General features: G+C 35.3%; 2 protein-coding genes across 5 annotated transcripts in view; one reads left to right on the forward strand and one right to left on the reverse strand.

Moving 5' to 3' along the window:
* Positions 1-642: 642 nt before the first annotated feature.
* On the forward strand, positions 643-120738 carry LOC121465938 (pleckstrin homology domain interacting protein). Of its 4 annotated transcripts, none has more exons than XM_041679361.1 (41): positions 643-832; positions 938-996; positions 1131-1160; positions 1351-1410; positions 15079-15229; positions 15315-15413; positions 31519-31679; positions 46767-46988; positions 47259-47359; positions 49266-49336; positions 50087-50187; positions 50276-50316; positions 51147-51245; positions 52199-52352; positions 52744-52878; positions 64188-64316; positions 65722-65947; positions 69166-69303; positions 69766-69949; positions 74144-74258; positions 79556-79696; positions 84187-84263; positions 86907-87138; positions 88803-88922; positions 91509-91616; positions 92046-92170; positions 92297-92379; positions 95171-95282; positions 95442-95503; positions 97532-97687; positions 98423-98543; positions 100807-100932; positions 103844-103913; positions 104187-104237; positions 105491-105640; positions 108626-108778; positions 109436-109599; positions 110041-110300; positions 110839-111036; positions 115250-115879; positions 120504-120738. In XM_041679361.1, the coding sequence occupies exons 1-41, from the start codon at positions 793-795 to the stop codon at positions 120545-120547; spliced, it is 5499 nt and encodes a 1832-aa protein (XP_041535295.1). In that variant the 5' UTR covers positions 643-792; the 3' UTR covers positions 120548-120738. The 4 variants fall into 4 exon arrangements, with proteins under 4 accessions (XP_041535295.1, XP_041535297.1, XP_041535294.1 ...); XM_041679363.1 differs by having other exon boundaries at positions 644-832; positions 74141-74258; positions 115250-115926; XM_041679360.1 differs by having other exon boundaries at positions 644-832; positions 74141-74258.
* Positions 120739-139739: 19001 nt separating this feature from the next.
* The window catches only part of Irak1bp1 (interleukin 1 receptor associated kinase 1 binding protein 1), a 10869-nt gene continuing 6429 nt past the window's right edge, over positions 139740-144179 (reverse strand). The window contains exons 2-4 of the mRNA XM_041679724.1: positions 143016-143081; positions 140371-140501; positions 139740-140272 (exon numbers count right to left, since the gene is read on the reverse strand). Of these exons, the coding sequence (XP_041535658.1) occupies positions 140002-140272; positions 140371-140501; positions 143016-143081 (468 nt within the window). The 3' untranslated portion in view covers positions 139740-140001. The remainder of the gene's footprint in view (positions 140273-140370; positions 140502-143015; positions 143082-144179) is intronic.

Below are 144179 nucleotides of genomic sequence, written 5' to 3' on the forward strand. Positions count from 1 at the left end.
GCAGGACAAGACTTACACAGATGCCAATCCGCAGCATTTATACACATGCACATGGCAAGACAGAAAGCAAACACTAGCGTTCAAGTCGGGCAGGGCGGCGCGATCCCGACTTGGCCCAGAGTGAGAGTGCTCCCTGAGTGTCTCTGTGCGTGCGTGAGAGTGAGCCCCATCCTCCCGGCATTTCCCCTCTTTGGGCAGTTTTGCTTCATTTGTTTCCTATTTCTGCTACATAGAAACTAACTTCCATCTCAGCCCAGCCAGCGCCGCTGAATAGAGCCTGTGCTGCGGCTCCGTGTGCGTCAGATTCCTCCGCGCAGCCGTGCCGGCCCCCTCCTTCCCTCCCTCCCTTCCTCCCTCCCGCGGGCGGCCTCCTTAGAGAAAGCGCCTGCCAAGCAGCCCGCTGTTTCGGCTCCGGCATCTTCTCGGGCTGCCAATAGAGAAATAAGTCGCGGCCCGGGCCGCCCGGAGGGGTGTCAGCGCGGGCGTTAGGCCTAGGCCGAGGCACTCCTTTTCCCGCGGGGGGCGGGGGCGGCGAGTGCGGGCCGCGAAGGCGCGGACTCCTTTCTGTGGCGGAGGGATCCCGGCGGAGGCGGCCGCAGCCCGGGCCGCTGCCTGAGAGTTGTTGTTTCCTCCTCCTCCTCCTCCTCCGCCTCCGCCGCCGTTGCTTGAATGGTGGAGCCGAGGCTCGGCTCGTGAGCACACACTGACAGCTACAGGGCAGGCGGCGGCACCGTCCCCGCTTCCCCTCGGCGGCGGGCTGTCCCGCCGGCGGCCCCGAAGTGACCCGCAAACATGTCTCGTGAGAGGAAAGGCCTCTCGGAGCTGCGATCGGGTAAGTCGGGCGCTGCGGGGCCGCCGCGCCGGGCGGACTCGCCCGCGGGCCCCCGCCCCCCGCGGCCGCTCAGCCCGTGTCTCCCCGTCCCTCTCTCCCGCGCAGAGCTCTACTTCCTCATCGCCCGGTTCCTGGAAGATGGACCCTGTCAGCAGGCGGCTCAGGTAGGCGGCGCGCGTCGCGGGCCGGGCGGGCGGGCGCTCGCGGTGGCCGCCCGCGGGCGTGGGGGAGGGCGGCGGCGGCGGCGTTGCCGCGGCCCGGGGCGCGGGGCTCAGCGGTCCCCGCTTTGTTGTTGCAGGTGCTGATCCGCGAAGTGGCCGAGAAGGAGGTAAGGGCGCGGCGGGTCGGTGCGTCCCGCCGCCGTACGGCCTCGGTCGGGCCGCTGCTCGAGCCCGGGCATCGAGCGGGGCGAGGGGCGCGGGGCGCGGGGGTCCCCGGCGGGGCGCGGGCCGGGCTGGGGAGGGGAGCGGCGCGGGCCGGGCCGGGGGCCGCGCTCACCGGGCGTCCTGTCCCCGCAGCTGCTGCCCCGGCGCACCGACTGGACTGGGAAGGAGCACCCCAGGACCTACCAGAATCTGGTGAGACATTCCCAGCTCACAGCAAAGAAACTTTTCCCCGAGTCGAATAAAAATTGAATTTCCCGCAATTTTTTACAGAGACAAAAACTTGGCCTCGGAACGGGAAAGCTGCAAAGGCCACGGGGAGGGTTGGGAGGCAGGAGCGGGGGCTGCGGGGGGCGGCGGCTGGGGGTGCGGACGCCCCGGGGCCGCAGGGGCCGTGGACAATTTATTTGTGATATTTTGTTAATGTGCTAGAAATAAAGATACGTCATGAGTGTTGTGCAGTGCAAGGCCGGAGGAGGAGGGGCCGGCGCGCGCGTCCGTGCGGGCGGGCGGGCGCGGGCGGGCGGGCGCGCGCGCGAGGCGGCGGCGGCGGCGGCAGCGGGAGCGGCGCAAGCCTGGAGAGCGCGCTCGCCAGCTCCTCGCTTGCTCTGCACGCGCGGCCGGCTCAGCTTTCTCCAGACCCACACAATAGCTAGTGACTGACTAACTGCTCCGAAGTGGCATTAGCATTTCACAAGGAGGCCATTCAGGCAACGGACGAACCTTGGCAAGATTTTTCCCTTTTTCTTTCCTCCTTCTCCTCTTCCTTTTGCTTTTCGTAGATCTAGACGTAGATTTTATTTATTTTTATCTTCTTTTTTTTTTCGGTTGGAGGCGTTCAGATAAGATACTTGGTCTTACCTTCCCGGCGGCATATTTTGCATTTACAAAACCATAGCTGCCGAAGTATAAATTTAGAAGTTTTAAAATGCGTTTTCTAATTTTGCTGATTCTTGGGGTATATTCCCTTCTTTTATTAAAAACTCAGTAATGGAGGGCATTGAAGAGTTTGATTTTTATCTACATAAGTTGCCGTGGGCTGGACCTTGGGTCTTCATTTTTTTGTTTATATTGAGATGTTTTAATTCCTTGAAAAATTACTTTTTAAAATAGTTGGTGGGTTTTGCAAGGCAATAATTGTAAAAAAAAAATTGCCCCCACAAAATGGAGCTATCTCTTGAGTATTGTGAATGGAAAGGAAAGTCTTGGTGCTAGTTTACTTTAAAGGAGCTGTGGTTTCCGCAGCATCCTCTGTGTACACTGATTGACGTCGTTTGTACTAACGTGTTGAATAGTCAATTATAACAGGGGCCATCGAGCAGCTGAAATTTAGACGATACGTTGAGAAAATGTTCTGAGCCGCCTGTGTCTGCTCGAGGTAGTTGCGGTCACTTGTGTTGTCAGGGCTGTCGTGAGTAGGCAGTTTTTTAGTAGTTGAGAATGACTGTCTTAGGTGAGGTGATGGCATAACCTGATTCTCGTAGCTTTTGTGTGGTTTTGAATAGGATTCGCATAGCTTTTGTTTGCATGTATTATGATTTAATATAAACCATTGATGACTGCGGGATTGTTTAGGCTTAAGAAAACCGAGGGGAGACTGTTTTGTGTCCATGCCTAAAGTTCAAGCAGCGATTTAGGGTAGTTCAGTCAATACTTGGGCCAATCCTAAAGTGATTGGTATTTGAAGTAAACTCCAAGGTTTACTACTTGCAATATTTTAAGTTAAATACTTTTTTTGACAAAAATCTTCAGTATATTTCCATGTCTTCCTTGCTGTTTAAGAAAAATCAACTCTAAAAATACTGTCAAAAAGATACGATGTGTTTTACCAAACTCGTTTTTTTCTTTCTTTTAAAAAGCCCACAAATTCCAAGTCACTACAAATTGCTGTCCTTTTAATTTTAAGTGTCTTAGATTTTTGACCAAAGCTACTAATAGTGTTTGACTGAATAATGGGAGTGGCTAATCGGTATGGGAATATCATTTTGTTTTTCTGGTGAAAACACCAATGCAGATTTAGATTTAGACCTAATTTAATTTTAGAGAGGGTTCTCATCGGCTCAAATAGTAAAATGAAATATTCATAGTTTTTCAGGTTTCTTAAATTGTCTTTTGTTAGTGTGTTATTTATGAAAAGCCACATGCTTTGTACGAAGGTGGTTTTTCTTGCTGAAGAGTTTTTTATCTCAACAATCACCATGGCTTCACTCTAAAGACAGGTAAAAACTCTTAACTGGAACTTGGAGTTGATTCTTGTTCTCTTTTATTTACTCAGCATAAAACTGCTGAGTGCAAGGTACCCTTTAAAGTACTTGTGTATCCATCAGTCCCATTGCTGAGATGTGTGAGAATATGGCTGTGTTCATCTCACTGGAATTGCAGTTTAAATTAGCCTTAAGAATATTTTGGTTGCCAGGTTTCTGAGCACATTAGTAGATCAGGAAATTTTCTGTTTTAATAAACACATGCAAAGTCTCTTGCATATTTTATCTTAATTTCATAATTTATAACCTAAAGTTTTACTTTTTGTATGCATCAAATTGAACTAACAAAAATTGCCTTAAAATTATCTGGTGTGTGAAAATGTAGTTTCAATAGTTTATACTTGTACATGGAAATGGTTTGTTGATGTATTAACCGATGAGCTGAGCAGTATTTTAAGTGGAAAAATTCATGTGAAATTGGAATTTTCTAGACAGTCTTTAGGAAAAAGATGTACGTTTGTACTTGAGTTTGAAAATAAGTATTGATCAGCATTACTTGGAATACATTGATTGGAATTACATTGGAATCAGCTTTGATCCAGAAGAAAATGAAGTGTTTAGTGCAGTTTTATAAGTTAAAAAAGTAAAATTCATACATGTATGTGTGTATATGTATATATGATTGAAAAAGGCAATTCTCAAGAACTGAGAATTTTGTCTTTGCTGTTAAAAGAATGTGATAGATTATTATCTGGTTGAACACTTAAAATATTTTAAAAGTGAATGGAATTTGATAGGATATTAAAATTGTTTTGAGGTCTGATTTAAGTTTATTCAGAGTTTATATTTTTTAACCTATAATTTTTTTTTAAGGTAAAGGACATTTTTCAAGTATTCATCAGAATTCTTTTAAATGAAGCCAAGTATTAAGACAAAAAAGTATTTATTTTTTAAGATAGGCTGGCCTTGAACTAACTCTCCCTGTTGTAACTGAGGTTGACCTTGATTTTTCTGATGTTTCTGCTTGCACTCCCAGAATGCTGGGATTATAGAGTGGTTTATGCAGTGCAAGGAAATGAACCAAGGAGCTTTGTGCATGTTTGCTGAGCACTTCACAGATTGAGCTAGCTACATCTTCAGTCCGTTCACATTTTGTAGAGTAAGAGGTCTATGTTTTGGACAGTGTTCTCAGCTTTTTACTATGGGATTTCACTTACCTCAGGTTGGCCTGCGTCAGCTTCCCAAGTGTTGGGGTTATAGGCTCATTTCCTAACTCAGTATTTGAATTTGTTGGTTCTTTAGTTTTGCTTCCCCATTGCCTCCTTAATTAGTCATGATTGCTCTTTTATCAGATATTAACGTAGATTATTAAAGTATTTTCACTAGACTTGGGATGCTTTGATTACATTACTTCTTAAAGTTACTTCTTTTTTCAGTTGAGTTAAAGTTTTGCTAATTTAATAAAATGATGTAATTTTTTTGCTTTAAAAAAATAATCACTTTCTTTCCTTAAACTGATTGCATCTTACTAGGTATCTTTTTCTCAAGGTGGAAGATTAGAAGTTAGGAGATATGGTTTGTTGTCTGAAACCTGGTGATATGGGAAAACTAATTTCTCTCGCCTTGGTTATTTGTAACCATATATGAAAGCATGGACTGAAAAGTAACTAAAACTAAGTTTTGAGTTAGAAATAGCAGTACATTGTTTTTAAGTTCTTAGCATTTATGTTTGGAGTTTAGTTTTTTATAATGAAAAAATTAACCTATAGAAATGATGCCGGTTTGGAAACTGAATAAATGCTTTCCATAGTACTATTCTTTGGTGGTCATCCTACTTTGGGTTCTGTTGCTGTGATAAAACTCTGCAAGGAAAAAAAAAGCAATGTGGGGAGGAAAGGGTTATTTCATCCTAGAACTCCCAGGTCACTATCCATCCCTGAGGGAACTTGGAGGAATTCATGTCAAAGACCTGGAGGCAGAAACTAAAGAAGAGGCCTTGGAAGATGCTGCATATTGACTTATTCCCTGGTTTGCTTAGCGACTTTTCTTACACAGTTTAGGCTGGGCCTACCTACAGTGAGCTAGACCCTCATCAATACATGGTCTCAGGATGCTTTGATGAAAGCCGTTCCTCTTCCCAGGTGTGTCAGGTTGACGACTGAGTTATTATAATACCATTTCTTCTTGTAAAGATGAAGATTTCTGAGATAGTAGCTGAATTGTAAACCACCTCTTTATTACTATGTAACTACTGTGTTTTTTCACTTTTTAAGTAAGTTATTGGTAGCTTCAGATTTAGAGATGAATAGAGGGTCCTGAATAGAATTTACTTAAGTATATGTCTTAAGTATACAGTACTTAGAGTATGCTGATTAAAGTGAGTATCGTGGAATTAAACTTAGAGGTTAGCTTAAAGAAAGTGCTAGCATAGTCGAGTGTTAAACTAGAAATTTCTGGTCTGTATTAAGATACTTTGAGATTTGTATAAATCTTTTCCAGGTTGAAAGAGAGCATATGAAGAGGTACATATGTGTTGGTAGCATTACAAGGCTTTCGTGGGTTTTTCCCTTCATTTTTAAATTCTTTGACAGTTTTCATACATGTGCATAATGAATTTTAGTTGCCCCCTTTTAAGAGTTTGAATTAAATAATAAGCTTAGCTTGATAGTTCATGAAATTGGACTTTTAAAATGATTTACTGTTATAATTAGGGATGAAATGTGTTAGGTAAAAAAGGAAAATAGTATGTGATGAAGGACCAAAACTTCATCTTTTTTTATGTATACAGTTATTCTCTTGGTACTTGGTATCATTTTTAAAAGAATTGGATTCATTTATAAAATTTATGTGTGTACTTGTTGAGTGTGGGTTTTTATGCATGTGTGATTGTGAATGTCAGGACTACCTTGACATGGTGGTCCTCAGGCTGTCTAGCATGTACCAGGGATCCATCTACCTGTTTGTCTTTTCAGAGCTAGAATTAATTACAAGTGTGGTTACCTAATATTTTTTTAACAAGGGTTCTCTGCACCAAACCCAAGCAATTAATCAACTTTATCCCCAAGCCCTATAAATTTTTAAATTAAATGAATCCATATTAGATTCTTAATACATTGCCAAGTGAGGTGGACATAGAGGAATATTGGAATTGTTCCTTTCCTAACTGTTCATATAACTGAGACAGAGGAGTATCAAATGCATCCATTTGCTAATCTCTAAAATGGCCTAATAATGACAAATCCACCTTAAAAGGCTGGGAGTAGTAATGGGTGTAGGGTTTGGTTTGCTCTTGGCAGCCACAGTGACAATGTAAAGGCTGTAGAACTGTGTGGTGGTGTAGAAACTGTAATGGGATTTATTGTATCAGTTATTCATGGCATTACAGGTGATGGTAGCATGTTATAGAGGCAGTACCAAAGAATGCATTGGTTCTGCCACAGTTGGTATGACGTCCTGGGTTTCTGTCATGAATGGAGAGCATGTATATGACTTAGGAAAGGGTATAGTGCAACAATGCACAAAGTAACTCCTGTGAGCGGGATTGGTTGACTCTGGTTTACTTTTGGAGTGCAGAAACACTAGTTTGTAGGCAACTTGATGAAGCACTTGTCTGAAACTTCCATCTATCTCTACATGTCAGGTGCTTTAGTTATCTTGAGTACTGAAAGCTGAAACAGCTAAAAATGAAACTGCCTGTTTGTTAGTATTATTACATTGACACTTTTAATAATAGCAGTTTAAGGATTTTCCCCCTTTTCATGAGGGGGTATCTTTATCAGATTCATAAATTTGAGTTTTAAATTGTACTCTAATATTAATATGTTTGAGAGAATTTATTGTACATAGCAAATATTTAATTTTAAAAACTCAAGGTGTTGCTCTGAATTGAGCACTCCTGCTTTGCTGTATGGAGAAATCTGAAGAGGTTTTTTTTTTTTTTTTTTTTTTTTTTTTTTTTTTTTTTCCAAGCAGAACAGTCAGAGTTTATATGAATAAAGTTGAAGATATTTGTGTTGTCATTTTCTTTAACTGACAGGTACTGTATTGATAAGATAACTGAATTATCTAAATGTGTTCTTTTGATTGAATTCTTGAAGACAGGCATTTATGCTATGTTTGTTTCCAAATACTTAGTAAGTAAACTTCCCAGATTAATTTTGATGTTGGCAAGGTTCTGTGTTGTTAAGCATCTTATAAGGAAGTGATGAAAATTTAAGAATTCTCAAATTAGTTAACCTAACTTAGAAAATTTGATTTATAGATTCTATTAAATTTTTAATGCTTAAGCTTGTGTGATTACTGGGGAAAACTAAAGTTTTGAGAAGGAAACAATACTATAAATTGTTGGAATCTGGAGACCCGGACCTGATTAGTTTGTCTCCTATTTTCTGAAGATAAATTCTTGGACAAATTTACCTTATAGGTAGAGTTTTCTACATTTGTTAGTAAATCTTTTAGTCTTTACAAAAAAAAAAAGATTAAGTTTTGAAAAATAGTTGGCACCAAGATGTTTTTTTGTGGAGAAGATAGTAAAAAGTTACTTAGAAAATGTATCCTAGCTTTAAAAATGATAAATAAAATTTAACTCATACTTCAAAAATCATAACAGCTTATAAATTTGGAAGTTTTGAGACTTTTAGTTTTAAAATTATGTAGTTTTTATGAAAAGGCTTATAAACAGTGAATATGTTTTTTGTAATTTTTAAAGTACTAGAATAGTTAGAAAAATGAGAGTTGTATTCTACTCAACTGGTCTTTTATAATGCAAAATACAGAGAGCAGAAGTAGCCAGCCCTTTTGATCTGACAAAGATTTTTGACCTAATCACATGGAAAGAGTGAATATGAAGTATTTTAATTAAAACATATTAATGCTGAACATTGATCATCATTTTCATAAATATCAATTTGCTAAAGGAAAGGACATTTTTAGGTCAACATAGGAAAACCAAGTAATTGAAATGACTATTGAGTTAACTTCATTCTGAAAGTTCACTGGATTTTATATTGGTATGTAATTCATGTGTATATGTAATCCAGAAGTGAAACTGACAAGGGGGACAAAGGGGACTAAAAGGAGTCTGGATGAGAGAATGTCAGGTAGGGGCCTGGGGAGAAATATACCCAATGTGTATTATATACTTGTATAAAAGTTTAAAAAAATAAAGCTATCCCAAACAGTTTCCTGGATTAGGTAATATTTCTTCCCAATATATGGGTCACTATGTAATATACGCTTGGAGTAACAGTAGACTCTTTACTGTGTAGTGCTAAGGGCATCAGATGGTTCAAATAATAAGTTAGTGATGCCTTCTTTGTGGTGATGAGGACACTTAGATTTAACAGTGCTTTCTCCATTCACTTTGTAAGTCTAATGACTGGCTGCTTTGACATGAGATATCTTTTTCTTTTAAAAGTTGAATAATAAGTTCTTTTGGTATGTTGAGACAGGGTTTCTCTGTATAACCCTGGTTGTCTTGGATCTTGCTGTGAAGACCAGGCTGGTCTCGTAACTGCCTTTGTCTGCTTCCCAAGTGCAGGGTTAAAAGTTGTACCTCACCACTGTCCAGCTGAATAAGAGAAGTACTTAATCATAGTATGTCTAGTGGAAATCATTGGTTTTCAGTTTCCTTATAGGAACATCCTTCTGATGATACCTTTTTTTCCTTAAAAAAACTTAAATATTTTATCAATGAGTACTCTGCACGTATACCTGAATGCTAGAAGAAGGAATATTTTATGAATGAGTACTCTGCACGTATACCTGAATGCTAGAAGAAGGCATCAGTTCCTATTATAGACAGTTGTGAAACACCATTTGGTTGCCGGGAATTGAACTCAGGACCATTGGAAGAGCAGCTAGCATTCTTAATCGCTGAGCCATCATCTCTCCAGCTCCTGATTACACTACCTTCTGATAATTGCTGAACTTAGTTTACTTTGCTTTTGCTGTGGTAAAAACCATGACCAAAAGCTACTTGGAGGAGGAAAGGGTTATTTCATCTTACCCCTTCATGTTACAGTCCTTCACTGAGAGAAGTAAGGACAAAAACTTAAAATGAGGCAGGAACAGAAGCAAGCCAAGAGAGCAGCACACTGGTTTAATTCTCCTTGTCTGCTTTCTTCTACAATACGGGACACCTGCCCAGGAGTCTTGAGACTTCCCATATCAATTTTCAGTGAAGAAAATGTTTCACAGACTTGTCTATAGATAATCTGTGCATTTTTTTAAAACTGAGTCACCTCTCTCACAAAACATTAGCTTGTGTCCAGTTGACAGAAAACTGACCAGAATAGCATGCTACCCAGAAACAGGTTGGTTTATCCAAAGTTGCAGATTAACCAGCCAGCCAGTTTAGTTTTTTTCTCTTTTTTCCTGGTATGCTGCAATTCACATTCTCAGATGATTATACCATTCAAATTGCAGTTAATAATTCTAGAAATATTTCTTATGTATGATCTGAGAAAGAAGTGATAAACATGTAATTTTGACCAAAGTGGAAAAGAAATGAGAAGAGCTGTATTGTTTTATAGAGAAGTTTTTACTCTGATGTGAAAAACATTGCTATAGACCTATGGATCATTCTTTGGGGAAAAGGGTCAGTAAAGTGCTTCTGGATTTTAAAGCCAAGTACCTGATTGGTGTTGACAGTCCCTGTTTTGGAGCATTTTGTGTGGAGGGTCCATGGTTGCTGTTTTCCACATGAGTTCTAAAAAAGGAGACTCCTAGGATTCCTGGCGTCCTGAGAAAGTTGAATGACCAAGGCTAAGAATAGATGTAAGTTTGGGAATTAGCATAATAGTTTCCCAAAGAGAATATGTAGTGTGAGGAAAACATGTATGGGTTTGGGCTCTGACAACTAGGATCTCAAGGAACACCACTTTGTGGCCAGGTAGAAGAGGATGAACCTGTAAGAAGGAATGGATCCACAGATAGAGCAAAGCCAGAGAATAGCTTGAAAATTAAGGCTAGATGATGGAAGAGACATTAAGATACAGATTTATTTAAAAAAAAAAAATCAGTAGTTAAGGTGAACTTCAATGATGCTTTTGTTTTTCTGGTGTTTTGTATTTATTTTAAAAATAAACTTGGGATTCTACTGTCAACATTACTTTTTAATAGAATTTTGTATTAAAGTACTTGGGAGCCTATATGCACTTAGGTCCAGTGAGAATATTTTGTGAAATCATGGTGATGTTAATGACTTTGATACAGTCATTATCATGATTTAGATCCCAGTTTCCCCCTCACTTGCTTATTTGTGTATGTGTGGGGGGCATGTTACATTCAGTGTGATTATTATTTTTATTATATTTATTCCACAATATATTAATGAGTCAATATGTAATGTGTAACTTGGGATATAAAGTAACAGTTGATTCTTACACCAGGTGCAATGCTAAGGACATTACATGTGGTTTAATTTATTCAAGACCATAGCCAACAAGTACAGGGACCTCTTACATTGTCCTGTTATAACTACTTTCACTCTGTCTTAATGTCTCTAACCTTTAACAATGCTTTACCTGCTTTTCATTTCTAAAATAGTATCTCAAAAAGTGATAGAACTTGAATCATATAGTAGATAATTTTGGGAGATTGCACCACCCACTAGTCCTTGAGCATTTATTCTTGGATGCTTTTTGTTTTAATTTATGCAAATGAAAGCTGTTGACTGAGGCAAGCGAGTGAGAGAAGAAATGAGACTAATAATGAACTATCAAAAATAAAAAGAACATATCTGATGAGGCAAACACTAGAAATGCATCTGGATGATTAAAGCTGAAAAGGGGATGGAGAACAGGTTAGGCAGGATTTGGGGGTTTTGTGAAGAAACTTGAGGATATTTAAATGTAGGCATGAATAGGAAGGAGGTGATTGAGAACTTCAGACTAAGGAGGACTAGCTTATGGTTTGGGTTTCTTTGAAGTCAAGTTAGGATTCATAGCATAGATAGAGAATTTAGATGTTACATATTAAGAGGAACAATTAATCTAAGAAACAGTAGGTTAAGTTGTAGCTTTAGGGATTTGATGGGGGGGGAATAGCTCCCCCCCTAAATAGATGAAAGGAGGTATGGAAAAGGACTCAGAGGAGCTTATTGTTAGTCTCTTTCACCCACCCCCCCCCCCACACCTTTGGTGATACCTTATAGACTGCTGAAGAGAAATAGTGACACCAGAATGCTCAAGTATGTATTCCTTGGGGCTACTTATGTTAGCACACTTTAATGTTTAACACTTATGTTAGAACAATTTAAACCTGTACTTTCCGGTTTAATTTAGAATTTCATTTGGGGAATTTTCTATGGCTTTGAAAAATGTTTGAAACCACTAGAATAAAGCAAAACATTTTTTTTTCTCTATTTTGATGTGCTAGAATAAGTGCTAATAAAATGTTTTCAGTATTGGGTAGTGGCGAGGTCAGCATTTCTTTATTTGTTAACTTGTTTGTTTACCTAAATAATCATTTATTAACCCTCAGAAGTTCGTTAGGTCCCAAGTAAACCGGTCTAATCCTGGGTCTTACACAGGACACAGACAAGTAAGTTGATTGGTGATGCAATAAGCATGAGACCTTTAGAAATTCCTCCTAGAGAGGCATAGAATGAATTTCTGATGAGGATTATAATTACCATTAGATTCCGACTGAGGTTTAAAGTATCAAGACTTATAAAGAATTGTTGTCCTCTTTTTTAATTGTTGCTGCCTTTTAAACTATAGCTATCCTAGTCAGCAAGTGCAACTCTCCTGCTCCCAGCCGCGGTTGGGCTGCAAGAGTGGGTTCTCCAAGCCCCAATTCTTTTAAAGCTACCAATGGAACAGATCTAAATCTCTGTTGCTCTAAAGAATTTGAGATTCAAAGGTTGAATCTCTCCCTAGAGGCTGAATAGCAAGCAACTCACCTTATGGTATCTCCCATGAAGTTTTCCTGCTCCTGTATCCCTCCTTATAAACCCTTCTCCACCTGGCTCTCACTACTACTTTCCTTTCAGCTAGTTGCTGACTCAGCCTCCTGATCACAGGTGACTTTTAATCAAACACGTCCTTACATCATTAAACAAATGTTCCAGAGCATAAACAAAGGTAACATACCTTAAAATATTCTGCAACAAAAAATTAAAGTACATAACAGTGCAACGTAAGGGTGATTAAGGGAAACTTGAAAGGAGAACAAAAGGTGTGCAGAAGGAAGGGACTAAGGTAGTATGAACAGCTTATGGAAGGACGTGAATTTTAGATATGAGAGAATGAGGTTTGGAAGTGGGTGGGTAAAGATTTCTAGTAGACATGTCAGTTTCTATATTTAATAGGTCAAAAACTGGGCCGGACGGTGTTGGTGCACGCCTTTAATCCCAGCACTCTGGAGGCAGAGGCAGGCGGATCTCTGTGAGTTGGACGCCAGCCTGGTCTACAAGAGCGAGTTCCAGGACAGGAACCAAAAGCTACAGAGAAACCCTGTCTCAAAAAAAAAAAATCAAAAACTGGAGAAAGCATAGCGTTTAAGAACTAAATGTCTCTTCTAACTTGAAAGTGAAATTTGAGTTTGAAAAATTGAAATAATCTGCATTATCAAAGAAAGCTTTAGTTAAAGTGTATTCATAATATTTTACTAAAAGGTACAGATCTGTAGAAAAGGTTACCAGTCTTACTATATGAAATGTATTCTTCCTGCAGATTGTAAAACAAGACCGTTATGAACTCCATCTTGGTAAAGTAAGAAGACTGAAAAAAAATTGAGTGGTTTTAGAGGTCATATTAAAATACTTATATTTGGGCCAGAAAGATAGTTCAATGTTTTAAGAGCATTTGTAGCTCTTGCCGAAGACCCGAGCTGAGGTTCCAGCCCCTACATTAGGCATCTCATAGCTGCCTGTAACTCCTGTTCTTAGGGATCTAATGCCTTCTTGTCTCTGTAGGCACTGGCAGCACACAAACACATGTAAATTTAAAAAAAAATTTTAAAGCAATAATTGTACAAGTTTTGATTTGAAGGGCACATTATAAATACTCCAGGCCTTTTTCATGTAAAGTTTACTTTTAAATTTTTTTAACTTAAGGTATGTGTGTGTGTTTTATAGCAGGTATGCTGCTCTAATCACTGTTTATTAGACCTTTAAGACAGGGTCTTCTACTGATCCTGGCACTAGACTATCAGTATGCAAGCCCCAGTCAGCAGTCCTCCTATCTCTGTCCTCAGTTATAGGCATGCATGACCACCTCTCGATTTTCTTGTGGGCTTTAGGGATTTGAACTCGGCTCCCCATGCTCACTCAACAACCATTCTTGGTTGAGCCAGCTTCTCAAGCTTAGTCATATTTTCAGTTCACCCGAATTCTTCACAAGGTAAAGTGTGATGTTAGATACATATGTGTTGTATGGTTATCAGTCAGAATTTAGCATATCCATCCCCTGATACATTTATCATATCTATGTGTAGTAAGAACATTAAAGATATTTTGAGCAACTTAGATAACTTTGCTAACTATAATCACCTTGTAACCAGAATCCCGAACTTTTCTGGTGCTTATCAGAGAAAAGTTTAAATATAATTTTAAAAATCTTTGTTTTCTTATAAACACTAAAGATAATTTAGTTGACTACTGTGCTACTTATTAGTGTTTTTTTTTTTCTTTTTCGGTTTTTGAGAGAGGGTTTCTCTGTGTAACAGCCCTAGCTATCTTAAAGCTACCTTTATTATAGTCTATTCTGAGCTAGCATGGGACTATCTTATTATAATCGACAACAAACATGTTTCAAAAGTTAATCAGGTGTGTGGAGTTCTTAATGTGGTCCATCTTTTTATAGTAGATAGCTTATTTTACTGTTGAAACTTGTTTAATGCAACAGTTAGAATTTTGTCTCACGTCCCCCCCCCCCCGAAAGTTTTTTGGTAAATTAAAATTTTAGCATGATGGAGGCATGATGGTGCACACCTTTAATCCCAGCACTTGAGAGGCAGAGGCAGGCAGTCTCTTAGTTTGAGGCCAACATGGTCTATATAGTGAGTTCCAGAACAGCTGGAGCTATGGAGATAAACCCTATTTCGAAAAACAACAAAAGTTAGCATAGATGATATATTAAATATCTTTTAGCTTTTTATAATGAGAATCTAAAAAGACGAATTGTTTTTAATTTTGCATTTTATTATTTATAATAGTTTCAGAACATTGACTTTATGGGTTTTTTTTTTTTAAATCTTTTTGCTGCTTTAAGGTTTTAAAAATCCCTATTTTTAATCTGCACCTCCAGACTGCTGCTAGGGTTATAGGTGTGTACCACCAGGCCTATAGTATCTGAGATTAAAAAAAAAACAAAAAAAAAACCCAGAACATTATGCACCCTCAGCTACCCCTGCCCCAAAACTGTGTGTTTATCAGTGTGTAGTATTGGCACTGGCTAGCATGTTAATTTACAGAACTACGTTTAGTTTACATGAATTTATAGCAACTTTTTCTTCCTCAGTGTACTGGATGATAGGGTTACTCTGTTACGTGAATTAAGTGGTTTAACAAAATCTGAACATTCTCTTGGAGTGAAACAGTGTTGACTAGCCTAAACAGTGTAATTTTTGAAACTCTTTTTACTTAACATTACATAGCAAATATTTTTGTTTGTTTGGACATAATAGGTTCCTATGTCTTTTTTTGACATAATAGGTGAAGTATTATAGACATCTTGCACCTGATCACTTGCTGCAAATCTGTCATCGACTAGGACCTCTTCTTGAGCAAGAAATTCCTCAGAGTGTTCCTGGAGTTCAAACTTTATTAGGAGCTGGGAGACAGTCCTTGTTACGTACAAATAAAAGTATGAACTTTTTTTTTCAATTTAGACATTCTTTTTCTCAATTTTATATTTTATTTTTGTATTTATAAAATGTATGTTTTGATAGGCTGCAAGCATGTGGTATGGAAAGGATCTGCTTTGGCTGCACTACATTGTGGAAGGCCACCAGAGTCTCCAGTTAACTATGGTAGCCCACCTAGCATTGGTAAGTTGAGTTTACTCATATCATGTTGTGATGTCCTCTAGGTAAAAGACTAATGAAAATAAAGTTTTTAGTTACTGTGATGTCACAGAGCTTTATATTATGCATATCAACATTCAAAGATGAGAAACTTCTCAGATTATGTAAGTAAATAACTTTAATAATGGTTGTAATGTACAATTATAAATTATAGGCATTGTTTCTTATGAAGATTGGGCATCTCAATGTTTTATTTTTTCCTCAAACTTCCTTAGTAAAAGTTACATTATGTTCATTTAATTAGTATTATAATTCCAGTTCATTGTAATCTTAGTAAACAACTAGTTTGGTTTTCTTTTAATAAGCATTACATATTTTAATCCAAAGTTTCAAAGAGAACGAATTTGCAAATAAGTTTTCCTCTTGAATTGCTTTTTAGACACAGCCCATCGCCTCCATTCTAACTAGACTTTCTAGACATAGCCTATCACTTCTTGTGAATTTATAGAACGTTCTCAGGTATAGACTTCTTGATCTGTCTTTTCTCTCTTCCAGTATATTGTCTAGTATTATAATCTTAGCTTTATGACTTTACCTTTACTCTTCCAAAAACAGTAACAAAAAGGTAAATTAGGACATTTTAGAGATATTTATTTCATCTACGATTATGTCAGCCCCTGGCTATTAGAGGTCTTCTGCTTGTTCTAGCTTCTTTTCTCACATGCCCGCTCCTGCCTGATATTTTTTAGTGGGGCTGAAAAATTCTTAGTATTTTAAAATAATGTCCACTTCATTATTTTTCCTTTCTAGAGCTTCAATTAATCAAATAAAGATTTTTTTTTAGTTAGTCTGTTGCTCTCTTTTCTGTTTACAAGTTTTTCTTTCTGTTATGCATTCTGGATCATTTCATTTTACCTGTTTTCTAAAAGTATCCTGATAATTTGTATGTTATATAATCATAGTTGGCTCTATTTTTTTATCTTTTATTGGTAAGATTTATCACCATTTTAGTATTAATCTACGATTAAAAATAATTCTATAAAATATGCTATACTGCTTTTTCCTATTCCTTTCTTCCCTTCAGTTCATACTTTATCCCTCTATGCGTAATCCTCACTTAGCACCCCTCACCTCAGCATATTCATCCCAGTCTGCTTTCTCAGTAGCTGTTCGCCTTTCACAACTCAGGTTCTTGTGCTTTCTTCATTGTAGGTTTTAGCTTAACAGTCTCACAGTTTGTGATTAGTCGTTTTAAGCATCTATTTTCTTTACATTTTATATTGCCCTTTGCTTCTTAATTTATCTGTCTTTAAATATACTTTTCATTTCCATTTGACATAATGCTAACTTAAAATTCTTTCCACTTTTCTATCTTCTGGAAACATTGTAAAAAGTTTGTAAAAGGGGCATTGCCCCTCCAAGGTCATTTTTTCCTTTCTTTTTTTTTTTTTCTTTCATAAATAGGATAATTCTTAAAGCTTTCGAAGATGTTTGCATTATACCAAAGTTCTTTTTAAATTTCCATTTCAAGTTACAGTTGACAAAACAAAGGAGTATGTTTTTGAAAAATGCACAATTTCCATGGGGATTTTAGTACTTACAAAGTTGTGCTTTCATTTCTTAAGTAAATAATTGATCACATTTATTTTTAAGTTATATGTGAGATTAAAAATTCCCCCATCCCATGATGACAAGCAACTTACTATGAATTCAGATGCACTCACAACTCCTTTCAGTTCTCTCTATACCTTTTCCCATGGTGATTATTGAGTTTGGTGTTGTGTTTTCATCTTTGTAAATGAAACAGTTTGTCATCTTTTCATTAGGTCTTTGATTTTTTTCTCAATTTCTTCAAAAATCCTTTGAATTTAATATTTGAACATTTCCTGGAAAAATTTTTGGAAATTGGATAATTCATAGTCAGGCTGAGTAGATTTTATATAGATATTAGTGCTTTATTCAGTTCCTCAAGTAAGACTCAATGAAATAAAATAGTCTCCTGTTATAGGAGGAGTGGGCCTGCTTCTCATCCCAGCCACCCGGCTAACTTAACCCCCAAAATAATCACACAGAAATTGTATTAATTAGATCACTGCCTGACCCATTAGTTCTAGCCTCTTATTGGCTAACTCTCACATCTTGATTAACCCATTTCTATTAAACCTGTGTATCACCACGTGACTGGGGCTTACCGGCAAGATTCTAACCTATGTCCGTCTCAGGCAGGAGATTGATGGCATCTGCCTGTCTGCCCTTCTTTCCAGCATTCAGTTCTGTCTACTCCGCCTACCTAATTTTTGCCCTATCAAAAGGCCAATTCTTTATTCAACCAATGAAAGCAAAACATAGACAGAAGGACCTCTTACACCAGTCTCCCACAAAATAATTTACTTTTATTACATAAATGCTTTGATTCCTTAGGGACAGCAAGTATAAATAAAGGTTAGTGTAAACTAGCTTTGAGTTTGCAGAACAAGTGGTGTCATTTGCATATCATAGCAGCTCTGCTAAGAGACCCCTGTTAGAACACTCCTGCATTGCTGCTGGGAGTGCAAGCTGGAATAACCCCTTTGCATATCATAGCAGCTCTGTTAAGAGACCCTGTTAGAACACTCCTGCACTGCTGGTGGGAGTGCAAGCTGGAATAACCCCTTTGGATGTCAGTGTGGCAATTTCTCAAAAAATTAGGAAACAACCTTCTTCGACCCAGCAATACCACTTTTGGGTATATATCCAAAAGATGTTCAACTGTGCCACAAGGACATGTGCTCAACTATGTTCATAGCAGCTTTGTTTGTCATAACCAGAACCTGGAAACAACCTAAACGCCCCTCTACTGAAGAATGGATAAGGAAAATGTGGTACATTTACACAATGGAGTACTACACAGCAGAAAAAATAATGACATCTTGAAATCTGCAGGCAAATGTATGGAGCTAGAAAACATCATTTTGAGTGAGGTAACCCAGACCCACAAAGACAATTATCATATGTACTCACTCTTAAGTGGCTTTTAAACATAAAGCAAAGAAAACGAGCCTACAAATCACAATCCCAGAGAACCTAGACAACAATGAGGACTAAGAGAGATATACATGATGGATCTAATCTACATGGGAAGTAGAAAAAGACAAGATCTCCTTGGGAGAAGGTTGAAGGGGAGGGGAGAAGTAGGGAAGGGAGCAGAGAAAAAATGTAGAGCTCAATAAAAGTCAATAAAAAAAGAGACCCCTTTTATTAATGAAGAAACCGAATTGTAGACTTGGTAACAAATCTAGTGCGTTCCCTGGTTGCTTTGATTTGCAGCTTCTGCATTTAGTTTTATATAATTATTATATAGCACCCTTTTACTTCCGTGAAATAACTTATGCTTTAACATACCAGCTATGTCCATGTATTATTTGAGTATAGCAATTGTTGGAAGTGTGCCTTAGTATAGGGACTATAGAAATAATGAATTGTGGCTATTCTCTCAAGTTTATGTATTGTCAGATAAGTACTTGAATTTGAAATCAGGGACTCAGTTTCCTAAGAAAATTATAGGAATCTTCATGTGTTAGACTTAGAACTGAGGATGATTTTGAACTTGAGATTCTCCTCCCTTTACCTCTTGAGAGCTGAGATTGTAGGTGTGTACCTTACCACACCTTTTCTCACGCAAGGGATGGAACTCAGTGTTTTCTCTGTATAAGAACTCTACCAACTAAGCTACATTCCTAACCCCAAATTTTGTAGTTTGAATAATTGGATTTGTCTTACTTAACTTTTGCTGTTAGTTGCATCCTTTCCAGTTTCGCTTTCATTGCTGCCACAATAAATTATCTTAAAGCAAAACTTACGTTATTCTGTGCATTTCTCACTGAAGACTTGAATGCATTTTCACTGGAATTTAGTTAAAATGCATCTGCCACATGTTCTTTGTCCTTTTGTATTTTGTGTGCTAATCATCCTAGACTTACTTTGGGGCTTTTTCTCTTTTTTTCTTTTTATTGAGATTCTCATTGTGCATTTCAGGCTGACTTTGCAGAGTTAGAATTACAAGTCTCTACCACCTTGTCTAGCTCTGTCACTGACTTCTTGAAATTTTTATTGCATTTATTTTGTGAGTGGTGTGCGCATGCATGTACTACACATGTGTATGGAGGTCAGAGAACAACTTGTGAGGATTGATTTTTTTTTTTTTCTTTTCATTTTCCCCACCATGTTGGTCCTAGGGATTGAACTCCAGGTAATTCGGCTTGTCAGCAAATCCCTTAACCCTTTTCCTGTCTCCACTTTTTTAATGTTCTTTAAGGCCCCAGGGTGCATGCTGTTCTCTCAACTTGGGACTATATTCCCCTCCTGTCAACATATTTTGTCTATTTTCAGTTTTTAGATTTCTAGATAAGTTACTTCAACTCCCCCCTCCCCATATGTTTGGAACCTTTACTATATGTTCCAAAATTTCTTGATAACACTTACCATTGTTTATACCAGGCACTTTCTTTTGGGTCACCAATCAGCTCCCAAATTGTGACATGGAGACGACTTATTAGGCTTTTTTTCTGGCTAGCTCTTTTAACTTAAAATAACCTGTTTAAAAATAACCTGTTTATCTACTTTTTGCCTAAGGGCTTTTTATTTTTTATTTCCCTGCTTCTTGTGTTTGACTGACTGGCAGCTGCTTGCTTTCTGACCCTGGGTGTGTCCCCCCTTTCTTTCATCATTCTTCTCTCCTTTCCTTGCATTCTTCTCTAGCCTAGGTTTCTTCTCCTAATTATTTTCTCTGCCTTCCAGCCCTGCCTATCTCTACTGCATAACTATTGCCTGTTTAGCTTTTTATTAGACCAGTCAAGCACCTCAAGATACCTTAGGCAGGCAAGGTGAAACAAATGCAACACACTTTTATATAATTAACACACACATCCTTACATTGTTAAGCAAATGCAGCATAAACAAATGTAACACATCTTTGCCCAATTAAAATAATATTCTACAACAATCCTATAAATTCTTATTTTCTGTCTTTCTTCCTTGCTAAGCTCAATCTCCACAAGTGTAAGTACCATGTCTTCTTTGTTAACATCCTATTGCCTAAACTTGGCTCAATAAGCTCTGTAAATGTTAGTTGGCAAAGTTAAATGACTGAGATGTTTGACATAGAAAAAACTATATAACATTTTAAGGGTAGACATCTAAGTTTGATCCCCAGCACTAACGAAAAACTAAATTTTTTTCTGAGACAGGGTCTCTCTGTGTAGCCTTGCCTGTCCTGGAACTCATACTGTACACCAGGCTGGCCTCGAACTTAGAGATCTGCCTGCCTCTGCCTCCCAAGAACTGTGATTAAAGGTGTCCCTCACCATACTTGGCCAAAAACTAAAAAAAATAAAGAATTTTTATTAAAATAACTTGATTTTTTTGCCAATGCTTAAAATTTAAAAGTACTCGTTTACTGTAGTATTTTCTAGTTGAAGTAGCATCAGATTGATTTCTAGTAAAGAAAATGGGAAATAATTACCATCTCTAGGAATAATAATAGTCATTCTTTTCTTTTTCATGTTATTTCCTATGTATTTGGCTCATGTAACTTTTTGTATAATTCCTGGGATTATCATTTCTTCCTGCCTGAAATTTCACCTGCTTTGCTTCTTCTTTTTGGACCTCATTCATCTCCTAAAGTATTTACTAAATCTGTTTTTCTGTTTTTTGTTTTTTTTTTTAAAGTAAAACAACTGAACACCAAAACTGAACATGTGAGGATTTTTAGCTCCTAATTATACCAGTCCTTTTATTTACATTAGTAAAATAAGGAGAAAAACTTTCATGGTTATTCTGTTGCCCAAGAGATTATTTCTGTCTTCTATTTCCCATTACCTCTCTTAATTATTATTATTAACCTGATTATGAGATTGTCCATTTAATACTGTAATCATCATCTTTGGCTGAAGTTGGAGCTGTTCATTATGTAATTTGTCTTGCTCTGCTCTAGGTGGTGCTGTAGAAATGAACCAAATCATGTTGAAATATTTTCCATATGTTATCTGGCCTTCAAATTGGGATTTTTAGTTTGTCATTTTCTGTACATGTCTTTATTAAAAGTATCAGAATAATTTTCATGTTTCTAGAGTGCATTAGATTTTCCCTTTTAAATCCTAAATAAAATAGAACTTAGCTATCTTTGATCTATCTTTTACTTTAAAGTACAGTGAATTTGTGTGTGTGGGGGGGAGCATTCCTATGTAAATATATGTATGTGCAGGTACAAACCCATGCATACACATGTGGAGGCCAGAAGTATATCACATGTCATACTCTGTTGCTCTTCATCTCAGTTCTTGAATCAGGATCTCTCATCAAGTCTCTTGGATATCACTGTCTCTTCCTCTTCAAGCACTGAGGCCATAAATGATGTCTGGCTTTTATGTGGATGCCCTGGTCCAAACTCAGACCCTTATATATGCCTAGCAAACATTTTACTTTCTGAGTCAACCCCTCAGTGAGAGATTTCAAACTTAAAACCAAATGTAGTCGAAGTTTCTTTTGGGTTGCCATTCCTCAAATAATGACATGGAAACTTATTAATTATAAAACTTGGCTGTTAGCTTAAGCTTGTTTCTAGCTAGTTATTATAACTTAAACTGTTTCTATTAGTGTAAGTTCTGCCATGTGGCTTTTTATTCTCCATTCTGTAAGTCCAACTTGCTGTGTGTCTTGCTGGTATCTCCCCAGCACCTAGGTTTATCTCCTGAGTTCCTCTCTCTGCAGAAATCCCGCCTAACTTCTCCTACCTAGCTGTTGGCCACTCAGCTCTTTATTAGGCTAATCAGAATAAAACAGTGAGCATTTTCACACAGTGCGATCAAATATCCCACAACAACCAAAGTTGAGGGCCTGTTATGCTTATCTTCTGGCTTACAAATCAGAATATGAGATGATGAAATTTTTTTGTTGTTGATTTTGCTTTTTGAGGTGTTGTCGTCTGATGGAGTCCTATGCTAGCTTTATGCTTGCACTCTTTCTGCCTTGTTCTCCTTTATGCTGGAGTTACAGATGTGTTCCATTGTGCCTACGAATATGTAAATTCTTTATATCATTTTTAGTCCATATAAAATTGGCAGTGGGCAATTTCTGTAGCATAATATGTCTTCATATTATTTTATCCTTACTTTTAATGCTTTTTGGGATTAAATTTCTTGAATCTTAAGTATTTCCTATTAAACTTTGGGTGTAAGTTAATCTTTTTAGATATTATAGAAAGAATGGGAGAAAGCTTGAAAAATAGAGAAAAGCTTTTGAAAAGAAATGAGTGTAATTGGTTATGTGCTATTATTTTGGTATATTTTCTTTTAGTCTTTTCCTACTGTTGATGTAAGCAACATGGAGTATACTCTAGCATCATGGTGTTGGGATCATTACAATTTACTTCCAGTTTTCTTTCTGTTGAGGCATATAGTTTTCTTATGGTAAAGATAAGAATATATACACAGTGCTTTGAATAGTTTCTAGAATGTAGGATAGTACTCAGTAAATGTTACCCATTATAAGCCATTATTTCCAGATACATTGCATTGACATTTCTCAGCATTCTTGAACTTCATATGCTAATATTTAACTTTTAAAAAATACAATTATTTTTGTTTATGGGTACATCTGTGCTGCAGTGCTCCCATGAAGGTCGGAGGGCAACTAGTAGTCAGTTCTCTCATTCCTGGGGATCAAACTCCAAAGGCTTTGGAGCAAGTAATTTTAACCATAGTATCATCTTTTTGGCCTAGTTTTTATGCTATTGAAGTCCTTCTATCATGACCCTCTCTAGCTGTAATGACTGGAAGTTGATAGCTTTCTTCTTCAGTGATTTTTTTTCCCCAACTTATTTGATGTATAGTTTTTAGTGTCATGCCTTAGAGATTTATAACTAGTGTTTTGTTGTTTTTTTACTGCCACTGTCATACATCTTTTATATTAGAAGCCTTTTGTGGTCCTTTGAAATAGCATTTTGAGTAAATTAATATGCCATATTAAATACTTGATACCATGCAGTATATTTGTGTGATAGGAATCCTGAAATCACTGTTATCCTGTAAGGACAAGTATTTGTTTAGCATGAACTCTGGATCATAGAGGAATTGCTCTCTGAATGTTTGATGAATACAGAACTATTTCACTAAAATTGAAGATGGACATGATAATTTGGGATTTTTAGCTCTTTGTTCTAATTAAAGTTTAGTTTCATAGATTTCCAAAGTCTTTAATACAGATATTGATTGTAAGCCTTATTTATATTAAGAAAGCCTTTTTTGACATAATTACGATTAAATTGAAACCTAGTTACAGATTATTCACAGTTCATTCTTTTTGTTTTAATTTAGGAAACATTTAGGTGTATTATTATAAATCCTACTTATGTAAATATTTTACTTAGTTAAACTCAAAACACTCATCTGTGAATGTTTGTAAACCATGGTCGTAGAATTAAATTAGACAAAATAGTAAAATAAAATTAATATACATTATTTGAAACAACCTTCTGTGAAAATGCCCCAGTGTTACTTATCTGAGTTCTTATTTTGTATTAAAGAAAAAAAAAAAAAGACTTGGGTTGCTCAAATTGTGCCGAGATACTTTCTGTATTTTGCCTCTTCATTTTCTTCTCTTCTAATTGTTCTTTTACAGAAATTGTTTCTCTGGGTTTGGAGTCTGCAGCAGCGTATCTTCTTGAATTCTTTAGGTTGATAGACAGGCTTTGCTTTCGTAAATTTGTAGTTCCGGGGACCTCTGGTTCTAATGTTAATGAGGCAACAACTTTCCTACATGAGATTAGGTAGTATATCAAATGTTATATTCGTCTTAAAGAGCTTTTAAAAATTATAGTTAATTTTGATCTTTGAGCTTTGGTACTTTATTTTTTACTTGAATGCTTGTACATTACTTTGCAAAAGGAGAAAAAGTCTAAGATTTGAGAGGGAAACAGTATTCCTGCTTTAGTATTTATTTGTTGATTTTGCCATATGTATTTATGTATTTTTTTTTTACTGTCATTGAAAATGTGGTTACCAGGTAGGCGGTGGTGGTTCACCTCTTAAAAAAAAAAGTTACTAAGATTGTAGATGCTTGTCTGTGACAGCTGTTTGTGTGCTTGTGCATGTGCATATACGTATGCTTTTTCCTACCTTAAGTGAACTTGGTAAAACTAATGCCTGTATAATAAATTAAACTGGGGTAACGTTGCTGAAGTTTATCTAAAATCACCTGCATTGAAGATTTGATCCAGCTATAAGAACTTGATAATGAAAGATGTCAGTTTATGAGCAAATGATTCTAAATTGAGACTTGCAATATTTTTACTTAATTTCTTCAAAATTAGTTAATCAAGATTGAAATAGTTTAAAATAGACTAATGAAAAATACCCAGAAATATTAAAATGCCATTAATTGTAAAACTAAAATGCTTAGTAATGGCGTAGATTAGCCTACCATAATTGTTAATCACAGTTTAAATAGAAAAAAGGAGAATTATTAAAATTTAAAGGCTAGATACAGTGATTAGTTATTTAGGGAAGTATAAGTGTTTAAAAGTTATCTTGATCACTGTTCTGTTGCTGTGAAGAGCCACTGTGACCAAGAGGTTTAGTCCATTATCATGTCGGTGGTGAGCATGGTGCCATGCAGGCAGGCATGGTGCTGGAGAAGCAGTTGAGAGCTATATCCTCATCTGCAGTCAGAGAGAGACAGAGGCACACTAGGCCTGGCATGGGGTTTTAAACCCACTCCCAGTGGCACTTCCTCCAAGGCCACACCTCCTAATCCTTTTAATCCCTTCAAGAGTTTCAATCTCTGGTGATTTAGCATTAAAATGAGTCTCTGGAGCTCATTCTCATGCAAACCACCATATTCCATTTTCTGGCCCCCATATGCTTGTGGCTATATCATAATGCAAAATATATTTAATAGTCCAGCTTCAAAAATCTTCATAATTTTTCATAGTTTCAATACTCTTTAAACATTCAGAGTCTCTTTTGAGACTCAAGGCTGTCTCTTAACTGTATCCCCCTGTAAATAAAAAACAAAACAAAACCCATACTTCCAGTATATAATGGCACAGAATACCATTCCAAAAGAGAGGAAAGGGAGCATAATGAGGAAATATTGTAACAAAGCAAGACCGAAAACCAGCAAATTCTGCATCTTCATGTCTGATGGCAAAGTGCTCTTCAGATTTCCAACTGTTTTCAGCTTTATTAACTTCATACTTGTCTCTTGGACTGGTTTCACACCTGGGCTGTATCCTCAGCAGGTATCCCATGCTTCTGGCATCTCCAAGTTTTGGGCTCTCCAACACAACCAAGGCTCCACATTCACAGCTTGATGTAGGGGCCTCTGAGCATCCATGCAGACACCCCTGCCATATGCCTGGCCTTAGCAGCTTTTTTTTTTTTTTAGCCACAGTGGAAGATTGTTAGAACCCTTTTCTTGATTCCTTGGCTCTAAAGCCAGAACAATGTGGTCATGACTAAAGCTGCTAAGTTCTGCTTGTTGAGACTAGAACTTAGCCCCCCCCACTCCCCTTCTTTTTGGTTACTATTGGTCTCCTTCACTGTAGCATGATTAATAAAAACCCAGAAACAGAAATTGGGGTTCAACCTGATGAAGGCCAGAAAAGCAAAAACAGCCAGCCACTGGTTTTTACCTCTACTTCAAACAGAAGTAGAGATCTTGCCTCCAGGAATCTCAGAATGAAACTGTGTCTTGAGAGCTGTCTCCTTATGCCTTATATTTCTCTCTAGGGCTGGGATTAAAGGTGTACACCACTGGGATTAAAGGCATGCCAACTAGTGTGGCTTCTGGGATTAAAGGTGTGTTATCACTGCCTGGTCTGTAAGGCTGACCAGTGGGGCTCTTTTACTCTCTGATCTTCAGAAAGCTTTATTTATTAAAATACAAGTGAAATTTCATTACATTTCACTGTTTACACTTTCCTTTAGTTCCTTTTCAAAGTTAGAAGCTTAACTGGGTGGAATCTTGTACTGAGGTCATACTCCTTTATTCCATTTATATATGAAGCTATGGAGATAACTCTCAGAAACTCACTTTATAGCAGATGTATTAAAAGCCTAAGTGAGAAATGCAAACAAAAATTTATAGTTATTTATTGTACTGTTTTCTCAGTAACACTACTGAACTAGGAGAAAGTGAGAAAGGAAAAATTGCTATTAATTATTGTATAAAATGTGATAGTGTCAAAGGACAGCATTACATAAGCCAAGTATGTTGTAGAAAATGAAAATGATTTTACATAACATATCTGGAGGAACTGAAGTTTGTAAAGAGTAACTTGCTTAAGCTTGTAAGAACTCAGACTGAAGCAGCATGCACAGGTCTGCACCAGATCCTCAGTGTGTATTTTAATGTATGGCTTTCAGTTTAGTTTTTTTTTTTTTTCATGAGACTCTTGAGTGTGTAGACAAGAGAACATCTGATTCTTGTGCCTTTTCCTTCTGTTTCTTTGTATTGTCCAACTTCATTGAGATAGTTTTTGATTTATCTTATTATTTCTTAAATTTTGTTAAATTTTATTATCTTTTAGCCTGTTCTTTTCTAATGAGAGGTAGGAAGGGAGTGGGTAAGGATGGGAGGGAGAGGTGGGAGAAACTGCAAGGAATAGAGGAAGGGGAAACTACAATGAGGATATATTGTGTGAGAAAAGAATCTATTTCCAATAAAAGGAAAAAAAGTAACCTGCTTAACATTTCTTTTGTCAGATTTGAATACAAATACTGCATAGGTTTTAAAGTAACTATTTTTGAACAAAACTTGTATAATTTATAAAATCACTTTGAGTGGGGGTTTTGCATTGTACTTTTGCATTATGTTTTATTTTCTAAATTGACTATATACCAATATTGTGACTAGAGAAGTAATTCAGTTCTTGAGAAATAGCTGGAAGAACAAAGTGATTTGTTTGCGAAGTTTTGCGTTCTGGTACAGAAATTAGTGGGTTGAACTACAGCTTGATACTTTACATGCACAGGTATTTTGCATACACAAGTATTTTGTATAATGTGGGCTTTTCACCTATGAGAGTCAGAGCAATTGATATTTCAGTGGCTAATTTCCAAAATTTTTCTTTTTTTTTTTTCAGAGTGAGGTTGGATATTTATTTAGTGGTTATGAAAGGGAGGGGAAAAGGGGAGAAGAGCAGAGAAGGGGCGGGGGGAGGAGGAGAGATGGAAGCCAGAAGCTACCTCTCCGAGAGACAGAAAAGAGCCAAAATTTTTATTTCATTACTGATTTGTTTTTAGAAAATTGAGTAAATATAATTTGTTATGCTCTTTTCTATTTAGCAGAGTAGTTGAAATACAAAGCAGTGTTTGGAGATTGAAAATATCGTTTTATTTATTAGATACAGAGACCCTCCGTTTTTATTTTTTCTTAAACCTAGTTATTTTATTACTATGTTACTTATTTGTTAATTCACCAAATACATGTTGATCTAAAAATAGCCAAGTTTTAGACTAAGTACAAAACAAACAAAATATATTATCTATGGAGTTATGTTGTATGTATGTTATGGGAAGAGCCAGGAAATAAATATGCTATATACAAATGTGATTTTATTTGTAAATGAGTTTTTTATTAAGTAAATACATAACTACATAAACGGTATCAAGGGTTACCAGTGGTGAGAGTGGATTGTGATTTTCAACGGGCAAATCAGTTTTAGTTTCTATGTTAGGAAACATTAAAAGAACAAACAAACACCCCCTTCCAACCACCCACCCCCACTGGGCATGGTAGGCAGAAGGTACAACTAGTGCAAACACCCTAAATTAGAAGCATGTTTGATGTGTTGGAAGAACGGGGCAGGTAATTAGGACCTGAAGCTGACAAAGTAGAGAGAAGTAATAAATGAATGCACACAGGTAGTGGACTACTTCTTAGGGTAGTTTCCTGTTGATGTGGTAAAATACCCTGTCAAAATCAGTTTAACAGGGAAAAGGTTTACTTGGCTCAAAATTACAGGTTACAATACTTTATTAGGAGGGAAATCAAGACATCAGGAACTGGAAATAGCTAGTTATATTGGATTCGTAGTCTAAAGCTGAGAACAGTGAATTCATTCATGCATGCCAGTGCTCAGCTTACCCTCGCAATTTTATATAGTCTGGGATCCCCTGCTCAGGAAATGATTCCACCCACAATTACGATGTGTTTCCACACATTAATTGATCAAGACAGTCTCAGACATTCTCAGAGGTTAGCCTTACTATGGACAGTCCCTTTAGATGTGTACCCTGGAGACCTGCTTCCTTCTTGTCATGTTGACAGTTAATAGTAACCATTATATGAGACAAGTTTATGTACAACCTGGGTAGGTCCGTATTAAAGGAAGTGAAAATACTGTAGGTTTGAATAGAAAAGGTGTGGTAAGCATGAGACGTGAAGTGGGAAACATTTGAAATTCACTAGTCTGCCTAGAGGGATATCTTTTTGTCTTGGGATGATAAGAAAGAATTCCCAAGGGGGAATGATTTAGTGTTATTTGGTAGAATTTAGAAATATTTCATTTTTTCATAATTAGGAAGATAAACATACTTTTTGACCAAACTTATATTTCCACTTAAAATTAGAACTATAAGTAACCTCATAAAGGAACAGTTGCTTTTTATCCCCTTATATCTGTTTAGCCATGTTCATTTAAAACATTGATGTTGTATTCTAGTGAAATTTTAAAATTTTTGTAATTTGAGACATTTCTTTTTTACTCAATATAATTATTAGAATATGAATAATTGCCATTTACTTTTCCCCCATGAAACTAAGTTACATTAAACAACGTTATATATCTTATTAACCAAGATTCACCTATATTCCTTTTTGTTTAAAAGGCTCTGCATTTGCTTGTGAATGAAATACAAAGTAATTTTTATTTTTTGGTGAAATAGATCTAGAAGGATAGATAGATGTTATAGTAATGGTATAATAAAAAAAAATGAAGTCATTGAGTCCTAAATTATCTTTTAATTTGTAAAAGTAACCTACTTTGATATAGTTGTCTTTTTCCAAATTTGACCGCAATTGTATTTTAATGTTCTTTCCTTCTTATAGTTCTTTGAATCACCAACTCAATTACCTGGTATCTCTATATATTATTTCCTTACCATGTCACATCTTTAGTGCTGTTGATAGGGTCATAACTTACTTGAAAGCATAATGTTTTCTACTACAGGATAGAATGCTAACTAATTAATTACTTGTTAAGTGTCACTAAGTGTAGTTAAAGACAGTTTCTTGTGTAATTACTTGTTAACTGTCACTAAGTGTAGTTAAAGATAGATTCTTGTGTTTCTAGATTTTTTTTTTGCAGACTTCACTGTTTCAGTCGTGGGTTTTTTATTTTTTCTAGTTGACTCATATTTAATTATAGTTATCTTAAAAATTGACTAAAGCCCCATTTTTAGGCACTAACACTTTTTCATGTATAAATATTTTATCAGTAATTATTATCAACTTTGAGTTTTTAAAAAGTTACAACTAAAAATTTGATACATACTATTGCTAGTCATTGTGAAATAATAGTTTTGATATTTTAACTGTCTTTAACAGTTGTATCTTTATACCTGAACAGTGTTAAATATTCTTATATAGTTTGAGGTTCTAAGCATTTGTAAGTTTTTGGATAGAAGGAATTAAAGTACATCTTGATGAAACTGTCATCATTGGGGTTGCATGTCACGGTTATTTTCTTGGGGTACAAACAGGTGAGTCTGACATGTCAGTGGTCTGTGGTATTTGAATAATATGGTTTTATTTTGCTTCTGAAGGATAGTTGATAACTGGTTTTGTGTCCACAAAATAAAATTGGAGCCAAGCATTATTATGGTTTAATACCAGGTTATTTCTGTGTATAAGGAATACATGTCAGAGACTAAACCATCATGGAAACTACTGACTGTTCTGTAACTGTAAATTACTGTATAACCTGTTTAAACTTAACTAAGTTAATTCACAGCTCTCAGATGACTTGTAAATGTTTTCAGGTGTTAGATTATTGAATAACATTTGTAGGCTAACAGTAGGCATTTGTTGTATTCAAATATATGATTTTATACTGATAGAATATTAAGCGTGATTTAATTTTCCTTTGAAATAGTGTTACTTTAAAACCCGTGAAGCATGCAGTTTTGTTAGCGTTTCAGCAGGACTCACACAAATGTGTGAGCCAAAATTGTATGTGGAAAAACTACCAAGATTCTTTACAATATACCTGAGATACCTTTGTTTCATAAGCTGTAGGGTATAATTGCTAGACTCTTAGTTTGGGTTAAATAGCTTATTGTGTGTGTGTTCATGTGCATGTGTGAGAATATATATAGTATGTGTGTATACATAAATGACACGTACTGCTTTTAAGAAATTTTCTGGTTAAGTGCAAATGAGAAACTGAAGTGATAACTAGTCAGTATAGCTGGATGTGCTTTAGGGGAAATCAGCCGCTTTCTGTTAAAAATAAAAATTAGCCTAGATTTATTGGGTATACCTTCTCTGTACTTAAGTTATGTATAGCAAATAAATACAGTAGTTATTAGGTTAGGTTTTTGTGTTGGAGTCAGTGTAGAAGACAGAAGGTCAGCCTCAGTCAGCTCTTGAAGTCAAGATCCCCATGTGACTTCTGTTTTCACTCATGGAAAGGTTTGTTCTAAATCATTCTGGGAGACAGAATATTTGAGTATTATTCATTGATGAATAAAAATCCCTGGAGTCCAGATTTAACTGCTTTTGTATAGTAACCTTACTTCATAGCTTTAAAAGGTGTGTGTGTGTGTTGTATTGCACACACACATATAGAATGCTTTTTTTTTTTAAAGAATTCTGGCCAAAGAGTAAAAAGTTTGAGTTTTAATCCTAGCTTTGTGTCTTACTTATATTGTGACTTTGGATATAATCATTTGACTTTATTTGTTTTTTTTAAGATCAGAATAAAGAGCAACTATATTGTTTTTATCGTTTGAGGACTTTAAACTAAGAGCCATATAGAAAGCATTTTTTGAAAATCAGCATTTGATAAATGAAATGACTTCTAGAAATCTGAATTTAAGAAACATAGTTTCTTTCTGGAGTACATTTATATTCCCCGTTTTCTTGGTAGCGGATACTCTGTTTTCAAGGAAGCTGAATGGGAAATACAGACTTGAGCGACTTGTTCCAACTGCAGTATATCAGCATATGAAGATGCATAAACGAATTCTTGGACACTTATCATCGGTGTACTGTGTAACTTTTGATCGAACTGGCAGGCGGATATTTACTGTAAGTCATCTTTAAAGTCTTTTCTGATAGATAAAATTGAAGAAACATTGCCTAAATGAGAACTTGAAGTAAAAATTTTGATTTTTTTATCTTTTAATGGGAATCTGGAAATTTGGGTAATTTTTAAAAGCATGCTCTAAGAAGTTTTTATTTAAATTCAAACTTTTTCCAAGTTCAGAAGTTCCTAAAGTATAATCACAGTTACACATATGTGGTTCACTTATGTATTTCTCAATATTCATCACATAGGCGGATGGTGGGACTTTTATAAAAGGTTATGTCATATTTTTAAGACCCTCGGCAAATTGTAGGAAAGTATTAATCTGCAGAGAACCAGTTGCTAACCTGAGAACATTCTCTTTAAATGGTGATAGGAATTCTGAGTATATCAGATACTCTTTGCTTGGGATTTTGATTCCTCACACCTGATTCTCTAATAGCCATGATTCTAAAGAGGCACTGGGAGTCGTTTGTTCCGTTCTTTCTAGTGTGCTATGAGGAAAAGGAGTGGAGCATTTCTGCTGTGAGGGAGAAAAAACATTTTGGAAGCATTTCAACTTACTTTTTTAAGTACCATAACTATTCAGTAAGGATAATATTTGTCTTACTACTATGGTTGTACTTATTAAACACTATCCTGTGGGCTGAAAGTGTGCATTCACACAATCCTTAATTGTCTTTGAATCAAGAAACTTCAAATAGAAATTCCCATTTTTGACTTTGGGGAATTGCTGCTAACTTTAAAGATTTGTTTTATTTTATATGTATATGAATGTTTTGCCTGCACCAATATATGGGTTCACCTGGTGCTGATGGAGTTCAGAAGAGGGCATCAGATTTCCTGGAAACGGAGTTAACATATGGTTGTGAGCATCCATGTAGGTGTGGGAATCAAGCCTAAGTGTTCTACAGAAATAACATAGACTCCTCACTACTGAGCCATCTCTCCAGCTGCTAATTTTAATAAAACTAACAATTATTATAGATTTTTTGTTTTTCTTTCCATAAATTTGCATTTAAATTGAGAACTACCTATTCAGTTATCTATAGAACAACTAAAGTAAAGAATCTGAACGAATTTTCTTCTTTTAGTCTATTGGGCATGTGTACTTCACTTCCACTGTCAATATTTCCTACTTTCACCTTCTATCACCTCCATTGGTTTTATGAAGGAAAAATAAAAATTTCTAAACTTCCATATAGATCGTTAAATTCATGAAGAGCAGTTATCTGTATTTACTTTATGCTTGCTATATCCACATTAGTAGTTGACTTTTAAATTGTAATTGAATATCAATCAACCTGGCTGTTAATTTATTATGTTAATGTTTAGTTTTCAAAACCTAAATCATGACATTTCTAATATATGAAGCAATTCCTTCAAAAGTAGTAATAAACTAAAATAACAAGAAAGGTATTATGTTGGTTTTATACTTTGGTGAATATAAAACATTTACATCATTGTCATTTTAATTATTAAAAACAAAAATCATAGATTTTCTATTTTTGATGTTAGTAAAGTACCTTACAGGAGTTTTAAGAAAAATATGGATTGTAAATATCAAATTTATGCAGGATTATCTGATTTGATAGGAATTTGATACATAATCTCTTGGAATGATTTGAAGGAAACAATGAAATAATGGATTTGTTCCTATTTTCTGAGCTTAATAATATTTTCAGTACAGCATTTGATAATATTTTGAACCAAGAGATAGTCAGATTAACTACCTTTGGCTCAATCTAGCCTACCACTTGTTCTTATACTTTGTTTTTATAAAAATAAACAGTTGCTTATACTGAATGTAGTAACTTTTGAACACAAAATCACTTTTTACATGGTTTCTTACAGGATTATATGGCCTGCAGAGTTAAAATTATTTATTATCTGGCCTTTTAAGAAAATGTACATCTCAGGGCATTTAATTTGGGAAAGAAGAAACTTTTCTGGTTGTTTCTTTAGTTGAAGGCATACACAAAAGGAAAGAAAAGTAACATTAATGTTTATATGATCTTACCTAGACTTAAAAGATAACTTTTTAAGAATGATATATAATTTATTAGTTGTGCTAACTCTCAGTTTTCATTCATATGGTGATTTGTAGTTATATATTTTGAAATAGTACCTTGGAGTAAAATGCTAATGAACCTGTTAAAAAAAATCAAAAAAAAAAGTTTATCCTGTGTGTGCGTGTGTGTGCCTGCCCGTGTGTGTGTGTGTGTGTGCGTGTGTGTGTGTGCCTGCCCGTGTGCTCATTCACTCACATTAGTTTATGTGCAAGTGCCTGCAGAGGCCGTGTGTCAGATCTTTTAGAACTAGAATTAGAGGCAGGTATAAGCAGCTTTATATGGGTGATAGGAACTAACAGGGTTTTTCAGTATATGCTCTTGACCTCTGAGCCATCTTTTTAGTGGTGAGTCCTGTTTTTTCAATTTACTTTTAGCTTTGTATTATTACTTCAATGGGTGGGTAACGGGCCACATTTATAACTACACGTATTTACCTTGTAAAGTCAAAATGATAATGGGTATTTTCTCATTCAGCTTTCTAAGCATTCAACATAATGAACTGACTGGAACTTTACAGTTTGGTCTTGAAAATTGAAGAGGGCTAGGTAAAGCTTGTGACAATAGTTCATGACGAATAGAAAATTGAGGTCTTAATACATTGCCATAATTTATTGAAATAACAATTCGGTAAAGGGCTAATCAGTATTTTCTTTTAGTACATTGGGTATTCTGAAACTTTCAGTTTTATTTCTAAGTTGCTAGTTCAGATATATTGAAGGCTTTACCAAGGGACTATTTCTCTTTAGCCTTCTACAAAGGCCCAACTATAGTCAGGTTTAATCCTGTCCTTAAAAGCATCAGGTTTGCTATCAGAGTGCTCTAGTCACAGCCCTACCACCTCTTAAGAAAAAGAGGGGAATGGATAACAGTAGCAGCAACATAATGGGATTTTTGTGGTAGTAAGTGAAACACTGCATATTATTAGTACCTGTCAAAGGGTACAAATAAAAACCATTAAGCTTTAGCTATTGCTGTTAATTTCTAGACAGACTTAAGCAAACATTATCTATTTTTACTGTCTTAAATGTTTATGTGATGTTAGAGTTTGAACTCAGTGACTAGGCCACTGAGCTATGTTCCAACCTGCAGCTAATCTCTTGTTCATAAATGCTATGAAAAGTTCTACAGGAAATCCTTGTAATTGGTAAGTGAAATTTTCTTTTAGGAAACAATTATTATTTGTGCTAACTTACTGTAGTCATTAATATTGTCTTAGAATATTTTTTAAAAGGAAGGAGGTAGCATAATTGTGAGTTAATATACAAGTTAAAATTTACTTTCTAGGGGGCTGGAGAGATGGCTCAGAGGTTAAGAGCACTGACTGCTCTTCCTAGAGGATCTGAGTTCATTTCCCAGCAACCACATGGTGGCTCACAACCATCTACAATGAGATCTGGTGCCCTCTTCTGGAATGCCAGCAGAACAGTGTGTACATAATAAATAAATATATCTTTAAAAAAAAATTTACTTTCTAATTCTTAATTTTGTAATCTTTTTACTTGGTTTCAGAATCACTGCCTGAAATTATGTTTATGAAAGGAAAACAGAGTTGATGAATTCTCAGGACTTATTCAATAATACAAAAGTTCATTGAGCATATAAAAGACAGTGATCACAGCTTGGTGCAGTGATGCATGCTTTTAATCCCAGTATTCCAGGGGAGGCAGAGTCAGGTCTGGCTGTATGTTGAGAGTTCAGACCAGCCAGGCACATATAGTGTGCGGGGGACGGGGGACGGACACCCCTTTTCAGAAACGTAAAATGTATTTTTTTTTTAATTGAGATTAAGGCAAAGGAATGTAAAATACCACATTTACTAAGAGGTTATAATAAAGAATATGGGTTGATGTTAACCAATCACCATTTTAAGAATTGGAGGTATAAAATTTGAAGACACCTGCTTATAAATAGTAAATGGACAAACTTTCTGATATAATGTATTTGATTAGGTCCTTGATTCAACCTTACTGTAGAAAAAAGTAAGGTAATTTGCTGGAGAAGTAACACTTTAGCTGAATTTACTGGATATTACAGAGTTAGAGAAAGGCATTTACACACTCTGAGAAACTATAATATATAATTTTGCAATATTAGATATAGCACAGAATTGATAATGGCTTATCATTGAGCATGAACTAGAAATGCTGATGGAACAAACACACCAGGTTCCTGTATGACCTGCTAAAGAGTAAGTTTTCTGAATGCAAGAGAGAACAGGTGATTAAATTTAAAGTATATGTTGCATTTCTGTAGGAGTTAAGATAGAGTTCTTAAGAACTCCTACAGAAATCAGGCTGGTCCGAAATTCACCATCTTTCTGCTTCATGTTCAGCCAAAATGCTGGGATTATTGATGTATGCTTCTGTTTATAGATCCTGTTATGATATATGGATTAAAGCAATAGTGATGTTGGGGTGGTGTAAACTGAAAAGGTTCTGGCAGTGATCCATAAAACAAAGCAGAGTTTGAACAGTTACAAGGAAATAAGAATAAGCTTAGCACATTGAAAATAAGATTTAAAAGACTGGCATATGCCTGCGTGTGCACGAGTACAAGTATGAGAGAATATATATTTAACTTGTTTAATAGGAAGTCATTTCATTTACTGTGTCAGGCTTTTAAGCAGAAATGTCTGCTAAGTAGGACATGCTGCTCTTGTGTCTGAGAGGCCTATGTGGGAAGTCAAGTACACATTCTTAACAGTAGTGGGAACAAGAATGAGATCTAGTCTACAAGATTCAGCTGAAAAATCATTTATATGAAAAATAACATTACAGCTGAAGAAAGCTTAATCTTCAACTTTTAAAACTGACAGGAGACATAATAATTAGCATGGGCTGTTGCTTCTGATTCTGGGGGTGGATAGTAGGTAGGCAGAGAAGGGTGTCATAGAAGCCAAGAGGTGAGGTTTTCATGAAAGACACAAGAATAAGGCAAAATAAACTATGAGTTTGCCAAAGTTGTTAATTATTGCCTTGATCTAAATGTTTGTGGTCCCCACCCCCAAACTGCCATTTCAAAAGTATCTTAAAACCAAATCCCTATTAAAAGATACCTTATGTTCATGGTTAGGTCGTGACTTCATGAGTAGGCTGGTTTCCTTAGAAAGAGGCCAAAGGGGACTTCTTTGCCTCTTGGGCAATGTCTGTTAGAAGTTGCCACTTAGGAAGTAGATATAGAGCTTTTTACTAGAAACTGACTCTCTTAGTCTCTGGATCTTAGATTTACCTGCCTCTAGAACTCTGAGCATTTAAGTGGTTGTTTATAAATTACCCACCCCAAGATATTGTTAACAGTAGCTTCAGTTTATTAAGACAAAAAATAACTTTGACAGATGCTAGGTGTCTCTACTTCTGTTTTAGTTACATTGTTATTTTCCCTATGCATCAAATGCAGACCTTTCTTTTTACTGTTCAAAACCTTTCTACTACCTACTTACTCCCTTTGCTAGGGATAGGATTGTTTTCTCAAACCATTCATGTGGTTAATTTCTTTATTAGCAGGTTGAGGTTGAAGATCTTGACATAATCTTGTATTATGCCCCAAAAGGTACCAATTGTTTAAGAGGAAAAATTGGAGGTGAGAAAAATAGTAACAAACACGACCAAAGTAACTTTATCAGTTGTAGGATATGTTGACACTGTTCATTTTGAGAAGTGTTCTAATGAGGAAAATGTAGCCTTTGCAAAAGGCAACATCAGCTGGATCTGGTCAAAAAGATACATTCTGCAGAACTGGGTTCTGAGACATTGTACAGACCATGTTATAAACTTCTGAGGACATAAATAAGAAGGAATTAGAGGTAGGGGAGCCTGAAGAAATGTGACATTTAAGTATAATGTGTGTATGAAGTCCAGTGCAAAAGAAGAAAACAGTATATTATGAGCAGGGCTGACAGGCTGAATGGATCCTGCATATTAAAGATAGTATTATTTATAAATAATAAAGATAGTATTTATATTAGCTAGCTTCCTTATTTCAGAGATTGTCCAGTTTAAGGAGGAAATGGTGTATCAGGTCTGCAACCTACTCTTAAAAGAGTTCAAAAAAAGTCTGTCTCTCTGTCTTTGTCTCTCTCTAAGTAATTGTGACTTTTTTCCCCTTTTAAAGTAAGGGAAAGATTTACAGGTTTATGTTTTATTTTTAAGGTCAACTGAGCAAAATTGCTCTGTTCCCAAATGTATATAATTTTCTACATGTATAAATAAGAACTTTATCACATCTCTATTATATTGGATATTTTCATTTAATATTTCACTTCCTTGTCATGTAAAAAATTTATTTGTGTATGTGTGATGTGAGTATATGTGTACATGTATGTTGGCGTGCTCATGTACAGAAGCAAGAGACTGTTGGTATCCTCTACTACTCTTAGCCTGTTCTTTTAAGTGGAGGTCATCTCTCTCTGAACCTGGGCCTCTTACTTTCTCTGATAGGCTAGAATCCAGCAAGTTCCGTGTTCTTGTTGTCAATCCCTTTGAAGCTGGAGATACGGGGCACTTGCAGAACACTTAGTGGATCCTGGGATCTGAACTCAGGATGCACTCTTAACCCCAAGTCATCTTCCCAGCCCCTATACTTGCCACTTCTAATTCTCTAGCTCTTTTATAACCGCAACTGTAATGGACTTTGGAAAAGATTGTTTACTTACTAGGCAAGAGTATTTACTGAATAAGCCATATGAAAAATAACTAAAGTTCTAAAAGCTTTCCTTTTTAATAAATAACAAGTAACTACCTTAATTACATTGAAACTTGCTTCAAGAAAGTAAAATTTGTGAATATAGATTTTTGACTGTGTTTTTTCTACATTAGATTTATGTGGTTTGTAGCTTTGTGTTAAAGCTTAATAAAATTTTTATGTAGAATATACAGCATTTGTTTTCTGAAGTTTGAGGAAAATAAGAAACTCTATTGCATTACAAAATAAAAGCCATGTCAGACCTGTAGCAGTTTTCTTCCTCAAAAGAACAAAGCCGTATGCCTCCTAGGATATATGTTGCCTTGACTTGTATGCAAAAGAATACTTGTAGCTTTCCCCATCATGGGCTTTGTTACTCATCATCATCATCACCATTATTATTATTTTTAAGTATGGCCATTTATGGGGATTCATAAAATTTTAAACGTTTTTAGATAAAAGGAAGCAATTATTATTACCATCACTTCTATGAAATATTTAAAAGAATTAGATAAAAAGCAGTAATTCCAGCATAAAGGCCTGTCTTAAAGGCACCTTTCTTTAGTGCGATAATGTGTGGTCTTTTCAATTTTAGCACTAGAATCAGTGAACTTATAGGTTACATTAAGCCAAATTTTGTTTATATCCTAGTTTTTTATCAAGCCTTTATACTCTATTGTATTTTCAGAATAAAAGTATATTTTAGCTTCTTTGCCTCCATTCTTCATTGACAAGATATCTTGAAATAATAATTAAAAACTCATTAAATTTGGTCTCTTTTTAAAGATTAGGTAAGCTAAAGACTGCATAATTTTTTTGTACCATATTTCAGCTTATACTAGGTTTAGTGACCTTAGACAACTAGAAACATGGCAGTGAGCACTTCTCAAGATAATTATATTATTAAGTAAAATAGCTACTTATTTCTTGTCCATACTGTTTTGCGATTAACACTATATAACATTATAACTGGACTTAAAGTAACCTCCAAAATAACGGTTCAGTTTTGTAGCTAGTCTGATTTTTTTTTTCGTATTCCTTGTAATTATGTACAGTAAGTGGCACCTCTGTGCAGTTATATCTGCTGTTGTTGTCATGTTTAAACTAATAACTAACTTCTCTCTAACCTTGACCTTCTATTATTTCTCTGGACTATTCAGAAACAGGGTCTGTCAATTGAAGTTCTTTAGTAAGAACTTAAGTAGGTTACATCCTTGCTCTTAACACCCTCTCTGATTTTCCATAGATTAAGCTTTTCCAGATTTAGATGCCAGTATCTGGGTATAATGTTCTGTAACTGATGGCTACCAATTTCTACTGGACATTGGGACTTTACTGAAAAAAGACAATAAAAAAACAAAATAAAGACAACGCCAGTCAAGATGTTTGTACTACCTAAATATACCTAAATGCTATTTAAAAGTATTAGGTTTTTTCACTGTTAATTTTGGAATTTTTTTTCTTAATTTTATTCAAAAGTTTCTTAACTTTGTTCACATTTTTGGTCTGTCCTTTTGTTCCTTTTTCTTTTCCATTTTCTATTATTTGTGTTTGTTGAGGTTGGTTACACAATTTTTTCTGATTTGCTTTAAAAATTGTTCTCAGTACTCCTTTATACATATTTTAAATTCATTTTCTTTTAAAATTTCTTAGTATGAAAGTAATGAGTTTCAGTATGACATTTCCATGAATATGTGTCATGTTCAAATTTGTCACCCTCCTCTACTATCCTTACCCATGTTCCTGTCATTTGGCTTGCTCTCTTACTTGGAAACACCTTCCTGTATAGTCCCTTCATTGCTTTCATTTCCCAAATATCTATTACCTATTACTCTTACTTCCCCTAGCTTTTATTTAGAAGTAAAGGAAGGAGTCCTGTAGAGAAATAGGGGGAGAGTAAAGTTAAATATAAAAAGAGGAAAGGATAATAGCAAGGGTAGAAGAATGTTTTGGGGAGAAACAAGAGATTGTAGTAAGGAATGGGCTGCTTGTTGGTTCCCAGCCGCTTAGTACCGAAATAGTCACACAGAAACTGTAATAATTAAATAACTGCTTGGCCCATTAGCTCTACCTTCTTATTGGCTAATTCTTACATATTAATTTAACCCATTTCTAGTAATCTCTATATTGCCACATGCCTGTGGTTTACCCGGTAGAGTTCCCAGTGTCTGTTCTGCATGGCTTCTCTAACTCGCCTTTCTCCTCCCATGTTATGCTATAGGCCAAGCCAGTTTATTTATTAACCAATAAAAGCAACACGTAGACAGAAGGACCTCCCACACCAACAGATTGTATATTTTTTTAAGTTAAAATGAAACAAAACAGTTCCCAATAATAGACTGAAAAGAAAAAATACTACTTAGTAATGAAAATAGTATAAGTAAAATCAGGTGGTATATGAAGAGGAACTAAAACAAAAGCTTTTTAAAATATTTTAAAACACCATGAAACAGAAATACATCTAAAAGTGTAATAAGTACACTTCTTTTTTAACCAGGAAAAAAGATGTGTCTGTGCTTGATGTCACACACCTTTAATCCTAGCACTCAGGACTCAGGGCCAGGTGGATCTTTCTGTGAGCTCTAGGTGAGCCTGGTCAGGGTAGTAAGAGATTGGTTTTTTTGGTTGTTGTTGTTTTTTTGAGCAGGTTCTTCTTGGGTTCTCTGATTTGAGATGGCCAGTTATCTAATATGAAGGTAGAGAGTGTCAATTGAGCTAGTAGACTCTTGTATTTCCTATGGTTTGGACTGGTGCTGTATCTGTATTAGACAGCTATCTAATGTTCACCTTACTATCTCTATCTTTGTAGCTCTCCTTCTTTACCTACCAGGGACATTTTCTGACAACACTGAGCTTTGCAGTCTTAAAGACTGACCTAGTTCTCTCACCCTCCGCACACTCCCCAGATCATCACTGCTGGTGTGGCTATTGTTTTATCTGGCAGATATATCAGGACTGTGGAAAGGGACCAGGCCCTGAGGCAGATCTGTCTTCATGCTTTTCAAAAAACTCCTGAGTGTTATTCATCTTCATGCAGTATTTTTGCTCTGTAACAGTTAGCTATAGATGCATGGCTGCAAAGGTCAATCTGCTTGTTGTCCTCAGTAGCATAGTTGCAGAGGTTTCTCGGTTGGTGTTGTTAGCCACCGAGGGCAGGATATCTCTGATGAGGTACCTCCTGTCCTTTATCTACGCTCCTGCCACCTGATCTTTACAACAGCTTTCCTAAACCTTTTCTCACTCAGTGGCTGAAGTAGGCCAAATTATGAAGCAGGCCAAACCTGATCTCAAGCTCTTATTGTAGCTTAGTTTTTAGTGATAGTCTCTCCCTCAAGATGATACCCAGTTGCTGCCCATCACATTGAATGAGACATTAGATTTCTACCCACTAGAGGAATTACTTACTATATCTCACCAAAACCATCATTTGAGTTGGCTGTGAGGATAGGGCTTTAGACTCTTGAGAATAAAGTCTGGTTTTTCTTGTTCTCATTCTCCTTCACATGCATGTATCTTTCCTACATATATCTTAAATGTATATGCCTTGTTGATATTGAACCTTTTCACCATTTATATAACATTGTTCTTGTTTAATACCTAATATGATTTTAACATTTTCCTCTTGTTAGAGTCTGATGTCTTACTCTTTGATTTGTTGTTAACTCAGTATCATTTGGTGCTGCAGTTAGGCTTAAGAAAAGAAAATTTGTTTAAATTCTGATCAACAATTTGATCTGTTTAAAGAATAATTTTTAGTCAGTTTTCAACTTACCTTTCATAGTTATGTAAAACACGTGTGTAAGGTATTGAAGCTGTACCTCAGCAGTGATGCACTTTTCTTGCACTGGGTTTAATCCCTGGTGAGCAACAGTAAATAAATAGAATACATTTATAGTGCATTTATGTATCTATGCTTTCATTTTGGTCTGTAATTTTCTTTTTTACAGCATATCAGTGTTTCTGCTTGCTTATTTATTTGTATGTCCAGGTGTGTACCATGAAGGTCAGAAGGTGTCATAGTCCTTAGAACTTGAATTAGAGACAGTATGAGCCACCATATGGACCTGCTCCTCTACAAGAGTAGCAAGTGCTCTTAAGTGCTGAGGCATCTCTCCAGCCTACCATGCTTTGTTTTTGTTTTTTTCCAGATAGGGTTTCATGTAGTCTGAGCAGGCCTCAAACTTAGTATGTAGCCAGGGTTGACCTTGAGCTCATCTTCTGTTTTTCGCATGTTGAGATTACACAAATCACAAGTGTATCTGTCCACATAGTTTATTGTATTTTTTTTTTTGGTTTTTCGAGTTTATTGTATTTTTAAAAATGTTTTCTCAGAGCTGGAGAGATGGTTCAGTGGTTAAAAGCATTGGTTGAGCTTCCAGATGATCTGGGTTTGATTCCCAACATCCACATGATAACTCCAGTTCCAGGAAGCAGTATGCTCATTTCTAACTTCTACTGACCCTGCATAAATAGGGTATATAAACATGCATATAGGCTACACCCATGCTTGTTAAATGTTTTCTCAATAGTCTATGTTCCTTTCTGTTTGTTTTCTGTTTTTATGGTCATTTGAAAAGATCCTAGTTGATTTTTTTCTTTCAAATTTCCTTAAAGAAATTATTGATCAAAAGTAATAAAGCATGAGGTAGAATCTGCTTAGGAATACTTAGTGTTCTGTTTGAAATTCTATTAAGATTTATATAGGAGCAGAGATAGGTCCCTGAGTAGTATATTAGAGATTTCCTAAAGTAGGTGATTAAAAGTTCTGTTATTTGATTGGAGAAAAGAAAGATTACTTTGAATATCAAATATGTAAGGGGAAGTATACTTTATTTCTATTATTGGTACTTGTTTGAATAGGAAAGAAAGTAGTATTAAGTTGATAAAATTATTAGATAATAAGCTAGGAATACAATTGGACTTCTTAGGGTTTAATTTGTGAGACGTCGGAGGGAGCCCAAGTTGCCATTATTTTTGTTAAAGCTGACATTTTTATCAGAAAGCTAAAAGTGTTCATAGTTTGTTAACAGGAAATAATTTTAATGGGGTGTAAAGCAAACTCTTACCCAGATTCATAAGAACAAAGTGAATCATACCAATATTTGGAAGCAGAGTTATATATGTTTTTGCTTTTATCTTGTGTTATATGCATGCTAGCATAAAATTCTATTTTTTTATATTAAGTGATGTTTTAATTGTTGGAACCACAAAAATAAACTAAATAGTCTATGTTGGAATCACTCAGAGTATTGTACTTGTGACAGCATGAATTCACTTGTGACCAGAAGGTTTCCATGGATGTTTCCCTCCCCTCATTATCTTTTAGGACTTAGCTTTGACTTCCTTAGTGGAGTCTTCCTTGACCGCCCAGCCAAGTGAGGTCTCTACTCCATAACACAGCACACTGTTGCCAGGTTAGCCGGCTCTGGTAGCAGCTCACAGTTCTTCATAGCTCTTCTCAAAGCTACAGTTCAGATTGGTGATTCTGAAGGCACCATAAGCTCCCAGGGCAGAGCCCGTTTGCTTAGTTATTTTATTCTATTGTCTCCTCATTGTCCAGTGAGGGGCTTGTCCCATACCAGGTTTGCGCGGAGGAGGGATAGTCATGGGTTGTTCATTCATTATTGCTTCCCATTTTCAGTCACGTGGACGTCAGCCCTGCCGCTCATACTCGTCCTCCCTCCCTCTCTCCCTCATTCCTTTATCTGCTGGTCTTGGTCTTATGAGTCCAAGTTGGCCTGAACTTCTGATCCCCCTGCTTCCGAAGTTTCAGGTCCTGGGATTACAGGCACTCACCATCTCACCCAGCTGTTTGTTTTCTTTTTTTATTTATTTATTTATTTATTTCTTTTTTTTTTATTGAGAAAAAAAAATTTCCGCCTCCTCCCAGCTTCCCACTCCTCCCCACTCCCCTCCCCGTCCCCCCACTCCTCTCCCCCTCCCTCTCAAGTCTGAAGAGCAGTCAGGGTTCCCTGCCTTGTGGAAAGTCCAAAGTCCTCCCCCCTCCGTCCTGGTCTAGGAAGGTGAACATCCAAACTGGCTAGGCTTCTTGTTGTGTATTTTCACTAGTGGAGATTCTCCTGTCCATTACAGAGAGTGACATTTTCCTTACCTTCTTTGTTGTGGGGTCAGCTAGTGGAAGAATTTAGGCAGTACAGTTTGATGGATCAGAGAACTGAGGTCTGCTGCCTTCTACACTGGAAAAGATGCCTTACCTCTCTTGCCTTAATTTCCTCAAGGTGATAAAGCTCTAAGCCTGCCACCCTCGGGGCGTTGTGAGGATGAGGTGGTTACTGGAGACAAGAGAGCAAGCCATTTGACCAGGAGTGACTCTTGTCTGTATTTACTACCTGTGACTATTGATAGGCACACCTTAGATTTTCAGTTGCTTGTATTTTCTCATTTTCTAAATGGAACAAAATTCTGTTTTTGTGATAAATACAAGTCGGAACTAAATGCAGTCAGTTGTCTCAATATTTTGAAGGAGTTGATTCCAGGCCCCAGGTCCTTTGTGGATGGCCAGGCTCCATGGTTTGTTCAAGTTGCTTATATAAAATTGTATATAATTTGTTTACAACCTTGGTTTCTTTCCCCATGTACTTTAAGTCATCTCTGTATTACTTAACAAGAGCTAATGCAATTGGCGAGTGCCTTGTAATGAGTTGTTACATCTTGTTTGTGGAAGGGACTGTGCATGTTTTGCATATATGTGTTTGTTCTGAATACACTTGTTTATTAAAAGCGGTAATGGAAAGTGGTGACATTGCTTTGCTTTCTGTTTTGGAAGTGAAGCTAGAGTGGAGTGAATGGGTTGACTCAATTTATGGAATTAAGAGAACTTAGTCAAATGAATGTTATAACGCCTTTTTGTATTTAACAAGTACTTGTGCTAGACGGCAGGATAGATTTGTTTTTGGATGTCAAAGACTGTTGTTCTTATTTTCTTACCACAGGTGCACAGATGGACTTTTTTGTAATCTTTCTGTTCTGCTCTAGTAACAACTTACTATTTTACTTTTTACTGTTTACCATTTTAGTAACAAGTTAATTCATTTTACTTTTAACTGATTACCAACTTTGAACTGATTTCCTGTTTTCTAGCCTTATTTACAATGATGACAAAGTAGTACCCTTTGAAAAATATATCTAGTCCTGATACTCCCCTGCTTGATGCACATTATAGATCATCATATTTCTTCATTTTTCACATCATTGCTTTATACTGTAAATTAGTGTGCAGACTACTTGCTACTTGGTAACTATTCTAGTTTGCCTCAGGACTCAACTGTAGCTAGTTTGTATTTAAGTGGACAATGTTTTAGGGTATATTGACAGAGTTTGAATTAATATGCATCTTCTAACTTTCACTACTGTGTATGTGATCATGTACATTTCATATCTGTATTTATTAGTATGAAGCAGAAAACTTGTTTTTTGCTTTTGTAGGTTCTCTTCTGATCTAAAGGTCTGGGCTTTTTAATTTGCATTAGACTGGAAGTTCTTAGAAGAATGGCTACATGAAACCATAGTAAACTAGGTCCTGCCAAATATTCATTGATTTTCAATTTTAACTTAAAGTATAGAAAATGTAGCAGAAATACTGATAAGTTTTAAATTTCTAGGATCATTATATGAGGATTGATGACATGGTTTATAATGTTTTAGATGTTTGAGATTTTCATGTTAAAAGATAAAAGTAGAACCCAGAAGTTCTTATCTCTGTTTTGGATTGTGAAATTATAATATTTATTACTAGATAAAGAATTTTCTATGAATAATTTCCTTAAAAAGTTCTTACTTAATTTAAGCTAAATAAGTAATTTATGTGGTTATTGAAACCTTTTTTCTGAACAATGGTTTAGCTGATGTTATATAATTTTAGCTGAAGATCAGTGATAGTAAACTTGTTTGTTACACTTTGACTTTCTAGAAGCTTTCCCAAATTACCATCTTTTAATTTTGTATAGCAAAATGGGATATATGATATTAGGAACCGGTGTATAATATATTTGTTTTGCAATTAAGTCTTATTACTGTAGAAATTCAAATTCTTTTGTAAGATTGGAGGTGGACCAGGTAGTTGTAAATAGAACCATTGATGCATGACAGTTATTGCCTATGCCTGTCTTTTCTTATTACTTATGTTTACACAGATTTTAATTATTGAATGATTTAATAGAAAAGGAATTTGGGAAGAAGAATAGTACTTAAGATTTTCTGATTTTCAGTGCCTAAAATGCAGTTGTTGATATATGGACATAACTCATTTTTTTATATTACAAGTTGAATTATTATTTATAAGATTATTTCTATCAATGTGTCTATTCTAATTTCAAGGGTTCTGATGATTGTCTTGTGAAAATCTGGGCCACAGACGATGGAAGATTGCTAGCTACTTTAAGAGGACATGCTGCTGAAATATCAGACATGGCTGTTAACTATGAGAATACTATGATAGCAGCTGGAAGTTGTGATAAAATGATCCGTGTCTGGTGTCTTCGGACTTGTGCACCGTTGGCTGTTCTTCAGGGACACAGTGCATCCATTACATCACTACAGGTAATTGTTTTAAACCCTTTTAAACCTTTTTTGCTTAAAATTTAATTAAGTTTTATGAAGTCAGTTATGATGTAACTTTAAGGTAAAACAGGAAAGTATTCTTGCTTTATGAATTGTATGGACTTGTGATGTAGTAGCAATCATGAATTTGATTCATTCTGTGTTTTCTGGTTACTATTAGTTTCTAATAATTTGGTTTGTAGGGAGAGTTTTGTTATTTGGACTGTCTTTGTTTTTGTAAAGACTGTTTGCCCTGTGATTGCTTTTCAGTTCTCACCATTGTGCAGTGGCTCAAAGAGATACCTGTCTTCTACTGGGGCGGACGGCACTATTTGCTTTTGGCTTTGGGATGCTGGAACTCTTAAAATAAAGTCAGTTGCTATTTTATTTGATAAAATAAGTGTGTTTAATCATTGAAAGTTTAAAAGATAGTCCACAAAGGGAATATATTTACTTTTTTCTTTGAGTAAATAAAAGAAATAAGCTTTTTCCACTAATCCCTTTCATTTTTATGCCTCACCATTTTTTTCATGCTTCAGTTTTTTTCCCCCTCATGCTTACTGATTTTAGTTATCTTTGTCTTGAGCCTAGTTGTTTCTTTAAAGGATATATGTTTTTATTTATTTATATATGTCTTCCTTGTGCATACCATATAATTTTGTCTCAGTAGCTTAATTTTGTGCTGAGAACATATTAGCATTGCTAATACTATTCTTTAGAATAATTTAAATTACATTACTGACTCTAAACATTAAATTTTATTTTAGATTTAGGGAAAGAGCTAAAGTTTCATTATGCTACGTTTCGATAACATGTTGTATGGTACCACTTCAAAGTTCTGCTTTCGTTTTCTGTTGATGTCTTGGTTTGTAGAGGTGGAAAGATGGCTCAGCAATTAAGAACACTTATAATTCCAGTTCTGGGGAATCCAGTGCACAATTCTGACCTTCATAAGCGTCAGGCACACATATGATAGTGGATATACATGATTAAGAGGCAGAATACTCATGCAAATTAAGTACATCTATTTTTTTTTTAATTTTTAGTTTACTGAAAGACCAGGGTGGCAGAACAATTTCTTTCTTTTTTTTTTTTTCTCTCTTTTAAGAACGCTGAAGAAAAGCAAGGTTAAATGGTTTTCTTATAGCTAAAAACCATTTCTCAAAGTTGGTTCCAGGTAGTACTTTGCTTTATGTGCCATTTTTTGGAAATAGGCTCTCACTATGTAACCCATGTTGGCCTGAACTCATGGAACCCAGGCTGGCCTCAGCTTTGAGTAGTCATCCTGCTTCAGCCTCCATTAGAGTTATTGTCATACTTTAAATCTATAATGTTACTTGAAACTAAACCTGTCAAAGTTAATAGCCTAAAACATCTTCAGTGTAGTTGTAACTAGTATAAATATAGTTGAATATAATCTATTATTTGAAGGAATTGTACTATTAACATGGGTCATATTGCATTCAGATTTACTTTAGTATAAGGGTAAATTCTTGTGTTGTGGAAGAATATTTTGTCATGATGTATTAGAAGGTGAACAAGAACTCGGTAGATGGCCTAGTTGGTAAAGTGTTTGCTATGCAGGCATGAGAACCTTAGTTTGGAGCCCCATCACACTGTCAAGAACTATACATAGATGCACATCTCTTACCTCAGGGACCAGGAATAGTGCTGGGGCAGAGATAGGAGGGTGACAGGGGCTTGCTGGCTATCCAAATCAGCCAATCTGTGAGATCTAATATACTAACAGACGTTGTCTCAAAAATGAGATGAAGTCATTGAGAAAGATGCATATTGTCAGCTTCTGGCTTCCACACACATACATTCATGGGTTGTATACCTGTTCATAGCCACCTCTCCCACCCAAGCACATACAACGTTAAACATGAAAAGTTATATAATATAATACATATAAACCACAGAGGTAACACCTATTTTACCAGTGCGTTCATTTTTATCATTAATTTATTTCCTTATATAATTGTATGTTGCTATTCTATCTTATGAAAATTGTTGAAGTTAATTAAAAGTGGGTATAATTCACTTCTAAAATAATTTAGGGTTGTTCAGTGTAGTAATTGATGTATGTATCAGAAAGTACTATGGAATTTATCTCTAGAATTTTACTTGTCTGCTGATAGTATTTTGATTTTGGCATTGTTTTTAGGAAGATAGCCATCTGTTACCTATTTAGTTTTTTTCTAAAATCAATTTTTAGATGGAATTACTTCTTGTGTTTCATTAAGACTTTTAAATGATTTTTTTTTTTAATTAAAGTCCAAGACCTACAAAATTTACAGAGCGCCCTCGACCTGGAGTTCAGATGATCTGTTCTTCATTCAGCGCTGGTATGATTGCTTACCCTTTTAGTTTTCAACTTTAAATTGTGCATTAGGAAGAAAGAAAATTAGGAAAATATTTTGTTCTAGAATATTGTTCTAATTAGTCTTCTGTAGTAGTATTTTTAAATGGTTACCAGCAGATTTTATATCCTAAGTATTTAAAGTGAATTGATAATGAAAATTGGGTGAATAGATTGGTATGCAATGTTCCCAGTATCTGTTCCCCCCACCGTTTTTATCTACCCTTGTTCATTTGATAATTGTAGGTAGCGTATGGACTGAGGGTAAAGGACAGAAACACATGCTGCTGCGATCAAGACAAGTGTTTATTCTAGTTAGACCAAAACATAGACAAACATAGGCTCTTCTTAGGTATTTTATTTTCATACTGTGAATTCATGCTCTTTTTCTAAAGGTACATTGTTGTTTTTAAGGCTCCATTAAGTGGATCATTCATCAAAAGTACTTAAAATGTTTTAGTGTGTATAACAATTTGATGTTGTGAGAGTATTGTTCTCGAGATGAATAAAATTGTCATACGAGCAGTGATTTTTTTCTAAGTAAAATATATATGCTATAGTATACTGAAATAAGTGAATTTTGAGAACAGGCTCGTATTATTGTAGAGTTTGTGGGCATGTTACTGAGGTAGTTATAGAATAGGAGTTTGATAGGTGGGTAAGAGGTGAAAAGACTTAGCAAAGTTAATAGTATCATGTGGATTCACTTATAAAAGTGTGCTGTTGTTCTTCATAGGTGGAATGTTTTTGGCCACTGGAAGCACTGACCATATTATTCGAGTTTATTATTTTGGATCAGGTCAGCCAGAGAAAATATCAGAATTGGAGTTTCATACTGTGAGTATGGTGAAGGATATAGATGGGTACAATCTTAACTGAATCAAGTTTGTATTCAGCTTTTGCTTTATTTTTTCTTTTTATACAGGACAAAGTTGATAGTATCCAGTTTTCCAATACTAGTAACAGGTAAAATATGTTTATCTAATTTAACTGCAACTTTAAAATTAGAAGATAAAGATAATTGTAGTCAGATTTCTAGTTGTGTAGAAGTTATTCATTCTCGAAGAAAAAACATAACCTTCTTACCCAATATGCCATAGTGTTAGTTATTTGGATACTTTTCTAATAATAGGAGGATTTTTTTTTTTTTTGTTATTTGGGTGGGGGCGGGCAACAGACTTTATTAACATGATAGAAGGAATAAACTTAAATTCTCTGACCTTTGGTCCAGGCGGATCTGTTGTCATTAACTTTGAGAGCAAAAATAAGCTCAAACTCTTGACTTCCATTAAAGTTGTTTTGTTTTTTAATCCATACCTTTGTCTTTCCCATCTATCAGGAGAGAAGCCTTTGATTAAAAACTAGAAATTTATCACATTACATTTGGGACATTCCTGGATGTTAAAAAGATGTTTTTCCGTAAATATTCTCCTATTCTGGATTTAAAAGAAAATAAAGCTTCTTCTTGGCATCTTGAATAGAACAGATCAAAGTCTTTGATACTGAGGAGCAATTTTTTTTTCCATTGGAAAATAGTAATTCTGTTTGTTGTCTTTGATCATTTTGAGAGTTGTTTTTATTAGCTTGTTCATGACCTATTAAAATGGTTTTACAAGCTCATAAATTTTTGGGAGTTCTTAAATTCATAGAGATAGAACCATTTCTGTTACATTGGAATATTTTGTAAATAAAAATGTCCTTTAAAAAGAGAATTTGGGTGAAAGTACATTTTGAGAGAGCTTCTGTGATCCTTCCCTGCCATTGGTGGGATTGGACATTTGTTGTTGTTTTTACAGGTTTGTAAGTGGTAGTCGTGATGGGACAGCACGAATTTGGCAATTTAAACGAAGAGAATGGAAAAGCATTTTGTTAGATATGGCTACTCGTCCGGCAGGGTAAGAGATCAAGCTTGATTCATTTTGTATAGATTATTTAATATTATAATGTTGCAGGTTGGAATGACATTTGCTTATAAAGGTGTATACCATGCTAAGGTGGTTACTTTTTTTCAGTAATTAGAGGTACTTTTTTGGAGGTGAACAGTGCTGATTTTTGTGAACTATCTGATTACCGTGATTATCAAGACCTGCTGAATTAATTTTTTAGTTCAGTTTTATTAAGGAGATAAAAAAGTTTGCAACCAGAGTATCTTATGCTTCATGTCTGGTTTGTGATTTTGAGTCTTGATCTCATGTATCATGTACTGGGTTGATTTGAACTTTTTTTGTACTCAGAGATAGGATTGGATTCCTGATCCACCTGCCTCCATCACTCCACCTGCTGTTGCTGTAATTACAGGCAGGTGGCACCACCCATGGTTTTATTGCTGTGCTGGGGATCTTCCCCAAGACTTCCCGCATGTTATTATGCAAGTGCCCTACCGACTAAGGCCCCTAAAAGGTTGACTTTTTATACCCAGTGGGTTTCTTCAGCCAAGAAAAGTTATGATACATGTTGTAACTGTTGTTTTAGTTTTGCTGTTTGATTGTTGCTCTCTACTTGTATTTATGTATAGTCTCAGTGGATGGGAGAACAGGGTAGTTAGGATACCATGGTAGCAAGTAGAAGGTGGGACAATGAGCAACATGGCATAAAATGGTAGACCATACATAGATAATTACAGCAGTGGTTTTCCCTCAAGGTCATTTACTGTTCCTTATGGTTTATGGATGCTATAATTGTGGAAATCTTGGTTTTCCTAAATCCGTGCAATAATATCAGTTCAACTGTTTTCAATCATAATGATAACTACTCATGTTAATAACTGTAAAGTGTAAATCAAAACACATTTTACTTTTGTCTTGTATTTTAATAGCATCAGTGTAAACAATAAACTTTTCTTTTTCAGCCAAAATCTTCAAGGGATAGAAGACAAAATCACAAAACTGAAAGTAACTATGGTTGCTTGGGATCGACATGACAATACAGTTATAACAGCAGTTAATAACATGACTCTGAAAGTTTGGAATTCTTACACTGGTCAGCTGATTCATGTACTAATGGTGAGAAACAAAACCGAACTTTTAGTATTACTGAGGCCGATTTTAGAATGTAGTCTAAATAGATAAATAAAGCTGATAAGTTATCTAAAACCTCTTGCTTGTTTGGGTAACTGAACTTGATAGGTAACTGGGAATAATGTAAAAAATGCAAGCAGCATGACTTGGATATGCTTGATGTGTTTGTTGTATAGGAAAACATTAATTGTATTCTCGAGTATTAGTAATAATACCTAAACCATGAACAGTGCTATTATATTAGCATAGTCTGTTATTTTTTAGGCATGGTAAAGTTGAAGTTTTTGCCAATTTAATAATGATTTCTAGAAACATTGTCATTCTCTTGTATACTTTTATGTATTTATATCTGTTTTGCTACTTTAAAATATTTCAGGGTCATGAAGATGAGGTGTTTGTTCTTGAGCCACACCCATTTGATCCTAGAGTTCTCTTTTCTGCTGGTCATGATGGAAATGTGATAGTGTGGGATCTAGCAAGAGGAGTCAAAGTTCGATCTTATTTCAACATGGTAATTATATTTCTTGCTTAATACCTGTTAAAGATGTGGAAGATATTTTGACAGAGGTGTTCTGCATATCACAAGCGAAATCCATTTGAAAAGTTGATGCCTTATTTTGACTTTAAAGGTCTACAAATAAGGAATTATTTATTCTATATTGAGATACTAATAATTAGTTGTTCATTTTATAATGCCTGTGTATTCTGCTAAGTGGTTTACTTTTATCCGTGAAAGTTTGATCAGTAAGTCATGTAAATGAAGTTATGCGAAAGAAAATGTGTTTGAAAACCAGTGTGGGTAAATTATAAATAAATCTTCATGTTGCATTTTGATTGGCTTCTTTTTTTCTTTTCTTTTTCTTTTTTTTTTTTTTTGTTTAATTGAAGCCAAAGAATTATGTAGTTCTTAATTTTGGTCAAATTGATAGTGTGCTAGATGTTTATTTTGGCTCCATGCCTTTTGCCTCCACACTGTGTTCTTATGTGCATTTTGCATATTTTTATTGAACATTTAAATTATTGGTTTGATTACATATATACATAGCTAGCCAGTATTTGCCCTCCTTTCACCAGTGTATGAAATAAAAGGGGTTCTTAAATACTGCACCTTGCAGTCATTTACTCTATAATTGAGATTCCAGTTAACAACGAGAGGAGAGATTTTTAACAGCAGAAATCTTTTATAAGTCATGATATAATTAGCAAACTAATAAAAATCAGAATTGCCATATACTGTATATTTTAGTTATTTTCAGGCTGGGAATATAGCTGATGGTAGTATTTCCTCAACAAGTGCAAGGCCTGTAGGTTTTCCTTCATTGGAGCCGCACATGTGTGCATGTGTCCTAGTTATTTGTGAGATATTTCGCTTATGAAGAGATAGAATGACAGTGAATGCTATTCTTGATTGATTATAATATTAAAAAGAAATTTTATTATTGAAGTGACTAACTTTGGCCTTCACCATGGGTGATCCTTAGTGTGGATAAGGTCAGAAATAAGAATTGTACAATTCCCATTTTTATGAAAATTACTATTTTGCTTAGTTGTTAGTGATGAATGGATTTCCTTTGTGATTATGTAGTTTTTTTTTTTAAGTAAATTTTTAAATGTGGTAGATTGTCTTTTTTCTATCTTCTTATTTCTGGATTGCTCCTTTTCTAAACATCTCTGTTGAATAAGGAAGTTGATCGTTTGTTTCCCAGTTGGTCCTTAATTGTGACTGTACACACATTAGTGGTTCCACTTAGTAATTTATATTTCCAAAGAGCATTCTTACACTGCTCTAAAAAAATGAAGAGTAATTTTTGGTAAATTAAACACTGCTTCTGAATTTTCCCTCATCAGGTAAGTTTGGAAAATAAACTAACACCCTTTCAGGAGACCTAAGGATTGCAGCACTTTCATATTTACTGATTTTTCTGGTTCTGCTGTTACAGATTAGTTACATAACCAGGAATCTGATTTTTAAAATTCCTTAATTATTGTAAAATTTATTTTTGAAGCAGTGTGTGGTGGTCCACCCTAGTACTCTTAGCACTTAGAAGATGAAATCATGAGGATAAAGAGTTGACGGTCATTTTAGCTACATAGTGAGCTCCAGGCTAGTCTGGACTATTTGAGACTACATGTTTTTAAGTTAAGAAGGAAAGACAAGGAAGTTTATTTAATTAAAGGTTCTGATGAGGAGATTTTTCTGTTCTTTCTGTCTACAATAAATAGTAAAACCTAAGGGTGGTTTAAAAAATTTTCTGTAATGATTATTAGTATTTTCAAACTGAGAAAAGCAAACTAAAAAAATTATCCTTGTTACATAGAGTTACAGAGCATGCGCTACCTTTTGTCTCAGTAAAAACAAGATCACCTTTAATTTTAAATGGTTTTTTAGTGGTTTCTAGTTTTTAAATGATTTTTATTAGATTTAAGTATCCTTAGCAAACCCTACCAAAGTGCAGCTTTATGGAAACCTTTCATAAGAAGGGTAATTTTTATTTCAACTTCATGGAGAAAGTATTCATTACAAACTTTGCTCAGCTTTCCTTTGATCATATATTAAGTATTAGATTTTCAGGTTTTATAAGACTATTACTAATGTATTCTTAATACTAAATATAATCAGGGTGGTAGCTGAGAAATTTTCAATATCATTGTGTAGCAACTACCAGTTAATCCCAGCTAGTGATGTGTCTAGAATTGATAAAGTTTAACAGTGATAAAATTCTGAGTGGCTCTTCTGTGATCTTCAAAATTTTTGTCAGTTATGTGACTACCATATGTCCTTTTTGGTCTTTTGTGTTCACTTCATTGCTCTTTTTTTTTTCTTTAATAGCCTGTGAAAGCATCCAACACTTTTACTAAGATTTTAAAAACTTTAAATTTTAAGACTTTAAAAACTTTGGATGAAATAGCAGCTGATGGTCTTAATGTTCACTCATCCCATTGTTGAGTTGTGGCCTCAGTTTTTCTATTTGGCTTTGTGTAACTAATCAGAGTTGTTAAATACCACAAAGCTTTGATGAGTCCAAATGAAATCTCTGATGTTAAATTGAATGTATGTATCATCCTAAATCACAGTTGAATTTAGTGAATTATTTGTCATATTTTTAGAATTTGAGAATGAATAATTCTCAGTACTACAATTTAGTCTTAGAAATGCTGAATGCTTATATTAGTATTTGAAGAATTTCAAAAATTGAAGCTTATAAAATGAGTAAGTAAACTCACCATTGCTCCAACAGCTAGAAATAAGAAAGCAATGACTTTAAAAGAATTAACATTTAGATTATATACAAGATTATACAAGTACTTAAAAGTAAGTGTTTGTAAATGTTTACTTGACATGCCCAAAGTATTGGGCACAGTACTGTCACTGCAACAACAACCCCCCATTATTGTTAAGTATATTTTTATAATATTGTTTCAGCATTAGTCTCTGCTTTTTGAATAATTGGGTTCATGTCTAAATACATATATATTTGAAAGATAATGGAATTAATCTAAAAAGTAACTCAGTGTTATGAATAACTCATTATTTTCTTTACTTGGCCAATTAGCATAATTAGAAGTCTGTTCTTAGAATCTTAAGTAATTAAAATCCTGTATAATTAAAGTTTTTCAAGTAAAAAGTTGAATTTTTCAGTGTATATGCTTGAGATATAGTTGTTATTTTAATAAAACTTAAATAGCTGTATTAAGAGACAATATTTTAATAAGCACCAATAGTCAGCATTCAAGTAAGCATTTTTTTTCTGTTAAATTAAGACTTTTTCCAAAAGTTCTTGCTTTATTTTAGAACTATTTAAATTTGTGAACAAAACAAAAGGTTTGGGATTGAGAAATTCTACTTTGTTTTATGCTTAATAATTTGTAACTGATTTCACTTTGAAGTCGTATAACTGAATTCTCCTAGTGCTCATGGTATTTCAGAAAATAATATTGGTGTTAACTTGTCTTATTTTTATTACCAGCTCTTCTTTTCAGAGTACCTGAATGATAAAAACAGTTGTGAGGCAGGCTCTGGGTTTGTTTCTGTTAATTCTGAGATATACAAGAATATAATAAGTGATATGCTTGGTAAAAGGCTGAAACACATTGCTGTCAGCTCTTCTACTCTGTTGTCTCATGGCGTTTATGGAAACAGCCTTCACTCCTCTCCTCCCTTACTGCTTTCCCATTTGTTCTATCTTTTCTTCCTCTGGGGAAGCAAGAAACTTAGAGAATATTGTAAAAGAAATTAGCACATTCAGACATTATTCCTTAGAAAGACGCTCAGTTTCTAGAATTTGTACTTTATTCTTGTCTTGTAAGTTTTGAAACCATGTTAGTACTTAATGTTTCAGCTTGAACAGTTCTTGCATAATCTTAAATAATCAAGGAAAGGTGCTATATACTTGGGCAGCTTATTAAAACATGTTGTGTATATTATGAACACTTGAAACAAATTGTATATAGTTTTAGTAAGTCATGGTTTTGCTTGGCGTTGACATGAGTAAAATGTCTTTGTAGATGTTTTATTAGTTTTCTGAACTACAATGTCTAAATGCCAATTAAATGCTTAAAAGCAGTTGTTTGTAGAAATAACTTGAAAATGTGTGCTATATATTCTCTGTACTAAAATTTGTGTCATTCACAATCCTAGAAAGAAATAGGCAGGTTTGAAGTTTACTGAAAGCTTAAACGATCCTTTAAAAAAATAAAAACAAAAGTTGGTTTTGGCCTTCCTTTTCCACTAAATTGTTAGACATTGTAACTAGAATTAAATTTGTGAATCGATTTTGATTTTAAAGACTTAAGACTTCTTCACTTTTGCATTCTTTGTGCTAGTGTACGTTAATATATAGGTTATACAAGTAATATATATTAAGTAATAAGTTAGCAGTGTTCAGAGTTGAATCTGGAGGCCCTGTGTTAGATTGTTCTTGTGTCTTTGTTGCTTCTGCTTTATCTCGTTTGCTGTTCACATCTCCTAGTCCTCACTGGTTTTTATTTCGTATTTTCTTGTTTTTGTCGGGATATTCAAAAGCTGTAGTTTGTTGCTTCTTACCTGGTTTTTATTTTAATTGAAAAAAATACAGTATGTCTCATTAGCAAATGCTTTTTGTTTTATACTGAGTTTGATAATCTGCTTTGCTTTTGTTTTTCATGGGTAGATTCCAAATAAGAGATTTTATTTAATAAAGTTTTCTTTATTTTTATAATTGTTCTCTTAACTGTTCTTTACTTAAGAGTCTTTAAAAAATGTTCCAGTGTCCACTAATCCAGAACAATGTATTTCTCCTTGCAACATTTCAAATGAGTAGAGGCTGCCAATAAACCACTCAGAATTTTTGTAAATGCATACTTTTGATATTAGTATGTTCTCAGTGTGACCTTCGTTTTAAGTAATTGTAGTTGTACATATCTAGAAAAGAGACTAGCTGAAAATAGCCATAGTTTTTCATGTTAACCTCTTCAAAATTGGGAATTCAAGTTTGTTCGCCCTGCCCCTTTTCATTTTCCATTTCTTCTCACTGTCTAGTAAGATAGTATCACATATCTACAGTCTCTGTGTAAAACATTCTCAATGCTTGTAGTTTCTGTTCCCATTGTCTCTGGTAATAGAATTAGTATCACTTTTCTCAGTATATATAATTATTCTTATTTTCAAGTTTTCCAGACTCTTATTCTTTCATCTTTGTCTTGGTACAAAAAAAATTATAAATTAGTTTTTGTTGGCATAAATATTAGTTTTCAGTTTTGTCATACTGTTGAGCAACTTAAATAGGTGTATAATTTATGATGTAAAAATGAAGTTGAAGGTATTTTGATTAGCAAATATTTAAGTATGTATTTTGTGGTTATAAATTATCAACCTCCCCAAAATGATAGACATGGCTGTCTTTAGCAAGTAGTTAACGTGTAGAACTAAAACATGATTGAAATGATAAATATTGATGTCAAGTAAAAGCAAGACATATTAGAAGAAACAGTTGCTACATGTGAAGATACAGTGGTCAGTTCAGGCTGGTTGGTCCAAGTTTTGTTTATGAGAATAAACTGGAACTGTATGGAAGGTTAAATAAATATAAAGTCAATAAGAAAGAATCAATCATATAAAAAAATAAGTGGACTAGTGAGATGGCTTGGATTTTAAGAGCATTGACTGCTCTTCCAGAGGTCCTGAGTTCAATTCTCAGTACTCACATGGTGACTTCACAACCATCTATAGTGGGATCTGAGGCTCTCTTCTGGCCTAAAGTCATTAGAGCACTCATATACATAGAAAAAATAAATCTTAAAGTAAAAGTGTTGATAAAATAATGTAGAAAGTTTATAATAGACTTATTTACAAATAATGGTTAGTGAGCTGAAGCCATAAGCTAAGGGAGATTACAAAAAAAAGAGCCTGAAGTTGTCTTGTAAATTAAAACAGTGAAACATTGTAGTAGTGGTTTTCATAAATACAGCCTAAAAGCCAAGGTTACAATAGTTTTGTTGTAAGAGGTTGTATTTCAAGTATGAAATTAAGTAGATTTTGGGAGGACTAGTTTAGTTATTTAGAGATAAAATGTTATGTGGGTAAGTATTAGGAAATTTATGAGTGAAAAAGTCATATGTAACACTTTTTTTTTTCCTGAGTGTTGATTGGCAGGGGAATGACAGGGAGGAAAGATTCATTACATGCATTCAGATAGTTAAGCTTGAGTTACTCTGACCACAATGGCATTATTAACAGAAGTTCAAGACAGTGAAGAGAACAGATTTTTTTTTTTTAAGTTCATGTTTATTTCTTCTAGACTTCCTATTCTGGAAGTTTTCAGCCAGCTTTTGGAGCTACTGTGACTAGAGATTCTAGGGGTTCAGAACAGATAGTTTAAAGTGTGCCATCTGTAATTGTTTCTTCATAGAGGTGGAAATATAGTGGTATAAAGAGTTTAGAACTAAATTTTTTAAAACTCTCCTGTTTAGCAGAGTGGACAGGAGAAGAGATCAAAATCTCCAAGGTGTCTAAGACAACTACCATTTCATTTTCAGAGAGTTGGGAGAAGGAGAATAAGTACCCACAGAATTCCATTATACTTGGAGCTGACTTATTTACTTTTATAATATTTTAATTTTGATGAGCTTCTAAAGCTGATTCTTCAAAATCATTCTTATATAATAAATTGTTCTGTTTTATATAGTAGTTATTTCACTAGTTTCTCCCATAGCAGTCTTTGCAATTTTGTCTTTGACACAATTTCTTTAAAGAAGCTCTTAGTTTATATGTAGTTATCGTACCACAGCTTTGTTAATTTCAATTATTAAAAACAGCACCAGCCTTTTAATGTACTTAGAAAGTTACTAGATCATTAGAATATGGATAATGTCTTAATATATTCTCTAAGTTACAGAAATGATTGGAAGTTCTGTTCAGTAAATTTGAAGAATTTTTTAAAACTGTCTTTTATTATTAAGTGTGTGTAGATAGGTGTGTAGGTGTAGGTCAGAGGACAACTTTGTGGAGTTGGTTCTTAACCTTCCACAATGTTGAATTTGGGGATAAAACTCAGGTCATCAGGCTTGATGCCAAGCCTCTCTGCCCACTGACTCATATTACTAGCCTATGTAGTATTGGTTCATTCTTATTTTTCCCAGTGTTGCCTTATTCCAAAGGTTCATTATACACAAAGGATGTTTTTCTAAATATAAGTTCTCTCTATTATATGATATTTCGGATATAAGTCTATCATAAAGAAGGTATTGGAATGTTTTCTAGCTCAGTGCTCCCTTCCAACTAGGTGTCCATTTAAAGAATGAAAATATTTAAATGAGCAAAGCAAAGTGGCCCTGGTCACAGAGTTGGTGTGCTTCTTTAATAGGGTGATTTATGTATGCGCTACTTCATGTGTTTCATCTCTGTGTTTGTTTTGAGGTCTTCTAGAAGTATGTTTTTCATCCCAGTTGGTATTAGACCTTATAGTTTTAGTCTGCATTTTAGTTCTTTTTATATAATTCTTGTTCAGATTTATCTAGGTGTTTGAATAACCCCATTGAAACATCATGATTTTAGGACTGGGTAGGATTCTCAATGGCTGTTTCACTGCTCTCTATTCTTAAACAGAGCTAGGAGATTATTATTTCCCATTACTAGAGAGTTCTTCTTGATCTTCCACTTCGATTAACAAGGGTTTAATACTCATTTCCTAAAAATACTTTTAAGACTTAGTCACATGGTATTTTCTAATCAGGGGGACACTATTATAATATAATCCTCATCTACTTTTAAAAAGCAGAATATAGTAATTTTGATTATGTCTTTTATTAGTTTTTTTGTTTACTGTTTAATGTATGGGAGTTTTGTTTTATGGTCATTATATTTGAAGACTAGAGGAATGATTCACCTGGAAGAAGTCTTACTTGGCTTTAAAATATTGTCATTGCTTTGTTGTGTGTGACTGTTTTATTATAACATGAAATACAAAGCAGAAATCATATACATTATTAATTTTTATGTTGACTTATTTTTGTTAGGTAGTATATAGGGCTCACATGTTTATAGACATATATTCCTTTTACAAATACAGTTATTTGTTTTTGTTTATTTGCTTGTTTGTTTTGTAAGATTCATTCCTTCATAGTTACACATATATATTCAAACTTTTACTTATAAATCCCTTGACTGGCTGGGTGGTGGCACAAGCTTTTAATCCCAGCACTCCGGAGGCAGAGATGGGCGGAACTCTGTGAGTTCAGGGCTAGCCTGGTCTACAGATGAGTTCCAGACAGCTAGGACTGTTTAACAGAAAAATCCTGTCTCTGTGTAGAGCAGGAGTGGGGGGCAATACATAAATAAATAAATAAACAAACTTGACAGGTTTAAAACATGAGATCCTTTTCATGGAGAATTATTTTTTGTTGTCGTTGTTTTTACAGAGTTAGTCATAATACACTTTATAAAAAAAGATGCAACTTGGATAGTCTCTTAGTTACTTTCCTGTTGCTGTGGTAAAAGACTATGACCCAGACAGTGTAAAGAAGAAAGCAGTTGATGATAGCATTTCAGAGGGCGAGTTTATGACCATCATGACAAGGAACTTGGCAGCAGGTAGACAGGAATAGTGCTAGACAGAAGCCCAGAGCTTACATATGATCCACAAGCAGGAGGAAGAGTGATAGGAGGAGGAAAGGAGAAAGGGGGAGGAAGAAATACAAACTATCTGGGAGTGTCACTGAATTTTGAAACCTCAAATCTACTCCTAGTGATATACATCCTCCATCAAGGCTACATATCTTAATCTTTCCCAGTTATAACAACTGGGAACCTTGTATTAAGAGCCTACAGGAATCATTTTTATTCAGATCACCACATTCTACTTCCTATCCTCCATAGACTTGTTTCTATATCATAATAAAAAATTCATCCAGTCCAACTTCAGAAATCCCAGAGTCTTCTACTTATGACTGTTTAAAATTTTAAAATCTCTTTTGAAACTCAGGACAACAGTCTCTTAATTATAACGCCTTGTAAAATAAAAAAGCAAATTATATACTTCCAACATAAAATAGCACAAAATATACATTACTATTTCAAAAGGAAGAATCAGAGCATAGTGAGGAAATACTGAGCCATAGCAAGACATTAACCCAGCAGGACAAATTGCAAATTTTTAGCTCCATGTCTCGTGTCAAAGGACATACATGGTTCTGTTCCTTCAGCTTTGCCGACCACAACACACTTATCCCTCTTGGACTAGTACTAGTCCCCATTTGTTACTCCATTTGGCAATAACCCACTGCTCTGTCATTTCCAACATCCTTGGGTCTCTAGCAATTCCTTTCATAGCTTCTCACATTAGGCTCTTCAGGCCTTCCTGCAGGAAGTCCCTTGCCAAATGTCTGACCTCAATGGCTTTTCAAGCGCAGTGCTATGTAGGACAGAGAACTTGTATTATTGTTGTTTTAGAGCTTTATGACTTCTGATTCAATCAAAATATTTTTCTAGGCATCTACTAACTATATGAGCACACTCATAGATTATACATGTAAACTTGAGTAACTCCCACCCTACTCACGCCACCAAATTAAATGCAGTACAAGATTACTTAGATACCCAGAGAGGATGCCATGCTCATGGAGGTTTCCTTTTTTGTTGCTAAGTGTAACTACACTCACATCTCTTCCATAAAAATATATAGTTCCAGAAGCATTTGCCTTTTTCCTGAGTGAACTAAGTACTAAAACATCTTAATCATGGCTTAGACAGTTTCTTAAAGTTTTATATGAGATTCTCTTAGAGATTTTTTGTTGTTGTTGTTGTAGTTCATGTGGTTAGTTTCTTGTAAGCTTGTGTAGCATTTATTTGCCTATAAAAGTACTGGACATTTAAATTGTGAGTCGTGACATTTATATTTAACAGTTTTTCCGTTCTGGCATATGCTGTTTGGCTAATGTCCTAGACTACTATAGAAAAAGTAGTTCTGTCCTTCCTTGTTTTTTGAGTTATGCTAAAGTGGTACCTTCTTCTGCTGCCGTATCTTCAAGTTTCTTTACTCCCAAGAAACTATCCTATGTCATTAATGGTCATTTCTTTTGTGTGGTAAGTTCTTTATATATTAGCATTAGGAAAGCTTACTCGTTTTCTTTAATAATTTTATGGAGAGCTGCTTTCTTTTCCGTTGTCAGCATCTGGGATATTAATAAATATCATATCTATATCTGTATATTTAATCTTCAGAGATCCAAAAGGCAAAGCTAGTTTTCTTTTTGAGGCCATCCTGTGTGCCGAATTTCAGAGTGATATTTTCTCTTTTGACTAAAGTACTTATTTTTCTTGAGAAATCAGTGGCTCTTCTGCATTTAAATCTGCCTTTCTGCTGAACTTTTAATGCTCAAAGTTACCACTTCTTTCTTTCCAAGCATTTCCTAGAATATAACCAATCAAGTTCAGTTTGTTCTAGATCAGTGGATACCGGAACAGAAAGGAGGTATTTCTTACCTGATAATGTGTGTGTTCCGATTCTGCTAATCCAGAAATCCAGTCACAGTTGTTGAAAATCATCCTTAGTTATTATTTGTTTGGGAGTCCACTCCCTATTTTAGATGTTTCTGAAATTCAGTCCCTAGATGTGCTTTAGATAGGGTAGAATTTTTACCTCTTTCAGAACACTGCTAAAGAAGTTTTCAACTGGAACATAGTCTGAAGAAACACTGAGAGCAAAAAAATCAGAGTGGTGATTGGCCACCTCTGTTTGATTGACAGGTTGCAGGGAGAAATCCATTCGTTCTGGATTAATGGAACTGGAAAACAGAAAACAATTATCAGGTAAAAAAACCCTTTTCTTTAACCTTTAAAATTCACCATTAAAAGATGAGTCAGACCACCAAGGGAGTTGTTTTTTTTTTTTTTTTAACCAAACGAATGAAATTTAGTGTCTTGTAAACAGTGATCTCTGGCTACTACTTCTGAGTGTTACAAAAGAAATAGCTACCGTTGCTCCATGTTCTTAGCCTTTATGTAAAGGGCAGGGATGAATGGAAATAGTTGGAATGTATGGTTCATTTATGTTTTAATCTGGGTTAAAATGTGAAGTAGAATTCTCTGGGTGGGGGTGCAAATCTGTATATTTTTATTTTCTGAATTGTGTCTGGTCTGTGACTGGGATTCTTTCTTTTTCAATGCTGTTATCTGGCAGTTTTCGTGAATTTTCACAAGTTTTACTGTACTGTTATACTTAATCTTCCCTTTATCAGGATTTATGTATACTTTTAAATCTTTCCATTATAAAATTCTAGTATCGGTAGTACCAGTTCTTTATATTTTAATGATAGTTTTCTGATTTTTGGTTAAATATATTTCAGATTGAAGGCCAAGGACATGGTGCAGTGTTCGACTGCAAATGTTCCCCTGATGGTCAGCACTTTGCATGTACAGACTCTCATGGACATCTTTTAATTTTTGGTTTTGGGTCCAGTAGCAAGTATGACAAGGTGGAGTATAATAAATGTGCATTATTTTTTTGTCATGGGTGTTTAGGGGTTATGTGTTTTTTTTCTTAGGAGTGTGTAAGAATGCTCATAATTAAAATCGGAAAGCTTGGGGTTGGAGAGATGCTCATTGGTTAAGAGCACTTGTTGCTCTTTCAAAGGGCCTGAGTTTGGAACAAGTTATATGGCAGGCAGCTCAAAACCATATATAATTCCTGTTGCAGGGGATTTGATGTCTCTGGCCTCTGTAGACACCTATACTCAAATACTCAAGTGCACACACTCATACAAATACACACACACACACACACACACACACACACACAAACACATCATTACAAATGATCTTTAAAGTCAGCTTATCTTATGTATGGAGACTTGCTTTTAGAAAGCATAATAAAGATAGCATTATAAATATAATCTATACATCTATAAAATCTTACTTTTCTGTAATTGGCCAATAGTTCCGAAGGAATTACTTTTTATATATCTTGTTAGAACAGTCTAGATTTGAGTCTTAACTTGAGATAAATAAACTTTGAATAGAAGATGGTACTCATAGAAAAACTTCTCAAATATGTGAAATTTTATCTAAGTAATAAACATATTTATGTAGGATATAACTTGTTAGCTTTCAGGTGATTCACAAACTGTGACCAGCTAATGTTTTGTTGTTAAACATTAGCAATCAATATTCTTTAGAACTAGTGGTTAAAATGATTAAATGTTTTGTTTGTAGTATGATGAATGAATAATTCATAATTTAATTTAAGACATTACAGATTACCAATGAAAAATTGAAGTCATAGATCTATCAGGGCTGAGTTCATAATGATTTTAAATTATTGAAAATACTCTAGAGACAATGCTTTCTTTTCCCATGTTATTTTTTGTTGTTAATATTACATAAATCTTGAGACCAGGAATGTTGCTCCGTAGTTATACCATGTGTTTGACATGTTTGTGAGTCTTTGTTCAGTTCCCCCCAAAATACCACAATTTACAGATTTAAAATAGAGTACCGTATCTCTGAAAGTAAAAATACCTTTGAATGTTTTATGCCTAGATAGAATTTTTCTTACTATTTAAATTGAAACCTTACTTTTAATGATGGTTTCTTTTTTAATGTATATGACTTGTTATACTTGTTTACAGAGAAAAAAGATCTTATAGTAGCCAATGAAGACTATATAGAGATATGCTTAAAATGAATTGTTTTGTTCCTTCAATCCTTCCTTTTAATCCTAGAGATTAAAAATCATGTATGCTCAAATCTCAATACCATATTGTTCTTTTAAATTGATGTATAGTACCACTTTTATCAAATAGTCCTAGACTTTTATTAGAAATTTTCTTTTTTATGTTAAATTTTATTTTTCCATTATTTTATGGACCTTTCTTTTTACAGATAGCAGATCAGATGTTTTTTCATAGTGATTATCGGCCTCTTATCCGTGATGCCAACAATTTTGTATTAGATGAGCAGACTCAGCAGGCACCTCATCTCATGCCTCCTCCTTTTCTGGTTGATGTTGACGGAAATCCTCATCCATCAAGATACCAGAGATTAGTTCCTGGTCGTGAAAATTGCAGGGAGGAACAGCTCATCCCTCAAATGGGAGTCACTTCTTCAGGTAGGCATCCATTTTCATAACGGCCAAGTCTCTCACAGATTCTAAGTTGAATTCACAGAGATCCTTCTGCCTCTGTCTTCTGAGTGCTAAGATTAAAGGTGTGTGCTGCTAGACCTGTCTAAAAGTGATAAAATTGTAAAGGTTTGTGAAATGATAGGGCTGAAAACTGAGAAGAGCTGTTTTTGTGAAGCCATGGAATATTGAAGTCAGATGAGTTGAAGAACTGGGTGGTTGTTAAAGTGTAGACAAGGTGTGCAGACTCTTCTTCCCCTATTTCACAAGTGTAACACTGACTGCGTTAAGTTAAGATAATAAAGAACCTCTAAAGATTAAACCAGTTTTGTCATTAGGAATAATATTTTAGACTAAAAATATGTTTGTGAAGGTACTACATAAAGGTTTTATTGTAATGAACATAGCTTCTGAATAGAATGTATGCTGAGTTTAGGTCCTATAAATAGAACAGAAGATCCAAAATGTGGTGATAATAGCAAGCCATAGGATTGAGTATAAATAAAATTAAAGTAAGGATGACATGTTAGATAGAAAGTGTTGGTTCTTAAATTAGACATTTCCATCCCTGATAGATGGTTAAACAGAAAAAAAAGGATTGGGGGATTGCTTCCACTGCCACTTTTATAAAAGTATAGACTTGAATGTCTAATATGCAAAACTAATGTTTCTTAGACATATTCATATTCTCGAAAGATTCAGTACTAGAGAAATACCATTCATGGGATTAAAATTAATGAGGATGTGTGAAATATCTTGGAGTACAACTGGCAAAAATCAGATTTTTCTCAGGACTCAAACACCATTGCTATTATAATTGTTACTTTTACTCCATTTTACTGCTTATATAAGGCTTCCACAGATAATTAATTATTTCATCCTAAGAATTTAGGAAACAAATTTTGCAGTTGTGTCGTAAATGCCTGATTCTGTTGCTGATTAGAGAAGTAGTGCTTGGTACCTTTGTCCTTGCTAAAAAATATCCAACAGTAACAACTTAAGCAGGAAATATTATGTTAAGGTTTCTAATTTCTGAGGATGATATCCATGATAGAATGATGAGTAAAGTGGAGCCACTCAGTCAGTGGAGCAGGGCATGTGGCTGCAAAGAAGGCAGACTCATCAAAGTTGGGTGTAACCATTACTCGGCCACTTCCTCCAGCAAGGTTCCACCCTTTTCAGAGGAGCACCACAAACTGGAGACTGAGCTTACATAGCATGTGTCTATGAGAAGTACTCAGGTTCAAAGCATAACAATTATAAAATGGCGTGATCTTAAAACTGAGATGGGTAGCAGTTATTTAACAATGATTCATAAGAGAGCCTTTAGTCATTCCAACTTCTTAGTATTTATTTTCAATTTTTTTCTAGTTCTCAAAATTGTAATTATTTTAGAAATCTGAAATACAAAAATACTTAATACAAAGTGGAATAAAACCTCATGTTTTTAAGAAAAATATTAGCATCAATGCAAATTTAGTATTTTTGAAAATTTGCTAAATATTGCAAAGCTAAGTCAACCTAGATCTAGCCTATTGTAATTATAAAATTGATTTAAGTGGAGTTTTGTTGTATTGATACCTAAATGTATTTAATTGTAAGCTTAAGGGGACTATACTGAATTATTAATCAATATTTAAATATGATCTAGCAGCAAATTAGGAAATTGAATGTAGACATTCTCTACTTTTTAATTTTGTCTTTCTCTACTTTTTAATTTTGTGACCTAGTCATATTATTTTTCCTATTTAATTAGAGTTTTCTCATATAAAATAGCTCAAGTAGTACATGATATTTTTTTTCTAGACTTTTTTTATTAATACTTTATTTCAGAATATTCTTTGGGTTGTCTCTTTACAATTCATGTCTACCCTAAAAATTCAGACCTGATAAGAACTTTACTTATATATACAGCTAATATTAATTATTCCACTTGTTATTTTTAATGTAAATAGTTTTAATTTAATTCAATAAGTCTTATATTAGTAAATGTTTTTGTTTTTTTTTTTCTTTTAAAATTCTATCTTCAAGATTGAGCTTTTCAAAAACGATTGTCATTTTAATTGTGTTTATGTAGGGGAGTGGGCTAGTGTGCGTGACTGCCTGTGCCCAATCCCTCAGGAGCTGGAGTTAACAAAGGAAGTTGCAAGCTGCCTCATGTGGATGCTGGGAATTGAACTGGGATCCTCTGCAAGGCTAGCACAAGTTCTTAACTGCTGGATTGTATCTTTCCAGCTCCAAGATTGAACATTTTTATTAGCTCCAAATTATGCTAGATTTGAGTAATTACCTTGCTTTCTTTTATATTCCATATTTGCCTAGCTACTAAGATAAACAATTGATAAGGACCTGAAAGAGAGGAACAGGTTGTTCTTTTAAGGAAAATTTGGAAAATATTCACAGTGAAAACAAAGTATTGTTTTAGTTAGTATTTGAAGGATAAATTAGAATTTTATTATGTATATCATTATGGTGAAATTTCAAAGAACAAAAAGAATTCAGGTGTTTTTGTATGACTGGCATGAATAGGAGGTGCTAATAAATAGGTTGGGTTAAATATGTGAAATTCTTCCATGTATCTGAGCCCTGATATGACGTGTTCTTCACCTGCTTAGCTTAAGTCTCCATTTAATTGCATGCATTTTCAGAGAAGACTGCTCTGACTTCTGGCTTACCATAGGTGTCTTTCCATTCCTCTTTTTCTTTCTCCTCACTTATTTTTGCATCTTTTATAGTCTGCGTTTACCTGTATGTTTATTGTTTAACTACCCAATCACAATTTTAGTTTGCTGTAGTACAAAGATCTTGACATCTAATTTGTCACTGGATCTTCAATATTAGGCATAAGTCTTAAGCACATAGTAGACAATCAAGAGTTGGTTGAATTAGTGTCAGAAATTCAGGTGGAAGTAGGAAATCCTACTTTGGCTTCTTGATATATGCCTCTGAGTGTTTGTTTTTTTAATTGGATAATGGAGCTAATAATTTTGTTTCCATAAGGATTATAAACATTTGCCTCATGATGAGCACGAACAATATGCAGTCATCTTTCTTATCGTTACTTTTGTAAATTAAAAATAGGTTATGGAGGTCATCTTTTCATTTCTTCACTTATAGGTAATCATTTTAAGTCTTTACCACAGGGAAATTAATATTTAGTTATGGACTTCTGTGAGACTGGTTAGTATTTTTTGTGTATTACATAGGATTGAACCAAGTTTTAAGCCAACAAGCAAACCAGGATATCAGTCCTTTAGACAGCATGATTCAAAGACTACAGCAGGAACAAGACCTGAGGCGTTCTGGTGAAGCAGGCGTCAGTAATACCAGCCGTTTAAACAGAGGTAAGCTGAGATTGTACTTCGGAAAACTGAGACCATCTAATCACCAGCATTAGAGAAGTTACTAAGCAATTATAGTACATCCATAAAATGAAACAGCCTACCAAAATGATTGTGTTTTTTGAAGAATAAATACAAGGTTTGACATTACAGATGGATATTCTTCCAAATTTCCTAAAGTAAACATTAGAAATTGGATTTTGTTCACCAAAGTAGTGTTTTGTAGTCACAGTACCTAAACTTAACACTCCATAATTACGATTCATTAATATATCCAATTAGTTGAATAACCACATTTCTGTTTTCACTAAACTTTTACCTGTGGTTTTGTTCCTGATAATGGTAGATGAATTATTTGCTGTAAAAGCTTTTTATGGAAGAAAATAGTTTTTTTTATTACGAACTAAGTGAGGTGACTGTCTAAGTAGAACTTAACCACCCCCACTCCCCCACCCCTCCCCGTAGGCTCTGGAAGTTCTACCTCCGAAGTTCATTCACCACCAAATGTAGGATTGAGGCGCAGTGGACAAATTGAAGGTGTGCGGCAGATGCACAGCAATGCTCCTAGAAGTGAAATGGCCACAGAACGAGACCTTGTTGCTTGGAGCCGAAGGGTGGTGGTACCTGAGCTCTCAGCTGGTGTAGCTAGGTAAGGGGAGTTATCAATTGGTATTTCCCATAGTTGCTTGCATTCATTTTGACTAATATTTTTGAAAATACCTTTCCAACCTAGTGATTTCTTTTAAGCTAATATGTAAAGGCAAAAAATGAATTGGCTAAATTTGTTTTTCTGGATCATTTGTGTAAATGGCATAAGATGAGGGGTGTTTAGATAGGAGAAAGTGTTGTTAATTAGGTTGAGTTCTGGTTCACATTTTACTTTGTCCTATTGCTTTCCTTTGTCTCTGTGTGAGTAGGCATATATATGTTTGTGTGCATGTGTGGAGCCTAGAGGTTGATGTCAGGTATTTTCCTTTGTCCTTGTGCGCTTTATTTTTAGGCACCTGGTCACTAACTGAACGTGGAGCTCATTGATTGGCAAGGCTAACTGGCCAGTGAACTCATGGGACTCACCTGTGTTGTGTGTGTGCCCTCTCCTATAGTCCCAGCACTGGGGTTAAGGATACACTGAAGCTGTTGCATCTGGTATGTGGGCAGGTGCTAGGGATCCAAATTCAGGTTTTAATGCTTGTTCAGTAAGTAATTCTTTTAACTTGGGAGCCTTCTCCCAACCACTCCCATTTAATATCTTAAAACACATCTTATGGGATTAGTTATAATTATATAGTGAATTTAGTGTCCTTTACTCATTTACATCAGGTTATTCAGAGGCATAAAGAAAATATACCTATTAGTGGTAATACATAAATATTTTGCATTTGAAAATACTTTTCATCCCTAAGTATGTACGCATATGCTAGAAAAATTTTTACATTAATTTTGTGTATGTGTAAGTACATGAACAGCAACATGCGTGAAATATCAACCTATCTACTGTCCTCCATAATAAATAAAAAGCATGAACAAAATGTGAATTTGAGTCTTTAGTTTTTTTGTTTTGTTTGTTTGGTTTGGTTTTTTGTAACAGTTCTGGCTGTCCTGGAACTTGCTTCATAGACCAGGCTGGTCTCAAGTTCCTCCTGCTACTGCCTCTTAAGTGCTAGGATTAAAGGCTTGAGGTACCACTGCCTGGCCTTTTTTAGGCTTTTAATAATAGTAATTATATAATTAATTTTTAAAGAAAGTCCTAATATTCACATAGGTTTTACTCCATGATTAGATAATTATTAGAATTTGTGTTAGGATATAGGGTTGAATATCTGATATATAAACAATTTTGATAATCTCAATCTTTAACAATGTTGAAGTTTGAAGGCAGTTTAGTAAAATTTATTCTTTCAAAAAATTTTAGTTTTATCGTTTTACCTGTATGCCTGATGCCTGTGGAGGAGAAGAGAAGTTGCCACATTCGTTGGAGCTGGAGTTAAGATAGATGTCAGCCACACTGTTGGTGCTAGGAATGGAAGCTGGGCCCTTTGCAAGAGCAAAAGTGTCTTAGCTGCTAAACTATTTCTCTTGCCCCTGACATTTTTCTTCTCAACACCGGTTCTGAACTGAACTAGAGAATATCATAGAGCAAAAGGATTAAATCAGAATAATTATTCTTTTTGATGATATTATGAATAATGTAACTTTAATTTCACTTTAGTCTATCTAAAGCTAAATAAACTCCATTCACAGATAGTTAATGAGCCACAGTTTTCCCCAGGGTTGCGGAGAAAATAGTCTGCATTCAGTGTATAGGAAGAACTAGGCTATGCTAAAACTACATTTTCATTCTAGACATTCTGCATCTTCTGCTTCTTCACTAGAAAGGATTGAGTGTAAAGATGTATTTGCTAGTTGATTGTTCTTAACATGAAGGGTAAGGAAGATTCCCCCCACTCCCAAATAAGTTTTACTATTTTGTCACTATATCCTTTTGTTTATTATCTTTAAGTCTAAGGTCCGACAAGATTGTGACTGTCACTTTAAAGGTCAAAGTGTTTGATTCAAAACACCTAATATAAGTACATTTGAAATCTTATTAGGATTTAAACTTGGTGGGCAATTTAAAATTTTGCTCAAAGTGTCCTTGAAATGAGGCAGGGTAGTGCACTAGTTCACTTCCAGACAAAGGGCTTATAGCTTAACATATAAAATACTTCTAAAACTCAGTAAACAGAACAACCCAACTGCGTGAAGTAGCTCATTAGTGTGACCCTAGCTCTTTGCAAGAAGATCAAGAAGCTGGGCTGTGTTAGTTTAAAAAAAAAAAAAAATCCAACCACAAACTGGGCAAAAGACCAGAACCAGCATTTCATCAGAGAGGATGGCAAACTAAGCGTATAAAGAGATACTCAGCACTATTAGTTATTGGGAAAATGCAGAGTAAAACGAGAATGAAATACCTCTGTGTATCTATCAAATTATCTCAAATAATAAGTGAAAGCAATGAATGTTGAGTAGTTAACAGAAAACTGCTATATTTGTGCTTTTTGTTTGTTTGTGATAACATGAACATGACACAGACTGGAATACTGTTTTGTACTTTACTATACAACTGTCATATATGACTCAACAATAGTATCTTGGAAATTTACTCTTATTTGCATATAGTAATCATGCATAGTAATGGGCTTCATTATGACATGTGTGTGATTATTTTGATCATTTTCACCCCATTCCCCTTTGCTCTCTCATATGCCTCCTGATAATTTTCATTGTCTCTACTGTTACCCTTTATACTTTATGTATTTGTTTGTTGTTTAATTAAGGTTGTTGAGTGAGCATATATGAGAATAATTTATAGGAACCATGGGTAACTTCCCGGTGGCTATACCACCGATTCTGACTCCTCCCTAGCAATCATTAACTACCAACAGCTTCTCAGGGAGGGTTGAGAACTCGTGCCCCTACCCTAAAACTACCTACCATCTGTAAATCCTTAGAGGTGTTCGTGACCTCATGGATTCCTCCCACATCCATCACAAAATTTAAGGGCCTAGTCTTGTAAAGGCAGTCACATTTGCCATGAGTTCATGAGTGCAATAGCCAAAAACTAGGGGAGCAAACCAAATTTCCTTCAGTTGTATATGAAGTTAAACAAACTGTAGTATATTCTGCTTTGTTGAGGAACAACTTATTGGTGAAATAACTTAGATACATCTGTTTTGATGGACCAGTCCAAACGTGCATACTGTTTGATCTTATTTATAAACATTATTGAAATGATTAATGTTACCGGGTTGGAGAACAAATTATTGGCCAGTAAGATGTAGGAGAAGGGAGAGTTGAGGTGGAAGAAAATGTTGGTATGATAAGGAACAAGCAAAACAAGACATTTTTGTGTAGATTGAGCGCTCTGTATATTAACTGTTGTGGTAAATATACAATGCTATGTGTAATATATTTGCTTAGAGCTAGCATCCACAACAGTAAAACTGGACAAACCAGATAATTAGTGGTTTGCATCAATATCAAGACCTTGGTATTGATATTATACTACACTTTCACAAGATTTTGCCATTGAAGAAAATTGAATAAAGACTACAAGATTTTCTGTGCTCTTTTTTACATCTATGTGAATTTAGGATTATTTCAATATAAAAGTATAAAAACTCAAAAATTTAAATTTGAGGTTGGTCGTTTTCTGAAGATTTAACTTCATTTTTCCATTAAATATGACTATATACATTAGAGATTTAAGTAAAATGAAAGTATCAGTATGCTCTAGTATGAAAGTATTGACAATGTAAGTATGCTTTAAATATTAATTCCCTTCCTGTTATGAAATCTCTTGGGAAAAATTAAGGCTCAAAAATCAAATTACCTTTGCAGGTCAACAAAACTTCCAAGTTAAAGTAAAAGTGAAATTCTGTTGTTCTAAGGAGTTGGATTAAATGAAATTAAAATCCAAAGTCAATTTTTTTTTTCGTTTTATTTCATCTTGATGACTGGTATAAAACCTGATTTTGTTTTTGAGTACTAGGTATCTTGTTTGACATGTAAGATTGTCAGGCACAAGCCATATAACCTAATAAGGAAGCTGTCTTGATATAACTTCATAGAATTTAATACTTGATTGATTTATCATTACACAGCAGAAACAGTTTGAAATGAGGGGAGAAGCAAAAGAAATCTCTTTTTAGTATTTTAGTTATGACCTGAACCACATGTTCTACCTGGAAAGAAAATACAAGACCTAACTTTACATTGTTACCTTAATAACTAACATTCGTTTGAAAGGAAATCAGTTGTAAAATTATAGATGAGTGTGACTTTTAATATTCTCTTTTAGTAGACAAGAAGAATGGAGAACTGCGAAGGGAGAAGAGGAAATAAAGAGTTACAGGTCTGAAGAGAAGAGGAAACACTTGACTGCTGCAAAAGAGAACAAAATTCTTACTGTCTCAAAGGTAAATATTAATTTGATATTTAATATTATAGGGGTAAATATAATAACCACTTTAGTGCTTTCTTTTAAAATTAAAAGAAAGATTTAATATTATAAGGAAAATAGTACTAATTAAAAGTTGCTATATATCCTGGTTGTTTATTTCAATTATTTTATTTCTCACTTAAAACTTTTGTTTCTGGCCGGGCGATGGTGGCGCACACCTTTAATCCCAGCACTCGGGAGGCAGAGGCAGGCGGATCTCTGTGAGTTCGAGACCAGCCTGGTCTACAGAGCAAGTTCCAGGACAGGCTCCAAAGCCACAGCGAAACCCTGTCTCGAAAAACCAAAAAAAAAAAAAAAAAAAAAAAAACAAAACTTTGTTTCTGCATTTCCTATTTTTTTTAGTATGTCATGTATATATTATATTCACTAAATTATAATCATCCTATTGAAAAGTAATTTTTAGTTCTTCCGTAACTTATTTTTCTATATGTTGATGTTTTAATCTTATCTGTTATTAACAATCACATCAGCTGATGTCTATTAAAAAGAATAGCGAATAGCCCCCTTTTCTCTTAATGTAGATAGGTTGATGGCTGGAGAGATCCCTTAGTGGTTTGGAGCACTTTCTGCTAGTAGACAGAACTTGGGTTTAGCCATTAACAATTGTCTTCATTTCCAGGGGACCCAACACCTTCTTGCCTCTGTGGGCACCAGGAATACATGTGACATATACACATATAGATATACAGCCAAACATAAATAAACGCTTAAAAAATAAAGACTGGTAGAGTGTTTCTAGTGTAAATAAACTCTTAAAAATAAAGGCAGGTAGTTTGTTCTTAGTATTTTGTCTTTTTTTTTTTTTTTTTTTTCAGTTCAGTCTTTCTACACTCTAAGGCTCTTATTTTCCCTCCTCTAGCTTAGCTGGAAAAGTTTTAGAGCCATTAGTTTTGAAGTTTAGGAAAAGTACATAAAACAGTTTCTCAAGGAACATCCATTATCACTGAGCAGTGATCTTAATAGAGAAAAAATTACTGGTTTTTTACTAGCTTACAGTGGGCTAAACAAATTGAAAAAAAATTTTTAATATAAAATTCTTTGCAACTTTGCTGTTAAAGGCTACACTTACAACCAAAAATATAAAACCTTAGCAGAGGTTGACAAGATTGGCTTAGCTGGCCAGGAGTTTTCTGCCAAGCCTGGTAAGCTAAATTGGATGCCAGGAACCAACATGGTGGAAGAGATCTGACTGCACAACATTGTCCCCCGACCTCAACATGGACACCACATACACACAAACACAAATAAGTAAATGTAATTTAAATTTAGCAAAAAATCAAAAAAGCCTTTGTAATCCAGGGTTGAGAATGGCGCCATTTGGGGAGAACTGAAGACTTGTTTTCCTACTCCTCCAGGATTGGTCACATACCTGAAGATAGTGGGACTCTTCAGTTCAGGTTATAGGATTAAGGGTCAGTCAAAAGAGAAAAGTACAAAGAGTATGTATGCTTGTCCTGTGGGATGCTCTTTGATGCTGCTTTAATAACATTATGCCAGACTCATCATTGGGCAAAGCATCATCACTTGATACTCTGATAAAGTAGATTTCATTTTGTGTTGAAGGACAAAAAAAAAAAAAAAAAACAAGTGTTAGTTAATAGCCAGCTTTCTGTTTACTGATCATTGAGGCATTTAAAATTCCCAACTATGATGTGTGATCCTGTCTCAATGAAAAACAAAACAGTATTCTTAGATTTTTATATTTTTCTTAGATTTTTTTTGAATTGGAATTTATCTTACCAGAAATATCAAATTGTGGATGATGTTTTTGACAGTAACAATATAGCAATTTTAAATGACAGGAGTTTGAGTAGTTAAAAATTTTTATGCCAAATGAAAGGAATGCTATATTAAATTCTTAACAGTGGATTTAACAGTGTTTGACAAAGTAGAACATTATTTCCTTTATATACCTTTACATGCTTTCTAAGATTTCTATAACATTTAGAACAGATGTGTTTGGTGAATCACTTTTAGCAGTGAGGATATAATTTTAGATTCAGAGTTACTTTGTGTAAGGTTTTTCTACTATTATCTTCTTAGTGTCTAGTGTTGGGTTCATTTTTTTCTTTTAAAGATTTGTTTTGTGAATGGTTGCCTGCTTGTATGTATGTGTACTTCATGCATGCATTGTCAATGGAAGCTAGAAGAATTCAATAGAACCCCTGGAATTGGAGTTTTAGCAGATTGTTAGGAGCCACCCACTGTGTGGGTGCTGGCATCTATACTGTGGTCTTCTGCAAGAGCCCCGGTGCTCTCAGTTGTGTCATCTCTCTAGCTCCTAAATTCCTTGGTTTTTAGGGTAATCCTTAGTATTTTGCTTTACTTTTTGTGTTTTCGTGTTTGACTATGACGTGTCTAATGTAAGTTTTCTTTCATTTTGTTCAACTCAGTTCTGAAACATTGTTTGGGGTGGGGTTTTGTTTGTTTGTTTTATAGATTTTGTTTTTTTGTGTTTTGTTTTGTTGTTGAGGCAGTTTCAGCTCTGGATCCTCTTGTCCCAACCATCCTTCCAAGTATTGTGTTTTCCAGGCATTCATGAATCAGTAAAATTTCTTTTTATTTGAAGCTTTGAGTAGTGATTAGCCTGTTTCATAGTCTCACTCACTAGCGTACATTTCAGTCTGTATGGTCAACCTATTCTCTTTCCCCATTACTAATTAAATGATTAGTTTTTTTTTTTAATTTTAAATACCTTTAGTGGATTCTTTTTCATAGTGTCTGATTTTCTGTGACAGGGTCAATGCTTATGGATGCTCTGCTTCTCACTTGTGAAGTTGCTTTAACTTTCCTAGGAACATGTTTTATTTGAACATATCTGTCACTGTTTGACTTTGTCAATTTTTTTCTTGATTGTTTTCATGTGCTCTTCTACAGATGACTTGTTTTTGGTGGGGGTAGGGTATGAGACAAGATCTCTACATAGCCCTGGCTGCCCTGGAAAACCAAGGCTGACTTTGAACTCATAGAGATCCACTTTGCTCTACCTTTCAAATGCTCAGATTAAAGTGTAGTGATACCTTGTTTGTAATCTAATAAATAAAGCTTTCCTGAAGATCAGAATGCAGAGCTAAGCTACTGGTTAGCCATAGAGGCCAAGCAGTGGTGGCACCCTCCTTTAATCTCAGCACTCAGGAGGCAGAGGTAGATGGAACTCTGAGATCAAGGCGACCCTGGGCTGCACGAGATTGATGTAGTCTAAAAGAGAATCAGAGCCAGGTGGTGGTGGTGGTTCACACCAATAATCACAGTATTTGGGAGTCAAATGCTTTTAATCCCAGCACTGGGGAATTGGAAATAGGAATGATATGACTAGACACAGAGAGAGGAATGTAAGGTGAGAAGATACAGGAGTTCAAAGGTAGTCTGAGGATGTAGCCAGAGGTTTTTTGTTTTGTTTTTTTTTTTTTTTTTTTTTTTTTTTTTGGTTTTTCGAGACAGGGTTTCTCTGTGGCTTTGGAGCCTGTCCTGGAACTAGCTCTGTAGACCAGGCTGGTCTCGAACTCACAGAGATCCGCCTGCCTCTGCCTCCCAGTAGCCGCCTCAGGATTCGTATGGACAGGATCACCCCTCTGGTCTGAGCATTGGTAGAGGTAACAACTCTCCAGTGGTTCTAGAGAATCAGTGATATATTTTTTTTTTTATTGAGAAAAAGAAAAAAAAGTTTTCCGCCTCCTCCCAGTCTCCCATTTCCCTCCCCCTCCTCCCATCCTTCTCCCCCTCCCCCCACTCCTCTCCCCCTCCCTCTCCAGTCCAAAGAGCAGTCAGAGTTCCCGGCCCTGTGGAAAGTCCAAGGTCCTCCCCTCTCAGTCCATGTCTAGGAAGGTGAACATCCAAACTGGCTAGGCTCCCACAAAGCCAGAACATTAAGTAGGATCAAAACCCAGTGCCATTGTCCTTGGCTTCTCATCAGCTGTCATTGTTTGCCATGTTCAGAGAGTCCGGTTTTATCCCATGCTTTTTCAGTTACAGTCCAGCTGGCCTTGGTGAGCTCCCAATAGATCATCAGCCCCACTGTCTCAGTGGGTGGGTGCACCCCTCGTGGTCCTGACTTCCATGCTCATTTTCTCCCTCCTTCTGCTCCTCATTGGGACCTTGGGAGCTCAGTCCGGTGCTCCAGTGTGGGTCTCTGTCTCTATCTCCATCCATCACCAGATGAAGGTTCTATGGTGATATGCAAGATATTCGTCAGTATTGCTATAGGATAGGGTCATTTCAGGTTCCCTATCCTCAGCTGCCCAAGGAACTAACTGAGGGCATCGCCTTGGGCTCCTGGGAGCCACTCTAGGTTCAAGTCTCTTGCCAACCGTGCTTCCCTGCTCCCCTATCCAACCTTCCTTTATCCCAATCATCCTGTTTCCCCACGTTCCCCCCATCCTCCCCTTCTCACTTTTCTCTTCCCATCTCCCCTGACCCCCATCCCACCCCACCCCCAAGATCCCAATTTTACCCCCGGCAATTTTGTCTACTTCCCATAGCCAGGAGGATAACTATATGTTTTTCTTTGGGTTCACCTTCTTATTTAGCTTCTTTAGGATCACCAATTATAGACTCCATGACCTTTATTTATGGCTAGAAACCAATTATGAGTGAGTACATCCCATGTTCATCTTTTTGGGTCTGGGTTACCTCACTCAGTATAGTGTTTTCTATTTCCATACATTTGCATGCAAAATTCGAGAAGTCATTGTTTTTTACCGCAGCATAGTACTCTAATGTGTATATATTCCACACTTTCTTCATCCATTCTTCCATTGAAGGGCATCTAGGTTGTTTCCAGGTTCTGGCTATTACAAATTCTCAACAGAAGAAGTTCAAATGGCCAAAAGACACTTAAGGTCATGCTCAACCTCCTTAGAGATCAGGGAAATGCAAATCAAAACAACTTTGAGATATCATCTTACACCTGTCAGAATGGCTAAAATCAAAAACACCATTGATAGCCTTTGCTAGAGAGGTTGTGGAGGAAGGGGTATCCTCATCCATTGCTGGTGGGAATGCAAACTTGTGCAACCACTTTGGAAATCAGTGTGGCGGTTTCTTAGGAAATTCGGGATCAACCTACCCCTGGACCCAGCAATACCACTCTTGGGAATATACCCAAGAGATGCCCTATCATATGACAAAAGCATTTGTTCAACTATGTTCAAATCAGTGATATTTTAAATATGTATGAATTTTCCATAGTATGACTGTTAAACAAGAAAACCTATTCCCGTAAATCCTATCATGAGTAAATTTTATTTTTTTCAGAATCATGCTCATGAACATTTCATGGATCTTGGGGATTCTAAAAAGCAACAAGCAAATCAACACAATTACCGTACAAGATCTGCACTGGAAGAAATGCCTAGGCCCTTGGAGGATATAGAAAATGGGACTAGTTCTTCAGATGTAAGATCTTAGCACATTCCCAAATATCTGTATCACTTGTACTTATTTTTCAAATATGACTTTCATTATTTGCATTCTTTGATTATAAATGTAATTTTTATATGGCATGTTAGATTTCATAGTAGCCATATCTTTCATTTACTGTAGACCTACTTCCAGAGATGCCACAAATTCAGCCTCAAATTTGCAAAACAAATAGTCCATATGGGTTATTCTTAGTTCTCTCTGGTAGAATTTTAGAATACCTCAGGAGTTGAATATGTTAAGTACAAAATGCTAATTAATAGAAATCCTGCTGTAGGGTTTTTATTGCTGTGAAGAGACACTGTGACCACAACTCTTACAAGGAAAATATTTAATTAGGGTGGTTCACTTAGAGTTCAGAAGTTCAGCTCATCATCATGGTGGGGAGCAAGGTGTGGCAGGCAGACATGGTGCTGGAGCTGAGAGTCCTACATCTTGCAGGCAAGAGGAAATTTACTGACAGTCTGGCTGAGGGAAGCTTGAGCAAAAGAGACCTCAAAGCCTGCCTCATGGTAACACACTTTCTCCAACAAGTGGAACTCCTATGGGAGTTATTTTCTTTCAAATCACCACATCCTTTAAGGGTTCTGAGATTCAAAATGTTTAAACTTTATATCTGTGTAACATTAAATGGTGACTAATCATTAAATGAGGTTCCCTTTACATTAAAGCAGAACTGTGAAATTGTTACCATGCTGCTCTGCTTTAGTGTGACTAAGTAGTAATTGGAAGCAGTTGACCATTTTGATTGCTTTTAACCTCAGTAACATTCAGAGCTTTACTATTACTTGTGCACAGATTTCTCTACACTTATTGTCCATACCAGTTTGTTTGTACATTTTTAAAAGTGAAGTCAATCAGCAAACAGCAGTCATCTTATGCAGAACTTCAATCTAAATCCTTTTCTCCTCCCTTCATACTTCTTAACTGTTTTAGTCTTGAGAGATGTATATACCCTAGATGATGATAGTTATTCTATTTTGAAACCAAGTTGTATCTTGGTGTTAAACATATTTAAGAATTTCCTTGAGTATCTGAGGTAGCCCTATAAACAGTGTAAGTTAGTCTCCAAATCTCTGGTAGAATGAAATTATATTTCTACAGCCCAGCACTTAGGAGACTGAAGCAGGATGCACTTGAGTCCAGAAATTTGAGGCTTGTTTTGGCGATAAGTGTTTAGACTCTATCTTAAAAACATTTTTTTTAAATTAAAAGTTAGAAGAAAAATTTCAGTTAATAATTCTGTGATTTCTTTTTCCAGTAGGATTTACCTTTTTTATTTTCTTATAGACTAGGGTTTTGACTAATAAAGAAGATTCTTGAAAGAAGGAAAGAATGTTTTCTCATATTAGCCAGAATAAATCATCTGTTTAGTCACTTTTCTTTGCAAGCAAATTTTCTCTTTGTCTGTTATTTCTTCTTTTCCATGTGGTTAGTCTTTGTCAGACTATGCTGCCTCCCACAGCCCTGCCTTTTTGTTTTCTTAGAATAGTTGCTTTTTGCTAGGTCCACATTTTCTTCTAAGAGTAACCAGTGGCCTCACAGTGCTTAACACAATGTTATAATTACCTAAAAATTATGTTAGTATACATTAAGTTTTAATGGTGTGCTTATTCTAGCAAAACAAGAAAATTACAAGTTAATTTAGCCTGACATGAGAAATTCAAAGGAAAGTTTGATTTTTATTGAATAGTATATTGCTCAAACCTAAACCCAGTGATATCAGCCTCATGAATAGGTCTTTGCTACCTTGTCCATCTGTTGATTATTTGGGAAGACCAAGGAATATAAAGTACACATGGACAAATCATTTGCTTTATAAGATTTTTATTTTTGACAGATTTATAATATTTTTTTATTACTTTAAAAAAATGCCAATCCCAATTCCCTCCTCCCAATCCCTCTACACACTCTTCCCCCCCACCTCCATCCAATCCTAAGATAGGTCAAGGCACCCTGCCTTGTGGAAAGTCCAAGGCCCTCCCTACTACATGTAGGTTGAGCAAAGTATACATCCAAAGAGAATAGGATCCCAAAAAGCCAGTACACGCATTAGAGACAAATCCCAGTGCCACTGTCATTGGCCCCTCAACCTACCCCTACTGTCAACCACATTCACAGGGACTAGTTTGATCCCGTGTTCGTTCACTCCCAGTCCAGTTGGAGTTGGTGAGCTCTCAGTAGCTAATGCAAACTGTCTCAGTGGGTGAACCCTTCATGGTCTTGACTTCCTTGCTCATACTCTCTCTCACTCCTTCCACTCTTCAACTGGACCTTGGGAGCTCAGTCCAGTGCTCCGATGTGGGTCTCTGCCTCTATTTTCATCTATTGTTGGGATGAAGGTTCTATGTTGATATTTAAGGTAATCATCAGTCTGACTACAGGGCAAGGCCAGTTCAGGTACCCTCTCCTCTATTGCTTAGTGTCCTAGCTGGTGTCATCCTGGTGGATTACTGGGAATTTTTCTAGAGCAAAGTTTCTTGCTAACCCCATAATGGCTCCCTCAATTAAGATAACTCTTTTCTTGCTCTCATTTCCGTCCTTCATCTCTACCATCCTATTTCCTCAAGTTCTCCCCAACCCTCCTCTCCCCCTTCTCCTCTTCCTTCTACCCCCTGCCCCCATGCTCCCAAATTTTGTCAGGCAATCTTGTCTGTTATATTCTTTTAAATACAAAATTTTATGAAGTACTTTTACTATTCAATTTATTAGGAACTTGGATATTTTGACAGTTACATAAGTGGCATGAAAATTTCAGTTAAGTTTAGCATTCTTTTAAAGCTGTTAAATAAATTTTTTTAGAAAAACTGAAATATGTTAATAGAACATAATTTTTAGTGGAAAGAAGCCTAACCTTTTTGGTTGAAATATTTTGTCTTTTATTGTTTTGAATTTAGAAACAATAATTCTATATCTTTTATTTCCCTCTAAGGAAATAACATGAAATACAAAAACAACTATACTTTGTTTATAGATTCAGTTAGTTTTCCTAAACACTTGAATAGTTATATATTTCGCAGTCTACACTAAAACACCAAAATAGGAATTCTTTTTCCTTTAGAAAATAAAAAAATACACAAGCAGCAGTAAACAGACTCACCAGGTTGGATTTATGTGTTTATTTCTAATAAATATGTAAATAAATAAACTAATAAAGAAAAAGGCCAGTGAGAGAGAGAGCTGAGGGTCTAGAAGGGTGAAATGATACGATCATATTTTAATTAAAAATTTAAAAACTAAAGTATTCTGTTACTAGAAAAGTGTCTCAGCAATTAAAAGCACTTACTGCTTTTCTAAAGAACTTGGGTTCAGGTCCCAGCACTCACATGGAACTCTACAACCGTCTGTAATTCCAGTTAATTCCATGGTACTAACCATCCCTCTGGTGTCCAAGCAGCAAGCACACTTGTGGTGCAAATGCAAAAATGACACAGACATTAAAAAAAATAAAAATATATGTATCATGTAAAAATAAATAATTTTTTAAAGATTATTTTATTTAAATTATAAAGAATACTCTCTTCTTGGACTGGTTTGGATGTGCCCAGCAGGTATTAAGACTGAATCATTCTTGTTGAAAATTGTTTAGGCTTTGGACAACAATGACATAGATTCAAATGAAGCTTTTTTTTTTTTCTAATAGTTGTGCTGCCTCAAACAAACGTCTGTGACTTAAACTTTTACTTCTTGTATTGAGATCAATTATTATTTCTAATCCTTGTTAAGTCTAAATATAAGATGACAAACACAAAGCACTTACAGCAGTTCCTTAACTCTGGGAACTGTTACTATTGAAGCTTTTTTGTATGAAGAAGATTCATAAGAATTACAACAAAAGATATAATATAGCTTTTGCATGGTATTCTCTGAACTTTTAATATAGTCACTAAGAGGAGAAACAGTTTCTGTCTGTTTTTTCTTGTAATAATCTCTCATTGGATAAAATAAGTCTAGAGATGGAATATCCTGTTTTGTAAAGTTGTCTTAAGAAGTAAAATATAAATTAACTAATTTTAAGATTCTAAACTGGTAAAACAGCTTTTAAAAGGTTTAAGAAGTATAAATAAGTTTCAGTTGTTAACTATGGGGTTTGATGTCAGTCATTTTAATAAATTTGTTTTTAGTATTTTTTAAATGAAGCCTATTGTTGTGGTATAAACCTATAATTCTAGCACTTGGGAAACATGAAAGAGAATTACAAGGCTACATATAGATGCAGCTAAAGACCTGACCTGCTATGTCCAAACCCTGTATTCAATTCTCAGTTCTGAAAAATAAATTAAAAATGAAATCTGGCAATTATCTGAGAGGTGTTCTGAATCTGCTATTAATACTCTTATGAACATTTGTTTAAACTTTTTTTGAATAAAAGTACAAAAGTTGTGTTTTTCTATTTACCAAGTCAGGTTTCAGATATCCTTTTGCTCTTGGGCATTATCTTAGGAAGTCTGTGCTCCCTCTTTCAGGAAGGTGAAGTGGTTGCTGTCAGTGGTGGGACATCTGAAGAAGAGGAGAGAGCATGGCACAGTGATGGCAGTTCCAGGTATAAGTGAGGGGAGTTTTACTTTTCCAACTGCTCTACTTCTGCCCATCCAAATCTTGGATACAAAGTTATTTGGAAGGGTCTTTTATTTTAGGTATTCTTTTACTTTAGGTTGTCTTTATAGAAAACTTGCAAGTAGATTTGTAAAGTATTTTTAAGTCATCTGCCTACTTTTTATTGTATTTCTGAATGAATTATTTATCATCCAAAGTTTTAAATTAGCTTCACTACTGATTTTGAGGAGTAAACATCAGATTATAAAAGTAAAGATGGCCTCCTATTGACTTAGCTCTTATATGGATGTATTTATGGGACATTACTATTTTTTTCTACAGCACTGAAAAGAAGCTATATTTTTGTACTGCTGTCCTATTTTGATCATGCAAGCAAGTTATCCTTCAACTACTTATGGTGGAATTTCACATTTTTAGAGGCCTAATAGCTTTAGCTGCATTATAAGTTTTTAATAGTCTATGATAATATACCCTTGGGGGAGGAAATTATTAGTTGTTCATTATATTTTTTTCCTGCTTTAGCAGTTCCTAAAATAGACTTCCAAAGGAAACATTAAGTGGAGGCTCTAAGATTTCTACAAGATTCTAATAAGTTCTAGGATCAAAGGCTTTCCTGTCCTTTAGTGGTGATTCTTAATTAGTTTTCTGTTTTTGAAGAAGTGCAGGGAAAACAAGTTTGCATTCTTTTGGTTCAGCACTAGAAATAATATATTTTTAACTAGAATTTAATAATTCTTACACTGAAGGAGCACTGGTGGTGTTAGCAGTTGAGGATCTTCGTTATGAAAAACATGGCTTATGAGGCTCATATTTGTGTTGGCATCAGATCTTCTATGAAGAACTGAATATTCCAATGACCAGCAGCTGATGCTCATAAGTTGAAGAAAACCCATACTAGAAGAGAGTGTTAAAAAGTATTGTTTAGATTCTTTAAAATTCATTTTAAAGGTCATGCATGGTGGCACATGGCATACTAAGTGAAGTCCAGGCCAGCCAGAAGTAATTAGGGAGGTACCAGAAAAACCCAAAAACAAAATCTTTTAAAAAGTCAAATCGTAATAGAAAGTACTTTTTATTTCTTTGCTTTTCATCTGGAATAATTGCTCTTAATAAAGAGTTGGGTAAATGAAAAGAGGATTTAAACCAGGGAAAATGCCTTGATGGAGTAAAGCTACAGTCTAACATCTGCTGTTAGATTACTGGTTAATATTGGAGCTTTGAGATCATACATCACATGAAGCTAGTGGTTTAATGTAATTTGATTATATATATTGGCATAATCTAACTCATATCTCTTTATGACATTTATGATTATAAACCTATTCAAATTAAGGAAATATTATAGTGTATTAAAATTAAACAGAAGATAATATAGCTAGGTATGTGTAAGGTGTCATCTCAGGACTAGTATGTCTATAAAGGTAATGGCAAGTATGATTGGCGGTGTCATGTAAGAGTTCATCCTATATGCTTCTCCATATTGGGAGTAGATAAAATAGTATTCACTACATATATTACTGTACTCTTAGAGTTGGAGAAAAAATACATTTTATTACCAAGCCATACTACTACCTTGAAATTAACTTTGTTTTACATGCTTAGTAATGTTTATGCATTTAGCTTTCCTATTGTGTAGACATACTTTTAGGTACCAGTTCCGTCTCTGCCTAGTATAAGAATTTGAACTTCGTCCTTAAGCCAGGCATGCCTTTAATTAAGTCCAGTACTCTGGAGGCAGAGGCTGGTAGGTTTCTATGAGTGTTGCAGGAACTGTGGGCTGCGTTACTTGAAATAACAACACACAAACTGTATTCATATAAACACTGCTTGACCCATTTCTATTAATGTGTGTAGCACCCCAGGGTGCGCTTACCGGGAAGATTTTAGCCTGCGTCCATCCTGGGTCGGAGCTTCATCACGTCTGCCCTGGAGAGGAACAGCGGCATGGCATCTGTCTAAGGTGTCTTACCTCACCGCCTCTTCCTCCCAGCATTCTGTTCTGTTTACTCCACCCACCTATGTTCTAACCTATGAGGGCCAAGCAGTTTCTTTATTAATTAACCAATGACCTTCCTCCATCATATGAGTTAGAAGACAGCCAGACATATTGAGGCACCCCATCTTAAAAGTAAAAAAGAAATCATAGTAGTTAGTTCAGTGGTAGAGTGTTTACAAGGCTTCAATCCCAAAGCACTTCAAAGACCTTTCTGAAAGGAATTCCAAGATCCCCTCATAAAAGAAATCTCTGTGTTTGCCTACTATGGTATGTTCATGCTGGTTTTCCAGAGCCTGTTCTACTTCTATTTGAACTGAAAAAGATGATACTCCATTCCATATTTTTTGTATACCATACACACACACTCATGTATGTGTATATATATATATATATATATATATATATATATATATGCACAGCAGTATGCTTCTTAAAATTATAAAAGGTTTTAAATTTATTTTTCCACGAAAGTTATAAGATTTGGTTTTGGATAATGAAGGTAATGGGGAGTTGATCAAAATGAAATAACTTTTAGTTCATTTATGCTTTTTTATCTTTTCATATTTTTTTCCTTTAGAAAATGGTCTTCAAACTATACCCTGTGTGATTTAAAAGTATCTCCTTTCCTTCTAGTGACTACTCCAGTGATTATTCTGATTGGACAGCAGATGCTGGAATTAATTTGCAGCCACCAAAGAAAGTTCCTAAGCATAAAACCAAGAAAGCAGAAAGTAGTTCAGATGAAGAAGAAGAATCTGAAAATCAGAAACAAAAGCATATTAAAAAGGAAAGAAAAAAAGCAAATGAAGAAAAAGATGGACCAACATCACCAAAGAAAAAAAAGCCCAAAGAAAGGAAACAAAAGGTTGATTTAAATTTTTTATGTCTAATGTTTTCTTCTGGGGTAATAAAGCATAAATGTGAAACATCCAACATAAACATTTCTGAGGTTTATTAACAAATAATAGAAAAAATTCAGAGTTGAGTAGAACTAGTGGTTGCTTCTGTGCTTTAACTGCTTTGCATAGCACCTTTCAATGCTATCAAGTAGTCATGTTTCCTAAAAGAAGGGGCTAGCTATTCTCCCATTATAGACTGAATATAGCCATATATGATATGCAAAACAAATATGTGTGGCTATGTTTCGGTAAAACTTGATTAATAAAATACTCAGTAGATTATACTTTTTGACCATAGCTCATTTGCCTTTTCTCCTTATTCAGTCATCTTTTTAAAATAGGTCAGCTCTTAATAGTTTTTGTGCCTACAATTTGCAGTGAAGCCATCTCTCCCACAGAGGAATTATCAAAGGCTTTTGCTTTTTCATCATGTTCACTATGTGAGAGCAATCCTGAGGCATTAAACTGAAAATGCCATATACGGTCAATAGGAATAAGAGGAAAATGTACATTGTGAAGTAATTCTAGGAGTGCCTCCTACAAGTGATGTTCTTTGCTGTCCTGGTATTGCTTCTTTTGTATGATAACGAGCACATTCAGGGTGGTTTAGCTGTAGGTGTAGAACACAGCTTAATTTTATATTAGTTCATAATTAATTCAGTTAAAAACAAACCACAACAAAATAAAGTATAGAACGCATAAAGTTTCTCTACTTAAAGATATTAGGTTTCAGTGGGTTTTTTTTTCTGTCCATTTCTCATCCATGTAATATAATACTATAAAGTCTATTGTCATTAGATCATTTGTTGGTGACCAATAAAATTAAACTTTTACTCAGGGGCATAGGGTTGTTTTGCTGTTTTTGTTTATTCCATGGGAGTTAAAAAGTAAAAGACCTGGTTTGACAGTACTCATTTCAGAAAAGGTGTGTATGTGTTGGGAAGAGCATAAGTGAGTAAAAGAACAAAATGGCTACTTTCAGTAAGGGAGAAGACTTTTCTGTGGGGGGTGCATCTGTATCCCAGCAGGGAGGAAGTGGAAGGAAGGAAAATTAAGAATTCAAGATCAGACTCTACTAACATAACAGGTTTGAAGCCAGTCTCGGTTACATGTCTAAAGAGTGAGTGACAAAGACAAAGTAAGAGGGAATAAATGCGAGTGGATGAATGAATATTAAGGAGACTATTCTTAGGTTGTTTTTAGTAGTGTAATGTCCAATTCATGGAAGTAATATTAGCTGTCATAAAAGCAACTACTAGCCTTCAGAATCCTTCACACTGCTTAATCTGACTCTGTTACTACTCTCACACTAAAGCTGAGTTTTTCAGACTGTTGAACATATTTTAATTTGCTGAATGTAATGTTTATAAGATAACCTATTTGAAAGAGGAAGAAACCTCAAGAGTTTATAGTTTGTTACCTATAAGGATGCTTTTAGAGAGTTTTGTGAAGGTTGTGCCTTTTGCTTTTTCTCCAGCGCTCCATCAGTGATATGGAGAAGTTAAATAACCATTGCCAGGTCTGCTGCTTTTCTAGAATAAGGCTTTAATGCTCGAGACTAAAATCTTTGTACAGAGGTCATTTCCTTGTATTTTAAGATATTACTAATGCTGTTCCATACTTTTCTCAGAGATTAGCTGTAGGAGAACTAACTGAAAATGGTCTTACATTAGAAGAATGGTTGCCTTCGACATGGATTACAGATACACTTCCTCGAAGATGTCCATTTGTGCCACAAATGGGTGATGAGGTACCACTAAACTTTAATTTTAAAAATTATTTAAGTTTTTTTACATAGTAACTTCAGTATCTTTTTTAATTTTGAATCATACTTCCAGAAGATTGCAGTAGGTTCCTAAAAAAAGCATCTCATTCCAGTATTGGAAAAATACAACCAAAGATGTAGCAGTAGTATTCATCAGGACTCGTATAAATACATGATAATTTAAATATTATGAAAGAACAGAAACTTTGCTGCCATGTTTAAAACTGACATATTTTGATAAAGGGATTTGATTATTATTTCTTCTTTTGTTTGAAGGTTTATTACTACTATTACAAGTTTTTTTTTTAATGTTTTTCTGAGATGTTTATATGAGTACTATATTTATATCATTTCTGTTCCTCTCCCAGCTCCTGTGTCTTACCCTTTCAAATTCATGGCCTTTTTATTTTTGCGTGTATGTATACACACAAACACACACACACTCCTTATATGTAAATGTGGTCAGCTGGGTCCATTTAGTGTTAAATATGTGCATTTGTTTAGGACTTACTACTTCCAAGGGACTTGCCCCTGTAGGAAACCGATTCTCCCTCTTCAAGCAGCCATTAATTGTCTGTAGCTCTTCATCGATAGGTAGGGCCTTTTGAGGTTTCCTCCATCTATATTCTTAAGTGAAAATGCATTTATTTTTCTTAATTTAGAATTAAATGTATGGAAAAGATTTAGTACTTTGTTTTCATTCAATTTTATATCAAAAATTTCATTCACTCATATTGATAAGTTATCTTTCCTTAAGGTCTATAATCTTAATTTAAGAAACCCCTTTAAACTGTAGTTAAGAATTTGAGATTAAGACTGTATCAGAATTTCTCAGAATAGTATCTCCTTATTTTATATACAGATTGAAGAGATGATATCTAGTATCCAACAGAGTAATTGTAATAATACTTAAAATAGAGGCTTCATTTTTTTAAAGCACAGTAATTAATATTTTTATAAAGTAGGAACTAACAATTTTTGAATGAAAATAAATGGCCATCCCCACCCTCCATGAGTCTCAGAGACAGTTGGGATGTACCTTTGGCAGCTTCCATGTGGCTCATTGTCTTCTCACAGAGGTAACAGGAACATGAGGTATTTTTCTAGTGCCTTGAGACATCTCAAACAGCAGGAGTTAGCGAGTAAAGTGGGAGTGGAGGTGATGAGAAGAAAAATTTGGAGATGACTTAGGAGCTACAGAGTTCAGTAAGTCCAAAGAGTGTGTGGCAAGTGATCAGGTGTTTGCCCAAAAGAAAATGATAGAGAGTACACTCTAAAGAGTTGAGATTTTCCTTGAATGCAGTGTGGAGAATCTTTGTAAGGTTATATGGGCAGACTTGCTTGTGTTTTGTAAGCTGTGGTGTATTACAGTATAACACACGTTTGTCTATGCAGGTTTACTTGCAAATGTTCATTGCAGTGAGTCATTGGTCTGGTTTGAAACTGTGAGGATTTAGGCCCATAGTGTAGCAGTGATAATCACTAACAAATCATGTAGCCTTAAAATGACATGGCCACAATTTTAGGATGGTCACACTGTTTGTTTTCTATTCAGATCATCTTTTCAGTTGTTAGTGCTTGAACCTTCATCACCCTCATCTGAATTGTGAAATCAGCGTCTTAACACTACTTAACCTCCAATGAATTCCAAGCAGCAGGAACAGTGAAAAATAGGATGAAATTATGTAGGATAATTGCTATATAAAATATTATTGATTTTAAATAAACTTTTCTGGCTTGATGAGTTGGCTTAGCAAATAAAAACGCTTGTTGCTCTTGCAGAGAACCCAGCTTCAATTCCCAGCACCCACATAGCAGCTCAAAACTTTCTATTCCACTAGTCCCAGAAAATCTGATGCCCTTTTCTGACCTCTGCAGGCACTGGTAGGCATGCAGAAGGTACACATACATACAGCCAAAACTTACAAATACTAAAACATAAAAGTTTAAGCAAGTGTTTTGTTTTTTTTTTTTTTTTTGTAAAAATGAGAAAATTATGTAGTGGCAGACTGTTGAAATACCTGTTCTGCAGGACAACTGCTAGGAGTCACTTAAGTTTCATCTTGAAATAGAGACACACATACATCGTACACATTAAGGATCAAACTAGACAAATGTATTTACATATACATTAACTATTTTAAATATATAAATATTAAAATCTATTTTCACTCACATATATATGAGAATACAAATTGTTTGGTTTCAAAGTTTTCTACATATGTACAAACACGTGATATAAAAGTAGAAACAAAAGAATGTGACCATAGCTTAAAACCCCTGGTCATAAATAACTTTCTTATACTACATGGATTAACTTATTTTGATTCCAAAAATAAAACAATAAAGTAATAAAAGAGCTGCACATCTTTTTTTTTCTGGGTATATACTCAAAGGAGTTGGTAATTATAGTGCTTCAGTTTTGATTAAGTGTCTTTATACAGCTTGAGGACTAACGTTTAAAAATTCAGTATTAGAATTTGTATGTAATGTCTAAATTAGATTTTTCTCTTCAATGTTAGTGTTGTCTTACACCTTTATTTTTTATTTTTATTTATTTATTTATTTTAGGTTTATTATTTCCGACAAGGACATGAAGCATATATTGAAATGGCCCGGAAAAATAAAATTTATAGTATCAATCCTAAAAAACAACCATGGCATAAAATGGAACTAAGGGTATGATATTGGTATATTTCTTAATGCAAAAGATGCTTTTTGAATTATGAAGGAAGTTGTCTGGTTTACTGTTTTTGACTGTAAGAAACTGTATGGTGCTGGAGAAACAGTGTAGTGGAAATTGTGCTTACATGAATGTGGGAGGCCCAGAGCAGATCCTTGGCACCCTGAAATGTAGCTGGGTGGTGCCTGTCATTTGTGCCCTTCCAGTCCTTTTAGTTCAGCACTTGGGAGGCACAGACAGGGATTCGGGCAAGCTGGTCAGACTGTAGCCAGCCTGGCAAGTTACAGAATCAAAGAGACACTCCTGTCTCAGTTAATAAAGACAGATAGTGGTTAAAAAAAAAAACCAAAAACAGGCATCCACCTCTTGCCTACACAAGTACACACTTTATTCTACAGAGATAATTCTTGTTTTCTGTATTGTAGGAACAAGAACTGATGAAGATCGTTGGTATAAAGTATGAAGTGGGATTGCCTACCCTTTGCTGCCTTAAACTTGCTTTTCTAGATCCTGATACTGGTAAACTGACCGGTGGATCTTTCACCATGAAGTAAGGACTGATACCAAGGCAGTGCTTTGGTAGTATTGGAATATTTTTCAAGATTGAAATAAATTTGAACATACCTTAGATATTTTTAGGTGTGTGACCTAATCAGTCTGTTTCTATTTGTAATAGATACCATGATATGCCTGACGTTATAGATTTCCTAGTCTTGAGACAACAATTTGATGACGCAAAATATAGGCGGTGGAATATAGGTGGGTAATTGATTTAGAAGCCACAGGTGTTCTGCATATCCTCTCCTTTCCTTTATAAATAATTTACTACTTTTCAAAATCAGAGCCTTTTTTATAAGTTTAATGTCAAAATAGTAAAGTACCATTTTTAAGTTGTGAGAATGAAATGCTTTTGTTGATGTTTAAATTTGAAAATGAAACATTTTCCATTCCTTTTGGTTAACTGTTACAAAATTACTTTAGAATTCTTTTAAGTTGTTTTATATATTGACTTAAATATTTATCCAATCATATTAATAGTAAAAATGAGGAAAAAGATGATATACTATCATGAGTTAAAATTTTTGAGCTTGGACAAACATTAAACTCATTTGATTATTCATAGCTGTTTGAAATTGTAACATCATAGATTGTGAGCCTTATAAGCTATTTTAAATCATACGTATGGGAATGTTATTCCTTGACTAGTTCTTAGTTTCAAACAAGTCCACTATTTCATCTTTTAGAGGATATTTTAGCAGATGCATACATGGCATCGCTTAACAAATTGCATTAGTTGGTGTATCAATCTATTTTTTTCAGGTACTTTTGGAAGACATTGGCATGTTGTTTTCCATGATTGATCTGCTAAAGTTTATTTATAACTGGGCTAAGGAAGCAAACAGGAACATGAAAAAAAAAACAAATTGTAATAACACATATGTATTACATTCCCATAGTGAAAGTGAGATTTTGTTTGCTTAACTGCAAGAGTAAAACCCTGAAAGAGGGGAAAGAAGTAAATCAGAAGAAAACTGTGACGACCTCTTAAAAAAAACCAAAGTCTAGCACAGGTAAAATGTAAAGCAGTCTATAGGAAGTAGAAACCCTGAAGGACATTATCACCAAGAAGGAAATCTTCAGAAAAGAGTTGAAGTCACATTATCAAAAAAAAAAAAAAAAGTTGTAGGAAACTATATTGAAAAGTGCTTTGTACAACTTGTGTTATAGAAAGATACTTTAAATATATAAAGAAACATAGAAAAGTTGAAAACAGTGAGAACATTGAAGCAGTTAAAGTTATTTGAGGAAAATAAAGGAATTGGAAGAAGTATTGTAATCTTATTTGAATAATTGCAAACAGTAATTATGGTCAAAGATAAAACTATTCTAGGATCAATGCAGCCCACATTTCTTTTATATACAGTTGTATTGAAATAAAATAATATTGTGTCATAAGCTGGTAGTGTAAATAAGATATTTCTAATGAATAGAGAAACATCAGAGCATTTTATTTAGATCTTTTAATATTTTTAATTCATAGATTATTATGTTTTCCTTAGTCAGTACTCAGTGGTTTTTTACTTTTAACATGACAAGTATCTTCTGCCACTTAAGATCAAAAGATCAACAAGGATATTTCATGGTTGACTTTGACTGGTGCTTATTGTTAACCCAGCAGTCCTGTTGTGGTTAGATTCACACACAGTATCTGATTCTTCATGTAGCAAAGCTTGTCAGTCTTGGGATAGAGTTCTAAGACATTGGTCTATTGAGTTCATATTTTTGTATGTTTTCATAGATTTAAATAATGATCTTAGTCCTAATTTTTTTTAAATAACTTCTCTTTAAGTTCACTATCCCTAATACATATTTGAGGAACAGTGATAGACTTAGTGCATCATGCTTGAATCTAAATTTGGATCTAACTCTCCAAGTCAAAATTTAATAGATTATAATAAGTTGTAAATATTTTCATCGTAATTCATAAAGAATTCTAGTTTAAAAGATCCTTTACGTTGTTTTTCTGATTTTAACTATTTTATGTATGTTTACACAAATCTTTAACTCAATTTTTTTTGTAAAACATGAGCAAACACCTTCCTTGAAAATAGTAACTGACCAATTAGTTGCAACTTAATTCATTATTTCTAATTGTGTATTAAAAATGAAAAAGCACTGTAGTGGGAGACACTTAAAACTGTTTTAACATAGATAATACACTTACTATTGAGTATATGAAAGCAGTTAAAAACCAATTAATATGTTCAGTTATATGAATTTTTTATTTGAATCCTTTTAGGCTTTTGCCTATGCTAAAAGGAAAAAACTCCATACTATGACGACCACCAAAGAAAAAAACACTACACAAAAGAAAGAGTGCCTTGTAGTTTTCATATGACAACAAGAAGCTGAAAGGATTGACATTAAGAACAGTGACCCTTCCTTGTATTAAAGTTTTTATTACAAGCAATTTTAGTATTATAACCATAGCAGTTGCATAAGGAACTAGACAAAAGGCATGCTTTCTTTTCCTACAAGAACGGACAGTTTTCACTTTTGTTTCTTTCTGTTGTTTCCTTTAGAAAAGTAAGGGAGAGTGAGTGTGTGGTGCAGTGTAAGTATGATAGAGATGGAGGGAGCGCTGAGTTTGTTATGGTTTTGCTTTAATCTAAAGTCTTGGTTATTTGGGGGAAAATAATACTTAAAAAAATTAAAAATAAACTGTAAATATTTTTAACCAGAAGTAATCCAAGTATAAATATGAAACATAGTTCTAATGGTTACTTTTTAATGCTGCGTTCGCAAAAAAAAAAATGATTAGATGAAAAGCTTCATTACTACTGATACCTAAGAAATGGTGTTAATCACATTTTTGCTATGTGTGCTTATATTCTTGGCTTATTATTGGAATATATAGATCTTCTGTCTTGTGAAATCATCCAGTTTAAGAACCTTAGAGATTTATACTTTAGGAAAAGGTATTTAACCAAAGCCAGCAGTACATGCCAATGTGATTAAGACATATAGGCCTTTTTTTCTTTTTTTTCAGGTGACCGCTTCAGATCAGTCATAGATGATGCCTGGTGGTTTGGAACAATTGAAAGCCAAGAGCCTCTTCAACCCGAGTACCCTGATAGTTTGTTTCAGTGTTACAATGTTTGGTAAGAAAATATTGGTTGTATTTTCAATCAGACTAGGTTTTGGTATTTTTCTTATCTATCAGTAAAGGAGTGAAAATACCTCTTTTAATACTGAAATTATTTGTTTAATGTGATTTTAATTTCTAGACTTTTTAATGGAATAATTTTGCTTTCTTAAAGCTGGGACAATGGAGATACAGAAAAGATGAGTCCTTGGGATATGGAACTAATACCTAACAATGGTAGGTGTATGTTAGGTCTGTTGCTTATACCTTGTGGAATTAGAATCAGGGAATAACTTGTAGAATTTGGTTCTCTCCTGCCTTTGGTGCCAAGGATTGTACTTAGACTGTCAAATTTCATAGAAGGCACCTGTGCCCTCTGAGCCATCTCTTCAGCCCTAGAGGGTTTTTTTGTTTGTTTTTGTTGGAGGTGAATCCCTACATTCAAGAGGCAAAGGCAGGAGGATCACCCCATCCATGTATTGAGGCCTAGTGAGGGCTGCATAGTAAGAACTTTACTCAGAAAACAAACTTGATACCGTTTAAGGTTATTGTGACTAACAGATATATAATATTCCACATAAGTATTCATTATAAGCCTGTTATTAGCTGTAAAATTAGATAGGGTTCAGCAATGAATATTGTAAGAGGAGGGCCTGCTTGTTTGTCCCAGCCTCCTGGCTAGCTTACACCTATAATAACCACACAGAAACTGTATTAATTAAAACACTGGTTGGCCATTAGCTCTAACTTCTTCTTGGCTAACTCTTACATATTAGTTTGACCCATCTCCATTATTCTGTGTATTGCCACATGGCAGTGGCTTAATCAAGATTCTAACTGGCTTCCATCTCAGGCAGAGCATCCATGGCTTCTCTCTGACTCTGCTTTCTTCCTCCCAGCATTCAGTTCTGTCTTCTCTGCATACCTAAGTTCTGCCCTATCAGGCCCAAAGTAGTTTCTTTATTCATTAATCAATCAAACCAACACATGAGCAGAAAGAACCTTCTATACCATTTCTCTTTTTCTTTTAAACAAAAAGGAAGGCTTTAACTTTAACATAGTAAAATTACATATAACAAAACAGGTATCAAGCAAAAACTACAGTTAAAATATTTATATCTATTTTATCTTTTATCATAACTGAGGAAAACTATAATAATAACTATCCTTCAACTCCATGAAAGACTCCAGAAGGGCATAATATTACCTAAGTAAGCAGGAAGTTCATTGTAAGCAACTTCTAAAACTCTAGAATTGACAGAGACATCTCTCTGCCTGTACAGTCACCCAAAGTTCTTCTGTACCACTGAGGCATCCATCTTCAGCCTACAGGCCCATAGTATCCATCAGACTTTTCCATTAAGCTGGAAATTTTAAAGACAGTTCAGTCACTTTCTTCTGTATCCTGCAGAATGTCTTGCAGACTCTTTTATGAATCAGGAATCCTGAAAGATCCATCTCACCTTTTGGCAAGTTTAGCATTCTTCTTGTCCAGTTTATGCAACAGTTCAGGCAAGAGCAGTTTCTTGCCCAAATGGCTAACAAACTTCATAAGGAGCCTCTTCAATGCCCATCTTCCTCAAGAAGTAGCTTGGTGCTGCTAGGAGCAGACGTGTCTCATTGTCATGAAAAGTCCTAAGTTATTAGAACATTTTAAATGCTGTATTCTGTAGTCTTTGAAAGATATGAAGAATGTCTCTCCATCTGAAATATATTTATGCACATCTAGAAAATCTAATTAACGTGACTACAAACTTTACTATTATAGATGATTATCTATTAACCTATATTAATTATACATTACATTTTTAAATGAACTACACAATCACAATACTTTAATCAAGAGCTGAAATGTATATACATATAGCAAGATTGACCTTAAATTTGTGTCAATAAACCAAGATACATAACAATGCAAATTATTCATATTTATATCGTATCCCCCTTTAAATATAAAAGAACATGTATAAACAATATTTGGGAATATGGGCGTAATTTTTTCTCTCCAAACTGCTTTGTGCTGTATAGGGGTGCTGCTAATCAGGTCTTTTATGGTGTATCCTGTGTGCTAGGTTCATCTCAGCACTTGGGTGAAGTCATTTAGTTTTAAATGTGGCATCTTTTTTTTTTAAGAATACATTTGCATTTAAAAATTCTTCCATTATAAAAATAGTGTTTTTTTTATGACATCAATTATTTCTAAAGGAAAACTCACCAATACATACTAAAGATGTTCATTGACATGCTTTTCTATCTGCATTTCAGCTGTATTTCCAGAAGAATTGGGTACCAGTGTTCCTTTAACTGATGTTGAATGTAGGTCACTAATCTATAAGCCTCTTGACGGAGAATGGGGAGCCAATCCCAGGGATGAAGAATGTGAAAGAATTGTTGGAGGAATAAATCAGTTGATGACCTTAGGTAAATAATAACAGTGCGTCAGTGTAGTAGATCCAAGATACATGAATTGCTTGTGACTAAATTTCATGAGTCTGCCATAAATGCCACAGGTCTTCCACAAACCAGTTCATAAAGCCTTTATACACTCAGCTGACACGATATGAACTGGAGAAGGAATGTAATCAAAAGTTGAGTTTAGTTATTTGGTTAGGAATGCTCATTTTCTCCTGGCTTGACAAGTCTTTGCAAAGGGACAAAACATGGAATGTGGACTGATTTTCCTTGTTTGTGAAAATGAAAGTAAACAGTGACATAAAACATGCTTTTGAATTCTGGGCTTTGAAGGAGATCGTTGTAATTTTAACAACCTATACTAGAAGTTCAGAATCAACTTCAAAGGACATAGGGAGAAATTAAAAGTAAGAACTGAAGACTTTGGACATGTTGTTATATATCCAAATCTAGAAATTTTGTTTTTGTATTTTTTCCTCTCCCTATGTTGCTGAGGATCCGTCTGAGGGCCTTGCACATAGTAGGCGAATGCTGGACCACGGAGCTGTATACAGCCCCAAAGTAATAAAATGGAATTCTTATAAAAGTCATCTTTAAATACCATCAATATTTTAGATTTAAAGTAGTTTTTTTAAAAGTGATCTTTGTGCTGATAAGTTGACGTATTTATCTATTTTTCTTCATCCTAATGTATCGGTGAATTTTAAAATGCAAAAAATAGATTTATAACCTTATTTATTTTAGATATTGCTTCAGCATTTGTGGCCCCTGTGGATCTGCAAGCTTATCCCATGTATTGCACTGTGGTGGCATATCCAACGGATCTAAGTACAATTAAACAAAGACTGGAAAACAGGTTTTACAGGTTAGAGCCATTTGATGTTGCTGATAACAAAAGAACTCTAAAACCCTCTCAGTTTTGTGTATATACAGATTGAAATTAATCCCATAGTGAACAAGTGAAACTAAGAAATACAAATCATCAACTTCTGAGTAGGTCCTTGTACTCTCTGCATTTCTTGAGAGTTTTCCTACAAGGTTGATGCTCATTTATGGGATTTTGAATGCATACTTAATTCTCTCATAGGCTTTTTAGAAGTCAAGCCAAAGATTTCATTTCTTCTAGTAATATACTAGAATATTGAGTAGATTTCCTATAAATCCTTGTGTGTTTATTGAGCTTTTTGAATGCCTGAGAAAATACAATTAAAAAGGATTCACAAAATTTTTTATAGTTTTTGCTTAAGCTATTATGGTTAGTTTGCTTCTTCAGGATAATAGTATTTGGTTGCTGGTGAGTTCTTTAGTTTTCTTGAGACAGTCTCATTATGTAGCGTTTGATTTCCTGGAACTTGCCATGTAGACCCTACTGGCCTTAAAGTTACCTTCCTCTGCCTCCCACATGCTGGGATTAAAGGCTGCCTACAATACTTGCAGAAGAAATATGTTTAAATCTATAGTTTGGAGTGAAATTGTATTTTTTATGTTTTTCTTTTCTTAGTGTCTGTTGCTTAATAGACCAACACTTTAATGTACAGAATAATTGCATTAAAAATTCTTTTTATGATGAGTTGTATATGATCAGTGCTTTACTCTTTTTCTATGTTAAGTTTTAATTCATACCCTAGACTAATGTTTTTCTGTAAGAAAAGAGACTTGGTTCTCTTACTGCTGTAAGCTATATGCTTGGATATAGCACTGAAAACACTGCTTCTTCTTTACTGAGTAACATAGGCTTTCTCAGTAGCAGTGTTATCTTCTGATGATGAGAACCAATTGAACAAAGTAAAATAGAATTCAACTTGGGTTGAAAGATATTCTTATTAGTATTAGATTCCCTTGCTGTTGTATTATTATTGGTAATTCTTCAGAGACAGATGAACAAATCCCTTTGATATGTTGTTTGCCACCCTATCTTCAAGGCTTCCACTGTCAGGTGCTGAAGTTCAAAAGAACAAATGGAAAATATTAACTGTGTTCCTAAACCTGGAATTGCTAAGACTTAGGAGAATTTATATAGAGTGCTACAGGATAAAGCAAAACATGGGAGGATGTGAGAGAGATTCACTAGTTGTTGAATTACAGCTTGCAAAAGGAGTTAGCATTTCCAACTATTGCTAATATTCTCATAGACACACTGCTAAAACATGCTGATTTCTAAATTGTAACTTATTTTCAAGATGCAGTTATGTCTTAAATAGGCTTCTTTATAACCAGTTTACAATAAAAAGAAACTTATGCATGTGTAAATAGAATTCACTTGTTTTCCAACCTAAAACATTTAAAAAGCTGAGTTATATACTTATTTAATATAATGTTATCAAATGATATTACACTGTTTTAAAGGTTTTTATATTGTTTTGTGTCTTTATACAGTTTGTTTTTCTTCTGATGCTATTCATTTCTTGGTTAAACTACTATAAGTTTTGTCTACAAGTAATTTAATATATTATTTTATGTTTTTAAATGCACAGACGTTCTTATCTATGTTTTTATAGCTACAATTGCATGTTTTTAATTCTTTGTAATTGCATCTGTTCACAAATCAGTAAGATTAACTGTTAAGCAATTGCATTGTATTCTCAAAAAGTGTCTTCAGATTTTCCTTTACTTTCAGAAATAAAATTACCAAGCCCCAGAATTTTTTTTAGCTTTGCCAAATGTTCAGAAATAACCCTTAGTTAAATTTCTTGCAGATTCTCATCATCTTTTTATGTTTTATAAGCAATCTATTGATTATATCTTTAGTTAATTACCATTAGTATAATTAAGATGGTTTTTTTCTGTATGGAAGAGGGGAGGAAGTGATACCATACCTTTCAGAAATGAGTAAAACTAAAATCTATAGACTTACTCCTCTTCTGCCACTATTCCTGTATAAGCCACCACTTCTAAAAAGCAACATTGTTAATAGTTTGGTATGTCTTATTCCAGACATTATCTATACAATAAATTTTTCTCTCTTAATGAATGAGTTTGATTCTTATTATAAATACTATTTTAGAGATAGATTTTTAAGATGTGAGCAATATGTTTTAGAGTGAAACTAAAAAGTCAAATGTCATAATTTTAATATGTGTACATATTTATACATACGAGATTAAGATTTCTGTATTTGTCTTTTTAAGGCGCGTCTCATCCCTTATGTGGGAAGTTCGATATATAGAACATAATACCCGAACGTTTAATGAGCCAGGAAGCCCAATTGTGAAATCTGCTAAGTTTGTTACTGATCTTCTTTTGCATTTTATAAAGTAAGTTATACATTTTCAGTATAATAGTTGTAATTATTAATGATGTGATTTTAAAATGTGAAATAATTTAAAGTATAAAGTGCTAAAATGTAAACTGCAATCATCTTATACATAGGTGATATTGTCATATAAGCATAGTTAATGTTTTTAAAATAAGAAACATGCCTTTCATCCCAGTACCAAAGAGGCAGAAAGAGTGAACCTATGTGAGTTTGAGGCCAGCATAGTGTATTTATACCGTTCCAGGCCAGCTAGCTCTGTGCAGTAAGGTCCTATCTCAGAAAAAGAAAGAAAAATGTAAAATCACCTCCAAACATTTAGTCATAAAAACTTAATTATATTGCTTATGTGTTCATAGATTTCTTTACCTTCATACATGTGGATGTACCACATGCATGCAGTGTTTACAGAAGCCAGAAGAAGGTGTCAGATCTTCTAAAACTGGAGTGACAAATGGTTTTTAGCTGCCATGTGATTGTTGAGAGCCAAACCAGGGTTTTCTACAAGATCAGCAAATGCTCTTAACTACTGAACTGTCTCTCCAACCTTTTGCTATTAATAATAGTAGTAAATATTTAATGAATGGATTATTTTTTATCTTTCATTGCTTCTTCTAAACCATGTATAATCTTACAGGTGATAGAGATTATTATCTGACATTTCTAATTGAGGAAATTTGTCTCAGCCAAATTGCACATTTAAATGAATGCCTGCATTTTATTTGAGAACTTTATATTTTAACATCATACATATTTACTCTGTCAAGTTTTATTAACAGAATATTAGTCAATACAGCAAGGTACTAAATTTGATTTTCCGGTATTGAAGTCATCACAGCTATTGAGGAAGCTGAGGCAGGGTTAGGAATGGCCTAGCCATCATTAAGATATTATTCCTTCTTTCTTACTGTCCTGGATCTTGCTCTCACTTTCTAGCCTTAAACTCAGATCTGCCTGCCTTTGTTTTTAAAGGTTAGGATTAAAGCGGTGACATCTCCAAAGAAAGAAAAAAAAAAAAGGAAAAGAAAAAAAAGTTCTTCCACATTTTTGTATTCTGTACATTACTAAGGGTAGTAACTACCATTTAAAGCAGAAACACTTCCTCCCTTACTCACCTGTTATGTGTCCTTAGAATGGATTGAGCCATAGAAATTGAAGCCAAAGTCTTAAATAAAATTTTGTTGTAAAAGACTGTTCCAGTTGCATATTAATGTTAATATTTTGTTGGAAAATTTTGTTTTTCTGTTTAAAATGGGGTAATACTATATTTTATCCAGCTTTTATTTTTATATTTTAGAGAAAATACTTTTAAACCAGTGGTTCTGAACCTGTACGTCATGACCCCTTTGGGGATTAATTCCGATATACTACATATTAGATATCTGCATTACAGTTCATAACAGCAGCAAAATTACAGTTATAAAGTAGCAATAAATTAATTTTGTGGTTGGGGTCACAACAGCATGAGGAACTGTGTTAAAGAGTCACAGCATTAGCAAGGCTGAGAACCACTGTTTTAAGCAAAACTTCTTAACATAACCTTAGGATTTATCTATTTTCTTTGAAATCGGTGGTTTTTTGCTGAGTTACAGGTAGTTCCTATACAAGATTAATAACAAAATTACTGAGTAATTATAAAGTAATTTGATTTAGTTATATTGTGATGATACTATACCGTGAGACCCTGTTTCTACAGTGTCCTGTGGTATTTCTCTGTTCTCCATGTGGCTTGGGGGTTTTAATACTTACTGTGCTTTTGCTTTTCTTGATGAAGTTGGTAACATGTACTCATTTTCTAGGGGACTCTTTTCTTGAGTGAAGTTGGTAACATGTACTCATTTTCTAGGGAACTCTTTTCTTGAGTGAAGTTGGTAACATGTACTCATTTTCTAGGGAACTCTTTTCTTGAGTGAAGTTGGTAACATGTACTCATTTTCTAGGGAACTCTTTTCTTGATGAAGTTGGTAACATGTACTCATTTTCTAGGGAACTCTTTTCTTGAGTGAAGTTGGTAACATGTACTCATTTTCTAGGGAACTCTTTTCTGTGACATTTCTTTGAAACAGTCTGTAGAATTATATAATCAATTCATTTTTAAATGAAGGAGAGGACAAAAGAAATTCTGATTTGTCTGTGAAAACACATTGCATTCAAATAATTAGTATTTGGTGGCTGGAGATTTAGCTTAGTGATTAAGCACTATAGTAGCTTTTGATAGACCCTAAGTTTAGTCCCCAGTACCATCAACAAAGTAAAAGTCATGCCATTATGAAGTGCAGGTTAATATAGATTTAAAGAATTTATATTACATATCTCTAAAACTAAATAATTGACCTTTTTAGATACAAATAAAATTTGTAGCTAATACCTTTTAAGATAGGCTTTGAAATTTTGATTATTATACTTTTTAGTTGACTGTTTAGCACATTTTTAAGATAGATATATTGAAAATGATGTAGTAAGTATTTGGTAATAAAATAATCATACTTTGTTTTTTCATAGAGTTTTATAAGATAGCTAAAAGTTACTGTAAGGATACTGATCTAATTCATAGCAAGGATAAGGGAAAATAAAGAGCATAGTAGAAGAATGATAAGGTCACAAATAATGCAGATGCTGATTAAGTCAAAAGTTGGGTCAGAGGAAAGTCATTTTGGGAGGAAGCAGTAGAATTATATGAGATGATAAAAGTTATTAGGACTGAGTTGTTGAGGCCAGTGAGATGCTTTAGCAGATGAGGATCTTGCAGCCCACCCTGACAATCTGAATATAGTTTCAGGAGCCCACAGGTGGAAGGGGAGTTGTATTCAACAAATGGAAAAGTTGTTTGGCTTAAAGTTTTTGTATAAAATCTAGTTTTTATACAAATTCTTAAAAATTACAACATCAACATTTTTTTTGTTGTTATTTAGGGATCAGACTTGTTATAACATAATTCCACTTTACAACTCAATGAAGAAGAAAGTTTTGTCTGACTCTGAGGTATGTAACATTATAGTATACTAAAGATGTAATGTAATAGTTTTCAGGTTAAAGTTAGAAAATTGGTTATGCCCAGCATTATATTGTTTACTGTTGCTATCATATTTAACATTTACTTGAGATTGAAAACAAATTTTTAAAGGGGAGAGATTTCACTGACTCAGTGATGTATCATAAGATATACGTTATGAATTTTCTAAGATATAAAAGGAATAACTACCAAATGATGAGATATAGGATGATTCATGATTTGAATGTTTTATTACCTCAAAGGAAGAAGAGAAAGATGCTGATGTACCTGGAACTTCTACCCGAAAAAGGAAGGTAACAACATTTTGGTTTTTGATAACATTTGTTTTTACAAAAGTGTTTTTGTGGGTGTGGAGAAATGACTGCTCTTCCAGAGGTCCTGAGTTCAATTTCCAGCAATCACATGGTGGCTCACAGCCATCTATAATGAAATCTGGTGCCCTCTTCTGGCATGCAAGCTTACATGGAAGGAATGTTGTATACATAATAAGTAAATTAAAAAAGGGTTTTTGTTGCATTAATGTATATTAAAAGCTTATTCTTTTATTCTTAGTAATTTAATGTTAAAAAATTTAACATTAAAATTAATTAAGTGTTAAAAAGCTTTGAACTATAAAATAAATATTTTTCTGAGAAATACTAGTATTTTATTTGAATTAATGTTTTATATGGATTGAATACCCCTAATCTAAAAATCTGATATTCAGAATCTTCAAAAACTATTGGTTTGAGCACTGACACTTAAAAAGGTTTTTATTTTGGTTTTCAGATTTTTGATTTTTGATTAGTTTTCTCAGCCAGCAAATACTGCAAAACAAAATGTTTCATATATAAACACTTCTCATGCCAAGCTTTTCAAATCAGGGGTGCTCAGTCTGTGCCTAATTACCTAAGATTATACATATAAATACAAATTGGAGCTACTGTAGTATCTAATAAGTTGGATACATGTTCTGTAGACATCAGGACTTGAGTTTAATCTTAAACACCCACATGAAAAACCAGATGTGTGTAGCTCAGTTGCAGTCCCAGTGTTAAGGGGAGGGGGTGAAAACAAAGGTTCCCTGGGACTGACTAGTCAGTGAGCCCAATGCCCCTGTAAGAATCTCTGAATAAACTAGGCTTTCAGTGTTTGAAAGAGGATACAGGTTGGTTTCCAGCCCCGGGGTGCGCAGTTAGCCACCACGCTTGCTCCAGGGGTGAGGGTGTGTCTAATGCATATAGCCTTTGCAGACATGTACACGTGAGTGCTCGTAATTAAAAATGAACTCAGTTGTTGGGCATGGTGACACACACCTTTAATCTCAGCACTAGAGAAACAGAGGCAGGCAGATCTGTATGAGTTTCAGAAGGCCAGGGCTGCATAGAGAAAGACTATTTTTAAAAATGTAGAATAAGTACTTAAAGAATGAAAACAAAGTTGATGGCTCCTGAAGAAAGGCACCAGATGTGTCACATAGACCTCACCTGTTCACACACAGTCCAAAAATAAATGAATTGTATTCCATAATAACTATTAATAATGTACTTCTGTGTTTTTATTTTAGGATCATCAACCTAGAAGAAGGTTACGCAACAGAGCTCAGTCTTATGATATTCAAGCATGGAAGAAACAATGTCAAGAATTGTTAAATCTCATATTTCAATGTGAAGATTCAGAGCCTTTTAGACAGCCAGTAGATCTTCTTGAATATCCGGTAAGAATTTCTAAAATGACTTTTATACTGCTGTCTGTCATTCAACTAATTTTTATTGCTCTACTTCGTTTCCTGATGAGTTCATACATGTTCTCATTACCTATTCAGTTACAAAGAACTCTTAAATTGGGAAGTGTGGTAAAATGAAAGAGACTTAAAATATGCCTCTAAAGAACTGGTTTATGCATCTAGCTATTCTTTATTTTTTTTAAAATATTTATTTATTTATTATGTATACAATATTCTGTCTGTGTGTATATCTGTAGGTCAGAAGAGGGCACCAGACTCCATTACAGATGGTTGTGAGCCACCATGTGGTTGCCGGGAATTGAACTCAGGACCTTTGGAAGAGCAGGCAATGCTCTTAACCACTGAGCCATTTCTCCAGTCCTCTAGCTATTCTTTAAACTTAGAGTAAATAACTTAGTTTTCCCATGTGAATATAATTTTTGCTAACTCTGTTAGTTTGCTTTTTTTTTTTTTTGTCACTTTAATGAACACTGTGAGCAAAAACAACTTGGGGAGGGAAGGGATTATTTGATTTACAGATTATTTGATTTATATCATTTAGGGAAAGTCAGGGCAGGAACTGAAGCAAAAGCTGTGGATGAATACTGCTTACTACCTTGTTGAGCTACCTTTCTTATACAACCCAAGATTGCACAGAATTAGCACCAAAGAGGACTGAGCCATTCCATATCATTCATTTATCAAGAAAATGTTCTCTCTAGACCTAACTAAACAGCAGTTTGATGGAAGTGATTCCTTAACTGACTTATCTCTTCCCATATAATTCTACCTTTTGTCATTTTGACCAAAAAAAAAAAAACCTTTTCCAGCACAAATTCTTTGCTTCTACATACTTATTCTAAGAACTTAACAGTGATTATCTAAAAAAGAAGAAAAATAATACCCATTTTTCTAATGAAGTGATGTTGATGAAATGAAAATACAAAATAGTTTTGTGATGATGAAACACTGCATACAAATATCACTTGATAATAATGCCAGTGTGTGAACTTTAGAGAAGTTGTGGCTAAAAGTGTTTGGATTATATGATTCAGCTGTTCATAATTGCAGAGATATAGAAATTTCAGTCTGAGTTGAAATGTTATATATTTTTTGATTCTTCTAGTTAGTAATCTGGGATTTTACAGTTTTATGTCGTGTCACAGCCTAGATATGGTTTCATTTAGCTTCATTATTTCCTTTTTATATAGGCACATTAAGTTGAAATGGTGAATATAGACAATATTTTTTATTTTATTTTTTTTAGTTTTGAAAGCCAAAAACAGACACTTTAAATGTGCAAAAGGAATGTTTAACTATAACAGTGGAATAAATTGGGTTAATGAGAAACTCAACTTCCCAGGATTCCAGCATTCATTTTATGTTATATACAGTGCTCTGATTTTCAAAAGCTAGGCTTTTGAAAAGCTTTATTTCCTGCAAATTTGCTGTAGTTTCAAAACATGATTTACAATTTACTTGTTGCTATTAGTTGTTTTTGTTTTGAGTCTTAATCTTTTTATCTAGAGATAAGAATATTAACCCTATGCAAAAACAAATGATTCCTTGGGATGTGGTTAAGAAAGAATTGAAAACTCACTCTAAACCAACTGAGGAGGATTTGCACTCTGATTAACAATCTAGAATAATTCCTTCCATAACCAAGGTCATTTTGTCTCTGGTGTAAGAGAGATATTTCCTTTATGCATAGGCTATGCATGGGCTTAGAATCTAAATTTATATTTTGGTGGTATACAAAATGAAATTATAAAACCTCTTTGAGTAAAATATGGAAAGGTTGGGGGGAAGTAGAAGACAAATCAGTAAGTGGGAAGAAAAAACAGTAAAAACTAATGTTCATTGAACTTATTAAGAAAGTGTGTATCTATCCATAATAGAATTAGAGTAAAAATCATGAACAGGAAAATTTCCAAGGAATATGATCAAATTGGTCTGGAACTCATAGTCCTTTTGTCTCTGCCTCCCAGTTCTGAATTACTATACATAACTACTCTATCAGGACCAGTAGTACATTTGTGCTTAGTAAGTGACAAGTCTGTAGTAATTAAAAAATTACCTCAATGAAAATGAGTACAAATTGAATATCATAATTTGCAGTAATGTAGGGAATTTTTAAATTCTAAATTTTAAAACTAAGGGTGTATTGCAGTATATCAGAACTCTTGAAATCAATAATGTATGTTCACTTGTCAGTATAGGAAAGGAAGAGTAAATGCAAAAGGAAGTGGGAATGAAATAATCAAAAGCTGAAATTAGTGCTGTTAAAAAGGTTCAGTATACTCTGTAGTACGACATTACTAGTTGTACACTGCAGTGATCATTAGCTCCTCTTTTATCTCTTGTTTTGTTCCATCTTATTGCCTTATTTTATATCTAGAGTGCAGGCTTTTTGATATCTATTTATATTTATTATTATTTATTTAAAAATACATAATTAGGTAAATTCTGAAACTTGGAAGTTGCTCTAACTTCAAAGCCTCTGTTTTGATGGGATGTTTTGGGGAGTTATAGATTTTTTTTTTCATATTAGTATTTTGCCTTCATGTATGTATGTATGTATGCCATGTGTATGTCTGATGCTTGCAGAATTCAGAAGAGAGCATTGAATTCCCTGATCTGAAAGGATGATCATGAGCCACCGTGTGGGTGCTGGAAACTGAGTCCTGGTGCTCTGCAAGAACAGCAAGTGCTCTTATCTACTGAGCCATCTATCTATCCCCACTTTGATTGTATAATTCTTATATTTATATATTGTATCATTTTTATACTTTTATAGTGCTTCAGTGAACATTTATTAGATTTATAAGTGAACTGAAGTTTTTAAGGTTTTACTGTTGTTGGTTTAACAAATGATTATTAAAGTTTTGTGACTTAACTTCTAGAAATCCTATGAATTCCTGTGCTGGAAAAGGATACTTTGGTAGTAATACTAATGCTATTTTCTTTCTCTCTTAGGACTACAGAGACATCATTGATACGCCAATGGACTTTGCTACTGTCAGAGAAACTTTAGAGGCTGGGAATTATGAGTCACCAATGGAGTTATGTAAAGATGTCAGGCTCATTTTTAGTAATTCTAAAGCATATACACCAAGCAAAAGATCAAGGGTATATCATCAGATTATTTTATTTTGTTCAAATGATGTCAAATCTCTGAATATGTTTTTACTTTTTATGATGACCTGCTTTCTGCTGTGCTTTTTTTTTTTTTTTTTGTGATGCAGACAGATGTCATTTAAGCATTACTATCATTTCAGGAATAGTTACTTTTAAAGACAGTATGATTGTCTTGTTAAATAGAGCCTTTCTGGGCTTAACTTTTTTACCTAATTCCATATTAATGAGTAGAAACAGTTGATAATGAGTTGTAAAAGTTGAGGCTGCCACTTACCCTTTGATCAGAACTCAGCTTCACAAAATAGGCAGTACAAGAGTGAAGAGATCATATTGATGATAGTCTTAGGTGGCAAGGGAATGAGTTTCCAATCTTTTGGGATAGTTTATGTATGACAGAGTTCACAAAGAGGAATTCTGCTGTTCTTCTAACATGAGTCTTTTCTGTTAAATCTCAAATGTCTAAATTCAAAATAATTTAGTTGTAAAAAATAGTTTACTTTGTATCAGAAGAGACTGAAAAGAAATACAAACACCAGTATTTAAATTCTAGAAAATTTTACAAGAAAAATATTTATAGTCTTTACTAAATAGACATTTTCTTTTGAAGAATGTTAAACCAGTTTTATGGATGTTTTTTTCTCTCTATAGATTTACAGCATGAGTTTACGTCTGTCTGCTTTCTTTGAAGAACACATTAGTTCAGTTTTGTCAGATTATAAATCTGCTCTTCGTTTTCATAAAAGAAATACCATACCCAAAAGGAGGAAGAAACGAAATAGAAGCAGCTCCCTTTCCAGCAGTGCTGCATCAAGGTATTTAGTGTCTTTTAGATAATATTAGCTAATCTGTGACTTTGTCGTCCAAAATGGCAGAACTTGGTAATGCTTCCTTTACTAGTCCCTATATTGCGGAAGGATAAATTTGACATGCAAGTTCCTATGGTGGAGGATTTTTAATCTTTTAAACTAAAGCTTTACTGGTGTAAGTGCTTAAATTCAAAAGCATTTTTAGGATAGTTATGGCGTCATGCTTTCTGCCATATAACTGTAGCATTTATGATGATTCTTGACTAAATATTCACTTTTCAAAGGCTCACAACCATATGAAATCCACTATAAATCTCATATTTTAACATATTTCATGATATTACAAATATTGAATTGAACAATATTATAAAATTCTTAATATATGTGTGGAGAATTGTTAAGTGTGTAACTGTTAAGACTTAACAGTGTAATCTAATCCTATTACAGCCCTGAAAGGAAAAAAAGGATCTTAAAACCCCAGCTGAAGTCTGAAATATCTACCTCTTCATTTTCTGTACCTACACGATCAGTACTGCCAAGACATAATGCTGTTCAGATAAATGGTAAACCAGAATCCAACTTTGTGGTTCGGACGAGGAGCAACCGTGTGACTGTAGATCCAGCTATCACTGAGCAGCCATCTACATCATCAGCCACAAAAACTTTTATTTCAAAAACTAATACGTCTGCAATGCCAGGAAAAATAAGTAAGATTTAATCACAATTTCTACATCTAGGTGTAATTTTTCTCTAAGAAACACTTTTATTTTTCCATGCGTTTCAGTAATTACCTGAAGCTGCTGTTGTTTTCTTTATTGTTGTTCCTCTTTTTGAAAAATTGGTTAAATGAGAAGAAAAATTGAGGTTTAGGGATATTTTTGTAGGTCAGAACAATAACAAACTGTTAGAGACTGCCAAATATAAACCCTAGACTTGCTAGCAGTTTGCCTCCTAATATTAAACTGAGGAGCGAGCTTCTATAGTTGGACTGTATTTGTTAAAATTTTCTTGTATTTGTTTCTTACTATAAGGTAGATTACTGGGCTTCTTTAGCGCGCAGGGGCTTTTGGTTACATCCCAGCACAACAAAAGAAAGATTTTGTGAAGAAGCCTAGCCTTAAGTATCCCTCAGTTTTTGTCCTCTTGGCTAATTGAAGCAGTTCAAGTTAGAAGCAATCCCAGACCTTTTGCTTATTTTGAGTTCACCAAGTCTTACCTTCTGATCTTTTTACATTTGTGTTTTAGTGCTAGAGAATTCTGTGAAACATTCCAAAGCCTTGAGTACTCTTTCAAGCCCTGATCAACCCACATTTGGCCATGGTACGAGGAATAGCTCTGCAAAAGAAAACATGGAAAAAGAAAAGCCTGTTAAACGTAAAATGAAGTCTTCCGTACTCTCAAAAGCATCTACACTTCCAAAGTCATCATCTATCATCGATCAAGGTAAAATGTTACTTATATACATGGCTTTTCAGTAGAGAGACTGAGACAGGAAGATCACAGGTCTGAGGGTAAGCCAACATAATGAGTACCCTGCCTCAAAAAGAAAAAAAAAGTAAAAATAAAAATGTTACTTTTATATAGTAGGTCCTTCTTACAACAAATGTTTTTTGTAGGCATTAGCCTTTAATTTTGCTTTGTGGGATGTCAATTTAAAAGTTAAAGTTTGTAATCTTATAAATCTAGTAACTTGCAGCCTTGTATCAAAAGCAAAACATTTTCGTTAAAAATTTTAAAGATTTTAAAAAAATCTATATTGAAGTAAAAATGTATTTTAGAATTAAAGGCTTCAAATGTTGTTAACTAGTTTTAAAAACCTGAACAAAGACATCCTCCAAATTGGATTTTATTAGCCCAGTTTAGCCTTATTCACATAATATAAACAAAAATGTAGAACAAAAATATAAACTGTTACTACACCAGAAGTCACAAAATAAAACACACTGACCTTTACTAAATGGTAACTCACTCGTTCTCTCTCTCTCTCTCTCTCTCTCTCTCTCACACACACACACACACACACACACACACATTTGTTTGTTTTGCTTTATTTATTTTCCAAGATAGTGTTTCTCTGTGTAACAGCATTAACTGTCCTGGTAGACTCTGTAGACCAGGCTGGCCTTGAACTCATAAAGATCCACTTGCCTCTGCTCTTGAGTGCTGTGATTAAAGGCATGTGCCACCACCACCTGATCCCCCCTTTCTCTTTCCTTGTTATACTTCATCTGGAACGACTTTAGTCTCTAAATATCTTTACCTTCTTCCTTCTTTGGATGGTCTTATTTTTTCCCTCTCCTTGTTTATCCCCTGTTTTTATCTTTTAACTTTTGCAATATCATCTCCAGGAATCCTTAAAATTTTGTTTTTCATTTTATATGTTTGGATACATGTATGTTTTATGAACCACATGGCATACAGTGCCCATGGAGGCTAGAATAGGGGTCAGAGCCCCTGGAAATGAAGTTGGAAATAGTTGTTAACCACGTTGTGGGTGCTGGAAATCAAACCCCAGGTCCTCTGAAAGGCAATCACTTGTACTTGCCATATGTACTTGCTTAGTGTTTTAATAAGCAGATGACTTTGATCATGGCAGTTTTGCATTTCTTAATTTCTTATTTTGAAAATTTAATATATTTATACAATATATTTTGATCATAGCCATTACTTACCCTACAAACTCTCACTATTACCTTCCATGTTTCCCTCCAAACTCCATAGTCTCCTCTAATACCCCAAGTCCAGTTAATACTGCCGTTGTGTTTGGGACCACCTACTAAGATGTCTACAGTATACTAGCAGCCACATCCCCAAAGGAAGTGATCGATTCTCTGCTGCAGCCTGTGATAACAGCTCCAGAATTGTATCCAGAGTTGCAGAAAAAAATATCTTCAGAGCAGCAAGGACATTAGGAAAATTTCTTTTCTATCTAAAGGAAAAAGACATTTACAATCTGAGGGTCTTGCTTTTTTTTTTTTTTTTTTTTTTTTTTTCCTGGTCTTGTTCTCTAGTTCCAATTCTCTAGCTCTAATTCTCTCATTCCAATTCTCTCCATCTCCTTTGTCACATAGCTTATATAAACACATTCAATAACAAACTTTTTAAATTGATTTTATTGAGCTGTGCATTTTTCTCTGCTCCCCTCCATTCCTCTCCCCTCCCCTTCATCCCTCTCCTATGGTCCCCATGCTCCCAATTTACTCAGGAGATCTTGTTATTTTCTACTTCCCATGTAGATTAGATTAGATCCACGTATGTCTCTCTTAGTATCCTCATTGTTGTCTAGGTTCTCTGGGATTGTGATTTGTGGGCTGGTTTTCTTTGCGTTATGTTTAAAAACAACTTATGAGTGAGTACATGTGATAATTGTCTTTTGGGGTCTGGGTTACCTCACTCAAAACAATGTTTTCTAGCTTTATCCATTTTCCTGCAAAATTCAAGCTGTCGTTTTTTTTTGCTTCTGCTGTGCAGTACTCTATTGTGTAAATGTACCACATTTTCCTTATCCATTCTTTGGACAAGGGGCATTTAGGTTGTTTCCAGATTCTGGCTATGAACATAGTTGAGCACATGTCCTTGTGGTATGATTGAGCATGCTTTAGGTATATACTCAAAAGTGGTATTGCTGGGTCTTGAGGAAGGTTGTTTCCTAATTTTCTGAGAAATCGCCATACTGACATCGAAAGGAGCTGTACCAGCTTACACTCCCACCAGCAATGCAGGAGTGTTCCCTTTACCCCACAACTGCTCCAGCATAAGTTTTCATTGGTGTTTTTGATCTTGGCCATTCTTACAGGTGTAAGATGGAATCTCAGAGTTGTTTTGATTTGCATTTCTCTGATGACTAAGGATGTTGAACATTTGTCTTTCAGCTATTTTAGATTCCTCTGTTCAGTGTTCTCTGTTTAGGTCTGTACTCATTTTTTTTTATTGGATTATTTGTTCTTTTGATGACCAATTTCTTGAGTTCTTTGTATATTGGAGATCAGCCCTCTGTCTGATGTGGGGATTCCCAATCTGTAGGCTGCTGTTTTATCTTATTGACCGTGTTCTTTGCTTTACAGAAGCTTTTCAGTTTCAGGTGGTCCTATTTATTAATTGTTTCTGTCAGTGTCTATGCTACGGGGTTTATATTTAGGAGGTGATCTCCTGTGCATTCAAGTGTACTTCCCACTTGAGGTTTAGTGTGGCTGGCTGTATGTTGAGGTCTTTGATCCATCTGGACTTGAGTTTTGTGCATGGTGATAGACATGGATCTATTTTCATTCTTCTACATGTTGATATCCAGTTATGCCAGCACTATTTGTTAAATATGCTTTCTTTTTTCCATTTGGTACTTTTTGCTTGGCCGATTGGCTCTAGCTTCTTATTGGCTAACTCTTAATCTTGGTTTAACCCATCTCCACTAATCTGTATATCACCACGTGGCAGTGGCTTACCAGCATAGTTTTGGCATGCCTGACTCTGGCCAAGGCTCCATGGTGGCTCCCTGACTCCACCCTTCTTTCTCCCAGCATTCAGTCCAGCTTTCCCTGCCTATGTAAGTTCTGCCTTTCCTTTAGGTCCAAAGCAGTTTCTTTATTTATTAATGGCAATCACAGCACACAGAGGGGATTCCCACATCAATACACTCTTAATTATCTTGGGTAGGGAAAATAAAAAGAAAGATTCTTTGTATGTCCAGGGAACATACTGAGATCTTGAGACTCCAGACTCTTCTATGATAATAGAAGTTATTGTGGTCACATTTATAGGAGATGAAATAAAAGCTAGAATTTTCCCAGTCTTTGTTGTCTGAATTTTCTTCTCACTGATGAAATGACTGGAAGGAAGAAAGTAACAGTTAATGAATGTGCTTATTTATTGTAAAGGTCATAAAATTAGTATGCTAAGAACTTTTTCCTGTGACTTAACTTCTTAAAAGTGATACTAAAGAAGTGAGTTAAACAATAAAAAACTTTGCTGTGATAAATTGCAAATGAACATGATCATTTCATGCAATTCAAAAAAACTTTTAATACATTAGAATATGTAATAAAGGAGGTAGACATGGAATTTCTACTCTTTGCTATCAATGACACCATTAACTTGGGTCTTTTATTTGTCTCTAAGTCCGTCTTTCTGTCTTGCTTAAGCATCTTTTCCAAAGGACTAGTCAGATGGGCCAGCAGGTAACTGTGCTTGCCCCACAAGTTTGGCAGCCTCATTTCTGTCCTCATAACCCATGTGAGAGTAGGAGAGAACTCCCTCCTAAAGGTTGCTCTCTGACTTCACAGTTGCATGGTGACTCAATTGTTACTCACACAAGTCATCATCATCATCATCCAAGTGCTCACAAATAAATAATTTTTTTGTTAATTGTCTTTTGTTTTCGAGACAGGGTTTTTCTCTGTATCTCTGGCTATCCTGGAACTCACTGTAGACCATGCTGGCCTTGAACTCACAGAGATCTTACAGCCTCTGCCTCCCTGAGTGCTAGAATTAAAGGTGTGCACCACCATTGTCTGACTAATAAATTTTTAAAAATAAAATAAATATCTAGGATCAATTCTTTTATTTTAGTGGAAGTTTTTTTTTTTTACTAAGTATTCTAGTGTCTTTACCGATTAGTTGGAAGGCTAAATAACATACTAAGTGTACTGTATTTCATTTTCAGGAGATTGTAAGAACAATGTTCTTATAGCAGGAACCATTCAAGTAAATGGCCATGGAGGACAGCCACCAAAACTTGTGAAGAGAGGGCCTGGGAGGAAGCCTAAGGCAGAAGCTAACACCAGCAGTGGTGAAGTCACACACAAGAAGAGAGGTAGAAAGCCCAAGAAACTGCAGTGTGCAAAGCAAGAAAACTCTGAGCAAAATAACTTGCCTCCAATCAGGACTGACATGGTTCCTTCTTCAACATGCAACTTTCTTTCTGAAACTAATGTTGTTAAGGAGGATTTGTTACAGAAAAAGAGTCGTGGAGGTAGAAAACCCAAAAGGAAGATGAAAACACAAAGCCTAGATTCAGAACTCATAGTTCCTACAAATGTTAAAGTGTTAAGGAGAAGTAACCGGAAAAAAACAGATGGTCCTATAGATGAGGAAGAAGAGTTTGAAGAACTCAAAGGCTCTGAACCTCACATGAGAACTAGAAATCAAGGTCGAAGGACAGCTTTCTATAATGAGGATGACTCAGAGGAAGAGCAGAGGCAGCTGTTATTTGAAGACACCTCTTTGACTTTTGGGACTTCTAGTAGAGGACGGGTCCGAAAGTTGACTGAAAAAGCAAAGGCTAATTTAATCGGTTGGTAGCTGGAAGTAAAATATTATACTTCAAAATCTGTGAAGCAGGTACAGTTAAGGTGTTAGTAGAACTAAAGTTTCTGCTTCCTGGCTGCTATGATGGATTAGGGAATGTTACAGTTTGACTTGGGTAAAAAGGAGGCAAAAAAGAAAAAAAAAGACAAATTTAGAAAATAATTTACGTCTTTGAATGAAAAAATCTATATACATATATATTTCAAATGTTTGCTATTTATTGCCCTTAGGTAGGTTATCATTTTCACATTCATTTCATTCATGGTTTGAAATTGAGAACCTGTTACAAATTCTTGGTTTATTTATGGAAGAGACAGTTCTGCTACACTCTTAAGTATTACTAGTGATAGAATGTTTCCTGGTAAAGTGAATTATTTTTGACCAAGTAAGGTACATTTTTACTGATGCAGAAGTCATGCCCTTAGGAAGAAAGCTATTACCCAGTAGCAGTACATTAAACGTTTCCTCTAAAGATAGCTTCAAAGTTCCCACCATTTGTTATCCTGAAGAATGTTAGTTGTAGGGTGTTCAACACAGAATATCTAGAGGAAGCTTTTATTTTACTCCATTTCTGCCAGACTTAGGAGAAAATGTATTGATGCAAAGAAAACATATCCACATTGGAAAACATTTGACTGTCTAATTTTTCAGACCTTGATTCTTATATCAGTCACTCTGTCTCTGTTTATTGTGCCAAAGACTGAGAATCAGTGCAGTGGAAAGTCTGTTTTTGACTGTCAGGACAGCATACACTTTTCAATACTGGAAAAGCTATATATTCTAAAGAGCAAGTTATTACAGGATTATGCTGAGTTGTATCTTTTTTTGGTACTAATAGTAGGGAAATAATGCACTGGTGGGTCCTTTGACAGAGATATCTTAGAGAAAATGGTTCAGTGGTTAAAGGATTCAAGGAAAATACAGGAATAAAAAGTAAGAAATTTGATGTTTACTTGATGTGGATTAATGTCATTTTTAAATTTCAGACATATCCAATAGGCTAAAATGCTTACAAAGAACCATGTCTGTGTGCGTGTGTATATTGATAAATGGGTGTGATTGAATATATATATATATATAAGTATATATATACACAAATGCATACTTAAGTACTATTACCCAGGTATACATTCTTTTTTCAGGATTTTTTTTAGATAGTAGTAGAATGAAAACAATTTTAAAATGTCATACTTTATAGTTTAATTTTAAGAAAAAGATTGGTTATTTTCAACTATTAAAAGTTAAAAATAGGCCAAATCACTTTTTATGCAATCATGTTTTATACATTGGTCTCATTGCACATTGTGTTTTTTCTGCACTTTTTACGGTATCCTTATCACGCTGGTATCTCAATATACACTCTAAAGAGAAACACCCATTTAATGATTGTGCCTTGTATTCTATTATTTTTTGCATCATTAGTAAAATTAAGTTGTCTATTGTAAATGATAACTATATGACTTAGGAGAATGTATTACTATATGTACTGCTATGGAAAAGGAGAGCAGTTATTTATTTGTTTATGGTACATTAGTTATTTTATACCTTGAAAACCAACGTAAATGCCATTTCTATTGTTTAAAATTACTTTTTTTAAGTTTTAAGAATGTAGTATTTTCTGAGGACTGATATGGTACAAAAAAATGTAACCAAAATTTTCAGATACTACATTTTTAAAGAGGAAGAATGGGGAAAATATATATCAGCATGACTGATCCTGATGTAGAGAATAAAGTCTTTAATTGAACCTTGGCAAAATATATAATTAGGTTATATAATTATTTCCTTGTTTCCAATAAGGATAAATGTTATCTGTCATTTAACTGTCTCGAAGAATGAAAAGTGATGCATTGGGCTTTTTAGATCATTTCTAACAAAATTTGTAGAGAAACCCTCCAGTGAAGCTTAAGTGAACCATTTTCCAGATCTTAACTGGATTGCTATGATTTTACAGTTGAAAAATAATTTCAAATTTTTTAGGTTTTTGTACATTTATTTTTTTCTAACAAATATATTGAACTATATAATTGAAGTTAAGTAGTTAACGCTTCATAATGCAGAAATGGATGACGTGTTATATAGAAAAAATGAGTCAATTTCACCGTTATTAAAAATGATAGTGTGTATGTTGGAAATTTAAGTCATTAAAGTAATTAGTTGCTTTTGAAGGGAATCTATTTGAAAAATGTAATTTCCTGATGTTATCTGCATTGTATTAGAAAAATAGACTAAAATCCATTTTTATAGAAAAAAATGTAGTTGTAAGGTGTGTTCAGTAAAAGAAAGCTCATACAGTCTTAGTGTGGAGGACCTCTTGGATGGTGCACAGATAGTTCCAACTTCTGAGCAATGAAATAAATATTTCCATCTTTCTTATAACAAGGAAATATAAGACACTGTATATTTATGACCATGTTTGGACATTTTTTTCAGACACTGGTTTCTTAGTAAAGCAAAATGACTTGGATCAGATTATTTGTAACTGAAACACTTAAGATATATTAATACCAGATACAGATTTTATATTTTTATAATTTAGCTTCTGTAGATTGTAAAAGTTGAATTAAGAAATTTAAGTCATCATGTTTTGGGTTTTACCACTTGGAAAAGTCTCTTTTGAGACAATAACATCATGTATGTTTATAGACCAGAAGGAATTGATAGCATTTGTCTTAGGTAAGCAATAAGAAAAATATCAAGTTTACTGAAACTTTCAGAAATAAAATGTGTTATGCTCATGGAACATAAAAAAAAATCAGTCTTCAGGCTGAGCTCAGTGGTGCATGCCTGTAGTCCAGCGTTGAGGAGATTGAGGCAGGACCATCAGGAGTTCAAAGTTACCTTTAACTGCAAACCAACTTCAAGACTAGGGCTACAACAGCATCAACACTCCCAAAACTAGTTTATATGTCTAATATTCAACCATTGTATTCTTTTATGCTATCCTGACTTCACAAAACATGAGTTTAATAGCATTTTAAATGTTGACACAGGGTAGTTCAAAGATTCCGTCTAATTACAATCTACCAGCCTTTGGAAGTGGAAATGTAGGTTCTTAAAATCTCACCCTTCACAGCCTTCTCTAGAGCAATCTGTCTCTACATATGAGTATACTGAAGATTAAAGGCCTTATTGCCATTGTTTTATTGCATTGTATTACTGTGACTCTAAAGACTGGATTACTACAGAACTGTCTTACTATAATTGAATAACCGTAGAGCATTCGTCGGGTGATTAGGCCACATTGGACCTAAGAGATTGACTGGATTTAGTTATACTTGGAAATTATGTAAGACCGTAAACAGCAAACACATTCCCTTTCCACAGAATTGTTAACGGAACTGTCCCTTAGCTGCAGCATTGTAGATTAACCAGATACCTTCACAGGTCTACTGAAATCAAATTTTGGCCCTGTGTGATGTTAGCAGCATTTGTATGATTAATTTCAGTCAGTATTGTTCTTCACATTCCATTTTATACACCCATAGCCATTTATAAATTTGTTTCAAATGTTAAGTTGAAAGGAACTGGTTTTAAGCTTTCTATCTAAAGAAAACAAATTGATTTTTAATATCTTGTTCACCTGAAATTTATTTTTAGTAGGTTGAATGGACCAAGGTACTTGTGTGATAAAGGGCTATTATCAGTGTTGATCCTATATGCAGGAAGTATACTATTTTAAAAGTGAGAATGGGCTTGGGAGATTACTTTCATCTAGAATATTACTCCTAATTTATCTAGAAGCTGTTGCTAACAGTAGTAGCTTGATTAGGTAATAAGTTGTCTTACACTAAAAGTGGAGAAGGTACATTTGTTTGCATTTTTTTAAAAAAAGTTCTCGATTTCTAGATGATTTAAACTAAAATTAATGCATTTACTAAGAAACTATTTTGTTTTTAATTATACTTATCAAAGTGCTCCAAATGAAAAAATCAATTTGAACTATGTACAGTACCCCAGGAAGAGGTCAAATTGAGTCAGAAAGACTGTAAGTACCACTGTGAGCGCTCTGGAGGTGAATGTGCACACATTACAGTGAGTAGACTATCGTGAGCTATAAATATATTTTTTAGTTTGAATAGCTGTTTTGAAATACTTTTTTAATGCAGATAAAAATATCAGGAAATTAATCTTATATGGCACAAACCAAATACATAGTAGTCTATGGATGAGTTTCTACATTTAAAGAGCTAAGAAGATAGGTTCAGGATTGTATTATAGTACATGCACTTACAAGGCAGATGCACACACATGCTGGTTACTTTCAAGGATGTGGGTGTTGATTTATCACAACAATAAATTAAAAAATAAGATACAATGTTACATTTTTAGACCATACCGAAACAGCAAGAAGAGACAGGTCTTAAAAAGTTATTAAGAAAACTACTAAATCCTACCATGGGATACTTAGATATGTGTAGGACATAGCTCAATTTTTAAAAAGCAACTGACCTAAAGGGTTAAAGTTGTAACTGACACATTTCAAATTAAAATTATGTTTATTTTGTACAGAAAGCAATGTTAAACACAAGCAAATCTGTTGTATGTAATAAGTGACAGAGTTTTTAAAAATTATTTAGCTTTATTGATGTTTTTGTTTTATTTTCTAGACCTGGAGTATCATGTCATAAACGGCAGTCTTGCACCGAGGTAGCAGGCCCTTTCTTTTTGTACATACTGATTCGACCTTTCTTTATTGTTCTGTGGACACTTTCTATGTTAGTTTTGATGCATAATTCTTGGAATCCTTTTATACAAACTAGAATGTATGTGTAAGAATTCCCATCCCTGCAATGTAGTAACTATAAACTTATTTTTAAATAAATAGAAAACTTGTTTTTCTAAGCCATTTTGTAGAGCCTCATGATTTCTTTGCTGTTTTATTTGTTTTGGTTAGTTTTGGGTAACATTAAGCAATTGGTACATACTCAGTAGGCAACTTACCAAAGCAATTGTGATATAGAAGCCATTATGTAAATTCTAGTTCATTAGAGGTTCCATTTTTCTGTCTATTTGTGAAATGTTAAAATCACTATCAAAGATTTCAAACATCTATTGTAATTCCAGAGTGACTAAAGGTTAAAAATAAAGACTCCTTTGCCTTTCTATGTGTCTATTTAAAACAGCTTTATTGGCTCATTGTACGTAAGTTTTTGCATTGGTAATAATTATTATATGAGGGCTACATGTCAAGAGAACATTTTGCATAAACATTTACTTAAAGGTGAAGTTTTATAAAGGCATTTGTACAGATTTGTGAGAATCCTGTTTTACAGTTTGGCATGTTGGTGCATATTTTAATCCCAGAGGATCAACATTCAAAACCAGCTGGGTTACATGAGACCCTGTCTCAAACAACAGTGCTTTTTTTTTTTAAAGTGCTATTTTTTACTCTTTTCCTACCAATCTGTTTAGGTTGGCATACATATTTAAGAACTCTAAGAATCTCCAGTTTTAGGATGAATATTATATAGAATTATATGTAAGACTTTAAGTGTTGTCATGAGGCGAGCAGGCCTGCTTTTCATCCCACCCAGCTCCTGCACAGCTAGCTTAGCCCCGGAAGTAATAACACATAAACTATTCATTTAAACACTGCCTGGCCCATTATATCTAGCCTCTTCTTGGCTAACTCTTACATCTTAATTAACCCATTTCCATTCATGTGTATTGCCACTTGACTATGGCTTACTTGGATGAATCTGACCGGAGTCCATCTCGGAAAGGGGAGCCATGGCATCTGCCTGACTGCTTTCTTTCTCCCAGAGTTCTGTTTGGTCTACTCTGCTTCTCTAAGCTGCTGTCCTATCAAAAGGCCAAGGCAGTTTCTTTATTTGACCAATGAAAAGTAACACATAGACAGAAGGCCCTCCTACTCCAAATAAGATTAAACATAGTGGTAATTTGTGTTACTACTAATCATTCTCCCTAAGAAGTTGCATTTAAATCATTAATTGCAAAAACATTTCTAAATTGAAACAAGTAATGATTTTCAGGTGCATTTTCTTTTTAAATTATACTGATGCACCTAATATATACTTAGGAAAAACAGTCAAGAAAAATTAGTTCCAAGCCATCAGTTTGAATTGATTTCTCCTAACATCAGTTTTATCATCTAGGTCTTCCTAGTATTTAAGGACAGTAAGATTAAAGTCCACAAAGCCCCTGACTAAGCTTAGTTACAGGACCTTGTAGTTCTGGTTTTAACACATCTACCATATGTTGGTACTATTTAAGGAAAAGGGTTATAGGAAGATACAATTTATTAGTGTCTTGGGCTTATAAGACATGCTAAGCATGACGAAATGAAAGCTCTGTTTTTTAAACTGAAAAACGGGAGTTTGACATTCCAGACATTTAAAAAGAGTAAGTAACCTAGCAAGGCCATTTTGTGTCTGATCTTCATTGTAAAATATTGGAATCAATCTTTAAAGTCTAATTCAATCCAAGCAGCGATTCTTAGTCTTATCTGAATCTTGACTTTTGTATTTAGGTCTTAAACTTACCCTTTGATATAGACCACCAAGCAAACTGTTTTGTCATAGTCAAATTGCAGTGTGACATTTACTGAATCTTTGAAGTTTTGATGAGCTGTTACAATTTACTGTAATAATGTAAATTGTTGTTTACTATTAATTAAAAACAGTAAAGTATGTCATTTTCCAAGCAGAAATCTCAAAGATAGTTTTAATGTAAAAGATCCTGAAGTTTTAATTTTTCTAAATTTAAGATCTAGCCTTGTGAGAAAGCAAAATAAATCACCTGGAAGAAGCTGCTTCATTTCTAGAATGGCAAACAGTATTTTGTCTCATCTGTCTACCATTCCCAGCTCCCTACCATGAACATGCAGCCTGCATTCTTGGTACTAGAGAAAGCCTTATAGATTCTGTTCTCAAAGAACGGTGTTAGGACCTAACTAGGCTCAAGGATTTACCTTTTTTTTTTTTTTTTTTTTTTTTTTTTTTTTTTTTTCCCTGCTTGGAACTTCCTCAGGGCTGAATTGCTCCTCCAGCTGTGATGTATTCTAAAGCATTTAAAAGCAGATCCATTAGCTATATCAGTCCTAGCACAAAGGACAAGTTATGGGAAAACACAAAACTCAAAACCTGCATGAGTGAATAAAGACTTTGGAGAGCTCCCATGGATTTTAGAGAGTCTAGAATGTCATGTGCATGACCAGGGCTGAACATTTGTTCAGAGAAAAGTAGTTAGCTGCCTGCATAAACATTGATGCGCCAGTGAAGAGTTGGGTTATGGTAATTTTATTTAGGCTTCAGAGATTCAAAGAAATCTCATTGAAGTTACTAGCTGATCAATTGATAGACTAATGGAAAAGGGAACTTAGTGACCATACATGACAAAAGATTCTATCTTTATTTAAAAAAAAAAAAAAAGTTTAGAAACAACCAAACAGCTGCAATGTGCAGCAAGTGCTCAGAAGGTAAGATTGCTGGACTCAAACTGGTTTCATAGAACAGAGGCATTACTTCATCTTCATCTCTGAGTCCCTGTTTGGCTTTTATGCATGAGCCTGGTAATTCATCCCTGTAGCAATCATTGCCACTTAATTAAAAAGCACTTGGCAAAATTTAGATGTATTTTTGTCATTACTATTGGGGAACCAAATGTTAACTATTTTCCCATAGTAGTGAAAAGTGGTTTGTTTTTTAAAATAAAATGGAATAATGCTAGTTCACTGAATGGCAAAGTAATAAAAAATCTTAAAAACAGCAAAATTTGAAGCAAGTGCTGTAATCTTATTAGTTAAATGAACAGATTTGGTCAGTTCTAGCCAGTCTTCTGAGTTTTTGTTTTGCTTTTATCAGTTAGATGTGTATTTCCTGTCCTAGGTCTCTTGCCAGGCTTTTCTCCAGTGCCAAACTTAGAGATAATAAGAACAATGGCTTTTCTTGTTATTAAGAATGATACTTTCAGCACTAGTCTGCATATTTGTGAAATTCATCTAGTTTTTACAACTTCCAAGAGGTCAGCACAGTTAGTTGTGTTGCATTAGAGAAAACAGATCAAGGAATTTAACTCCTGTGAAAGTAGCTGACTGAATAGTGACTTGTGAGTTATCCTCTAGAGATGGTTCTGATTTGGGGTCTTTTTATAAAAGACAAAACCAATAGTAACTTTATGTGTCCATGGCCATTTTTTAATTTAGAATTTAACAAAACTTCATGCATTTAGAATAAGTCATGATGTATTTATGGGTTAATCTGTGATCTTATAAAGCAGATTCCAAGATGATATTAAATGTTTAAGGATTTTAATAAAGGATACCTGTGAAGAAAATAAGAGGGAGCCAGTAAAGGATATGAGATCTGTTAGTGTGACTCTAAAGTCAGCCCCCAAATGAAGAAGGGGAAAGGTTGGGGAGTGTTTTTACCTTCCCTAAGGCCCCAGGAAGGTTGGGTAGAGCTGCTGGGCCAACTCTTGACAGGAGTTGTTTGTGTCTCAGATGAGCACCAACTTAGAAACCCTCAGGTTGCTTTGACCAGGCACAGTCTAAAGGACATGTGCATCCACTCAAGAGGTTCAGAATGCAGCTTCTGGGGCTCTGGTCTAATAATCTCCATGTAGATGGAGTTCTGCCAGGCACAACATGCTTTGCTTTCCCATCTTCAGGCCCTGGCTTTACTTGAATCATGAGGTCTTGATCTTACTTCTACAGAATTGTCATCTTTTTCAATTTTTGGCTTTGAATCTCTGCCAATTTCAGATGTTTATAATTCAATGGCTTGCCTTCAGCCGGCTCTACAGACTCTGTGGTGTGGATTAAAGTTTACATTTGATGACAGTTTGATAACAGTTATAATATCTAGGTTATAAAAACCGAAACTTTACCTGATATTGTTTAAATTGGTACCTACAAAATTTATTGTCTTATATTCTAAGTAATATACTCACTTGAGAAAGGAAATGGACTATTTATCAGAAATTTTACAAGCAATTCTGTATATCTGTGCCGTGTTCTAATTTTTTAATGTTGTAGTGAATGAATTTTTTACATAATGAGATCATCAACTAATGAGCAGTAGAAATGGAATTATAGGCAAAAGAGCTCTGTTGAGGTCAGCACAGCATTGTCAGACTTTGGGGGGATAGGTCTTTGCAGCCTGGGAAGCACTCTTGTTCCTCAGGAGCTTTGGCTGCCATAGCAAGTTATTTAATATCCTGGATGTCATGATACCAAAACTCAAATAATGACTAATCTTCAGAGTTAAAATTTATTTTTAGTCAAGATTTTCTTTGGGTTAGCTTCTGTATGATTCTTATTTTTAACATTTTAATTAAAATATAGTTTTACCAATTCCACTTTTGTAGTAATAGGAGCGGCGGGGCTGCATCCCCGGCACCCCGGCCGCCTGGCTAGCTTATGCCCCAAAATAACAACACACAAATTGTATTCTTTTAAACACTGCTTGGCCCATTAACTCTAGCCCTTACAGGCTAATTCTCATATCCCGATCAACCCATCTCTAATAATCTGTGTAGCATCAGTCTTACCGGGAAAGATTCTAGCCTACGTCCATCCTCAGTTGGAGCTTCATTGCGAGTGCCTCAGAGAGCAGAGCTATCACGTCTACCCGGGAGAGGGGAGCATGGTGTCATGACCTTCCTCCATCACTCCCTTTTCTCCCACCATTTCCATGTCTACCCAATCCCAAAAATTGATGACTTCTTTTTCTTTATTGTTACATAAATACATAGGTACGCATATATAAACATCATGCTAAGTTCATTTTTATTTGTGTGTGTATTGTCATTGTTCAGGTCTTAGGCAGTCATTTTTAGGAGACATGGTCTCACAACAGACATTCTGGTTCTTTGACTCTTATAGTCTCTAAAGCTCACTCTCCCACATTGTTCCCTGAGCTTTGGGTGCAGTTATGTCTGCATTAAGTCCAGTTGTGATTTTCTTGCTGTGAAGAGAAGCTATTCTGATGAAGGGTAAGAGCTACACGTATCTGTGGGCACAAGCGTAGGTTTCAGAATATAGTTTGGAATGGTGCTGGTTTAATGAAGTGGCAACAGAGGATTATCTTCTAAAATCCCTGACCTCACTAGTTCCGAGTATTTGGCTAGGTTTCTAATACCAGGCATGCTTTCCCTTCTGTTGAATGGGCCTTAGTCCAATTAGATAGCTGCTGGATTTATTACTGTGATAAAACAGTGACCAAAGCAATTGTGGGTGAAAAGAGTTTACTTAGATTAAAGTCTGTCGTTGAGGAAAATCAAGGCAGGAGATTAGAGGCAAGAAATGAAGCAGGGGCCATGGAGGAATCCTGTTGAATAGCTTGCTTGCCATAACTTGCTCAGCCTGCTTTCTTATGCAACCCAGGCTAGCACTGCCCACAGTGGGCTTGTTTGGGCTTTCCCTTATCAATCCAAACAAGAAAATACAGCCCCTCTCCCAAAACAATGCCCATGGTTCGGTTAGATACAGGCATTCCCTCAACTGAGGTTTCATCTTCTCAGGTGACTAGTTTATGTCAAGTTGATAAAAAAAATAGCCAGCATACTCTTTCAGGAAAAAGTTTTAGTAAGAAGTATTCTTTCTAGAATATTTTTCATTCCATATGGCCTTATAATTACCTCTAACACAAATATCAAAGAAAGTTTCATACTTTCTTAAGGGTTTAATTTTCAAATTTTTGACCATCTCAGGTTCTTCTTGTCCTCTAAACAGATAGCCGGTTGTTCACGTGCATCTTCTAGATCACTGGTTCTCAACTTTCCTAAGGCTGCCACCCTTTAATACAGTTCCTCATGTGGTGGTGACCCCCAACCATAAAATTATTTTTGTTGCTACTTCATAACTGTAACTCCACTACAGTTGTGAATTGTAATGTAAATATTTTTGCAGATGAAGGTTTGCCAAAGGGGTCACGACCCATAGGTTGAAAACTACTGTTCTAGTGATACAAATGGTTTTCTAGTGTTCTTTTACATACTGATCATGGGCCTAGCTCTTCTACCACACCCCTCCCAATCCCATGCCTTCCCTTCAAGGCTCCGGTATATTCAGCACGTGAGATGGATCACATATGCTCTATGATCTCTGGACAGCCTTTCATCTTGTTTCTATCATTTAATCCTGAAGATGGGCTAGTTCTGTGGCTTTCTTCCCAAACTTGATTTATTTGAACAGTTTGGCTGCATCTTAGGCTTCTTTTTTATATATCCCAGTGTCATGGTTTCCTATGGTCACTGTCACTACCACCTTTGATTTGATTCCCATATGATAGGAAAATATGCATATGTAAGAACTATTAGCTATTTTTTGGTTTTGTTGTTGTTGTTGTTTGTTTGTTTTTTGAGTCAGTTTCTCTGTGTAAAAGTCCTGGCTGTTCTGGAACTTGTTTTGTAGACCAGACTGGTTTTGAACTCACTGAGGTCCACCTGTCTCTGCCTTCCAAGTGCTGGGATTAAAGGCGTGTGCCACCACCACCCAGTTAGAACTATTAGTGATTTTAAACACATTCATTTGCTGGTTTTTTTTTTATTTTGATGTACCTTATAAATTTGAATCAGAAGAAAAAACATTTTATTTTGTTAGGTCATTTAAGACAAAAAAAAAAAAGCCCCGAAAAATGTTATGTAAACAGATTGAATGATTGTGTTCTTCAGATGAAATATTCTTGAACTGTGCTGCCTTACTCTAAGTGCAACTGTAAATTTGTTGAACATGCTATTATGTCTGTTTATGTATTTTAATACTCTTGTTTTATAAGAAGTCTTTTCCCTCTTTGTTTGTTTGTTTGTTTGTTTTGAGACAGGGTCTACTCTTTGTAAAACAGGTTGGCCTTGAACTCACAGAGATCCACCTGCCTCTGCCTCCTCTGGGATTAAAGGTGTGTGCCACCACTGCCCAGCTCCTCTTAGTCTTAAAGGAACTACATATGCTTAGATAAATTATATGGCTTTCTTAGAAATGACAGTTCTAACCTTTGCCATATTAACATACATGCTGCTTTTAAAGTTTTTATTACTTATTAGTTTTGACTGCCTGAAGGGTGCTGGCAGCTAAGCCTAGAACCCCAAGCATGCTAAGCACACATGACTGCTGGAAAAGCTTTGGAAAATCCAGGCATATATGGCTTATATAAAGCATTCATTACCACACACAGGAAGGGAAAAACTAGAGCATATGATCTGCTCTCATATTTTGGTTTTGGATTCTTACTCAATTTACATTTGTCCTTTTCACAAAATTATTTTGAGTTAACTTATAAAACATATTTTACTTAGATATTTTGGGTTTAAAATAAAGGTTAGGGAAGCTGTTTTCTGATTTATCAGATTTACCAGGCTTCTTGCGGCAAAAGAGACAGCTTGGATGTTAAGAGCAAATATTGCTCTTACAGAGGCCCAAGGTTGGGTGCCCAGCACTCACATCAGATGGCCCAAAACTGCCTGTCGCTCTGGCTTTGGAGGGGCCTGACATCCCTTCTCTGACGACAGCTACATGTGTGCACAGACTCGCACACAGATATGTACACATAATTTTAAAACAATGAAACAAATCTTTAAAATGGTTCACCAGGATTCTAGTAGTCTGTACATGTTATGTTCACATAAACATTCAAGGTTTAGGTAACAAAGTAAAGGTAAGCTTTTTACCAGGAAGAAATAGTGTGCTGGTGCTGCTGAGGAGGCTGAGAAGAGGAGTGTTTGAACCCCGGTGTTCTGGGCAACAGCGAGAACAAGCCTGTTACATAAACAGAGCAAGGCTGATTGAGTTTCCTTAAATCCTAAGTAGCAGTAGTAATGGAATATGTCAGAAAAGTAATCCCTTTCTCTGCTTTGATATTTTTTTTCAATCTTGCTATCTAGATTTCTCATATATGATTTTTATATAAATTTCCATATAATAATGCATCCATGGGTTTAAACCCATCAATAGCTCTTGAAAATGAAAGTAGTCTAAATAGTTTCTGTGTAAGGAAGCTATTGGCCACAGGCAAGATGGCTTAATGGTATGTAAAATGCCTATGCAAAGTCCCTTTAAAGTCGTGAAAAACGAATTCACTTGGAAATTTTCATTTCAATTTGAGTATGTGTTTTACATTTTGTTTTGTTTTGTTTTGCTTTCTATGAGTAAACTGTGGGAAACAATTGGGGTAACCTGACATCTATTCTAAATATTTGTTCCAGGTTTGGCTAAAAAAGATGGATATATTTTTGGAAAAGAGTATAATAATAGAACTTTATGATATGAATAATATTCTTAGTTTCCATAATTTTAGTTAAGACCATTATAAGGTTTTAAAATTACAAAGCTCATTTCTGCCAAATCAGTCATGAAAACCCTTCTGTCATTTCAACTTCTCACTGGCCGTAGTGACCAGATATCTGGCCATGGCTGTGGTATGGGAGACTCAGTTATGTCAGGTACCATGTGCAAACTTGGAGGCTGTCTGCAGAAAGAGCATCCTTGGGAACAGCAGCTTTGTACTGCTCATGAAGCAGGGTAGTGGAAGGAGAAAGGGACATCGGAATTTCTTTCCTTAAACGAAAAACATGGTCTTGCTATTTAATCGTGTTTTTTTTTTCATTTCAAGCATTTTAGCATTTGCCATTTCTAAATAGGTGATATTGCTTTCAAGTTTAACAACAACTATATTAAATCCCATCTTTCTGATGATTTAATGATTCTTTAGCTTGTTCACAGTTCTTTCTAGTCTTAACATCCACTGGTCTATGAGTGTTCAAATATAAGAGCCAACAGTCTTATAAGCAGGAAACTGAAACATTAGCATTGAAAATACTGCCTGGTTTCCATCCAGATTTCTGGAAGTGATATCATAAAACCTATAACAATAACTATTGTCTTTCAAAAAATGATTTATTTCCGACTGCTACCATCTGCTCCTTCCAGAGTGAAAAGTGATTCTGGTCCCTGTGAATGGGTGCTGCTGGCCTTTCTACCTTACTGTTGGCAGGGATTCTGTGGTTGCATGAAGGCAAACATTGTCCAACTCTCAGGGCTAGCTGCAGGTGTTTGTGGTCTGTCAGTCAGTTGTGTGGTTGCTGAAGCATTTGTTCTATCATCTCCAAACAATATAACAGCCATATACTATTAAAAGTCATGATAGTGGGCTGGAGAGATGGCCCAGCAGTTAAGAGCACTGGCTGTTCTTCCAGAGGATCTGGGTTCAGTGCCCAGCACTCACATGCCAGCTCACAACTGTCTGTAACTCCGGTTCCAGAGGATCCAACATTCTTACACAGACAAACATGCAGGCAAACCACCAACGCACATGAAATAAGAATAAAAAATTTTAAAAAGTCAACATAGACCAGTGAAACACCTGATCATCTAGATAAAATAGTCAGGAGTAGACTCAATTCTATTTATTCTTAAACATCAAATAAAGGAATGTTTAAATGACTACAATGTTTAAGAAGAGGAAAATTTTGTGACTTCTCAAATTTTCTTCATAATGAAACTAATAGTTATTCTTCAAATATATACCAATCTTGTGGTTTTCAAAGAAATTCTTATTTAAAATTTCACCTGCATATTAAAATTGGCTATTGAAAATCACGTGACTCTGTATCACTGAATCTACCACTTTAGGAATGGGTACAATGTGGCAAGTCATAAGAATGTGTACCCACTGACTATATCATTTTAGGAACGGGAACCATGGAGATGAAGAGATCTGTTTTGCAGGTATTGAGGTAGGGTGGTATTTGGTAGATTAAGAATGATTTTTTTTAATTTTATTTGTTTGACATTCAACTCTGAATTAATTATACATCATTCCCTGCTCCATTTGGAGTGTACTACTTTGAACTTTACGTGATTAATTTAGCATTAACTTTAAAAATGCTTTTGATGATTTTTCCTTCCTTGGGCTAGAGTTGATTTATTTGAATCACTGCACTAATTATTTTAAGATGAAATTGTAATACATATATATGATTTATTTAGTAGAAGGAAAAAGTATAACTGTGTATGGGCTACACATTCATTATTACTATCAAGTACACATACAATTTTCTAAATAAGCTTTGGAATTAAATTAATCCCAATGGAAACAAACTCAATTTAAGCATGTTTATTAAAAGTTGTAAGTTAATGAAATTTATTAGATGCTCTTTTGCAGTAGCTACATGAGGTCTTCAAAACATATTTTATTCTGGACAGAAGTTTATGGCTTGCCTGCTGGTGAACACAAATGTGTGTTATCCTCAGTGGCATCAGGAGATACAGAGCAGAGACACACTTCTGATGCAATTGTAACACAGTGTGAGAGTAGTTCACACCATGGAAAGTATGCTTTCACATAACTACAGACCAGGGCGTCAGGTGTGTCAGCAAGCACGCTACCTCTTAGTTGTACTCTTTGCTTAGATGTTCCTGTGAGAAAGATGAATTTTGGAGAAATAGCATGTCCATTAAAGACAATATGAAAACACAGATGTTTTCATGTAAATGGACATTTACATATAAATGGACAGATATTTGGAATCAATACCATGTCTTTCCTTTTTTGGATTCTGTGCAAACTAGCATTCAGCTACTCTGCTACTGATGGTCCTGTGGCTTGAAAGTAAAGTATAATATCGGACAGTTTTCCAGACACTGAAAAACTGTCCAACATAAGGAACTGACAGTCAGGTGGGAAGGACAGAAAAAGGGTAATTAAGTTGCAATTAATGTGATCAGGATAAAATGGATGTATATAAAATGCAAGAACTACGTTTCTATTTCCTGTCCAAAATAGTAAAAGAGGATAGGTAATAGAATTTTATATCTAAAGGACACTTCTATTTTGAAAGATAGACATCCCACACTTCCATCTGCTGCAAGAAATAGGAAGCCACATGGCAACTGGAAGATTTAATTCTGAGATGATTAGCTTGTTTCTGGATTGTTGATGGAGGTTGCTTGTTTGTTTCCTGGCTGCTCAGCCCCAAAATAATCACACAGAAATCATATTATTTAAATCACTGCTTGGCCCATTAGCTCTAGCTTCTTATTTCCTAGCTCATACATATTAATTTAACCCATCTCCATTAATCTGTGCACCACCACAAGGTTGTGGTCTACCAGCAAAGTTTCAGCACATCTATCGCTGGCAGCTGCTCCACTGATTCTCCTGACTCCACCCTTCTTTCCCCCAGAATTCATTTTGTTTTCCCCACCTAGCTCCGTTCACCTTATCAGGCCAACCCAGCTTTCTTTATTCATTAACCAATGGTATTCACAGCATATAGAGAGGAATCCCACATTTCCTCCACTTTTCTGTTTAAATAGAAAGGGAAGGTTTTTAACTTTAACATAGTAAAATTCCATATAACAAGACAGGTATCAAGCAAGAATTACAGTTGCAATATTTATATCTACTTTATCTTTTAGCATAACTAAGGAAAACTATAACTATATATTCTTCAACTCTATCAAAGACTCTAGAAGGATATAACATTACGTAAGTAAACAGGAGGCACATTGTAAGCAACTTCTAAAACCCTAGAATTGACAGAGACATCTCACTGCCTGGACAGTAGTCACCCAAAGTTCTGTACTGCTGGGGCATCAATATTTAGCCTACAGGCCCATAGTATCCAGCAGACATTTCCATGAAGCAGGAAATTTCAAAGACAGTTCCACTTATATAGGCAGTTTGTCCATCACTTTTTTCTGTGTCCTGCAGAATGTTTTGCAGAGTCTTTTATAAAGTAGGAACCCTGAAGGACTGTCTCACCTTCTTTAGGCAACTTTATAGTCATATCTTCATGGGTCCTGCATGTCCAGTTCACACAGTATACCTAGAGCAGTCTAGGCAAGAGCAGTTTCTTGCCCAGATGACTAGCAAACTTCATAAGGAGCCTCTTTGATGCCCATCATCCTCTTGAAGTAGCTTGGTGCTTCCAGGAGCACATGTGTCTCATTGTCATAAATAATCCTAAGTTCTTAAACATTTTAAATGTCATATTCTTTTAAAGGTTTTAAGAATGCCTATTCATCTGAAATACATCTCTGTACATCTAGAAAATCTAACTAACATGACTATAAGCTTGACTATTATAGATAATTATCTATTAACCTATATTTATTAATTATACATTTTTAAATGAGCTACACAAACACCTAATCAAAAGAAGAAATATACATATAATAAAATTGACCTTAAATTTGTATAAATAAACCAAAATCCATACCAATGCAAAGTATGCATCTCTATAGCATATCCCCCTTTAAATATAAAGAAACATTTATAAACAATATTTGGAAATTTGGGTGTAGTTCTCTTCAAACTGCTTCCTGCTTTTTGTTGGGGAAAGTATTTTGGGGGTATTCACAGTGACCTTTCGGGAGGTATTGGTCCATCAAAATACATTAGTCTGGAATTAATCCACAGGTTTTCATCTTCTGTGGAAACAAAAGCAGAACCTCTTTTCCAAAGCACAATATCCTTAGACCCAAATTCTGAAATCAAGATACCTTTAAAATATATACACTGGTTTAGCTTAAAAGCCCATAAAATAAAATGTCTCTCTGTATTTAGCTCCTTTACAGTCAAAAAATTCAAAGCAAACACAATAATATGCATAATCCAGACTCTGTGTATTTTCCATCTTTATGTGGCTTATTATTATTTTTTACTCCTTTTAATCTATGACTGTCTATACTCTGTCTCTTTAAAGACATTGTTATGTTTTTTAAAAGCCATAAACTTTTAATAACTTTTTATAACTCTCTATACTCTTTTTCTTCTTTATCCCAAGCCTACATACATTTATCCAACATTGTGACCCATTTAGAGGTCTTTTCCATCTGAATTTGTCTTTACTGTAATTATTTTTTTGACCAGGACAACTTCTTAAAATGTTAAGTGCTTCTTAAGAACCTAAGCTATGGCATATATATAGGGTATATATGGCCCTTCCTGCTTGCTCTGCCAAGTCCAGCATGGTGGAGCTGTTTGTTGTCTCTGAGAGCCATGCACATTGCCCCATTTTAGGCACACAGCGGGTCTATGTTGCGATTAAGCAAGGTGTAGCAGTCTGCACAAGCCCCATTTAAATGCTCCACAACCAGACCTTGTCAGAGTTTGCGCTGGCAGCATGGCCCAGGAAGCCACCGCCATTTTTTTTTTTTTTGTTACAGCTGAATCAGGAAAACCTCTCTTAAAGGAGCCACAGCATGCTGCCAGCAAGCAAAGCCCATTTGAGAAAAAAAAATGTGGCCAAACTTTGTTTTTTAGTGTCTAGAATTCCTTTCCAAGCCCTCTCAGGTTTTATGAGAATTTAGTTGGCCACATTGGCGGCAATTTATTGACAAAGGTCACTTGTTTATTTCCTGGCTGCACAGCCCCAAAATAATCACACAGAAATATAAACCACTGCTTTGTCCATTAGCTCAAGCTTCTGATTTTCTAGCTCTTACATCTTAATTTAACCTATCTCCATTTCTACTTCTAGATAGATGTTTATTAGATGTCCGAGAGAATAATGTCAGGTATAGATTAGTAACTCATACTTAACATACCTGAATATTTTGAACTAACAGGTTACATTAAGTTATGAGTAAACTGTTTTTATCCAGCACAAAGTAAAAGTGATGAAAACCATTCACTTTTCATCAAAATTGCATTGTAGTAAATGTATTAATTCTGTTTCGACCATGTAATTCATTTTTTTATGTTTCTGGATCCTCAGTATCAAATTCTTGCCAAAAAAAATCTGACTGAAATGGAATTTCTTTGACACACATTCTGGAGGACACAGTAATTTCTATGAAGTTATCAGGGACTATATCTTGAATTATACATTATTTTCCAGTTCTTATTTCTATTCAGCTCCTACTATCATATCAGTAGGCATAAAGTAAGCTAAATTACAACTACAACAGATTTGTACTTGTGACTAAGTGGACTCCTAATTTTATCAGTAATTATTATAAATAAACATTACTTAATAGACTTCTCTATTATAGTTATATAATAGCTATAATAGTGGGTAGGTTTCAAATATACTTAGAAAAACATTCGTTTGCCTTTTAAATACCAATTTTATTTTATTTTATTTTTTTTGGTTTTTCGAGACAGGGTTTCTCTGTGGCTTTGGAGCCTGTCCTGGAACTAGCTCTGAAGACCAGGCTGGTCTCGAACTCACAGAGATCCGCCTGCCTCTGCCTCCGGAGTGCTGGGATTAAAGGCGTGCGCCACCATCGCCCTGCTAAATACCAATTTTAATGTTCTGTTTTTTGTACCTTTTTTAAAAGGGGACCCATAAGAAAATATTCTATAAGGAATAGGGTCAGGAAAGGTTTGTTCTAGCTTTAGAGTGAAGGTCCTTTACTTTGTCAGTGTCCTTTAGCAGTTTCTTACAGATTGAAACATTCTATCCTGCAGGTAATTTTTTTTTTTTTTTTTAAGACAGAAACCTTGTTTCTGCAGTTCTGATGCTGTCCTGGAACTCACTATGTCTGGATCAGGCTGGCTTTGAACTCACAGAGATCAGCTTGCTTGTTTCCTAGCTGCTGAGAGTAAAGATATCCAGTTTAAAGTTTGTGATTGGCTGTTGTTCTTTATGTGTATGGGTGTTTTGGTCACTTGTCTGTGCACCATGTACATGCATTGTCCATAGAAGACAGAAGAGGGCAGCAGATCTCACGGAACTGAAGGTACAGAAGGTTGTGTGCTACCTTATGGGTTCAGGGGAATTGAACCCTGGTCCTCTGGAAGAACAGTATTTGTAACCACCAATCTATCTCTCCAGTTCTGCCTGTAAACTCCTTAAAACAAAAGGTAAACAACTCAATATGGCTTCAGAAAGGAAATCTCTGAAACTGACCATATTTACTGGGCCCTCAGTCCCAAGAGTAAAGACTGCTGAGGGTCACTCTCAGACAAGCCAAGCTTCAAAGATTCTTGCGACCAGACCGGCTGCTTGAAGAAGCAGAAATCAGAAGAGCTGCCTGGAAGAGGTTTAGACCAGCTGAGGTACCTGGGAATTACACTCTCTGTTGAGCTGCCTGGAGTCTGTGCAGTGTGCTCCAGGTTCCCAGCTTTGTGACCTGCCACCATGCTTCAGTGGGCTTTGGTGATGCAGCTGTCTTTGAGTCATTTCTGTATCCCTTACCTGTATTCCTGTAAATGACTCCTATCAAATTCACTAGGTCACCAATTATGCTTCGGTGGTATTGTAGGGTAAAAGGGACAACTGGAGCAGGAAACCAGCCAATCATTGAGCACCCTGACTCTGAACCCAGAGTCAAAGAAAGAAACACACCCTATATTTGAGACCTAGGCCAGGGATAGAAACACCTTTATCCATGAAACATCTTTATACCCAGAACTAAAGACATGTGCCCTGGCTCTGAAACTGGTGTCAAAGAAACACAAATTGTCCCTAGAATCAGCCAGTGAAAGAAATGTGCCCCGGTCCTAAGATTAGAGTTAAAAAGCTAAAAAGGACCAGTGAAATAAACACAGTTTGGCCATGAAGTCAGAGTCATCTCTGCCCCTGACCAGCTAAACTGACCAATCTCTGAGCAGGAAAGAAATAACCAATCCCCCTTCTTTCTGGGAAAACTCCGCCCCTAAGAAGCCCTATATAAGCAAGCGTCTCTATTCCCCTCACTTAAGAGCTGCCGTTAATCCCTTCAAGGCAGACACTCTTCTCAATTCCTCCTTCCCAAATAAATCTCTTTCTCAAAAGAGTCTTGGGTGACGACCTTAATTTGCTGGTGCAGAGCAGAAGAACCTGGCTGGGGCGTCCCTTAGAGAGCTGAGCTGAAAAACTTTGCTGAGATGCTCCCTAGGGGGCCTCAGCAAGGCTGAACAGAACAGAAGGAACCTTGCTAGGATGCTCCTTAAGGGGGGCTGAGCAAGGCCAGGCAGGGAAAACTAACAACTTTTCCCGAAGCTGAAGAGAGAGCTACATTTCTGCAAGGGCTTTCCCTTTAGCAGCGAGTTAGCAAAAGAAGAAACATCTTGGGCTGGAGAAGCAGATAGCTCTGCTAGAACGTTCCCTTAAGGGAACAGAGCAGAACTCAGCTGTAATGACTCTCTAGGAGAAGAGTAGGATCCCTATATCCTGCAGGGAGACCATTCCCCCACCGCACCCCAGCCTCAGGTAGCCTGGCTTCCTGATAGTCAGGACACCTTTACTCCAGGGCTGAGCTGTCCTATTGCGTCTCTACACTGACCCCCTCCCCAGAGCTGTCCTATGGTGGCTCTACCTCCCCCAGAGCTGTCCTACTGCAGTTCTAATCCCTTCCCCCAGAGCTGTCCTATTGTGGCCCTAAGTATATGCCGGCTTCCTGATAAGTCACGGTATCCCTGCAACACTACTGTAACACATTCCCCTACAGGCATCCATACTTGGGCCAGCCATGGGCTCTCTATCTGGGTTGACTGCACGTGTGTTGTATCTCACCAGGAAAAGTCTTGTCACACAGCAATCAGAAGTTAAATTTCATCAGCTGACAAACAACTTTATACCTTTAGTCTTCCTCTGTAACCATAGCATGCCTATGGCAATCGGGAGGTAGGCACAGGAGGGCTGCCAGGAAACTCTCAGTCAGCTTTGTCTGGAGTACAAACTTAACAGCAGAAACAAGGAAGGCACCACCCCAACAGGGTGGAAGGTGAAACTGACTTGACAAAGTCCAATGACCTCCACATGCAGGCTGTAGCATTTATACACACTACAGAAATAATCTTTAAAATGTGCTTGATAACCTTACAGGATTATCTACAGATATTTCACGCTTTCAACTTATAGAATCATATAATCAGCCAGGCATATAAATACGTGTGTGCACTAACGTTCCATGGTTGAGAATAGTCTACCAACATTAAAAAGTGACTGGTTTTTCCCATAACATCTGTGTCGCTGTTGTACCAGTGGGCATATCTTGCAGGCAGGTTGCTATTGTAGCTCTCAGGTTTATAGCTGGTGAGATTGATGGTTACTTTTTTCCTCCAATAATAGGTGTAGTACTTAAGTCACGGGAGTAAGGCACCAGCTCAATTTCTCCATGGTCAATTGCAAAGTAAGTGATGTTTTCATCAATAGAGCCTCACCATCAGGCTATAGAGAGTAACCAAGAGCCTTGGCAAAGCCTATGATATTTGGGGTGTGTCTATGGGACCCCTTTGGCCAACATCTCAAAGAATATGTAACCTATTCCTGTCATTGAGGAATTTATTTGGTGGCATATGATATCTACTCGAGGTGTTGTCTCTTCCACTATATGGTAAACCCTATTTTAACTACTTTTATAATATGTACATTTTAGGAAGCTTCTATAGTAATAGGTTTCACATGACTTCAAAAGTTAGTGTTTGTTGTCCCTCCCCATATTACCCTCCTCTTCTGCTCATTTCATATAACTGTTCTTTTTTTTCATTTTTTTGTTTTAATTCCATTTTCCCTTTACCACACTATATTGTTTCCCTCTTCTTATTCTCTAATATGTGCCTAACCTTTCTGGTCATTCTGATTGAAGCACATATATTTAAAGCTTAAACCCTACACATAAAGCAGATAATGTCTATCTTTCTGGGTCTGGGTTCCTTCAGTTTAGAATGATTGTCTCTAGCACTATGCATTTACCTAAACATTTTATTTTTCTTATCAGCTGAATAATATTCCATTGTGTAAATCTACTACATTTTTGCTAGCCATTCATCAGTAGATAAACATCTAAACTGTTCCCAATTTCTAGCTTTATGAATAAAATAGAAATGAACATGAAAGAACAAGTATCCCATGGAACTCATACCTGACACTTAATGAGAACCTAGGAATAGATAGTTCCTGGGCCCTAGGGAGAAACTACTAATATTCTACTAAAGGACCATAGCAATAGAATAACTTGTAAGACATAGTGCTATACCCACAGATCAGAGCATTGCTCAACCCTCATTAAAGAAGCTGCTTGCAGTGGACTGTAATTAACACAGAAGTCCACAACTGGACAACGTGCAGAGTTTTTGGAGCACTCAGCATCAAATGGACATCATCATCAAACACACTCTCTTCAAGGCTCAGGGGTCTATTCAAAAGAAAAGGCAGAAAAGTTGTAAAAAACAGATGATGGTTGACTCCAAGGAAATAACTTCTTCCAGACACAAGGCTGATGCACATGTGAATTTAGAGACTGTTGACACAAGACCTGCACAAGCCTAAGCCAGACAAAATCCCAGAAAGAGAGAAATAAAGTCATTCCCACTCATAACCAGGAAGCTATTTGCAATTGGTAGTTGCTGGGAGAGAGAAAAAAGCAAAAACACTTTTCTTCAAGGAAGTATATAAAACTGGGTACATTAACTGCACCTCACTACAGGCCTCATGATCAGGAGTATTTGACCAATAAAACTGAAACCCATTCTTTGTGTGTGTGTGTGTGCATGTGTGTGCTTTGGCTTGTTTTGGCTTTTTAAGAGAAAGAAAGAGTATAAAGTTGGGTGGACGTTGGGGGGTAGGATCTGGGAGGAGTTGGGGGAGGGTAGAGCATATAATCACAATATAATGTATAAAAAAAGAGCAAAGATGCCGGGCGATGGTGGCGCACGCCTTTAATCCCAGCACTTGGGAGGCAGAGGCAGGCGGATCTCTGTGAGTTCGAGACCAGCCTGGTCTATAGAGCTAGTTCCAGGACAGGCTCCAAAGCCACAGAGAAACACTGTCTCAAAAAAAAAAAAAAAAAAAAGAGCAAAGATATAGACTGATGAAATTGAAAATATTTTTATGCAAGATAAACAATTTTTTTCTTGATATGCAGCTTAGATTCTGTATTTCTATACAACTGGACAAATAAGAACAAGACATAACAACTGCTTCTAAAAGTAAAACTTCAACATCAGCTGATTTTTGTTTATTTTATTTACAATATATAAATTGTTAGTATACAAAAGTGTGTTTTAATACATTTATTTCTCACAATTTTTCTCAGAATGTTTTGGAAACTAGAAAGTGAACACAAGTATTCTGTGGGATTATGTTCAAAACATGGCAGATTTTTATAGAGAATCAGTCTACCATACAATATGTATGTTCAGGACAGAAATAAGCACTATAAAATGTATAAAAACACATTTAAAAATACAAATACAGTATGTTTTAGTTGGAATTTTAAAGATGCTTTTTCTTCTTCTCTTTCCCTTTTACCTCAAAAGTAATAAACACTTTTGAAGCTGCATGCATTGTTGCACTTTTGATTTTTTGCTGTACAGTTAATGAACCCGGCAGTCTGGATATCTGATGATCATCGATTTGACCTTCCCATTCTTTGGTTTCTTCTTCTTTGATTAGTAAAGGTTTTCCCAGAGTTTGGCCAACAAGGTCACAGACTTCTTGAGCTTTGCGCCATGCATTCTCAACAGCAACAAGACAGGCTTGCCGCCTTAGGGATTGAAAGTAAAGATTACTATGACATTAAAAGAACTGCCACACTCAATAGTTTTATTTAGAATGAATAATTTAAAGATGTACTTAACTTACCGAAGATTCTCAATGGAACCAGAAGTGTGATAGAACTCAGGTGGGCTGATGACAACAGAGCTATCTAGCTTTTCAACCAGAAAGTTACAAATATTTTGCATTTTTCCAAATTCAGTAAATGTAATGCAGACCTGTAAGTGAAATATACTTGAAGTTATTTCCATGCTTCATGTAGGTTTAAAATTTTGTCTAAATAGGAGTATAAAAAGTAAAGTCAAGCTGGTGTAGTAGTGCACGCTGCTAATCCCAGCACTTGGGAGGCAGAGGCAGGCGGATCTCTGTGAGTTCGAGACCAGCCTGGTCTACAAGAGCTAGTTCCAGGACCGGCTCCAAAACCGCAGAGAAACCCTGTCTCGAAAAACCAAAAAAAAAAAAAAAACTTTATCATTTTACATTGCCATTGGCAATGCACAAGGTTCTAACTTCTCCACCTCCTGGCCTAACACTGTGTTTTGCTGCTTTGATAATAATCACAAACAGGTGTGATTCTATAATTCATTGTGGTTTTGAGTTCTATTTCTCTGAAAATTAGAGATGCTGAATGCCTTCGCCTATCTGTTGGTGCATTTTGATAAGTATCCATTCAAACCATCTATAAATTTTAAAATCATATTACATGTTTTTGTGCTATTGTTGTTTTACACATCTAACTACCATTTAACCATATTACATATATCTAGTAGTCCATGAGAAGACTAGAATATGTTAGATATTTATTGGCTTTCGGAGTTTGCTACATTCGTAGCCATAAAATCAGCCATCTTTTCTTTTTCACTTTGTACCTTGTGAGTGTGTTATCATGATCTCCACTGACAACTGGTGATGATCTAAAAGCAACCATGTACAGGGATGTACAGTATAGTGTAAGGTCTGGATTCCAGGGAGTCCTAAGTGAAATATAATCACATGTTTTCTTATGAAATCAGAATACGCAATACTGAAAAGGAAGAACAGAGTTTGGCTCAGTTCTCATACAGTCAAGGTAGTGAGGGAGAATTGTCTGTATTCTGTCAATCATGTATTTTAATAAAACGCTGATTGGCCAGGCAGGAAGTATAGGCGGGGTGATGAGAACAGGAGAATGCTGGAAAGGAGGAAGCCCATTCCTCCCACTCCTGGGCATTCCACCCAAGAAGCAGGATGTAATCTACCTGGCTGAGAAAAATACCGAGCCATGTGGCTAACATAGATAAGAACAATGGGTTAATATAAGCTACAAGAGCTAATAAGTAGCCTGAGCTAATGGGCCAATCCGTTTTATAACTTATGGAGATCTCTGTGTGATTTTCTTTGGGACTTGCCTATTGTGGGGTACTGGGCGGGAAAGAAACCCCAACAAGCTGGCCCTCATGTTACACAAGGACTCTTGCTGAACTGGGAACTTTAATCTTAGAACTCTGCAGTCTCCCATCCCTTGTTCAGTTCTGGAACTATCTCTTCCCTGTGCTCTTGGTGATACTTTATAATAATAAACTAAGCACACCTGGAAGTGATGGTGCTAGACTATAATCCCAGCACTCAGGAAACTGACATAGGAAAAACATAAATTTGAGGCTAGTGCGGGCTACATATTGAGACACTGCCTAAAAACAAACAAAAACAAAAAAATACCTTCCTAACTAGGATTCTCCCACATTCATTACAGCCTGAAGTCCTAACAGGTAAAACCCTTAGAGGGACCCACTAATCTACTAACATTAAACCTCTACAATTCAGAATCTTGCCTGACCACTCTTCATTCTGTCAAAATAATCTATGCCAAATGATAATTATAAGAATAATTATAAATTTCCTTGCGACAGTTAAATTTAGATGGACTAGTCACAAGGCTAACTGAGTCACCTTTCCAATGTCCATTCTGTCCTGCTACTCTGATCTTAAGCTTCATCTCTGAGAAGCAGGAGCCTTAATATTAATCTAACCTTAATATTAATACCAGGATGCACTAACATACTAACTACAGGGGGCTACCAGGTGACTTCCGGAGGTGTTCTCCACCTCTAGAGAGAAAGATTCTCTCACTGGTAGACAAAATTCCACTCTTACTTAACTCACTCATCTTTGTTTCCAAAAGCAAGGTGGGGAGCTGGATAAAGCATCTGTCTGATAACACGAAAGTCACAAACAGAAGTCTTACATTACATTACTAGACACACTGCCCTAAAACCCCACCCGCCCCATCCCTCAGAGGGATCCATGCTGGGATCTCAGTTATCAAGGACTGAGCACTCTGAAAACACTGTGCTCCTTCTTAATGTGGACAGAGACCGCACGATTCAGAATTTAAGTAACATACATCTCAGTGGCCATGAAATTACAGCTTTATCACATAGTTTCTAATCTAAGGAAAATTTCTTTCCTGAAATGATTCCTGCTCACCAGCTGGTAAAATTACAAAAAGTCTGTGGTACCTAGCTGCTATTTCCCTGTTGCTGTGTTTATTTCATTGTATGCCATTTCCCTTAAGGTAGATCTCACTAAATGTATTTGAAAGCATCACCAGATGTACATGATCAGAACCATTTTTAAGAAAAACCATCTTTTATCATCACCATAAAAATCCTTTCTCTGGTAAATTTCAGTTTAAGAGTAAAACTTGATTGCAGTTGCCGCCGCAGAGTCAAGGGCTTTCAGCCGTCACATACCTCGGCTTCCATGTGATAAGCATTTTCTACTCTTCTAATATCCTTTGTCACTGTTACATTTTCTGCCTGAAACAGAAACAGTACCAGAGTAATGTTACCAAACCTTTGGCTACTAAATTCAGTTGTTTCTGCCTGACAATTAAGAAGCCTGAGTTTGAAATAGGAAGACACACAGTACACAAAATGAACTGCCTGCCTTGATGTTCCAAACTTCCTTAAAACTGCCATAAAATCAATCAGAACCTACAAATACTGTTAAAAAAAATGATCCGTTTTCACTTCAGGTTTTAGTCATTTGTACAGAAAGAATGAACTAACTTGACAAAGTACCTACCATATGTACCTTTGGGTAAGTTACTAAGAATCTCTTGAGCCTTTGCTTCCACATGTATAAAATCAGGTCAATAGACCACATGGCTGATATGATGATTTAAAAACAAGTTGTATGTAAAGTACTTAGAGAGTAATGACAAAAGACATTTGCAGAACCTATAATATTACAGCAGAGAATTCCACTATGCCTTCCTTGACACAATGTACTTCTCAAACTATGATCCAAAGTAAAAATAGGAAGGAAAGGAGGGAGGGAGGGAGGAAGGGAGGGAGGGAGGGAGGGAGGAAGGAAGGAAGGAAGGAAGGAAAGAAGGAAAGAAAGAAGGAAGGAAGGAAGGAAGGATAAAGAAAGATCCCACAACCAATAAATATATGACCAGATTGTCCCTGAATCTTCCCACAGATATGTAAGCAAGCTAAGCAGTCCTCCCGTCTGGGAAGCAGGTCCTGAGTAAATGAGTATATCTGACATGTGTAGCATGCATCCTAACAATACAACCCACAGTCAGATATAAGGGTTAATGCTGAAGGTCAGAGAGGAAGAGCGGCCAGTCACTAGTTCTTACTTTTACTGAATCCTCAGACTGAAATGGGTATCCTGTCTCTACAAGTCCTCAGACTGAGTGTTGTCTCTACGGAACCTCAGACTGCCTCTAAGCTCCTGTCTCCTCCTGCCTCATATTCCTCTCTCCACCTCCTAGCCAGAGCGCTCCTGTGCTAACAGGAGTATATGAGTTTGTTATGTTTGATTAAAGGCGTGTGATCTCAAGTGCTGAGATCACCTTTGTGTGAGCTGTTCCTCCTTTGGACAGATTCAAGCTCATGTAGCCC

Source organism: Microtus oregoni, unplaced genomic scaffold (genome assembly GCF_018167655.1).
Source record: "Microtus oregoni isolate MIOR12 unplaced genomic scaffold, Mior012 000032F_ref0000030, whole genome shotgun sequence".
Taxonomy (NCBI): Eukaryota; Metazoa; Chordata; class Mammalia; order Rodentia; family Cricetidae; genus Microtus; species Microtus oregoni.

Coding starts and splice junctions, on each gene's coding strand:
- LOC121465938 (XM_041679360.1), top strand. CDS start 793: ATGTCTCGTGAGAGGAAAGGCCTCTCGGAGCTGCGATCGG. Junction 91,617..92,045: donor GGCATAAAATGGAACTAAGG/GTATGATATTGG, acceptor TCTGTATTGTAG/GAACAAGAACTGATGAAGAT. Junction 105,641..108,625: donor TAGATCTTCTTGAATATCCG/GTAAGAATTTCT, acceptor TTTCTCTCTTAG/GACTACAGAGACATCATTGA.